The sequence below is a fragment of the Pezoporus occidentalis genome, unplaced genomic scaffold (genome assembly GCF_034315485.1).
Source record: "Pezoporus occidentalis ecotype Australia unplaced genomic scaffold, CSIRO_AGI_Poc_V1 ctg8, whole genome shotgun sequence".
In the NCBI taxonomy this organism is placed as follows: Eukaryota; Metazoa; Chordata; class Aves; order Psittaciformes; family Psittacidae; genus Pezoporus; species Pezoporus occidentalis.
Genome location: NW_026916158.1, coordinates 3,110,043 through 3,243,688, shown reverse-complemented (window position 1 = coordinate 3,243,688; position 133,646 = coordinate 3,110,043). Strand labels below are relative to the sequence as shown.

Here is a 133,646-nt window from a genome sequence, read left to right as displayed (position 1 = left end):
TTAGTTGTTTTGAGAAATGTGTTTGCTAATTCATGGTTTATTTACTCGGGAATATTAATCAAGTATTTTTTTTGGCAGAATCACTGAATGTGTGTTTGTTTATGAAGGCCATTTTGTTTGTTCCTAATGAAGCTCTCCTTCCGAGCTGCTCAGTGGTGCCCCGCAAAGATTGCTGCTCCTGTGTGGTGTTGCCTCAGAGCTGTAATAAAACCTTTCGTCAGGGAGGGATTTTCCGAGATTGTGATGTGCAGAAAACCCCGGGCATTTCAGAGGAAGCATGTCAGTGCTCTAGCTTTCCGAGATAACCATTTAATGCAGCAGTCCTGTTGACGGGCCTTCTGTTCTGGTTTCTGTGCCTGAGTTCAGGAAGCCATTTCGGGCTGCAAGGACAACTGCACAGCTGCAAAGGATCCTAGTGCTAGCCTTCTCTCCAGGGTGAGGGTGTGCACCTCGCCCTTGGGAATCTCACCTCTCGCACCCACTTTTGTTGGGAAAGCATCCTGACATGGCTATTTTCAGTGCAGTACTAAAGCCTGTTCTAAAGCCTTTTTGCTACCTGGTCCTGAAAGCTTACTCTTCCCTGTACCATCAGCAGTGCCCGCATCCAGGTACGTTTTTATTCTTCAAAATGCGATGGCTAGAATATTTTGATAAAATTAACACCCTACCTTGGGCTAGCCTAAAAGCAAGCCCTCTTGTAACCTGGCGTTTACAGAGTTCGGTTAGGACGAAGGGAACGAAGACGGGCAGGGCAGCGAAGGGAAAGCGCGACGGCGGGACTAAGGTGAGAGGGAAGACGCCCACGCCCGAGACCACTTGCCTCTGCCCAGTCGGGCCGCGGCAGGGCGGGTCCCCCCGCCGCCACCTCAGGTGGTCGCTCCGGGGCTGCTGCCTCGCCCCGCCCTGGCTGCGGCTCCCACCTCGTCCTCAGGAACGCGGCGAGGCGGTGAGGACGGGAGGAGCGAGGTCGGTGGCGGGTAGGAGGAGACCATTCGGGAGACCGCGCCGCCCCCCAGGGCTGGACCGAAGGCGGGAGATGCATTCGAGGGCTCCCGCTGTTTTGCTGGCTGGGGCTGCTGCGCGGGTCGGGAATGGACCGGGACTCAGTCCTTGCTTCCATAGGGTCGGCCGTATAGCGCGTCTCGACCCCGCTAATTGCCTGGGCAGGGGATGGGTGACCTTCGGGAGGCGCCGGGGGGAAAAGAGCAGTGCGGACCGAGGCCGGGCGCTGCCGCTGGTCCTGCACCCTCAGCAGCCGGGAGATTCCCCGGCAGGTGAGACGTGCACACGCAAAGGCAGTGGAGACTCTCCACTGGCGCCCTTTTTCTGCACGTAGCAGTGATCAAGTATTGCCATAAACTTAACTAGCGCAATTACTTGGTAGACTTTATTTCTCAGTGCCAACGAATAGTATTTTTCGGTTTGGGTTGTTTGGATCCACAGGTGGGAGCAATTTGTATTTCAGTGAATGGTCCTGCATCAAGTGAGCAGTGGCAGGTGGAGGATAACGGTGGTGCTTCTCAGGTGAAGATGCCTATAAAAAGTCCCGTTGTATTGGCAGAGTTTTTGTAATTTAAGTTAAACGGTGGATTCTATCCCCTTGAAAGAGTAATTTGGCAAGGAAAAACTTCAGAGGTGTTTTATCTGGAGTTTTATTGATGTCCATCACTGATACCAGTGTTCACCCTCGGGGCAAAGACCCCACTCGTATCAATGTGGGAGAGCAAGTCAGTCTCCCCATCCTTGGGCAGTAGTGGTTGTTGCAGAGTTTGCTGTTGTTTGCCTTGTGGCTGGTTACGCCATGAGTAATGTAGAAGCCTTGAAGTGTGAGCTAAAGTTGAACTGGGAGCAGGTGATGAACATTCGAGACTAGAATGATGTTAGAAAACATTCTTTGCTCTTGGCTAAGCAAATATCTTTTTACTTTGTGTATGTTAACTTCCTAAGTTTGGAAATTAACCTTTAAAACAAAGTTGCCAGTTAGATAATGCATCATTCCCAACAGGTGATGCTGTACTGTGGTTAATGTATCATCTTGTTGCAGTCTACTGGGGACAATCAATAAAGAGAGCTCCAACTGTATACAGTTTAGCTGTGCAGGGGCACCGGTTTTGTTAGGCAGAAGTTGAAATGCGTGGGCTCAAAATCATGTGCACACACTCCACGTGTTGTAATCTGAGTTGTTAAATAACTTGTGTGTTAAATAATTAATGTAAATTCTCAGCTGAACCTATGCCCCAGAATTGCTCTCAGCACACAGTCAACTGGCACTGAGCAGCCAGTTTTTGTGGGTGAATAACGAGGGCCCAGATAACACGTGCATCTCTGAGATTTTACAGACAATACTAATATTTTTCCTTTAAGCTACTAGGATTTCGACATCTGTGTAAGTGTTGATATTTGTACACACTAAAACCAAGTGTGGTGTTCAAGTTGGTAAGAACTACTGAGGTCAGGTTTAACTCTTTCAGTTCTCCCTGTTCGTAGTTTCTCTCTTGCCAACATCTTTCTGTTTATGCCTAACACATGCTCTTTATCTGTAACTTCTCTACTAGGAGTATTGCTGGGCCATTACTTCTTTCCCTGTCACAACAATCTGTGGTCAGTCCCACCCCTTGATTTTACTGGATGCCTTGCTCAGGAAAAAGAGAAAGCTATCTCCAGTTGCTGCAGAATTGACAGTCGAGTGTGATTCCCAGGAAGTTAAATGCTAGGTGGGAGCCTCAGATGTTAATCACAACTGAATTAGGAACAGTGCTGTTGGCTCTCAAAAATGCTAGATCAGCTAAGCTGCTGATTCCAGTTTATTTACGCTTGTTCAGTGCATCCCAAGGCCAAGGTGCAAATGCAGTCCGTGTTGAGATGAAATCTGTGTGCCTTGTTTCAGTATCTACTAGATACTAGCTCATGTTAGAAGACCACAGTGTACTTAGGCATCTTTTAAGCATTGACTCATAAACCACCTGTTGGTTTTGGTTTTAGGTATCGTAGCTTCCTGTCATTTGTTATCCCAAGTCTCCTACAAAGATTTATGTATTCTGTTTATTAATATATCAAAATTGTATGCTATGCAGCCACCCATCCCTTTGTTCAGTGGTGCTGAGAAACATTCCATGTTCCCAAATGCTTCATATAAATAAAATGAAACAAATGTGAGATGAGGTGCAGGACAGCTGCTAACCACAGATGAAAGAATAGATGTAAGATAGTTGCATCAGTGGGTGGTGATATAAAGGGTGCTCTCGGATTCCCCAGCAATGAATTAGAACAGGTGGGAGAAACAGCTGTTTCTGAAGATGTTGTTTTATAATTACTTTTATCATCTTGCACAATGCATCACTGAGGCTGATTTGCTTTTGTTAATTACCTAAATCTAGCTATTTCACATTTTTGCACGTTGCGCACCAGCTTTTAGTGCTTCTGAATATTAAGTTCTTGAGATGGCTCTAATATAGCTGCAGAGTACATGAATACATTTTCTGAAAGCACAGGCCACACAATCATCTGAACTTGGAGATTTTTAAGAACAGGTTACACAGATGTCTTACAAAATATTTAAGTGTTGTTTGTGCTGCCTTTGTGTGCAAAGGTAGGCTCCAAAGATGCCTCCTAGACCTGTTAATCTGTGACTCTTAAATCACTGCATCACCTTTGTTAGATGAGAGCTCACAGTGAGTTACTGCCATGAACAGGGGGATAAAAGCCCTTCGTAAGTAGGAACAGATTAGTTTACTTATGGTGACTATTTCTATGGCATTAAATTACACAGGCTGTGTAGTTTCTGTATGAGAGATTCAAGATGAGGATTACAGGTCTAGAATGTATTTCAGCATGTAAACAGGTATGTGTGTCTCTTGTTAATGGGGAGCATTTTAATCATAATGGGTTTGGAAAAGAGAAGTCCTCACTTTTCCACATAACATAAACATACTTTAAAAAAGTTAGACTTGTGGTATTTCCATCTGATAAACCTCAAGAGAAAATAGACACAACTGCATTATAGCTGAGCTTGTACCAGCAGCATTTGGTGAACCCCAGTGGGAAAGCAGACTCAGGAAAGAAAATATTTTGCCTGAGAATATCCTCTTTTAGACAGAAACTGTTTTACAAAAATAAATATGAATGTTAGAGTTGAATTTCACTTATTTTATTCTGTTCTATGATAAAGGCTTTTAGGAAGTCTGGAAAGGGGGTCAGAGCTTCTTAAGGGGAAGTGCCCTTCATTCTCATCTTGTTAGCCAGAGATGATGCATCTGAAGGCTGCTTTATGCAACGGTTGCAAAAAGGAGCCTCCCAAGATAAAGAAGGTTGTGTGCAATATTCATATTCTTTAGACAGTTCAAGATCCCTGGAATAATAAAAGCATGGAGATAATTTAGTGGCTACCACTCCTGTCACTTTCAAATGTTCTTATGATTTCCCAGTAGCTATGGAATAAACAACAAAAATACGGACTGAAATAGTAATTTCAGCACCTGGGGACATTGTAGGGGTTCAGCTACACTTAAGAAAACATCATCATGGCACTGAATGAAGGCTAGTTTAGTTTTTCAGACTGTCAGCTAGTCAGGTGTGCATATAACTGTTATCAGTAGAAAAAACAGTAACAGAAAACAGTCAGTTGCTCACCCCACAACATCCGCAACATTTGCAGTCCCCACAGATTGTTCCAAACAGGCCATTCACCACTTGGATGCCACAGAGCACTGCCTGGATCCCACTCATGATGAGCAGCAAGGAGAAGAGAGTCAGGTTCCAAGGGACAATGTTTTCAGGTGACAGACAAATGTTCCACAGTGTATGGTTAGAAAGGTAATCCCTGTGAAGAAGATTACGTGAGCTCACAGAGAGGGAGTCTGTCACAAGCTGTCGCTGTTGTGATACAGCTGAGTCTGTTAGCTTTAATTAGTGCAAGAAATAATTTCCATTATTGCACTGGTGCCACATATCTAGAACATAATTTTGGTTTAGGTTCTAGGTCAATTGAAGCAATTGACTGCAGAAGACTGCATTAAAGATTCTGATGCAGTGAGGAGTTTACTGTACCCGTCGTTGATCTGTTCTGCTCGCGCCTGCTCTCCTTGCTAATACATTGTACCCTGCTTTCAGTTGGACCTTTACTGGTTTCAGCCCTCAGCAACTGGATTGCTAGGGGTTGCTCATGTTCTTTACACCAGCCCTCTGAAAGTGATACATGACACCAAATACATTTGAGCTGCAGAGTGTGAGGAACAGACAACTTCCAAATTCCATAACCAAGATAAAATAATACATAGATACTAATTATTTGCATGCCATCAAATTTCAATATAAAATGTCACTGCTGTTCATCTAGGTAGAATTTATCCTCATATACTGCTTATCATTCCAGGAGTAACCTAGAAAGCTGTGCATTTCCCTTTATGGGCTCCTTTGAAACTCATTAGTTTTAAAGTACTCAATATTCTTTATATCTGCTCTTGAACCTTACTTAGGATTGCTGTGAGTTGCTGGCTCTTCCAAGAGCTTCTGTCTTGTAGACAAATAGTATAATTACAGATTTGAAAGTTAAATCATACCACAAAATTAAAACTTGTAACTTTTTTTTTTCTGATTGTGTTGTCTTACCCATCTTTGAAAGGATAGGTCCACTCTGTTCCAGTGTTGCATTTAGGGCCTCTGTTTAGGGCTACTGCTGACAAAATAAAGCAGTATCCAGCTCCCACAACTCCAACTGCAGCAAATATTACAGAAGAAAACATCTGATGAAGAGAAAAATCATGTTATTTTTTGTTTTCATTCAAACAATGAAATGTACCCTATTAATGTGAATGTGTATTCCCTGAATTCAGCTCTTAATGGTCCTACACTCTGAACAGCTGAAATATATTAACTCACAATTACATACCACATGTGTAACACATACCTACACTGGTATTTAAAAGCTTTAAAACAATTGGCACCGTTTGTCTGAAGGCAAAAGGGGTGGATGCTGCCACAGTAGATGGCACTCCTGCCCTTCAGATAGTGTTTGTCCAACAGTCCTCATCTTGTTCAAGGTCATGAGTTTCACTGAAGGGGAAGTCTTTCTCAAGACATACAAGCAAGACTGAAGTCTTGGACCACTCAAGACATTAAAGAAAATAATCTACAGTATGGTTTACAAGTTGGCTTTGGTGTCTTGGTCACATTTGTACCAAATAATTACAGTTTTTCTTCCTGAGTCTCCCTTTCATGTTTCATTTTGGTGTACTTTATCTCCTCTCAGGTACTTGTCAGCATTAGTTCTACTAGTGCGATTGGAATGGGTTGGAAAGGACATCTTTATCTTTCTGGCTTTCCATTATGGCATTTTTATATACTGATCTGAAAATAATCTGATACACTGATATCAGATGTGTAATATGATATGCACTGATATGTAAATAAACATACCAATATGTAATAATGCAAAAACTAATGCCCTGCTTGAATTCTGAAGCACTTGTAGCCGTAATAGTTTGTAGGTAGAGGTAGTGCCTTTTATTGGATCAAAGAGATATAGGTAGAGGAAAAAAAGATGACTTTTGTTCAGACCTCATCACGAGACTCTTGCCTCGACTGTTGACATGCATTTTTATGTTGATACAGCTGATGGGGCTAACAAATAATAGCAGCGTTTCTGCTAACATACAAGACCAAATTCAGTTCTCAGTCATGATGTGGTAAGGCCACTGGGACTCCTTCGGTACAGTGTACTTAGTACTAGTGACTGCATTAATAACACCCAGTTTCTCAGCTGCATTCTCACATGAGTTCTCAGTAAGGTTCTGCACCGCAGGACGTGGGTTGCTGTATGGGCAGCGCAGTGGGCAGCGGGCACAGCTTTGCAGGCGCTTACCACTGGTCACCCACAGTATAACTGTGGGTCTGGTTCAGCTGCATCGCAGGGCTGTGAGTGGCCCCCCAGCAGCAAAACATTAGTAATTTTTATAGTCCCTGAGTTATATGTGGTCTTCAAAGCTAAACTAAGATATGTTCACTGCTAGCAAAACATTGATAACACAGTGTGGTGAGGGAAGGCTCCTTGTTAACCTCATAGTTGTGATTCTTTTCCTATTTGCTTTTTCCCTTTTTTTTTTTTTCCAGTTTGAAAGGCTGTTTCTTTGTGAAAATGTGTAATGATCTACTCAAGCCAAACAATTTATTTCAAAAGGATAGACTTTCCTAATAGAAATATATTTATTTTTAATTTAATCTCATTTTTAAACCAAAATGCTTTAAATGTTTACTAGTATCTGAAGATACCCATTTGAAACTTTTCACTTCTCATGTGAAAGGAAGCTATGAATTTGAATTGGAGCCTGGTATACCCGGCTTTAAGTAGAAGGTCAGATTAGGTGACCTCTCTGTGGTCTCTTCCAACCTGAAATTTCCTACGAACCTAATGAGGTACCTGCAGCCCAATGTGTGGGTCTGCAGTGAGTTGGGAATGTCGTGTGCAACTGTCAGAATAATTTTAAAAATGACAGCAAAAAAAGGCTAAAGAGAGAACTGTCATGCTCTGCAAAACTAAGTACAGATCTTTCAGAAATTAGTTTTAATTGTGATAGCAACTGTAAGTATCTTGTGATAGCAAAATACACCAAGTTGTCATACCTGTGACACAGAATCAAAGGCATAATGCAGTTCTTACAGCCTCTATTTCTACCTCCCAGCACTCAGACAAATGGCTGATTTGTGTCCTACACTCAGGTCAGCATCTGTACAGTCTCTCAATGAGTGAGCAGAAGATACATATGTTGGTAATAATTCAGCTTTTACTTCTTTGCAGTGTTTCTTCTCACTTACCGCAAACCTCTTTCCACAGCCCTCATTACCACAGCATCCACAGCAATCATTATTCTTAAGGCCCAAAAATACCAAGGCAGGAAATATCATCTAACAATAACAAAAATACAGTTTGAATTAGGATGACTTCAAGTTACATTTGCTTTGTAATATAAGAGTTCTCTGTTGTTTTTTTTCTTATCGCTAAATTAAGCTACTTAATGCAAAACTGTTGGATGACTTGTAACTTACTTGCTTATCAGAAAAAAAAAATTGCAGTTGTGGAACCTGCATTTGAAGTACTGAAGAAATTCAGCAATGCAAAGTGATGGTGTGGGTGGGAATATTTGAATTTATATACTCACCAATACACCAGACCCCAAGATCCCTCCGAAGTACCAGACCTCATTTGTAATGTGCAGATTGTCATTAGCCACTTTTCCTCCAGGGAAAAACAACAAAATGTTAGCAAGGGTACATAGCACAGCCAGGGGGATAAGAGTGGTTCCCAGGCACTTAGCACAACTTCCCGTGCACATTGCTGTTTTAAATAAATGGTAAATGCAGTTGAAGGCAGAGGAAGGAATCTCTCGGATGTTCTTAGAACTGCTCTGTAAAAAAGAGCTCCTCGGTGTACTTTATAGAATCCAGTTTTTGCCGTGTCTTTAGAGGAGCTGAGCCTGTAGAATGCCCCCTTCAAAGATGTTGCTGCAGTTGACCAGAAATGCAGTGTGCTGGTTATTTATACATTCTTGCAGCCATGATGTCAATTTTCTGAACGTCTGCAAATGAAATTACGTTCAATGCAGCCTCTCATTTTACTATGACAACCAATAACCTCTGTTAATATTTTACTAATATGGATGAGGTGTTTCATTATCTGAGCTCAGGTCATGGGCAGATACGCTTCTTAGTTCTGGATCATAGTTTTTACAACACACAGTGCTTCTTCACAGTACTTCTTTGTAAAGACTGATATGAAAACACGTAACCAATCAGCTGATGTTAAGAACCAGCTGTGTGCAATGGGAAAGTTCTAGTGAATTTTCTTTGGGAAAGTCGAGCTACTAATTTGTTATTCTGAAGCACTCAATTCATGGATTTGTAATAGGTAATGAATTTTCATGGAGGCATTGCTTTGCAGCTGGTATCTCCGGAAGGCTAATCATCAAAAGACGTTTCAGTGCACTTGCTGTTTATATTGTGTCATTTTGTGTTCTCTAAGGATAATGCGTTCCCTCAAAGCCCAGCACTTCATTTGCACTCAGGCAAAATTTTCACTTAAAATTATGCTGCATGTGGCAGGCAGGCTCAGGAGCTCAAGCAGAGCCTCACTGGTTTAGCATCCAACATTTTATTCAAGAAAGCACCTCTTTTAAACCAGACTCTGCAAATCTTTAACAGGAACTGAATACCTTCTCTATCATATTTATACTTGGTATATTGTCCTGTTGAACTTGTATTAGGATAATATTTCCCAGCAATCTTCATTCCTAGCAAATAGTGATAGATGCAGTTCCACTGCTATCCCTTTATGGACATAAGAATTCCATGTATTTTGAGATGGATAACAGTTTCCACTTAAAGGATGAAGCTCAGGAAATTCTCATTCAAATTTGAAATAAGTTTTTAAAGGTGTTTGAGTGTTTGTTTTAATCCATATAGTGGATCTCTGTTGAATATTCAAAGACAGGCAGCCCAGAAATATCTAAAATGTTACTTTTTACAAGTACAAACTCTTACGAAGCTCATGATAATGAATTGTCCAAAGCTGTATTGAACTGCCCAGAGCCATGGCTAAGGGTTAGGTAGCAGTGCTGAATAAGCTGGTTTTCACAGCCGCCATCCTTGCAGAAATGATGCTGAAAGAAATCCAAGTCACTGTTCATCTAGATTAATTCCCTAATCTGGTTCATCACAAGCCACACTAGCAATTGTGCAAATACAGGGAAGCAGGGAGAGCAGGAACAGGGATGCCTTGAGCCACCACTGATGCTCAAGAACCAGAGCGTGGGCGTCTCAGCTTTAGGCTTCTTTGCAGAAACAGGATATATAGCAGTTTTACTAGACCAAGCCTAATGTTTCTAGGCGAGTATCTTTTTAAGGTAACAGTAATAATACTAGAAATCCTACTTAATTATGTATGCAATTCTTGTAGTCATGAGGTGCAATTGGAAGGGTTGTCAGCTTGTGAGAGGGCTCTCCAATACCTTTTTTTCCTGAAGGTGCCAATAGGATTGAACACAGGTACTCTCTCTGACAAATAGTGTATTTTGGGGTTCTAATGTAAAATATGCATCAAATGTAAAGAAAATTAATTACTATTAACTTAGATGTGGCGCTGGGTATAGTCCTGTTATTTTCAGTAGCTAAATTCTGTCTAACTTCAGGCAGAAAGGATAATGGTCTTGTTTTCTTGATAAAAAGATGAAACTATGAAGCCAATTTTCACGTCAGACGTAAGACATGATTTTTGAGCTTCATGTTTGCTTCAGGGAGCCTGCTCTCAACCTAAGGAAATTATCACAGTACTGTGTAATCTTTGCAGGTAAAAAATTAGCTCGCTTATTTACTATGTACTCACTTGGCCTTAAATGGAGCAATTTCTCTAAAGAAATCTTACTTTTTCCAAAGTGTTCTTCTCTAGATACCAGGAATTAACTGGGCAAATGTTAAAGGCTGTCAGGTTCTTTGATGCGTTAGCTGGTAATCACATCTTTCTGATGTGTCTATTATCACTTTGATTGAAATAAGTATTTACATAGATCAAGCGAAGTAAGAAATACTAATAGTTTTTATTATTGAGAATTTATGGAACTCCCAGATACCAGTCACTAAAACAGTTTTTAATGGCTTGGGGAGTAAAAATGGTGCTTCAATTACAGAAAGACTACTTAGGAAAAATAACACTGATTCAGATGCCTGTGCAATATATGCCAACTTCTCTATTAAGGATTCTCTCTGGAGTATGTGTCTCAGAACAAGGCTGAAAGAAAATACTGTGTTGTCAGAAACAAAAAGTAAATCTGGGCTGAGGTGACTGAGGTTAAATTATATAAAAGCAATAGAACAATTTTATTTTATTTTTCTTTTTTGTGATGATACTGAATTTTTAAAATGAGCCCCAGATGATCATAAAAAGGAGAGGGGATGATAACTATATTTAGCTTCTCTTCCTGTTTCATACTCCATAGAAGACTCTGCTTCCATATGCTGGAAAGCCTGCTGAAAAGATACAGGTAGTCAGTAAATACCCTGTCTTCTTTGGCCTTACTTTCTTAAGAAAATCTTGGTGATGCTCGTAAGCCATTCTTAGAAAGTACCATACTCTGCATGACTTGTGAGCCTCAAGGTTAGTGAGACTGCAACAGCATCACACAGGGTCACTGTTACTGATTCTGTTCTCTGATAACTCTAAAAACCATTATGATGAAGTGAAAGTATGTGCATTGCTCAGAAGATGCAGAAACTGGGGGGTGAGGTAGGAAAAAAAAAGACGTATCTAAATTAGACATGAGCATTTGAAGGTTACCCCTTTTTACTTGGTTTGGGATTTTAATTCTTAAATTACAGAACACCAAAGCAGAAATCTAAGACATTGAAAAAGCCTGGGAGGTGGAATAATATTTGTAAAAATAAGTGAAGCACCAGGACTTCCACTGCAGTAAGTCCTAGAATCACTAGAACTGCAGAATTCTGAAATCAGCTCTTTGTCCTTTTAAAATGGGGTGGGAGGAAGCCGCAAAACAGACGCAGATGGACAGAACAGTAATGGGATCAGATCCATCTCTTTTCCACCCAGGCTATCTATAACTACACCACTGATTTAAGTAGAAATAGGTCAGATTCGCATAGGGATGTATTTCACATTAGGATACATCAAATCTATGTTTCAGTCCTATTCAGTTTAGATGCCACATTTATAAAAACAACAAATCAGACTCTCCAGAACTGCTCTTAGGAAATTTTTCTTTCATAGAAGTAGGAATTTATTTACTCTTGTAGTCAGCATGTCCTCTTCTGTGATCTGCCTGCTTCATACTGACTTAGTACAGTTGCATTGCACTTTTATGAATCACATACAACGAGAGGTGAACATTTTATTGGTTGTTCAGCTACACGTGTATGACATGCCCATGTCATTCATTCACCTACACCACATGGAGTTTTCCAAATGAACTTTCTGAAAGATTCTGTGCCTAAGAGTGGTGTTAGCAGGTGTGTAAAATTTGCAGCTAAGCTCAGTTCAGGGGCAGTACCTCTTATTAGGCATTCTGCCTTTAACAAGAACCTGAATCAAAGGTATTGTGGCAACCTTCTGTTGGATGCATACATATTAGAAAATAAAGGCAGTTGGGTTTGGTTGCAGGGTTTTTTTTATTATTAACTAGTTGATAAGTTAATTCCATTGCAATTATATATTCACAGTCCAAATTCTTCTTTCACGTCATGAGATGCTTGCGTAATTGAAACAGTAGTTAAACCAGTGGATCTAAAGATGAGACATCGTAGACTGATAAAGATGCATGTCCGCAAATCTGGAAGAGTTTTCGGATTGCAGAATAATGAGAAACACCAGTCTATTGACTTTAGGTTGTATAAACATAGATGGAATAAATTAGCCTGATTAACATATTTGGGGTTTAAAGGTTTATTTTATATATGTTCTGTGATTTCTGGGAACTCTGCTATATGGTGCAAGGCTGTTTGCAGGAAAGAATGAATTAGAAATGCTCTTAATTTTTAATAGCCCTCTTCACTGAAACGTTAAATCACATGATGAAGAATAACCAAAACCTGAATGTATCTTCCATGGATTGTATTTTGAAATTGTGGCATGGCATATGCCACATTTTAGGATAACACACTGCCAAAATGATCATATGTATTGTTTTGAGTATTAAGAAGACCAGAGGATGGTTCTTTGGTGAGGATCACTTCTAGGAACAAACATGCCTGTAGTGCTGATATCTGTAGTGCTAAGCAAACTCATGATTCCTTAGAAAATCACACTAGTTTACCTTGTAAAAAAAGCTGTGTTCAGGTATTTAGTAAGACAAATTTTGACTGGCTTCTCCAGTTTGCAACATGGATGAAGCCCACAGGTTCTTGATGCAGATCTAGCAGGACAGTCTGGATGATGGCAGTGATGGTTCCCAGTGGAGATGAAGATCCCTGTCAAGCACAGTGCATTCAGTGCTATGAGCGCAGGTGGCTTTAGGAGGAGCCAGTAACCGATGATTAATTGAACAGTTTCTGGGAGCTGCACTTCATTGAGTTTTCTTGTTGTGTCATTGTGATTCCTCTTTCAGCCATCTTGCAAGGCTGTGAACAATATAAGCTGTTTGGCTTGTGTTCAGAAAGTGTTGCCCTTTACGTCCCACTCTGCTGAGCCACAGCAATTGCCTCGGGAAGTTCTGGGAGATGCCTTCCACAAACCCTGTGCTTCTTTGGCCTGTGTCATGTATAACCTGGGAGCTGAATGTACCTGACCTCCTCGTCATGGAACAGATGCCTTTGGAGCCGTTGCCACTAACTGTTAGCTGGGCCCCTAAAGGAGAGAGGACCATCTGGTCCTATGAGTGTAAAAGCAACGTGCTTTTTTACACATGACCACTGAGAGCATTTTGAAAGGTTCATAAATTTGATGTTTCAGTCCAAGAAGGGCAGCTATTATTCAACAGAAAAGCAGACAGAGAAACAAATTAAGAAGCCTTGACTGATAGCACAGTCTACACATGGTGTTCAGGCCAACGTAAGCAGTTTTCATGGCTTTCTACAGCCTGCTATTGCTTCTGTGGCAAGGATTCAGAACTTGAAAACTCTCCATACTTTACCTGCTATGTTAAATAGACTTTCATGACATTCACAGTGGATAGAGAGCATGTGTAATGTGGCTCCCAGTTATAGCATAGTGACAGGAACAGGCACAGGGAAAATATTTGCTATAGCTGGTATATAAATCTTGCTTTTTCTTCCCCTTCTCTGTCTGATTGTCAGAACATGGCTATTTTGCAGTTGTGAATCTTGGCTTGCAATAAGGGGAAAAGGTTTAAATGGTATTGCATGCAGCAACCTGCCATCCGGGTTTACGGCAAGTCACTCAAAAGCAGATGCTTCTACCAGGCTCCTGCCAGGCTTTCAACCTGAGCTTCACAACAGTCCTGCTCTTGCACTCACCAGCTTTCTCAGTATCACAGAAAACTAGCCAGACTGCTCTGTTCAACTATATTATTATTTATGCATGGCCTTATTAAACTACTGCCAACCTTCAGGTGAGAGTTTAAGTTACACTTGTCAGCAGGGATGGCTTAAGAGGAAGTGGCATTCAGCCTGAGCTGAAAAACAAAACTGAGATTGGCTCAAGTCTTTTTCCAGGGAAAAACTGAGTGACTCGAACCCCTTTGAGATGAACTGGGTGTGCTTCCCTTCCATTCTAGTCCACATTTTCCAACTCTGGCCATCTGTCTGGGAGGGGAGGAGGACCAGTGAGACCATTGTCAAGCATTAGCCACAACTGCTTGTCCTGGAATAAATACTCTGTTGTGGAGACTGTGAAGGCTGGTAACTGGGGTGGAGACAGTCTTTGAATGTTGTGTCATGCTGTCCTGTGCAACAGCGTTTTCCTAGCAATTGTGGAGTCGCAATGGAAGGCACTCCTTTCTGGAATGCTGTTAGAGGGTGTTTCCTCACCTCACCTCCTGAATCACACAGAGTCTTTGCAGAGAAAGGTGAAACGACATTTTCCCATGGAAAATTGACAGTAATGGAAGGCCACTCAAACAGTTTTGGTAGTTCCAGTAGGATATATCAGTGATGATACTTTACCAGATTTTTGCCTGGTTTCTAAAGACACAGGCAGTGATCTGAAAGCTAAGTGGAGACTGAGAGGACACAGATAATTTGAAATACAAAGGATAAAGATAAATATAAATACAGCTAAATGTTCTGTGGCTGTATATAAACCTGCTGAGTGCATGGGAGCTGGTAGCTGTTAAGTGATAAAGTTCAATAATTGGAAGCAGTGACCTTGAAACAGAACCAGATGTAGCATTGGTGGTAACCTGAGAAGTAGAGTAAATTATCCTAGGTGCAGCATACGCTATTTAATCATCCTTTTCTCAGTACCTGGGCTAGTCCCCTGAGATACCACCAGTACTATTGTTACAAGAAGGTTTGTTTTTTTTTGTTGTTGCCATGGATTTCTTGCTAATCTTGGTAATCAGATTTTGATTTTGTTTGGATAGGTGAATGTTACTTAACATGTATTTTGATGTATCTATTAATTTTTAATTGCAGATAGGTGTGTTTTGGTCAGTTCTTGTGTCAATGACTGTACTAATTAGACAGTTATGACCCAAGGCCATGAGTTCTTGCAGTTACGATTTGCGTAGCTGCTTCCATATTCTAAATGTAGTTTGGATATCTTGAGCTTCATAAGCTTCTGTGAGAAGTATTGATTCTGACTCCGATTAAGCCAGGGAGGATTTTGCTACAAATTTGTAGGTGGGATTGGATTTACAGTAGCGTAGATGAAACCAGGTCTGTTTGAGACCCTGCTGCAAGTAAGTTTGTGTGTGTGTTTATATATATTTCATATATATGGTGATATACTGATCTCAAGCAAGAAATACAGAAGGAATTTCCTGCATAAAATCACTCTTGAGCACACTTTATGTGATGTTGTGTTTGATTTTGTGTTGTGCCATTGTATTGAGGACTAGAGAGAAACTGGTAAGCTGTGGACCAAGTTCCTTTTATTTCAAAAGAGAACAAAGAAGAATGAGTTGAAAAATGTCTCCCTTCATGTTACCCCAGTCTTCACTGTGGTGAAGGATCACAGTAGTACAAGCTGTCCTCTGGAGAACACAGGAAAGCCACCCAGTTCTGATACCAGTGTAGTGAGCCCAGGTAGACAGAGAGGACAGACCCCATTCCTCTTTGGTAGCGACTCACATGGGCAACATCTTCTCTGTGGAATGCATGGATATGGAATGCATGTCAGTGGGATGCTAGGAGAGGAGGGCTGCATAAATGGGTCTGTGTATATGCAAAGTAAAAGCCATCATCAGCCTTTTGACACAGGAGAAATTAATTCCTTTTTTGTATTCACAGATGTCTGTCAAACCAGGAGGGTAGCTGTGCGGTGAGGCATGTGAAAGCAAAGGGAAAAATGTCTAAGAGAAAACTCAGTATCGTGGGCTTCCCTGTGACAGTTTTCCTGTCCCAGTCCCAGCTGCCAGACTTCCTCCTGGTCTCTGAGCGTGGGCTGGAAATATGCACGGTTCCCCTAGTGTCTGGTTTGACCTTCGTTCTCTTCCTGACGTTTCTGTTCAGATAAGAGCTTGTGACAGATGTAGTTTGGCCTAGGTGGTATTTTAAGTTGCACATTGACTGTGAATACAGAAAAGCAAATTACCCTGATGAACAGTATTTAAGAGAAGTGGGCTGGAAGGCATGTTAGAACTAAAGCCTTTGCCTGGGGCTACTGCCCTCAGGGTCACCTGACTTGTCAGTGCTGGCTGGAGATTCTTTCTCTTTACTGGGATGCAAACATCAAGTGGTGGGTGCATGATCTTAAGGGAAGGTAGGTTCCAGAGATAAGGCCTGGGCGTTCTTATCCTTTGCTAGATACCAGTGCAATTGAGAGGAAAAACCTTCTGTGAGTTCATTAACTCATTCATGTAGGAATAAACTGTGGCCCGAGTGGCCCCAAACACGAAGCAGGAATAATGCTTAAGATTTCTGTGGAGTTGCTTTGCTTTTACCCTGGAAAAGAATGCCCGTCTCTCTTTCTCATGTTTCTTTCTACACATGGAGGAGATGAGCGCAAGGGAGAACTAGCTCTTAATTTCTGTTGCTTGTTTGTGTTGCTGCTAACAACATTCCCTGTATGCTAACTCTTCAACACCATGCGGGCTCCTGTGGTAATGAGGAGATGTGAGCTGCACATCGGTTGAACTGAGTATCTCTGTCCAGCTGCATCCCTGCTGCTTGGCTTCATATCCTCAATTTGTGTTGTCCAGCTGCATTGTTCACATGCTCCACAGAAATGACACAGTTGTGGCCCACTGGCTTTTTGGTTCTCCCACCCATCTTTCTGTAAGGGATGTGTCTGACTTAAAATCACCTTTGCTCTAAAATCCCTTATGTGGGAATGGTTCATGTGTCGCAGAGGAAAATAATGGACCGTGGTTTGCAGGAAATAATATTAATCTTATACTATTGATACTTGGAATATCTGGATGGTATAGGTAACTTCAGTTTTACTTCCAGATCACCTGTGCAAAATGACAGATCATTACAGATCACCAATTTGTGATTGTGTAGGGAGGCAGACAGACAAGAGACAGGAAGGCTGTCTTCTCTGTGGAACTGGGTAATTCCTATCTCACATTTTAGATCAAATTTGGAAGACTTACAATTTTGAATTTGATCAAATTTAAGAACTGCAATGGATCACATCTTCCAGGATGTACATCTCATGTACTTAGATGTGATTCTGTACAGCTTTTGATTGACAAGGAATGCTATTATGTACTGCATTCATTTTAATCCATCTGGTGTGAGACTGGGATGCTTAATGCCTCATATTTATCTCACTCATAACTGCAAACGTGCTTCCAGCAGGCTAGTCCATCTCCTATGCTGATTTTACTGGGAACGTTTGTTAAGAATGGGGTCAGAGTCCATGTTTACACTTCCTCTTCAGTTATTTGTTTATCTGTCCTCTGCTTGAATGCTGTTCAAAAGAGAGATTTTCATGACTGAAGAGTTTTGGTTTTTTTTTTCCATGCTGAGCTCTGATGATAGCAAGAATCAAGAAGTTCTAAAGGAAGCAGCAAGTTGGGGTTTTACCTTTCTGATGCCTAGAATTCTCAATTGTGACTTTTGGGTTGGGTTGGGTTGGTTGATGTTTTGTGTTGGTTTTGAGTTTTTTTTTCCATTTTTTTTTTTTTTTCCCAAAATGAATCAAACTTGTAAGTTTTAGTTATATGTTAAGGATCTAGTTACATAACCTGTATGTATCTGTGGTTCCCACTGACTTCTGTGGGAAGCCTTGCTGGAAGAGTAAATGCAGAATTGAGTTATCTTACCAAAATCTTTCTTAATCCACAATTAAGACAGTGCATTATTTTGTCCAGCGTGTCTCGAATTCCTGGTGGCTTGACCTTACAGTCTCTGTGTTTTTTGTGGCCAGCATGAGGCTCCATAGATTCTTGGAGTGCTTGTCCTTGTGGGCAACATGCGATTACATGTTAGCAGCCTTACCTGCAGTGGATTTATTACCTATCCACTATGTTATAGTGGAGAGCAAAATCTGCTCAGTTTGCCTTTCCACTGTTGGAATTGTTCATTGATTAACAAATAAATTAAGAAATGAGACAGCTCATGCAATAGTAAGTCTAGTTTCTCACCAGTTCTGTGAAAGTTTGTATTCTTTTTATGAACCAGTTGAAAATGTATAAAATATTGGCTGTTTTGTGAATTGTATGCTGTTTGTTGACATCCCTATGCTATCCAAAGAGAAGCCCATGGAGGCAAGGACACGACATGCTATTTCTGTTAGAAGACTATTACTACTGTTTGTTTGGATTTTTTTTTAGCTTGAATTTCTTTGCTAGAGTTTTGGGGGGAGGACAGACAGCCCCTAACACCTTCTTCCAACCTCTTTGCCCCTTCAGTTCCTATTTTGCTTTGCAGCTTTGAGAAGCTTACCCTGTGCCTGTTTTCAGAGCATTCACATGAGAGGTGGTGCATTTTTCATACTCCTCTCTTACCCTCCACCAAATTACCTTGTAATCATGAAATTTGCATTAGGTACAACATCAAATTGGTTGCTCTGTAAATAAACATCCAGATGGTCTGAACGGGTTTGTATTACATAGTGTTTGTGGCTGGTAATTATTGATTTGTTGTTACCAAGTTTGCCAGGCCAGGAATGGAATTATACCGCATCCACTTCAAATGATCCTTGACACTGAAAATCTTGCCTATGGGTATGGTCTGTCCCTCCTTATAGCATAGTTCATGTCATTGTCATTATGTGATAGCTGTTTAGGCAGGGCTTTGTTGCTGAATTATTACTAAACAAAAGGATATTCTTGCTATTCCTTCATTTAGTTATACCTGGTTTTCTTGCAGACAAAGTTTTCCCAGCCTAAAAAACAAGCTAGTTACTCTCTCATTGAAAGCCCATGTGTTTTCAGGTATAGTGTACTAGTATCCTGCCAAGAGCAGAGTTGGAATTTTTAAACTATTTCACAGATGTATCCTTTATTATACTCTATGCTTTAAAGTTTATTTCCTGAGATTTGACATGGACCATTTCTTTTTGTCGACATAGTTATTGAAAACTTCAAGATATATTTTTATGGAAGAATTTGACAGTCTAGATTTCAGAAGTTAAAACAAATTTTAAACATATTCTAAATGAGTTCTTTTTGTTTCAAAACAAGCAAGACAAATCTTCATTGTTTTTTCAGGAATAAGTACATTCAGTTTTATAGATGGACACAAATCATGAATTCCTTTTTACCACTTCAGTTTGAGCTCTGTCATGAAGTATAAAAAGCGGTGCAAAACTGTGCTGATGCAGTTCTCACTAAAGCATGGAATATACAAGAAGTGGAGAGCAGCTGTATTTTTCTCACTGTGTCATTGAAATGATAGCAACTACATTTAATGAGAGAAGTGGTTTTATCATAAATAGGTTAATTAATGGAAGTTTTGCAGCAGCCTCTGTTAAATTGGTTTTATTTCCATGGCAACTCTTTCTGCTGCCTGGATAACTTCATTTCAGTAAATGTAAGACTGAAATGGGTGTAAGATAGGCCTTTCTGTGTAGTAATAAATGGGCAGCTACAATAAATTTCCATATCATGAGCAGATAAATGTAGACATTTAACCTTGTTGTGTAGAGAATGTAATGTTACAGGTTGCTGAGAACCAAATGTCAGCAGAAATAAATAGGTAATTGAGAGTGAGAGCCTATTGATAGTGCTAGTTCATCCATGCTAAAAGCACATACAGGATCTCAGCTGTAGGAAACATAATGCATTGCTTTTTTTGGTGTGTTTTTTTTTTCTTTGCTGTGAAATTTTACTGTGTTTACCAGTTTGACTAGACCTAGATAATTGTTAATCTAGTCTATAAAAAAGCCTCTTACTCCTGCTTCTGCTTCAAATTTGAAGTTGGCTACCATGCAATTAGAAGGCTCAGAGAGAAGTTTATCAGGACACTGTTTATTTCAGAGATAGATCATGTATGGGTTTAGTGTTTTGTTTTTCTGAAGGCATGAAAGTAATCCAGTTTGAATGCAAAAGCCAGGATTGTTTCATAAAACTGTAAGAACTGCAAGCTCATGGGTGGTTACAAAACTTTGTTTTTTCTTAAACAGCAAAATTAAATTCTGATATTTTTCACATCTTCCCTCTCAAAACTATAATCTGACATCTTACAATAATTTATGTGCTTAGACTTGGTTTGTTAAACTTATTTTTTGTAAATGGTTAAAACTGTGGTCAGAGTTGACTCACCTTGAGTAGATTAGTTATCGCTTATGTTAATATTTAATGGTATGGTACCAGGCTGTACCCTGTTACTTTCAGAACACTCCCATATTGTTTTGAGAGATAATGCATCTCCTGCCTTAATACCAGGTATCTGACTGTGTGGCCTCAGAGACCTGGTGCTTCTTTGTGTAAAAGCTTTGATGGATCCTGGCACTGCAAACATTAAGGTTCTGAGAGTGATTAGAAATGTTAGAAATAAACTAGATCGGGGGAAAAATATTTAAATTAGAAATCATTCTAGCTTGTTATCTGAATCTCATTGTGAAAAATATGCTGACCTTCTTGAAGCTGGCCTGAGGTCAAGGGACTGTAGCAGCCCTTAGATTTAGTATTCAACTTTTTTTCGTCTGTCCTTTCAGCTGTCTTCTTCCTATATCTCCTTCTGCCGTGAGATCAGCTGTGCCTCTGAGATGGGCTGCTCTCTGCTGTGCTTCCCACCCCTGCTCACTGCTCTGCATCACCTGTCATTTCCCGGGTCATCACCAATGTCCATGCTTGCTCTACACACCAGAATCTTCCTGTGAGCAAGGGATACTGATAAGAGAAATAGTTAAGAAGGCACCTCTGTGCTGCAGAAGCAGGGATCTGAAAAAAAACACCACAGTAATTTATGGACTCTTACCTCTTTGGCAGTTAGCTGAGCTTCTTTGATTTCTCTCCCTTCTCCCTTTGTTGTGTTTTTAATATTTCACCAAGAGGACAGAAAATGCTTTTCCTGTCAAAAGCAGCTGTGACTGCTTCCTTCTGTTGCCATTCGGTGCTAGTCTCCAGCACTGACATTTCCATGGCCTAGGCAGCAGAGCTCAGGTCCCTCACTGTGGCTGGCAATGAATGCACTTGGCAGATGGCTTGTGTCCACCTGGGCTTCCATCACCATGGAGAGGAGGAGGCATGGCAGTGGCTTGTTGGCAGCAATGCTAATTTGCCTGTGCAGAGGATCAAGGGACTGACCTGGCTGAAAACCAGTTGTATGTTTGCTGTTTTTTAATTTCCACCACTGGGCTAGTTTTCATCCACGTTAGTCCAAGCAAGGCCCCCGCAGTATTAGGGAAGAAGCAGGAATATATAGCTGCAAGTAGAGAACAGGACTGAATCTCCAGTGGCAATTTGCTGTTAAATCAGTGTAAGTCAACTATTAAATTGTACCTTTAGACTATGAAGCAAAATGTCGTGGTATTTGGTCTCTTCATGCAGTACAATCATATTGTGACTTAGCAACAGTAAAGTTTTATGGATGGCTGTTTTTGTTAAGATAACTTTTTCCAATCATATTCACTTAGTCTCTGTGAGTTTAAGATAAAACAAGGCAATGCTGGATGCAGTTTGTTCCGCACAGGAGATGTGAATCTGGCCTGATTAACAAGATGCTTTGTTAGGAGGTTGTTGCTGACCTTGGTGGAATTTAGCTCCTTTAAAATGAGAGTGAGTAAGAGCTAGGTGGAGTTTGAGCTAGGGAGAGCTAGTAAGAGTTAGGGAGTTTGCTTTGGCCTGTGTGTGGCTGGGGACTGTAGTGGTATGTTGAAGTGCTTTTGCTTATAAGAGAAATCCCTGGGCACATTTATTGTGAATTATTCCCACATTTATTTACAAATTGTAAATATTGTAAATTATTCCCACATTTATTCCCAAATTATTTACACATTTATTGTAAATTATATGGAAAGTGGGAGAAAAACCCAGTGTTTGTGCCAATGTTGGAAATATGTAAGTTGTGGTGTTCTCAAGATGCTCTTCCTGTCCCTCTGCTGTTCTGAATGTCCCTGTATGCTGTGCAGTGTGCCTGGAGTAAAAATCCATGAGCAGGCCCCTTTGCCTGCCCCCTTGCTCAGCAGGTAGGCAATCACAGAGCAAGTAAGGCCAAGGCAGGCTTCTTCCTTTGTTCTTGCCAAAGGAATGGCAGTGCGTGGCTGGCTACCCTAGAAGCATGTTTCCCCAAAATGCTGTCTGATGTTCCCTTCCCTGGGAAGGGACAGCCTCAAGTCATGGTTCAGGTGGGTCATACTTCAGCTTGTAGTCAGGGTTGCTCATGGTTAAAATAGGTATCTGCATTGGGTTTAACAAAATTTGTACGAGATGTGGGTTAGCAGCAGGATAGTGCTTTGGAAACAGGTAAAAACCTCCTGCAGTGGGGTTTCCAGCCTTGGTTTGCCTATTGTGGAGTTATCTTTTTGTTATAATGCTTTTTGAGGTATCTCTGTTTTTCCTTTTGGCCTACTGGCAGTCTGGGAGTGATTTTAGGAAGTGAGAGTGACCTTGAACATGTCATACTAAGGATTTCTTTTAATATTTTCACATTCAATGTATGTAAATTGATTTTACTGCTGTATGTTTATTAACTTGTTAGTAGCAAATCATTTTATCATTTAAAGCAGCTGGGAATAACTGTTTTCAAATGTAACCCATTATCTTGCTCTTCGTTGGGCAGGGATTAAAATATTTTTTAAATGGTGAATATATTTCAAGACCTCAGTAAACCTTATAGGTTGTCTGTAGCAAAGTAGGTTCTTTTAGATCATCACCAGTATGTCTCATAATACCATGCCAGGTTGTGCCTCGTAAGAGCTCACAGGGGTTTCTTCTCAGCTCCTCTGACTGTCATTACTGTATGACCTTGTGCAAGTGCTTCAGCTGCTGTCACACCTTCACCTTTTTGAGTATTGTGTACTCTTGCAACATAATTATCTATAACTCAAAGCTGCCTGACCACCTACATGAAGTCCCATCTTAATAGAATCAACAGAATGTTCAAGGCTGAAAGGGACTATCAGGTGTTACCTGCTCAGGCAGGGTAAGATAGAACACATTGCTCAGGATTGCGTTCAGATGGTTCTTGAGTATCTCCAGGGAAGGAGCCTCCCTAGCCTCTCTGGGCAAACCTATTCCAGTGCTCGGTCATTGTCCCAGGAAAGTTCTTCTTCATGTTCAGGTGTAACTTCCTGTGTTTTGGTTTATGCCTGTCGCTTCTTGCCCCATTGTCTGGCACCACCAAGAAGAGTCTTGACACCCTCCCTTCAGAGGACCTTTAATGAGGTCTTTATACCTAGCTTCATCTTTGTGTTCTGCTGTTTCTACTGGCTTACCAAGCTCTTTAACTGGAGTATAGAACTCATCCTGTAAATTTGACAACAGCATTGAAGTGTGCTAAGCCATTTTGTATGTGCATGTATGTGGGATAAAATTGTCATTTCTCCAGAATTCAAGAGCAGGAGGAGCTCTGGTTAAGATCTCCTCCCGTTGCAAATCTCTTTCCCCTTCTGCTGACAAGCTCAGAACCATGCAGATTTGCACTTTGACTTTGTCAAAACTCCTGCATTTTGATGTCATGGTTTTCTTAGGTGTTTATCTGTCTTTAAATGAAAGTCACTGATTTTTATAGTGTTTTAATAAAACCTTCCACTTCATAAAATGCTTTCATTCCTTCTTTGTAACTGGCTACTATTTAATGCTGCCAAACTTGGATTTCTAAAACTAGTCACCTATAATTTCTATTTGGGCAACAGAGTAAGTGACCTAAATTTCAAGGTGCTGAATATCCCAGTACTCTAATTGAAATCCTTGGGGCTTAGTATGGGAACTGCAACCAATTTTCAGTATGAACAGCAGTTGAAGTAGTTGCATGTTTTTCAAGAAACACTTGGAGCCCTTATGAAGAAATCTTTCTCTCATCCCCACTACCTCTGCAGTTAGTTATGTTGGTATCTTCTTGGTACTTAGGCTGGCTCTGTGTTCCTTCGGTGATTCTGTGCAGTCGCTATGTTATGCTGTTCACACAAGAACATTCTGTTTCCTTCTGAAAATACTGCTGTTTTCAGCTGATGGTAAAAAGCCACCTTCCTCAGAGTTAAGAAAGAAGCTGCAAGCAGCTCATTTTAGGAAGCCTACAGCCCTTCAGGATAAGCTCAAGTGATGACTTTCTGTTTAAAGCTGTAACTTGCCAGATGACACTGCGTATCTGCAGTGACTTTTGCATTGTGGCGGCCACAAAATTCAGCTGAGGGATTCGTGTGGTTGTTCAGCCATGTTATGCTGAAAGCAGTCACTAGATGTGCACTGAAGTTTCATTTATAGAGTACCGATAGATGTCTTCAGAACTGTTGTTAGTCTGTAAAAAGTAAAAAATATGGAAGATTTAAGACAATGACTTTTTTAAAAAGTGATCTCTATTTACTTGATTGTCTCAGTTGTTATCCCTGGTAACATGTGTTTCTGTCATGTACTTACCAATTATTACAATGTAATAACAATATGGAAAACAAGCAAACAAAACCAAAACAAACTCACAAACAAAACCACCCCAACAAAAGAAGACAATACAGTGTTTAGTTCTGCATAATGTTCTGGGGCATATGATACAAAGGATTTGCTCCCAGTTTTTTTCAGTTGGAGTGCTTCTACTCAGAACGCATAGATATGATCATATGTATACGTGTACCTCTATTATGCATAAAAAAGCAAAGTTACCTTTTCAATTTCTTGCTGATTAGATATTTCAGCTTTGGCTAATTATACTTCCTAAAATTCCTCATGCTTCTGAAAACTTGTGTAGTTCTGTTTTATACTGAGGCTATATAACATCATATTTGGGTTGCAGAATGCATGAGAAAAAGGAAGGTTTGTATTCTTGCCACAGAAAAAGTTACTACTTGCTTTGTCTCAGCCAGTAGGTCAGCGTGCTCTGCACACTCACCTGTTAGGCGCGCTATCCTGCAATGCCATAATGCTTCTTACTCCCAAGAGCAAGCATTCCTTCTAATCCAGGGTTTACCGGAAAAAGTTATTAGTCATTCATTGAGTGGCACACCCATTGCCTATTGAGAAATATTTTTGGAAAGAAACAGAAGTCCACAGCATGGCTCACAGAGACTGTTTTGAAATACCTGGCTGTGTGCACACCCGTGCCCTTAGCCTTTACCTGAGGAAACTTTCAAATTACATTAGTGTGAGTTGTGTCCAAGTTGAGCAACACAGGACAGACTCTTAGGACTCATGGGCTACCTGTCAGGCTAGCGAATTTCCTATTTTTAAAGCAGGAAAATCCATGTGCTAATACCGAAACCAAAACATCCAGATACATAGTAGCTTTGGAAGTAGACATAAAACTTTACAAGGTTTTTATAGACTTAGCAAGATAATTTGGGTTAGCTCAGTGTTACAGGAGGTATTTGCTTTAGTGCTCAATAGGTGTGTGGCATCTAAAACATTGGATACATTTGTATATGTGCTCTGTAGAGCCAGTGCGTCCTGCCAGGGTGATGTATGCTGAAAGAGGAATGGGAAGTGCTTGATCTGTCTTGACATGGTCAATGGCTAGACCTGCAAAGGTGCCTCAGAACTGGCACTGACTTCCAACAGTTTTGGGATAGCTGCGCTGGAGCCAGTGCTGCCTTGCAGCAGAGGAAAAGGAAATTCCTCCCATAGGGATGGATTTTGCAATAGCAGGTGGCTGTGAGCTGACTGATGGCATCTATTGTTGGCCAAGAGGAGGAGTGTGTAGTGCCTTGATCCTGTCAAAAGAAAGAGGGAATTTTTGAGGTTATGGCAAATCCATGTGCAGAATCGGTTTTAAAAGTGGAACAAGCATTACTGCTTTCAGAGCAGAGCCATAGAAGTTGGGGTGTCCAGTTCTTGAGAGCAGATCATTAAAATGCCTTTCCAACAAGGAAAGTCACAAGCCTTTCTCAGCTTGAGGACGTTTTAAACCACATCTCTTACTCAAAATGGAACTCCTTATCAGTCCCAGCTGGTCTTGCTGGGAGTGCCACTGCCTTGGCTTACGTGCAACCTTGAGTAACTAGAGGGTTCAAGAGACACAAGGCTGCAGCAAAGCAGCACCTATTGCATGGACCTGTATCCTGGCCAATAGAACTATGGTACCAGTTGTCTGACAAAGCAGAAGTTTAGGTGCATGCATATTTCGCAGGATTTAGAAAGCATCTTAGTTCTACTGATATTCTCTTATGAGCAAGTAGACTTGTGGTCTAGGCTTTTATTCTTTGCAGGTGGTTTACAGATCCTGTGCTGAAGGTAAAAGAGGGGTTTTCCTGATTTTATGTGTTTCGCACAAACCATTTTGACTGGAACACCTCTGCTGCAGACAGGTTTTGAGCTTTTTCAGCTATGGAGAATACTAGGCAAAAATAAAGGCTACAATCTGACCCTGACTGCACCAAGTAACCTTCAAATGCATTATGAAAATTGCCTATCTGTAACTGATCTGTAGTTGAAGTCTGTTTTGTGAAGGCTCAAGATTTCTTCCCATGTAGCAATAATGAGAATATTAGCACTTTCTTACACTGAATTGGACAGCAGATTGGACTGCTGCTGCAGAATACTGCTAACTTATAATGCTTGTTTCTTGGAGAAGTGGGGAAAGCCACTACCTTGCTGTTGGAAGTTTATGTGTTTGTGTTATGAACAAATACTTTTGCTCTATGCCGGCTTCAATATAAATTTCTAATAATGATCTTTCTGTTGTTGTTTAAAGAAGGGGGGTTGGGGAAGCCTTTTATCTCCCTGTGGTATGTGAATGTTTGGGAAATACCTCCAAGTGGTGAGGGAATCACAGGTTTGACCCAAACCATTTTGGAGAATTCTAGTGTTTAAGGTGTGGCTTTTATATCCAGTAAAATATCTGAGAGGAGTGTGTTTGTTTTTCAAGTCTGGCCAACTCTGAAAGTATGATTCAGAACCAGAAGAATGAATCTGTGAAGTAAAGTAGAAATTTGAAGCCATCTGCAGTTCAAAGAAAGTCTTTGTTGAAGCCTGGTCTAGTAAACTCTACAGTAGTTTTCTACTACTAAATAAAATGGGGATTTATTTGTGAGAGGTTCTTAGTATGAAATTGTTTGTATTTCAGTTTTATGCTGAAAATGCTGTGTTTTGCGGGCTACAATATAAACTTCAAAGAAAATCTTCAGAAGGGGTAATGGGTTTAAACTCAAAGGTTAAGTTCAGGTTAGATGTAAGGAAGAAATTTTTTATTGTGAGGGTGATGAGGCACTGGAACAGGTTGCCCAAGGAAGCTGGGAATGCTCTATCCCTGACAGTGTTCAAGATCTGGTTGGACAGAGCTGTGAGTGAGGTGAGGTGTCCTCTCCCATTGTAGGGGGGGGGTGGAACTTGATGATCTTAAGGTCCTTTCCAACTAACCATTCTATGGTTTAACTGGTCTTTAATAACAACCTTACACCACTTCAGAATTCCTCATTGCTAACTACAGTGCTGTGAACAATTATGATTAAATTAATAATTTTAATAAGTTACTTGAATAATGTCTGGACACAGTGCTCTTTATTATGCAGCAATATTGGATGTTTTCAAATGTGTGGCAAATCTAATGCAGTTGTACTTTTGTTGCTGATTTCAGTCATACAGCTGAGTCTCTACATGGACTGACTGAGGCCATGTAATTCGGCTTCACTGCTGCATTCTCAGTGTGTGCTGACCCCAACAAAGCTCTGGTACCTAGTTTGTTTTTTATAATCTTAGTCCATTTATGCTGTTGTACTATTTAAAAAATGAAAGGCAGCAGGAAAAAGAGCAAATAACAACTGATAACTTGCAGCGGAAACAATTACTCTGCAGGTTTTAAAGTATAGCAATGAAACAGGTGTACTGATGTCTTAAAGCATTTTGTTTAAAATTGGGTTAAGATGTTCAATTTCAAAAGTTATTCCTCAATGACTACATGATATTTTCCTCTTGCCTAAGAAAAACACTAAAAATTTTGCTTGGACAGTCAGGGAACAAAAGAGGAAAATTTACTTGAAACTCTAAGTCTCGGTCCGCATGACAGGAGAACCATACAGACATTATGTTATTAAGTTATTAAGTCTTTGTATGTCTGCAGGTGTCTGTGCCTCATGACAGCTGGCTTCTTCAGTACTGATTTCTGTCATTTGGGAGCAGTAAATAGTTGAGGAGTATCCTTCCCATAGGTCCTTTTCTTTCCCCTCTGCCTAACTTCAGTCAAAGATGGCTGCAGCTCTCCTAAGAGTTCTGCTGCTTTCTGTGACACATGTTCAGGCCACAGATTTGTGCCCCTAACTGAGAGTCCAGCGTGACAGGAACTGCATCTACATGTGTGGAGCAGAAAGTGGAAGGTGAACACAGAACAGGTGAATGAAGCAGCAATAAACCTTTCCAAACACACTCCACATGGCTCTGCTTCTCTACCAGCCAGCACTGTTCTTTCTGTTTAATGATTTTGTTTCATTAGCGTGTTTGAAGGGCAGAAATTAAATACTGGAGGCTGATGGCATTTGCACTTCGGTCAAATTCAGTAAGATCTGTGCTTAGCAAGATCTTGTAGCTAGGAGTCATCTTCATGTTTTGTACAATGCCAGCCTTACTGAAGGAAAATGAAGAAAGTCCTATGAGCACAGCTGTTACTTATGCACAGGTAAAAATTCCCATGTGTGTAAGTACCAGGCTGTGTTAGTCTGGTTTTGTGTACTTTAGATACGTGTATTTACTTTAATTTATTGGCAGGATTGTGTTTGAACTTAACCAAATATTAGTTATAAAGTTGAAATGCCTTATTGATATAGGCATTACGTAGCTATAAGAGGACTTTGGCTCCATCCAGTACTTTGTCTTTCATATGATAACATCTGTCACTTCACAGCGTCCACCTGAAACTTGGTGTGTCACATTTATTTCAGATTATGGTTTGTATTACTGATTTGGAGTTACTCTCCATACTTTATTTTTATTTTTAAGTTCTGTACCAGTATGTGGAGTCTGGACTAATCCAGCCCTTTGCTTTAATGAAGCAAGTATGAATTAGGATCATTTTTTTTTCATTTGTCTGTATGAATGTATCTTTTGGTTCCAGTAGGACAGTCCACAAGATGGGGTGAGTTATGTCTTGTAGGTATACAGTGGTTTATTTTTAACTGAGCCAGAATTTTTGTGTGTGCTAAACTTTATTATTTTCTGAATTTCAGAGCAGTAAGAAATCTAATTCTGAAAATGACTTGCCTTCAGAAGTGACAGTTTACTTCACTGTGATGGACTCTCTAGGCAATGCCTGGTCTTCCATCAAGTGCACTTGCATGGTCTTCAGCACAGGACTGGTTCCAGATGGCTAAGGATTTACGCTGCAAGTGAGAAAATATTTCCCAATATAACACATTCTAGTATGTGTGGAGACTCAGATTGGACAGATTAGTTAATTTTTAGATTATTTTTTTCTTTTTAATACATATTTCCTGTTCTTGTTAAGCTCTAACTAAAGAAACACACTTTTTTTTTTTTTTTTTACACAGACTTCTTTATGCAAGGAGAACAGGGTTGGAATTCCAGCCTCAACTGCCTCAGAAACTCATTCTGCACAGCAGATGTGAGTTTCCAGGAAAGGACTGACTGACATGTGTTTTGGCCAAGTCCAGGAGGTGAGATTGTTACACACCTTCGCTAGCCTTAGCAGGTCAGACTTGTGTCTGAGCAGAGCTGTTCAGATACACTGTTGATGAGGTTACATTTGGGGTGCTGTGGCCATAGTTGACCTTTTTTTCTTTAAGGCAAAGAAAGATAGAAATGTCTTCCATGACTTCTAAAATACTGTGGCTCCTCACTAGGGAAAGTGCCTCTTTTAGCAGTGCAAGGTTGTGTCGCTGACAACTGTGTACCCGGTAACCTGTATGTATAGAACTCTCATGTGTAATCAATGGTGATAACTTTTCTTACTGCGCTTTGTAAACATAATGCAGAGAGAGAGAGATCAGCGACAACTAAAACATAGGTGTTATCAACATCATTCTCATCCTAAACACAAACACAACACTCTACCAGCTACCAGGAAGATAATTAACTTTATCCCAGCTGAAACAAGGACAGTGTTTTTGTTTAGGTTCATCAGTGTAACAGACAAATACTACAAAAAAAGTTTTCAAATACCTGTGAAAGAAAATTTCACATCCAGAGCTCTAAGAATTGTGCTCTCCCAGAGGGGAATTTGAGGAGGAAGGCCCTTTTTAGTGATCTGCGCATGTTTTTATTCTGTTTGGTTACTGCTGTGGAATGTTGTTAGTGGCAAATAGGAAGTGTGAGAGGGGTGAGAGGATGATGAACCAGAGGTGGATGAAGAACTGTATTCTTTCCTTAGACTGCCAGGTGGAGTCTATAACCACTTCTGTCACTGGCTTTGTGCTTTTCGTAAACGTCACACATCTTTTTTAGTTTAGCATGTGTATTGGTAGTCCCTGCTGATGGAAGAGAGCTAACACAGGCTTGCAAACAGTTTAAAAAAAGCATAGCCAAAGCAGATGTGGTGAAGACTTGGGTTAAGCTTAGTCTGCTTTTTGTACATCTGTTTTATTCACTACGCTAATTCTCTTCCTGTTTCCTTCCCTTTGTGGTACTCTTAAGGGCTCCAGGAACACCCTTTTTCTTCTTGTTGTGTTATACATGAGCGCTTGCCTTTCCTGTAGAGTCTAGAGATGTGTTTTCATAAGAACATAGAGGCTCAAGAATAGGGCAATATAGGACATGCAAACAAATTTTTGTTTCTTCAGCCTCTATTTCCTGTTATTGACAAACCCTTGACTTTCCTAGCATCAAGATGTCTGTATTAAACATCTACAGGAAAAATAATCAGGCTTCTGAAACTGAATGCAAAATTATGTCTACCAAGGCAGCTTATGTGCAAGAGAGCAGTTTTCCTATGAAGTATCAGAGGATGTTTTGTGAGATTTGTTGCATCACATACACTCTACCTCATTGCAGAACTTTGTTTAATATTTTTAAAGGTACTACCAAACATGTTGGGGTTTACTGTGAGGGTGGTGAGGCACTGGAATGGGTTGCCCAAGGAAGCTGTGAATGCTTCATCCCTGACAGTGTTCAAGGCCAGGTTGGAGAGAGCCTTGGGTGACATGGTTTTAGTGTGAGGTGTCCCTGCCCATGGCAGGGGGTTGGAACTAGATGATCTTAAGGTCCTTTCCAACCCTAACTATTCTATGATTCTAATCCTCAACAAGCCTTAGCTGCAGTCTGGCTTTGTTTGAACTCTTCCAGAAGAGGTACGATCTCAATTTAATGCTTGAAAAGTAAGTGGTTAGGTGTGGAGTTCCCAGTCGTAGCACAGACACAGTAGCAGAAGTGACTGTGAGGACCATGTAAATAGCAGATCTCAGCATTATAGGTACGTAGTAGAGAAGTGGTAGGTGGTGCTGTTCTGCTGTATTTACCTGTTGTTCTCAGGCCTGTTAATAAAGGAGTAATTTGCTTGCTTAGTGCATAATCAGAAATAAATTTACTATGAGATGGCATGGAAACACATTCATTCCTGTTGTGATAGTCTTTTTATTTTCATTATGGATTAATCATAGGCTGAATTAATCAGCAACCCACGTACAAAGTCTGCATACAAAGAACTGTGTAAAGGCTTTATAATTGTAATGGTTCCACGGGACATATCTGAATTTTCTGTCAGCCTTTTGTATGCCCCTGAGTAGTGCTCAATTAGTAAGCCCTGTGTCTTTAGTTAGGTAGAGTCTTCAATTTGGGATAGAGTGTAATTGATCAAAATATTGGGAGTTGATGGAGAGTAACACAAAAAACCCCAAGGTGTTCTGCCTGATGGGCAAGCACTGTTCTTGACGTGGCTGCAGTTTCCTCTGGAAGAAAGTGTCACCTGAACCTAATCCAGTCCTACTGAAACCTTCAGGATTTGACTCTGTGTGTGATGCCTTAGTTCAGTTCCTGTTACTGCAGCGTGCATTGTGTGTGACTCCTGTGCCATCAGTGGGTGTTGGTGAACGTTGCTGTTTTATGCAGAAGGCTGGTGGCATCTGTAACCTTAAGGTGTAGAAGTCTTGAGAGGCAGAGTTGTCTGGAGCCAGTAGCCCATGAGTGGACACAACAGAGCCTGTTTGGTCATAGCCTGATTATCACTAGAGGGAGTTGGTGGAAATCTTGGGGTTCTCTGCCTTCCAAGTTCTTACAGAAAGTCCTGTGGGCAGGATCTGACACCTGAGGAGGTGGCTGTGCAATGGAATACTACTCTGGAATGAACATGTGTAATTCTGCAGCATTAGCTTCCATGTTTAGGTGCACTAGTGGCATGAATACTTTAATCTGTAATTATAGTTCAAAGGAATATAAAACTCCTAATTCAGAAACTTAACCTCTCCCCACCCTCCAAACCAAACTGCAATTCGTTAGAATGGCACTGCAGATGTGAATTAGAAGGACCTTGTGAAAGCAGCAGCTGCAGCAAAGTACTGCGTGCAGTAGGGGCGCTATATGGCAGACAGGTATTTTGTGTATTTACACAGAATACAGTCTCAGTTGTATTATTCCAGTATGTTTCCTTAAAAAAAAAAAAAAAAAAGGCTAAAAAATTAAAACATAATCAGTGTTAAATATGATTTTCTTCTGCTTTTCTCCATCAAATGTTGCTCAGATTAAAGGGGATCTTTTGCAGTCAGACCTATTCTTTAACTGTAGTTTTGATTATTTTTCTTTTTTTTAATTACCATTCCTGCTATTAAAAATGTGTGTTATACTTGTATAGCATTTTTGAGGTCTTGATGGTGAAGGAACATGACCTTGAAATAGTTGGCTGTATGTTTGACAGCCATCTAAAGCAATATTCAGTGTGCTTAGCATGTGTTGTTAAATGAACTTCAGAGTTCCAATTTAAATGATGAAGGGTGGGAATGCAGTTTAGGAAATCACCTTTCAAGAGTCTGTGGTCATGTCTAATTTGCTTTTCTGATTGTGATGTGATCCAGTTAGTACTGATGCTGAAATATTTATAAGCAAATACAGCATGCTGCTATATCAGTCATGATAACATGAAAGACATGCTAATTTTAAACATTAAATTTCACACTTTACTGCCATGGAGTCAATACATAGACTGTTGCTAGCCAAGCAGTAGTTGTAGGATCAATCAGCAAGAATATTCTTAATTTAACTGACATGAACTTACTAATGGCTAATTCCAGAGACAAGAATGCATGAACAGTGCATCAAGCATATGCCAATGAAACAAAATGGGCAATAAAATTGTTTTCCTTTTTCTTTCCTTTTTTTTGAGTCTATAGATTTAATACATATAGTATGATACAGGTAATCTTTTTTCCTTGATTAGAGAGAAGTAGAAAACTATTCACAGGATTACCATATGTGAAACACGAAAGTGCTAAATGATTGATTTTTGCACCACAAAACCCAAAGACAATTGTGGTTGCTTTTTTACATGTTCTCTGAAATGGAATTGAATGTCAGAATTTGATGTCTTACTGAATGTCTGTTTTATTCATATTGCTGCAGGAGAGGGGAGTCACAAAAGGGGCTCACTTCAAGTGATGATAATGCTTCATGCTTGTTTAACTTTTGCAAGAATGTCACAATTTTAGGGATAGATTAGAAATACAGAATTCAAACCTGTGTGTAAATACTGCAGTCCAAGGGAAACAAACTTTTATTGGCCGTTTTGCATGGCCAAGGCTTCACCCACAGGCTGCAGCAGAAATAGAAGTAGAATTTGTTTTGTGTCCTACTTTTTATCGTAACGACATTGTTGTAAGAAGTAATGAATGCAGGCTACATCATGTTTTTTATATGTCACCAGAAAACAGTTTTTTGAAGTGGTTTATTTGATTGTGGAGTGATGTTACAGTAGCATTGCAAGTCTAGGGTCAGTAATAATTGTTCTTAAGTAAGGTTTATGGGTTCCTCTTTTGAGAGAGGTATTTCTGTACAGTCATTTAGTGGTAGCTCTGCCCTGATTATAAGCTTTTGAATCTCCAAGCTGGTTGGTGAAGTGCCAGAACTGCTTTTGTTGCATCGTTGCATACTCCTCCTTAGGTCAGCATTACTACTAATAAGTTTTCTTCTCTGTATGTGTCAATGTGTGGTGTTGCATAAAAGTGTGAACACTCACTTCAAGCTGACTTGTTCTGCAGTTCAGGTCAGTTTTCTTTCTGAGATTATCTCTGAGATAGCAAGCGAGCATCTGCATGTGTGTTATAGCTGTATAAAAAGTGATTGCATTTATATTCAGTGATATGTCTCATGGCAGCAGGTGGTTTCTCCTCCTCAGAAGCAGCTCATTAGTTCATCTGAGGAGCTGTCATGTAATTAATGAAGTTAATCTGGAAACTTTCTTCTGCCTGTGGACAGGAGACCATAGACATCAAGGACTTCAGGGGAGCAGTTTCTTTACATAACTGTCCAAGAAGAGTTTGGTGATTGGTATGCACGCATGAGGTGATATGCCTGAGGGCAATTATAGCTACATCATAATGTTTTTGTGGACAGTGGCTGGAAAGCATGAGCAATGCATCACTTGGGCATCAAGAAATGGATGGTAGCATGGATGGGTGTTTCTCTATTTGATTAAAGGGAAGTCATGGGTGTTCCTGTCTGAATAGCTGGCAAAGAGGCTTCCCTTACTTCAGCTGTGTATTCATCATATTCCCAGCAGTTGTCTGAGCTAGTATTTGCCTCTGTGAGCAGTAACTTACTAAGCAGTAAGTGAAGCACAAATGAGAATAGCTTTTGAGGAAATACAAGTGTGAATTCGTAATCTGTGTCAATACACATGCATTGTGTTGCCCAGGCTTTCCAAATGCATCCATGCAGCCTGTGCTATTATTTCCTAGGCCATGTCTCATCTACACTTGTCATGCAGTTACCACACCCTGCCAGTACTTCCTCAAGAGGTACTTCCCTGACATTAACCTTTTTGCAGTGGTGGGTGGGACCAGAAGTTTTGCAAGAAAAGTTATAATGAGAAACTCTCTGGTAGAAGTTGTAGTGTAGAGTCCAAATTGCAGTGATATTAGTAAAGGCCCCTAGATTCACATCTGACCAGTTTTTATAATGTCAGAAATTATTTGCTTCAAGGCTTTTTGGTTTGGGTTGGGGATTTTTGGGTGTGTTTTGATTTGTTTTGTTTTTTGGGGGGGAGGATCATTTTTGTGGTTTTTTTTTTGTTTTTTGTTTGTTTGTTGGGTTTTCTTTAGATTGTTTTCAAGATAACTGGAAGGCATTTGTCATGTGTGTGTTTAAGCTGTGTCTCTTGATTGCTGTTGTGTCTTTTAGCCATCCACGTCTAAGCATGGCTGTAAGGCAGCATAAAGCAGTAAAGATTGACCATTTGGAGCATTAGAAGAAACTACTGGGAAGAAACACGTGTTTTTCAGTAGAGTGACATCTTTCTTTACATCTTTCTGACATCTTTAAATCAGGAGATTGCTTATATTTGCTCAGAAAACACTGATGGCAGAAACACTTGTTGCAAATGTTTTATCCTTTGTCTGGTTATAAGGAATGAGAACCTCTTTAGGTGCTAAAATAGACAAGAAAAAAAAAAGCAAGATTCAGTTTATAGGAGATTAGCAAGATTAACTCTGGGGATTTGGGAGAGATGAACTATAAAACTCATTTACATGGAGGGAATAGCAGCCAGACTGTCCTGGTCATGTGCCGGAGAGCTAAGGAAAGAGGGTTCTGTGGCATCCTTGGAGCATGGGAGTCTTACAGCATACACATGCAACAAGTTCAACACAGCAGCCTGCCCAGTGTCCAGTCGGGGAAACTGAGACCTGTCTGTGTGACCTTGCACTTGACAGCATGCTGACTCTGAGGCAGTGAGTCTGGGTTGGTCTGACCACTTCCGTATTTATTTTGCAAATATCCTTCCCCCTGTCCTACTTGATTTCCTGTTTAGTAGAGGAATATGGGTGTTTCCAGGATTAACATGGGCATTGAAACATCGGTGAAGTCCAAAATCTTCTTTTTTGCATGGCACTTTTCTTTGCTGCTGCAACACAGTTTCTTCTGTTGATTATAATGAATCACTTTGGAAAGCTGGCTTAGGGCAGAGGTGCTAGATGTGGTTGTGATTGAAGTAATTTGCTTTTGTAGGAGAAATGTGATACTTGATAGTTTTCTATTTCTTGATAAAATTCTGTGGGTTTGGGATTTTTTTTCTCCCCTCTGCAAGTATTTAGTAACTTTACAAGCTGTGGTAACTTTGACAGTCTTTGATAAATTGCTTCTCTTTACAGTAGGTAAACTTAGTATTTGCCCAAAAATACATCAAGTTTCCAATAATGCAGCTGATCTTGAGAAAGTAATTTTTGTTACTCCTGTCATGCCGGCTGAGGAGCAGATACAGAAAGCTGTAGAACACTCAGCTTTTCAGAGCTTGAATGTAGAGAGCTCTTCTACTTGTGAGATTTCCCATTGTTTGGCATCAGGAAACACTAGTCTCCTTCTAACATCTTTACTTTGTGGAAGAAGGTTTCTGTCCCCCTATTGCAACAGAAGAACCAAATAATGATGACTATTGAGGTGGGGTTTTTTTGTTTTATGGATGAGCTGCTGGATTCTTGGACCCCATGTGAAATTAGCCTTAGTATTGGATACCTCAGTAAATTGGAAAAGGCATCTAATTTTAGCTGCTTCCCTGGCATGAAAGGTCAGTGTCCAGCCCCACTGTTTTGCTGACAGACTTTATCGTGCAGAATTGCTGATTTGGGGATACAAGCCAGTTGCTGTAATTGTTTATAAACTAGCCCCCTTTTGCCAGGAAAGGATATGAAAGTCTTTCAAAACTACTGCTGGCCCTTAGAGTGCTGTCAAAATTTCTTCACTGCCCTTTTGATTGTCTTTTCCTTCTTGAGCCATAATGCAGTACTTTCTTCTTGGCCAGGGCTGAAGACTAGACCTACAATCTAAAGTTAGGCTTTAGCCTAGAATTAGACTTTTATTGTCTCCAGGTACACTGGTTGATGGTCTGTCTTCTAATAAGTGTTCTCTCTCCAAGACAGGCATCAGAACTACAGGAATAGTCCTGTGAGAGAGAGAAATAGTGGAGTTTCCTGTGAGGAAGCACCTGTGAGTAGATTATTATCTTACCTCTCTAAGTGCAAACACTGTGGTTCTTGTATAAAAGACTCAAAACCCAGTTCTGGTTTTGTTCACATTAGTGTAAACTCTGCCATCTCATGGTGCTGGAGCATGTCACAACGTGCAGTTTGGGCCCTGCTGTTCCTGGGGTTGATGAGAAGCTCATGTTTGGCTACTGCTCGTGTACAGGTCGGTTAATCATTTAAAACTTGATGTACCCAAATGCATTCCAGAAATCCACTGCGGCTCACTTTGAGCAGTAAAACTAGGACTTATGAAGCAAACAGGCATAAGAAGTAAACAGGCTTGCTCAAGACTTTTGTATTCTGCATGCTTATACAGGAGAGTGCTCTGAACTATTTTATTGGTTGGGAGTGAGAGGAGGTTTGGTAGCAACTGCAGACTGCAATGCCCACGCAATTCGCCATGTGCTTGGTAATAAATAATAGATATAGAGAGTTTTTGATTTCATGAAATTTTGTTTCAGATCAAGTGTTTAGAAAACAATTATACAGATTATAATTAGAACATATTTCAGGTCTACTTTCCAGCGGCCATAGGTATGGGGTGGTGGTTGGGACGGTGGGGGAGGGTGTTGGGTGGTGTTTTGCAGGAGGAATGGTTTAGTTTTTTTGGCATAACACAATAAAGGGAGTTTTCAGTTGAGCAGCCATCTCCTTCTGCAGAGGAAACTCACAGGGTGATATTTATGCTTGTTTAGTCATCAGAGATGAAGTGCACAATAATGGTAAGCCTATGTTTCTACAATTGGAGGATATTTCTCATAATGAAGGAAGTCTCCAAGGTCAACAGCTACAATACCCGGAGAAGTTACATCACAAAACCACATCTGCACAAGACTGCTCTCTTCCTCCCACCCCCCTTGTCTTCTTTTTGCATGTTCTCTCTCTCTCAGCTTAAGTCTTGCTCACATCCCTTGCAAGAATACTGTGGATTTGGTTTGGACTTCTGTTTGCAGTGTTATTTAGCTATTAAAAAAAATAATAGGCCAGCCCCCCAAGCAATCAGCAGGAGTGAATGAGTAGGTTTTTCTCCCTAAATAATTGGAAAAAATCCAAGTATAGTCTTCTAATATCCTGGACATTCCCAAACTTGGTTTGTCTATCTAATGTTTTTGCAATGAGCATTACATTGTATTGTCATGGTGGCAGCAGCAGCACCAGCCTCGGCCTGTGCACTTCTTAGTCATTTTCTGTCATGTTATAGTAGTGGGCAGCTCATGCTGTTACGTTGAGCTGTGTGTACATGAAGGAGAAAGTTTTAGGATGTTTTAGCAAAATTTGCATGAAGGAAAAGAGAGCAGGCTAGATCTTAATTTTTCCAGATCTTAATTTTCCATTTATTATGCAAATTAATGTAACTGGTACATGTAACACAGTTTGGAAAACTGTGATGTTTTCTTGTGTTTGTATGCATGAAATTTCAGTGCAAGGAATGTATTTTATAATGTTATTTTTCTAAGCAGTACTTTTCACCAATGTTTGCTTGGTTTAGCTATAACAAATGGCTGTTAATCTGAATTCAGTTGTCATATAATGGCAAGAACAAGGACACTCCTTAGAAGCCTACCTGTCCATTTTATTTGTTTGCCAGCCTCCTGGTGAGGTTTGCTCTTACTCCATCCACAGGATAGCAAAGTGAGAGGTTGCTCTACATACTCCTCATTGCTGTAGACCTTATTCTGTTTATACCCAAAACTCTGACTCAATACTGTTGAAGTCAGCCAAGTCATTCCTTGGCTTCAGGTTGTTCTGAATCAGTCTATAAACCTAAAAGTCAAAGCTGGTTCTAACAAAGAAAACAAAACCTTTTTCCTTGTGTTCCTAGCAGAACTTGTGTTGTGGTTTAAGCCTGTTGTTCATGTCTAATCATGCTCAGTGATGATCATTCCAAGCATCATATTAGAGTGAAATTACCTAGTATTCAATATTTCTTTGATTGCATCTGGTTTGTCAACAATTAGTGCATTTAAAAAGGGTGGTGGCATTCTGCCGTCCCTGTTCCCTCACTCTGCAATTGGGAATGGTAGTTACGAAGAGGTGTAAATGTCATCCACATAGCTAGGTAACCGTGAGTATTTAAGAAGGTGAGAATAAAGGCTGACCTTCTTTTAGGTGTGTACAGGTATGAGATAAGTTGGATTGGACTAGTGAAGGAAGGATTTATAAAGCTTAGGATATGTGTTTTGGAAGGTGTGCTAGATGTATTGGCTATAAGTTGCTCATCCTGGCCTTGCTCAGCATTGTGGCCAACATTTTACTTTATTTTCCCAATGGAGAAACAAGATACGCTTCAGAGCATCATCTCGGAAAATACGTGGAGTGCCTTCATGGCATTCTAGGTGGAGGCTTTTTGGTAAGTAATGAGATTCTTTCAAGTTTATTTTGGAACTACTCAATATTACTATTTCTTTACCATTTACACTAGTAAATTGATCAAATACCTTGTCAACAGGAATCTCTTAAGTTGGATCAAAAGAAATTAGCTATGTTACCATATAAGTATTATTAATTGTTATTGGTTATCTTATCTGCAACATTATGTCACTTTAAAGCTGAGAAAATCAGAGTCTAGGGTGCAGAATACATATGCAAAACTGGAACCAAGCCTCTGAGCGCGTCATGGTTTGCATAAAGGGTTAAATCTTACATTTTACTTATTTAAAAGGAGTTCAACAGTATACCCCTAGATAACTAGCATTTAGTTAATAGTTCCTTAATTTCTACTATATGAGATGTTGACAGTTATTTCTCTGCCTTAGCTGTTTATTCAGAAGAATCAAGTGGCAGTTACCAAAGCTTTGCATTCCAGTAACAGCAAAGGATGAAGAATCGAGTATGTTCATTAGAGGACACTGTTAATCTCAAGCTATTATTTTCTGTCTTTTGTAATTTTATGGACCACATTGTAGCATATTTAAGTTCCCTGACTTCAGGTCTCCTTTGTAATTTGCTTTTAAAAGTCCTCTTAGAAATAGGCTACAGGTCTGAAGACTATTCATCTGGGTAGTTTTTATTTTACTGTCTCGTTGAGTAAATCTAATCAGTTTGCAGATAACACTTCACTCTTTCTGTATGGTTTTCCAAGGTACTCCTGGGTGTGGAAACTTTTTAAGTTCAAACTATTATTAAATCCTGATGTTGGTGGGTTGGATACTCTGTTTAATCAACTCTCCTTGATTTTTATGGTAAAAGCTCTGGAGTATGGATGATTTGTGTTTTTTACAGGTAGCTCTTGCTTTGTTATTTTTCATTTCTGTCACTGGAAACTGGTTGTGAAAACCTAGAAGCAGCAGTCTGTAATGAAATGTTTGCCTGAATTGGGCAAAATATTCCTAGGCTCTAGTCATACTGGTTTGTCACACAGGCAATGATGACAAGTCTTCAGTGACTAATATGTCAGTAATAGTTGGGTTTTTTTTAACAAATAATTGTGGGAGACTTCTCTTGTAGTCCTCATTTGACAGAAAGTGAATACATTTTTTGGCAAAACATTTTATTTGGCGGATACAGCCTTTAATGTGAACAAAAACTTTTAAAGTTGAAGTACTTTAAGTTGCAGCAGTACCACAGCAGGCTCTTTATGCACTTAAGTGCTGTGTATACACAAATCAGAAATAGAAATACACCTATCTTGGTGTTGGTGTTACTGATATCAGAGGCAAGATGCCTGCTGTGTTAAACAGGAGTGGAACTCAATAGCTCACACAGAGTGCCTCAGCCCTCTGCCAAGAGTAATGTAAATGAAGTTAGTGTGAGGACTGTCTTTTATCTGTCTTGTCTGTGCAACAAAATAGAAGTGTGGTGTGTCTGCTCCACATCTAGGTACTTATTCCAGCTGCAGTATTCATTGGGCTTCACAATGATGACTCCTGTGGATGCTTTGGCCATGAGGACTGTGGGAAAAGCTGTGCGGTGAGCCTTTACACTCCCGTCCCAGATAATCTCAAAGACAAGGTGATGGCTGTGTCAAGAATTCATGTCTCTGTTTGCTGTGCAGATGCTGTCCTCAGTTCTGGCTGCCTTTATTGGGATCATTGGTTCTGGATATTGTATAATCATTTCAGCACTGGCCTTGTCTCATGGACCATACTGTTTTACTCACTTAGAAAGAAACTGGATCTATCCTTTCACTGAATCCTCTGGAGGGTAAGTTGGCTGTTCATGAGGATGTTAAATCTTCCCCTCTGTACACATAGACTGTATTTCAGTACCTTTCAGCAATATCCAGTAACCATATACCAAGATCTGTTCATAAGTTTATGCTTCTTGTTCACTTGGACTTGAACTTGCTCACTTACTCTTGAACAGATGGCATCAGTTACTCACACTGCTTAAATTTAAAACCAAAGCAATATAAATTCTCTGTCCTACAAAAAGGAATCTGATCATATATGTATAACTAATAATATCTATATACCGTATACTGTTCATATCCATGAACATCACTAACATAAAGCTTTAGGACTTCGAGGGATTTACAAACTATGAATAGCGGTTGTTACAAAAATTGTCTCATCATTTGTGTAAGACTGTTTTGTGAGGCTTGCTTCTGAAGTTGCTCTGTGTTGCTATAAACTGGCCTATTACCTTCATTAGTGACAATGGCATAGAAGCTTTGTAAATGAACTAGAAAAGGTTTATAAGAATCTTTGTACACCACAGGGCTGGGAGGGCCAGAAGCGCCTAACTATCTCTAATTAGGGCTCTCCAGCAAACCAAGCTGAATTGTATGCTATTCCCCATTAATCCACACAAGTCCCACAGTCTGGAAGAGGATTTGGTTTGGATCATGGCATGCTTTTACAGCGTCTGTATGATTGGCAACCTCGAGGTTGTTTCTAGTAACAGTTTATGGCTGATGCCAGACTAGAGAAAGTTTGAGTACTAAGAAACCACATAAAGCAACTTTGCAGCAGAGAGCTTGAATTTTACATTTCAATTGCATCTCTCCTGGGAGGGGACATTCATCCTCCTCCTCCATTCCCTTCCCCCTTGCCCCCTCTCCCCCCATATGACTGAATACAGAAGAACTGAGTCAGCTCCTTGCTGAAGGTTCATCAGGGCTGATGTTCTGAAGATATGGATGCGAACTAACAGCTGGAATACTCTGAATTTGCTCTGTGTTTGGCTCTTCCAGCATAGGCATGTGAGGGCCCAAAGAAAGCAGCACAAGAGAGGAGGTGACCCGTTTGGATCAGTAATTGCTGTCTTCAGAATAAAGGCCCAGTCCTGAAAAGCTCTATGGTTGTTTTGAGAAATAGCTTTGTTCTTTCAGCTTCCTTGAGCTTGTGTCTCACTTTAATCAGTAATACAAGATTCTGCCTTTATAGCTTAGTTTGCTTTTATTTTTTATTTTGCTTTTTTTTAAAAACCTTTTTAAGAAATTAAGACTTAACAAAAATGTATGGTTGATAGTTCAACATGCTCTTAAACAGAGCAAACTCTGCATGGAATAAACCATTGCATTTTCTATTCCCACTTTGAGTATCCTCAATGCAGTTACAGACTGGACATTATTTGTTCTAGTTATAGTAAGCATCCCACTCTGTTAATATGCTTCTAATTGCTTTGTACAGGTACTTGTTTGAGTATAACAGGTGGTCTGAATGTCAAGAACCTCATAACATTGTGCAGTGGAATGTCACCCTCTTTTCCATCCTTCTTGTCTTGGGAGGAATAGAGTTCATTCTGTGCTTCATACAGATAATCAACGGCATTCTTGGAGGACTGTGTGGGTTGTGCTGCAGTCATGAGGAGGTAAGCCATTTGTAGTTATAACCATACTTTTTTTTTTATATAAGGAGGAAGTTTGAGTATAAAGAGGAAGTTCTTTACTGTAAGGGTGGTGAGGCACTGGAATGGGTTGCCCAAGGAAGTTGTGAATGTTCCATCCCTGACGGTGTTCAAGGCCACGTTGGACAGAGCCCTAGGTGGCATGGGTTAGTGTGAGGTGCGCCTGCCCATGGCAGAGGGGTTGGAGCTAGATGATCTTAAGGTCCTTTCCAACCCTAACTATTCTATGATTCTGTGATTCTACTTCTCAGATGAACTTCAAACACTTGTTACTGATGTTACTGTGGAATCTTACTTAGCAGCTACTTCATAGGTATTCTTAAACAACAATTCACTGTACAGGTTTTTTTACAGCCCTGTTGTTTGACCACATGACTTCAGCTGATCCCTCAGCTGTCACAGTGAAGTTAGGCTGCAGAGGAGCTGGAAGGCTTTTCCCCTCCCTGTGGCACCTGTTGTCTTCAGCACTATATAGGTGTGATATACCTGAAATACAGATCTCCTGGTGGTGTTTTTTGCCAAAGCCTAAACCACTGTTGCATAGTGTGCTACAGTTTTGTGGTAGGTTACTTGTTCTAGCTATATTGCTTTAGCTGTGTATTTTGCTCACATGCAGCAGATGTATTACTGAGAATATGCAGTAATGAAAACCACAGCCTCTGGCCTTGTTAAAGGGAAAGAATTAAATTGCACATAGCTAACAAAACCTGCAGACAGATCTGATGGGTTTTTTGAAGGAAGGGTTTTTTGGTTTGTTTTTTTTCTTTTTGAAGAAGGGAAATTTTCCCAGACTTCTTTAGTGTCCCGTTAAACAGTTTGAGTATGTTGTTAAAATTGGTATCATAGTTATAGTGTTGGAACTGTAGTAGCTTAAGGTATGAACCAGATGTGATTTATATCACACACATTATGACTAAGAACGTTTCACATTTTTAACTGACGTAGTTGAATGCTGTGGTTTTATCAAAGCTATTACTGTCTTCTCACTCCTGTCTGCTATGCTGTAACTGCAGTATAAAAGAGCCGTGCTAAGGTTGTCTAAATGTAGCCAGGTTAATTTTAGCTCTTGTGGTTGGATATAATATTAGCTTTCTTCCCCTTAATAAGTGTCTTTCTTTTTGTTCTCCCCACAGACATACGCTTGCTAGAAACTTGGCAATGTATTGACGTCGGTACATATGTGTGATGTATTGAGATATCTGTGGGGTTTTGGGGGTTTGGAAGTTTGGGGGTTTTGGTTTGTTGTGGGGTTTTTTTGTTGTTTTTGTTGGTTGGTTCTGGCTTTTGGGGGGGGGGGAGGTTGGGCATTGTTTTTTTCTTTTGTTTTGTTTTTACATTCCATGCTTACTAAAATGCACGTTGTTTGTCGTCAAACTGTGCTATTGCCATCAATTTAACTGACTTGAGGCCAGCCTTTGTTGTTAGTCATATGTGTGTTTTCCAACCTGCCTGTATCTAAAGCCAAAATGTATCCTGAATTTCTCTGGTTCATTTCATTTTAGTATGGGCAACTGCCTGAACGCATGTCACTATAGATGTTGGGTTTGTGCTTTTTCTTTCTACTGACAAAACGGCTCTGTACTTTATGTTGTTTTCCTAGTAAAGTTGCACTTTGTTGGAATGAGCACAAACCCAACCTAGTGTGTCCTGGTATAAAGGAATACTAGGCTGGAACAAAAATAAAGCAGCAGTAAAATGTGGGTTATTGAGTGCAGATATATGTGCTTCACCTCTTCAGAAGTTTTCTGAACTTCTGTATTTCACAAATAAAGATTTATATTAAAAACACCCAGCAGGTGTCGGTGATTCTTTCCCTGCCCCTGCTGAAACACTGCTTTCCTCATCTTACTGTAAAAGATAATGCAGCATTAAAACATGACTATAAGGCAGTCAGGTTATAACCTATTTCTCCTCTCCAGCAGGCTCTGTCAGAGTGGGAACTGCTTCACTGTTTGGTTTAGATCATTTAGCTGGGCCAGGCAATTGTGCATCAATAAGGGTATGATACTTCAGTGACACGTATGGCTCTGTGACAGATTAAACTATCTACATGGAGTCTTAGTCCTGTGTCTGGGCTACTAGTTAGTTCATTGCTGATGGCCATCCCAGGGACCAGAGGGGGATTCCCATGCAGCTGAGCTATAGCTCAAAAACATACCAGAAACTTGAGGTGTGTCTCAAGCTGTTCTCACAGCCCAGTCTGCCAAGTACAAAAGTATATCTGAAAAAAGAAGTTAACCGTGAAGATGAAATTGCACATATGCATCCACAGCAGCAAAAGAACTCGCAGATGGGAAGAATTTGTGTTTAGCACCTCAGGATATCCGCTTCTTGCAATGTCATTTATTCATACATAAATACATAGAAATAGTTGAGGGCAGTCTTTCATACTTTACTGCAACTGCTTATTGTATTTATCTGTGTCTTGCCCTGCTAAGAAGAGAATATGTGCGTGTATGTGTGCATACACGCAAAATTCCTTGCAGCTTTGCAGCATGGTGTCTTTATATATGAAGAAACACTGTTTGAAGAAAGCTCTGCAAGTTTAAATTAAGGGTAGAGTGAGAGGAGGAGGAAGAAAAAAAGCCTTGGGTGGCATGGTTTAGTGTGAGGTGTCCCTGCCCATGGCAGGGGGTTTGGAACTAGGTGATCTTAAGGTCCTTTCCAACCCTAACTGTTCTATGATTCTAAGAAAAGAGGGTCTTGATGGAAAGGGCTTAATTCCCATACAACTTACAGATTTGTTTGCTTTCATGCTTGTGCGGTTGTTACTTGTCTTTCTGGCATATACAACTAATTAAAGAACTGAATCAACTTTAGAAATTCCAGTGGACAGAATGATTAGGTTAGAGTTTAAAATTAAAATTTTAGCTCAGATGCATGCAGTGCTAATGCACAGTATTAGTACTCATTGCTTATGTTGTGATTTAAGAAAAGGCCAGTTGAATTCCTTTGTTGCCATATGCGTAAGACAGTGGTTTGGGAGCTTTATCAGTTTATCATGGAGAAGAGGTTGGTTTTAGGTTATTTCAGTTAGCAGAGAACTCACTCATCCAGAGTAAACATGGCTTTTCGGTAATGGGCTTGGCATCAACTTTTGGATATTGACAGCAACAAGAAACCAGTTCTTGCAACACTTGGTAAGATATTTGAGAAACTAATTCCTAGGTTTGCGTAATATTTAGTATAAAATGGAGTGGATTTTGGTTTTGGTTGGGTGGTTTTTGGGGTTTTTTTTGTTTTGTTCTAGCAACATAGTGTGCCAACAAAAATACAGACCTTGATTTGGTATTTGCAGAGCTCAGTTTAAGTACAAAGTAAGTCATGATGTAGACTGCTATACTGCAGAAAAAAATACTGTCTCAGATGTCATTTTGCATGTTTCTTTAATCAGAGTAGATTACTATGGCAAATAGCAGCCAATTACATTGTTTTTAGCCTATTACATGATCTCTGAGTTTTCTAATAAAAAAATCAGTCCCGGGGATGTGATGTGCCTGCTTCTAATTCAGCTGTTTTTTCTGAACTGTAAGGCATAGCGTTGATGATGTGAGTTCTGTCCATGCCTGTGAGCCTGCAGAGGGAGGTTTGCTGCTAATTTTTATTAGAGGCAATCCTGATAAAAGTATCTGTAGTGATTAGGGAGTAAACCAGGAATATGGGAAAATCCTCAGATTAAAGTATAAGGACTTCAAAATGAAGCATCCTAGAAAAAGAGGGGGAAATGGAGAGTCACAGCAGAGAACATGTAGAAAAAGGGTGTAATTGCATGAGTACCACCATGCCCATTTCCTTGATCTCATTCAGAGCAATAGGAAGGAATTAGTTTCAACATGCAACCCAGTTTTTTTTATGAGATCATGAGAGAAGCCTCATGTGCTGAGCCTGAAAACAGCTATTGAAGAAACAGAACAAAAATATGCCATGACATCATTGCTTCTAAAATCAGCCTTCTTGCCTTTGATAAAGCCCATGTATTTTTGTTCTCTGACTGTGACTTTCCTATTGAGTAAACCCAAAGCTCATTCTTCGGTTATTTTTCTGATGACTCACAAGGGGTGTTTTAGTGAGGCTGCCCCAAGTTAGCAGCAAGTGTTGGTTCACCCTTAGGGTGGTATCTGCTAAACTCTAGTATTAATTCTCTGTAGTGTAAGGCAGTGTGGACATATTTATCATTTGACAGCCCCCCTTCTCTATATAAGGTATAGGAAAAATTTTGGGCTTCAATAAGGCTGAGCAACCTGCCTTCTGTCACAGAGTATCTACATCATAATCTGTGTTCTCGGGAGGAGTGCATTTTTAAGCAGTTGCTAGGAAATGAGATTTTTTTTTTAAGTTCCTTCCTGAGTCCAATTTCTTGACATATTTTATTTGAGAGATCACAAAGGAGGATCTTTTAGAAGGGCAACTGCTACTTAAAGACACACGCTTAGAAAGGACAATGAGTTTAGACAGTGATATGCATCTATTGTTCTGCTGTTAAGCACTTCTCTCTCTGGAAGCATACCCCAGTCATCCTGTTCCTGCAAATATGAAATGACTGAATCAATCCGAGGAGGTCAAAACGCCTTTCATATCTAAAACCTTGTAATCTTTTGTTAGCTTAGAAGAGCAAAACTTCTGAAGTTCCTGAGATGGCTTTAGAGACATGTGGAAACTGTTTAAGTTGTCTGTTGATACCTCTTGCACTTTGGAGTATTGTTGTTAACATCCTATTATACTTCCCTAATGGGAAAGCTTTGCATGCCGCCAGTTACCAGCTTCCCAACTACGTGTGGTATTTTGAAGGGATCTGTTTCTCAGGTGTGATGGTAAGTGTTGATTCTATGACTTTTTAATAAATTGCATCCTACTGCAAGTAATGTTGGGTTCCTGTACAGCAATATAATTGTGCTTTTAAAGACAGTATGGATTACTTTCACAAAAACACTGCAGGCAGGAAAGACTTGATCAAACTGAAATAAATGTGAATATCCTGAATGACATGCTGTGTATACTATTTAATTTCATGTAAGTGGTTTTGAAGTGCCGATTGTTTTTTCTGCTGGCTTTTTGTTTATGTGTCATTTATGTTTGTATTGTGGAGCCAGGCACTGTGTTGATTTAAGCCTCTGTGGAGGCTGAGTTAGAACTCTTTTACCAAAATAAAATGTAACAAAACCTAAAAAAGCTTCTCATAAATGTTTAGATGTTTTTAAGAGCTGTGTGCAGTCCAGTATTTGGAGGACTGGGTACAGTTCACAATGTATCAAGTGCCACTGTTATTAGGCAAAATGCATAAGATTATCTCACTGTGATGGGCATATTGGTATTTTCTCCATTACATTTGTAATATGCTCATCTGTAGTAATACACTAACACAGATTTGCCCACTGCTCATACTGTTTGCTATGTTCATAAAGAACTATAGGCTCAGGGACAGAAAGCAGGTATGTAATAAAAGTGCATAAGTAAGGTGGTTTTATGAAGGTGCTGAACTGGGAGAGTTATTAAAATGCGAGATACTCTTCTGAAATTCTGTATTCTTAAAAGAAAAACCTTAACTTTTCTAGTGAAGAGAAAAGTATCTGACAGAGAATTTGAACAGAAAAGCGTAGTTGAAAATTTGGGAAAACGTTAACTGTGACAGTGACATTCATATTTTGAAGCATTTTTACCCTTTAAAATATAAACAGAGCATAACAGATGCAGTCGCCATCTTCCATAGGTGGACACTTTGGCTTAGTATCTCCAGTCATTTCACTGGCCTTATAATGTCCCCTTACAGATCCTTCTGCTGGCGGTAATTCTAATAATACTGGAGTGTAGTGTGTTCTATCGGTGCTGCCAGAGTGAGAGCTGTAACAAAACCTACAGGGTGAGTCTGTGTTTTATTTTTGTGGATATCTTCAGCATTATTTCTGAGTGCCTTCCTGTTCTTGTTGTTTCCAGCACATCCTTTTGCCTTCTCCACAGCAATGTTTCTACTTCCTTTTACAGAGAAGGATTCGAAGTTGGATTGAGAGGTCACAGGAATTGTAGCTTCTTCCTTCTGATGCATAAGCAGGATGCAAGAAAACTAAACAAACAAAAAAAACCAAAAAGAAAGCAACAAAAAAAAACAAACCCCAAAACAAAAAACCCACCATAAAATAAATCCTTGTAAATTAAAATTAGAACATAGAAGGCCTGAGAGCTTCAACGAAATGCCCCAACTAAACAGCTTCATCCCCTTGCTTGTATTTGGAAGTTCTTTTTTCCAGTAATGACTCAATATACACTGTCTGGGATGCAAATTTATTTAGTTTGTGATTGTGTTCCTGTCACATTTTGGGAAACAGTTGTGAAACAATGCAAGTTAAAAAAACCCAAACAAACCCCAGAAACAAACAGCAAAATAATATTTAACTGGGAGTTGTGAGACTGTCTTAAACTCTGTCAATCTTTATTTTATGTGTGTATGTTTACTGTTCTTTACCTGGTATTTTTCTTTCTGAATTTTAAAGACTGGGGAAATCGAATGTGAAATTCAACCTTAAGGAAGTAGCTAGGCAGGCTGAATGACTATTTGCTGTGGACACTGTCCCCGCACAATAATTTATTTCTTTTTCCTCTTCAGAGTTTTATATCAATTGTGCTGGCCCTGCTTGGAGTTGCTTTCTCTGGGTATAGTTGCATCATTTTTACCTTGGGGTTGATCCAAGGCCCCTTCTGCAATTCATCAGATGGATGGGATTATATCTTCAAAGACACTGCTGGAGGGTAAGAAACATCAGTCAAATCTCTGGAAAAAACAATAGTCAGTCAAATTCTCTTGGAGTTTTATACAAAATGGCATGGCCTCTTGAACACAAGACCTGTATTGATGAGTGAGGTTTTTCAACTCGTTGAATGAATACCAGAACCTTCAAAGAAAGGTATTTGCTTCCTTGTAAGGAAAGATTAAATGTAAGAATCTTTGTACTGATAAGAACTGGAGGTCCATCTAGATAAGTGTCCTTTATCTGGTGATGGTTACAGTCACATATAGTGAAAAAATGTAAGATTAGAGTGACTGTAGAAGGATACTTTCTCAGTATATTCCCATGAATTCTTCAACTTTTTGAATCAAGGATTATAGATGGCATTTTTATATTTAATAACTCAACAGGTTTCTCTTGAACTCCTAAAACCCAGTGAACTCTGTGGTTTGATCAGTGGTAGTTTTAGCATAAAGCTGCTGTATCTCATAAAACACCAAAGTAATGTAGACAAAGTGTTGTATGTGTCCCAGCTTCCAACAGGCATGAAAGGTTGATTCAGATCGGTAACCTGAGACTGCTTTCGCAAGATTTTATGTTCTCCAGTTAAAAGGTCAGAATTTTATAAGGCTTGGATATTTCAAGTCATATAATGCCAAGGTCTTCCAGCTGCATTTGGATGCACTGAGGATTAAATTTGTCAGAGGATCATAAACAAGTTCCTTCAGCATCCAACAGGGTAGCTCCTAAACTGTGACCTTCTCTGACTTAAGTCAGCTTTATTTTAAAACAGTGAAATGTATCCTGCAGTGCATCACCAGCACTGCCATCCTCATTTGGAAATACAAAAAGGAGAACTTGAGTTCAACATAAAGGGCCAGATGCTGAATAATGCACTCCAGATTTCCCTAAAGCATTTCAGTTATGAATGTTTAGGAAAAAAAGCAACTGACACTGAGCCAGTGAGTCTAAGGTTTTGCAATTAACCTTCAGGCTATAGCATATCTTGGTTAAAAGGGCACATGTCTGTTGTCCACACTATGATCCTCAAGGATGCAAAGCATGGCTCTAGAACAACTGAAAATTGCACATGGTGACACCTCAGCTCTGCCGTTTAGGCTGCATGTGCTGGTTGGATTGATACTCTTGGGTGTTCCTGCTCTCTGTGTGGAACTGATGTCAGCTGGCCTTCACATAAAGATGAAATTAAATCAGTGAAAGGAAAATTCCCATTTTAGACTTGCTTCTGCCATTTGAAAAAATGTGTCTTTCTAACACTTGGGTGTCTAACAGGGAACCTACTGAAGCAGATGTTTTTGAGGAAAATAAGTGTTATCATGCAGCTGAGTTTGATGAAACTAGGCAGGAGTTATGCTGGTGTAAAGAAAGACTAGAGGCTGGCTCCTAAACTTGAAACATATAAAGCCTGATATGGGTTTTATACAGATTATAGATGAAATAGGTGTATTTAAATTGAATTACTCACCGCATTTAATTTACTTCACATTGCTGTTTCTCTAATAGGTACCTCACAGATTACACTGCTTGGTCTCGGTGCACTGAACCTGCTAACATAGTGGAGTGGAATATCATCTTACTCTCTATTCTGATTGCTCTTAGTGGACTGCAGTTGATCATCTGTTTTCTCAAAGTGGCTGCTGAGTTGAAACGGACACTCTGTGGGACCTACTCTGTTTTTGTCCAGGTAACAAAATACCAGAGGTGATTTCTTCAGCCATCTTCAAGTCAGTTTAGCTTCAGCAGTTTCTCTCAGTTGAGGACCTACCCTTTCGGTTTATGCTTTCTTTACGCTGCCACGTTTTTTTTACCAGAGGATATGTACTGATAATAAATCTAATGTGTTTAATTCATCCACTAATTCCTTGTGTTATACAGGGATCAGTGGCTGCTCATTCTGACATTTAAGGCTAGGATTGAGAAGGAAAAATGTGGCTGGCAATTCAGTGCTGATGCTGAGTCCGTTAGTCCTATGTCAGCAGAGGCTTCTGAGTACCTTTCTTGTAGCATTCAATATGGTCAATGTTCTTGTCAATGTATGAGTTTCACAGCAGACAGAAAAAAGATGCAAGAGGCAATATGTAGCAGTCGTGATCTGGACATCAATTTTTACTATGTTTTCAGTAGGTTATTGAAACAATAACTGAGAAGGCTCTGCTTTGCGCAGAAGAATTAGTTGAACCCCAGAGCTCAAGTGGCTGGTCCTGCTCACCTGCACACTGGTGTGAAGTAGTGTAGTTTAGTGTGGCATTCACTTTCCCTCGCTGTGGAGGTAGGGTCAAATTGGACATCCTTAACCCTCCCTGTCTGTACTGGGATCAAGGAGCCCTCAGGATCTTTATGTCGCTAACAATCTCAGTGATAACAGCACAAAGAAAGATTTCTAATTAGGAAAAGCAGCAGCCCTCACACACACGTGTGTGTACACACGCATACACACACCAACAATAGGGTTAGTTCTATCATGTAAGTGAGAAATGTTGGGAGGGCAGAGCAAGTAGGATGGCAGTGCCTCTGCAGCGTGAAGCCTCCTGAGCAGTGCTGGTCAGTCAGGGCAGAGGTACTGTAGGTGCCCTGGAGAGCTTTGGCAGGCAGATAATGGAGCCTTCTTGTAGGAATTTACTGTAACAGCAACCTACATAAGGTCAAGGCCTGAAGCAATTTCTCTCAAAACATTCTTGCCAGTGAAAGAGCCTCCTCAGCCTGGGATCCAGCCCAGCTTCCGGAAAAGTCAAAAGCAATATTGTCAGCTTGTCCCCAGGCACAGAGTAAGGTCACCTCTGGGGGTCTGATTGTGTTGGATTTCGATTGGATGTGGATGTTGGAACAGTCAAACAACTTAATCTGAGAAAAAGAGGGCAATCACTTCCTTTTTTATTTGCAGGCTGGGATTCTCTGAAAATGACAAGGAAATCTTCGCTGCTTCTCCATCATCCCTCAGAAAAAAAGAGAAATGGCTTCTCCAACATTTATGATGGTAGATATGAGTGCTGCAAAGACAGTGAAACCCTTGTCTTAAATCTTCGTGTCTCAAGCCTCTGTAGCTTAGATGAAGTTATTTGAACTGACATCTACATTTTCCTGGTTGTTTTCTAACCTGTTCAGTTGTCCCTGGCAGAGACTCTTCATTATTTTTTACCCTCTAGCTTGTTCTGACAGTAGAGAGATTTGAATACCATGGATCTGCTTTTATATGATTTTTTTTTTTTAATGAACTGCTGTAAAACTGCTATAGAACTGCTTTTATACTCCCCTCTCTTTGTTTAGAACACAGGAATACTTGTTGTTCCAAAAGGTTCTGATAATAAATTTTAGTTACAGACAGATCATGATGAAGGGCAACAGCTAATCCTGCTCATTCTGTCTTGGAAGTTCATAACTGCACAAAGCAATTACTGGAAAAAGTCTATCAAGTCTTCCTGTGGAAGGGCTTTTAGAGCAGCAACTGGACCTGATTGAAAGATTAGATACACAGCTTTGAAGTCAGCCATTCTAGTTAGATCACAGTAATAGCTGCACTGGGTTTCCTTTTGTTTTATACTTGGAGGCAAACTTTTTTTAGTCAATTATTATGCAACTTGAGGGAATATATAAGGGAACCTTGTAAGCACCCATTGCTAACTTATTAATACTCTTCTAAATACCCTGACTTTGCTGCAATGGAGGGCTAATATTCTCGACAGTAATAATCAGATGAAAAAGAATAATCCATTTTAAATTAGCAGCTAAAAAGTTTGTTTTGTTTTTTTTTTTTTTGAAGAATGATTGTTTAATTCAAAGTGGAAATTTGGGAATTTACAATACAGTGGACGTTCAGCTCATTTGCAGCTGCATGGGCAACAATTTGGCTGTACTCAATACTCTAGTTATGAGAGAATGAACACCCAGATGAAAGCAAAATATGTACTTCAGACTTGTGGTAATGCACGTATCTCTTACATCAGAACTAGTGGTATTCAGCTATATCAACATCTAATATAAAATGCTGCTAGCTCTGCAAATTGTACAGTAAGTAGCATCAGGGTAAGATATTTAGGAAAAAAAAAAAGAATATATCAGTCAATTCTTTTTTCAAGACAACACTCATATTTTGCCTTGATATTCCTTTACCAGGTTGGTTTGAAAAGCTGATTTCTTCCTGTAGGATTTGAAAAATGCATTTAAAGTTTTAATTGCTTAGTTACTATTAAGTTGCAAGAAGTAACGAAGAAATTAATGATGTTTAAGAATGGAGCTAATCTTTTGAGAATGATGGTTAAGAATAGAGCTAGTTCAAGGTGGCATGGGTGTTCAGAGATGCATGGTAAAAAGGCATAATTATAAAATGGGGACTGTTTGTATCTTCACACTTGTTTTTCCCTAGGCTTAAATATAAATCATATCACCAATCTACTTAAATGATAATCCCACATTTTCATGGACTTGTGGATATTTTTTGCAGACAAAAGGAAAGGAAGGAAAACTTAACAATCAACCCATACTCCTACCAAACATCTTGGAGAATCTTGCTATTGTCATGCCTGCAAACTATGGAGCTGTTTGTTTTGAAGATGTTAGAAATATTTGAAAAAAAATTTTGGTTATTTGGCTGAAAAATAGTTTGTGTTGGGTAGATATTGAAAGCAGAAAATCCCTACAACTGCTAAATATTCCTAAAGTGAATGGTGCTGTTTCATTGAAAAATGGTATTCTATTCAGACTCCAGCTCAGCCATGGGGAAAATAGAGGCTTATCTTTAGGCAAACAGGGTCTACTGAGAGAGATGTTGCTATGCTGGATGAAAAAAATGAAATACTTTAAAGTTACACTGGAAACTTAACTCTTTTCTTGCTCCTGTATATGTCCTTTCTACTTTTCAGTGTCTTCTGACTGTTTATGTAAAGTCTTGAGCTTGGCAGATGAAGGACACACAGAGCAGTATCTAGTTTGACAGCTTTTTCCATATTAACATTATTAGTGGCTGTACCTAATGATTGATGGGGCTTGGCTGTCTTTAGTTCATTCTTGTTTTCTTTTTTCTTTTTTTGTTTGTGTGTTACTGCCTTATGAATTTACATTTCTGCCCTATCAGAGACTGGTATCTCCTATTTTAGTGGCTTAAATCAAATAAAAGGTGTGTAATTTAGTTCTTGTTGGACATACTTATTCTGCAACCCTCTTCATCCATAATCTATATATTGGCATCTTCATTGCCGTAGCCAGACTCAAATGTGACTTGGCAGCTCACCTTTTAAATGGCCAATTTATTAATTTGGAATTAATGGTAAGAACACTAAAGGCTAACAGTGGATTGAATTTGCAAATTTAACAGCTTGTCTCACACAGGGCTTTTGGACGTAAGGCAAATTTAAACTTGATCTAACCAATTTAAAACCTTATTCAATCCTAAATAAGGTGTCTGTAAGAAGAGCTACTTTGAGCTGTACCTTGTTGCAAAGAAAGATTCCTATAAGGAATATTAACTGACTTGAAACGTAGACATAACAGGCAACTCTGGTAGTGGTGTTTAAGACAACGTGACCATCTGGCTCTCCAGCTGCAGAAAAGTGACCTCACCCTGACAACAGGAGAAGGAGGTAGGCTGCAGAGCCAGGACAAAGCTCACTCCATGCTAGCACACAAGAAACCCTTTTTTGAAGAAGTGTTCCTGAACCTGAATTGCGTGTTGCTTGTTAAATGAAATGTCCTGGGCGTACCTGGAACAAAGCTGCACGTTTGATGTTATAAACTTCACTAAGTAAGGAGTTAATATTGAAATCTAGAAGTTAAGAGTTTCATCAGTATTTGTTCCTTACAGCCTATGCATTTTGTTAGAGTATTAAGATGCTGTGTCTACAATGGGAATATAATTCATTTAAAACACTGCAACTGGAAATAGATGTAGAGACTTGATTTTGACCACAAATAATTGTGAGCTGAGATTTGTCGTAAAATACTGTGGAGCCCCAAACACACCTTTGCATGTTGGGGTATATTATTCCTTGTGCAGGTGAAAGTGAGTCTCACTGAAGTACAGTTTCCTCATTCTTCACACGCTGGATGGAGGTGTTTTCCCACATCGAAAAGGAATAGGGTGGCAGAGGACAAATGAAGCTCCTCAGAAAGTAAAAGTTTACCTCTAAATTTTTGCAGGAGGTCAGAACAGCAGAATGGCCAGGAGACTATATTCAGATTAGGGAATTACGAAACTGTGGGGTTTCAGTTTAGTCTGGGAGCTTCAGTTAAGACTTTTTCATCAGAATATTCCATGTTTGCTTCTGGTTTTGGTTTCTTTTTTGTTTGTTTCTTTTTGTTTGTCTGTTTATTTCATCAAGGAACATTTTTAAAGTAAAACATCAGCTTTATATTTTCAAAGCAAACTTCCAGAACAGTCATTGCATTCTCAGCGTTCTCAGTATGAAAAATTGAGGTACTGTGGTTTTAAATAATAAGGGGATATTCATGACACCAAACTGCAGACTCATAATTCGACCAATTAAATTAGGTGCTTAGTCTTTTTAGGCCCTGTTTACTAGAGAGCAGTACTTAGCCTATATTGCTTGGTCACCTCTGTCAGCTTTTTGAGTTCCTTAAGAGAAAGATACTAGGGAAAGGCACAGAAATATCTAAAAAGTTTGGGTGAGGCACAATTAAAAGTTGTAATGGAAAAATCTTGCCTGTCAGAAGTGTTTATCTTTAAATAAAACCAATATGCAGTTCTTCTGCAAATCAAGAAAAAGTAATTTAGAGGAGTCAAAGGACTTAGGCAAAGAAATGCTCATGGTTTTACTCTCAAATAAATATGGAGATTTCAAGGATATTGCCTGTGTGATTTTTTTTTTTTTTTTCTTTTCCTCAGTCTGATGGAATTTAAAAATAAAGCAAATAGCCCACATATACAGGAGCAACTCTGTTGGCTGAGTATTAAGGAATCACTTTGAATTTAAGTAGTATAAGAAGGTAAACGTTTCCTCATTTTTACCTGTAGTTAATTTACAGATGGGGCATACGCAACCTGTACAAGCTGATCTTTCCACTGAACCACTGACCTTCATTCTTGGCAAAGAAAAAAAAAATCCCTGCAGAAGTTATTTGGAGCATATGATGCCAACCTGGGAAACTCCAGAATTTCATCATAGATTTGGTCAGATTTCAAAAACTTGGCTTTAGCTACAGTCATTTAGACAGAAACAGAATCATCCATTTAATGCGCATGTGTAGAAGGTTCCAAAAGGTGAGATTATGAACTTAAATTTTCTGGCAGTGCCTGAATTTTTTTATCTGAATAGTGATTAAAATTGGTAATTTATCTGTATGTCACAGTCCTAGTAAATAAGTTTTAGATTTGTATGTCCATTAAAGGAAACCTATTGTACTTTAGTTATGTTCTTCTATGCAAAATACTCATAATTTTTCTGGCCATTAAGAAAAAGAAGATTCTGGTTATTACAGATGGTTTTAAGTTGCCATACAATGAAAAATGTAATTTAGAGTGAGTGTGACTCTGTCAGTGCTCAAAATGCAGAAGAGATTTTTTTAAGAGTTCCCAAGCAACTGAAGATGTATCGATATTTCATAGAAGTCTTTACAGTTGGCAAGTTTACAGCTGGCTTTGTATGTCTAAAGCATACACCCATGATGTAATGGGTATATGCTTGGAATAAAAAATGCAACCGCAAACTTCAGTTGGGTGGGTTTTGTGTGTCCTATATTTAAGGTTCAATTTTGTTCTTATTTCTCAGTGAGACTTACAGATACAAAATATTTACAGAACTTAAATAAGCAAAAGTATAGCTGCCTGTGCTGGTTAATCCATTTAGATAATGGTAACAGTTAAAGGTTATCTGGAGCTTTATGTATCTATTATGCTTTTAACCATTGAGGAATGTGACTTATCCTGTCTGGTGATAGACTAGGAGGAAGGTAACATAGGGAGCTAATTTTGTGGAATTTCTGAGCCTCATTTCCATTTGGACAATACTGAAACTGCTTGGAAATGAGATGCAAACATCCCCCACCTCCACTGGTGACCAGCCGGTCCTTTTCATCTCTAACCTATGTGCCACACTTTGTGTTAAAATTGCATTTCCAAGGGAACCATGGTGGGTTAAAAGAGCTTATCCATGGACACATCAGCTCTGCTCTGATAACAGTGACCTAATCCTCTCTTATCTGTGTTGTATCAGTTTAGCAATTGCTGTGCAGAGGGGAAGAAACAGCAGTCTGTAGATTAAGAACCAGCGAGGAAAATAGGCAGCAGACAGTGTGCATCTACAGGGCCTGCCCTGCATCCAGTTATGTCAGCGTACAAGCAGGTACACAAGGAAAAACAGGTGTCATTAGAGATTTTCACAATGCATTTAAAAAGTTGTGTTCTTGTGCTGCACATCACCAAAATGATTTTATGAGTAGTATGCAAGCTATAAAGATTGTGATGAATGTAATTAAGCTTAAGTATGTAAAGCCATTTAAATCTACTGTGCTTTCAGTTCAGCTCCAAGATTTACAGTCCGGTAACCATCTAAATGGTAATTTGTGTGGTAGTAGCTTGGCAGAAACTGAAAAAAGTTCTTTGAAGATTATCTGAACTGACGAGATTACCAGAATCTTTTGTTTACTCTTGACACACTGAGACATTGTGCAATAGTTTCTTGTGTTCACCAAAGCAAACAGGAGCAGGGAGTGGGGGGAGGCAAGGAGGGTGGTGGGTGGGAAAGACAACATATAAAGGGAAATTGCATGTGCCCGTCCTGTGTTTGTATTTCACATTTTCCACAAGGCTCATGAGTGCAAGATGAAGCTTTTCTTCTTAAGCTGCTTGATGGTTTCTTGCTGTTGCCAAGTCGGGGCAGTGAAGAGGGAATACTACATTGGCATTATTGAGACAGAGTGGAACTATGCACCTGGCAATACCAATATCATATCTGGACGGCCTTTTGCAGAAGAAGAGTAAGTAGAACAGTTTACACTGGTTGGCTGATTTTACAGCATTGTCTGCGTTAAAAGCAGACACTAAGGACAGACTGAAAGCCTGGTGAAGGCAGAGAAGTGAATCCTGTTGGTGTCAGGGAATCATAACAGAATTTTGACTTTTCCTGGCTTCCTTGAAAACTGCATTCCAATGCTCTGCTAATTAAAAGCATTGGAATATAAGCAGTGTTTTTGTGAATTTGTTGTGGTGAAATGTTTGCTAAGTAGAGACAAGAAAAAGACCCTGAATGTCTAATGATATTTAATCTTGAATGGCTAAAGTCCCGGTGCTGAAGAGAAGACTTTGCTGTTATATTTTTATGTGCAGAAGTCTGACAAATTTAAAACCTTCCTACTGGGCACAGGTTTCCTTTTCAGATACTCACTGTTGGCAGTGGTTGTTTTCACTGGTGCAGCAGCACAGCCGGGTCCTTCCACCCACAGTGGAGGAGCTGGGTTGCTTGTTACAAGGCAAGGAGGTTCCTGTGTAGTGAGAGCAGTCAGTAGGATGAGGATAAGTGTGGTGAGGAGAAGGGGATCACCTGACGATATGAATGATCAATAAAGAAAAACTCAGATATAAAAAGCATCAGAGAAATAGCTGAGAGAGAAACAAAGTTCCTTTTCTTTCAGTGCCTTTAAAATGAAATAGGACAATATTAAAATAAAAACAATGAAGAGAGAGCTCAGAAATTAGAAAAATCTCCAAAATTTAGTTCTCGTTTAGTTTGTAGATGAGGGATTAGGAGATTTCCTGTGGTTTGTTTTCTCTAGTGAGAGCCAACAATCTCTCAGCCATAATCTGCTGCTTCATCAGGCATGGGACAAAGCGTTTGTTGTTTTTTTTTTAACTCATAAACTGAGTGACATTTAAGACACTGCCAGTGGTGCAGCAGGCTGAGAAATGGTGCGACACGGCATTGTGTCTGAGAATTGCAGAGCTGTCTTGTAATACAGCAAGCTGCTGCTGTTCACTGCACTTTCACTGCATTTCCCTGCTATGTGACACCCTACAGCTTGCTAAATTAATTGCAGTTTTTCAGTAGTTGCATGCCTGCAATGAAGCTGGTCCCTTTTATCCTACTTTTAATTTTCAGCTTTTCTGATTCTTCTTTTTCACCTGAACCCTTCAACTATGAAGATCTGCTTGTATGGAGATTGATATTTATAGAGGCAGGGAAGAGCAGGAGAAGAGAAAAAGTGGTGTACCTGCTAGGAGGAATTCTCTACAATTAAATGGTAGCTATTTAAACAGTCCAAGAAGAGCCATAATATATTTGTTTGATTTAATTTGTGGCTGAAAAGCTTCAGGCTCTCACTTTCAGTGACAGAGCTTCTGCAACAAAGCTTATGTTCTCCAAGTTTCAAGGAACTCTGAATTGGCATTTTAATTATACTTCAGATCTGTGCTTGCCAAGGTATAAGCAATTCATAGAACTGTAGAATCTCAGAATGGTTTGGGTTAGAAGGGAACTTAAAGACCATCTAGTTCCAACCCACTGTCCTGGGCAGGGACACCTTCCACTAGACCAGGTTTCTCAAAGCCCCATCCAACCCGGCCTTGAACGCTGCCAGGGATGGGGCAGCCACAACTGCTCTGGGCAACCTGTGTCAGTGCCTCAGCACCCTCACAGAGGAGAATTTTTTCCTTATATCTAATCTAAATCCCCCCTCTTTCAGTCTAAAGCCGCTCCCCCTTGTCCTAGCATCACATGCCTTTGTAAAAAGTCCCTCTCCAGCTTTCATGCGTGCCCACTTCAGGCATTCTAAGGTTTCCCCTTCCCCACATGCTCAAACAATGCTCAGCTTTGTAGGAAATATTTTGCATTTTCTGACAGTATTAACTTGCTTCAGAATGCAGCCTGCTGGGAGTATAAAACCAACTTGGCTTTGTTTCTCATCATGTAAGATGAGAAATCAGGAGGCTGCTGAACTTCAGGCAGTGTTGCTCTATCTCCTGGGATTGCCTTCTCCTGCAGTAGGTTTACTTTCACAGCTAGTCCTCATAGCGTGGGCAGGGAACTGTGCAGGAGGATTTGTTGTTAAAGAGACTCTAGAATTTGGGCTAACAGCATCAACCAAAAGTAGTGCTACTGGTTTGAAGAGCCAACGCTGGCAGTTTCTCTTTCCATTGTAGTTAGCAAATACAAGCATTTTTCCCACAAAGATAACTCTTCGCAGAGAGCAAAATATTTAATGAAAGGTACCTGTCCCCTCAGCACAGGCAAAGGTTGGCTCCAAAGCGTTCCCAGTTGATAGTTTTCAGAAATACCTGGTGACCCCTCACCTTTGGCTGCTGGTGCTTGAGCAGTATATCCATGATAGGTACTCACTTCACTTCCTACCACATGTAGGAAATACCATCTTCATCAGTCTCATCTTAGCCATGGGTTAGGCTGTTTCCTTGCTAATCGAGCCTGTTTTTTTTATATAAATGTATAAATTGCATCAAATGCCCTTATCTTCAGTCTACAAAATAGGTATAAAATATTCAGCTTAGTGCTTAGCATGTAATCTCTACATGGGTGCCTAACTCTTCACAATAAGAAGCATATTTGCTCCAAAACACATGTAGTTGTCCACAGTGCTACTGAGGCGCAGTCTTATATTTGAGACTATACTAATTAATACCATTCAAATATAAAATTAGTAGCTGACACTAGAAATGCATTTGTGTGCTTTCTTTACAGGCAGGCTGGAGTCTTTCTCAAAAGAGGACCACATAGGATAGGAAGCACTTACAAAAAGGCTGTCTACACTCAGTACACCAGTCATTTATATGATGTGGTAGTCGACAAACCTTCCTGGCTGGGGTTTTTAGGCCCTGTCATTAAGGGAGAAGTTGGAGATTCCATTATTATACATTTGAAAAACTTTGCTTCCAGAAACTACACGCTGCATCCACATGGTGTAACCTACACAAAGGAAAATGAAGGTAAGCTTGAGTCCATTCTATGCCAGGATTTATACAAAGTTAATCATTCCTCTGGATGTGATACCCTCTCATCAAAGAGAAGACTGGTCAAATAAATAAAGATTTAAAACAGGACACAATAAATGTACAGTAAGAGCTAAGAAGTTCGATAATTTATCAAAAGTGAAATACGAATACAAAGTGGATTTCATAAAGGTGGCAATTTTAGATCAATATTCCACCTGAAGTAAGACTGTAATTATATATGAAATACAGAATTGAGGATTTCTAAAGGAAAAATGGATACTTTCACGAACATCTGAATAGTGATAACTTACAGTTCCAAATTCTTAGCGCACAATTTGTATATATTTTGTGTAAGATACCCAAAAATTTCATAAAGTGGAGAAACAGCTACTGCTTTAGTAATAAAATAATGAGATAATAGTCTGACACACTTCAAGATGTTTTGTAGGGGTACTGTCTGGATTAGTGTCGATTTGCCCTTGCAATAGCCTGTCGTGCCACACTCAGGTGGTGGGGGATTTTCTGTAAAAGAAGGCACCAGAATATGGCTGTTGAAAGTTTTTTTAGTGGGCCTTAAGAAGAGTGTGCAAATTGTTGAGAATATGATGTTGTCTCATAAGCAATCTTTAAAGTATTTTCATTAGAAGAATTTATGAAGTATTAGCCATACAGCTAATACATGGCTTGATACAGATACATTCTGTGGGAGCAGAACAGTGTGTTTTACACCAGTACACACACTTTTTGGAACAGTGTTTAATTATTTTTTTTGTTGCTCTCATTCCAGCAACACCAATACTGCATATGTCCCTAAGGAATATTTTAGAGCAGTGTCTAAGATTAATATTTAACAAATGCTTTACAAATATTTGGATTGTTATCTGTTTAGCAGAAGTACATAGTGCCCTCCTAAAAAACAAAAGACTAAATTGAACATGCTGTTAATCAAAGCATTCCCATGGGATTCAAAGGCAAATGACAAGACTCATGAAGAGAAGAGAAAGATCTACTCACCTGATTTTAAACATTTTTAAAGGTTTTGTTTTTACCTGTATTTCTATGTTCAGTCTATTTCACTGCAAAATGTAGTCAATGCTAAAGTGTGGCAAGTGCTATCCTGACAATATATAGTAAATGTGTTCCGTTGACGGTGTTGTGTGGCATTCTTCAGGTGCCTTTTATCCTGACAACACCAAAGATTTGCAAAAGAGAGATGATGCTGTGGAGCCTGGAAGCCAATACACATATACATGGGACGTGACAGAAGATCAAGGTCCAGCTAAGGGAGATGCAGACTGCATAACCAGGGTTTACCACTCCCACATAGATGCTCCAAGAGATGTTGCCTCAGGGCTTGTTGGGCCTTTAATAATTTGCAGGAAAGGTAAACCATAAATGAGTAAGTAAATACATATGCAAGGTGATTGTTAATGGTTATTGATAAATATCAGAGAAATAATTTACTGGAAGAGAAGAAGATTACAGCTAATTCTGAAATAGCAGCTTTTGGTCTTCTCAATTAGGTGCCTTTCCATAGTATAGGAAATAGTTTGATTTTGTGTGCGACAGCAGATATAGTTTGCAGAATACTTTGTCCACTAATCCATGAGAGTGAGATATGTCCATGCTAATAATGCAAAAGGATGTGAAAATACAGATATGAGACAGATTTATTATAATCTTAGCACATGTCGTACATATTCTTAGTAATTTTATACTATCAAAACTAGCTTTTGTTTTCTGAGTGTGTCTGTAAGCTTATGTATATACTCACACTCTAGAAAAGTAACTGTGAGTGTACAAAATAAGCAATAAACAGTGACCAGCCCTAATGATGTTACACCTTTAACTCATGAAAAGATAATGTCAGTTGGCAAAGACTTTGAATATACGGTTTTCTCTTTCAGATACAATGAATAAGGGCACTGATAAACACTTTGATGATGAATTTATCCTTATGTTTTCTGTGATGGATGAAAATCTGAGTTGGTATCTAGAGGATAATATCAAGACATACTGTTCTGAGCCTTCCAAAGTTGACAAAGATGATGAGGACTTCCAGGAAAGCAACAAAATGCACTGTGAGAGAACATTATATAAAGATTACTTGTCACTGATATGGTGAAGTAATAATTTTATGTCTCTTTTGAAGATGAGCTGTAAATAGGTTTGTTTTGTTGTTTTTTTTTTTAAGCAGGGCTTTTTCTTGAAGGATTAAGAAAGATTATTTAAAAAAAAAAGTGATGGCAAGTATTGTGCAATGAAACTTTTGGAGTTATGATGTAAAATTCTTAGGGACCAAGAATCTCCTTGCCACTGTGTCTCATGCAGTCTAAACAGAGTTGTGTTACTTTGTTCTGTTTCTTAGTCCTGAACTCTGTACTATAATATTGCAGTTTAGAAAAACAGTTTAGTGTGTCTGTCAAAAAAGAAATTACCTTTGCCTCTGGCATGGATTCCAGAATCCTAGCAGGAGCTACTAATCATGCAGATAGTTGTGCAGATGAAGTGGGTTCACTTTCAAAGGTGCAGAGTTTTGTTTTGAGCTTCTTTCTATTTTGAGTAATAAAGCAATGGTTTATGACACCTACTTTCAAAGTAAAAATTCTATGGTCTTTGAAAGTAATTGTAATAAATAACATTTCTTTTAGCAATCAACGGGTACATGTATGGATACCTCCCAAACCTCACAATGTGTGCAGAAGATAAGGTAGCATGGCATCTTTTTGGCATGGGTAATGAAGCTGATATCCATTCAGCCTACTTCCATGGACAGACCTTAATAGAAAGGCATCATCGAGTTGACACCATCAACCTCTTCCCAGCCACATTTATTGAGGCTGTCATGATACCAAGGAGTCCTGGGGAATGGATGCTCAGCTGCCAAGTGAATGACCATATTGAAGGTACAGAATAAGTTCAGATCAGATTTTATTTTTTTAGGTTGAGCTAAGAGTTTTCCAAGTCACTTTACAGTATTCCTGACAATACCTGGTCATAAACCAGACGATATTCTCCTCAAGGTAACAAAACTCTCATAGTAATTGAAATACCTAGAAGTGTATTAGATGGGCTTGAGCATGTAGCCACAGAAATCAAGGAAATTGTTTTCTGTAATGGAAATTGTTATCAGTTGGCAGGAATTGGCACAGCTGCAGTTTTGCAAGCCTCAACTTTAGACAAACAATAGCATGATCTTGCCAACAAAAAAGTTGGGGCTCATTCCAAGTTTGGGCAAGGGCACAGGGACAGGCAGGCTAACTGGCCTGCTGACAAAGACATATTCTGGAAAGTGCATTGGCTAATAAGCAGGGATCATCTGAATTTCTCTTCCCTGTATCTTTCTCTGTTTCATAGGATCATAGAATGGTTTGGATTGGAAGTGACCTTAAAGCTCATCTAGTTCCAACCCCCCTGTCTTGGAGGGTTTCCAGTGTTTTTTGATAACCATATGAAGTACTTAGAAGCTAATTTCACTGTCTTACATGATCCATATCCCACTTTTCCATGATGTATATCCCTGTGAGTTAGAGAAGCTATTTGTCACAAAAGTGGAAGGACATAAAACTCAAAATCATTCTCCAAGGTTTTAAAATTCTGATGTAAAAAAGGAGTATGTTTAACCTACAGATTCAACTACACAGAGGTTATAAGTTTTGAAATAGCTATTATGTCAAGCAGCATCCTCATGGTTGAAGCATCCTGTACAAGACATAAATCCTGCAGATTGGCCTAATCCTGAGCTGTTAAAGAGCTCTCTTTTTAGTTTATTTATATGTCCATCAAGCAAATTTGCTAACATATCTACCTCCTAGGGTGCAGAGACATAGGAGTTTCACAAGTAAGCTGTTGATTAGATTTAGATGGAAGATTGTCAGTCTGGTAGCACCTGGCCCTGACTGAAGTGCTGACAGTACTGTTTCCACTCCACCCTGATCTTCTCTGTAATTACCACATCAGTTGCAGCTTTACAAGCAGGATGCACTTTACCACAGCAGTCTGCCTACTGTAAATAGCATAGTCATGTTTCTAAATCCTAGCTCATTTGGCATGCATTCTTTTATATAATTCATTTTCCTTTTCGTTTGTTATTTGCATATCCATCAGTGGTATGGGAATTCTCCAAGGAAGAGAAGAGCTATTGGAAGCAGGGAAGGAGAAAACAAAGTGCAGTTCTTTCTCCCTAGTTTTCTCTACCTTCTCATTGTTTTCCTAGGTGGTATGCAAGCCCTTTTCAATGTAAAAGACTGCAGGGAATCCACAACAGATCACAATGAGAGTACAAAGATAAGACAATACTTCATTGCTGCTGAAGAGGTCATCTGGAATTATGGCCCATCTGCAATAAACCATTTTACTGGACAAGAATTAATTACTGACAGGTAAATGCTTCTAATTAAAGTAGTTTTACTTTCCAAGCAATATTGATATAAACATGTTAAATAAGGTAAGGCATATGGTAGAATTAACTTTTAAGGAGAATTTCTCATTGTTCTCATCTTTGCTTAAATACTAATGCTAGGTTAAATATCAGACCAAATTATGTCTATTGTTTTCCTTGTCATCTTGCTATAAATTTTGCTGTAATGTTAGTAATTTCACTGGGATGAGGATGAATTGTAATATCATACATAGGCAGTGACCTCTGATGATTTGAGATGGTTGATTATTCTGAGTTAGAGAACATAGCTAGGAATTCATCATCGTATCCTTAGCTGATAAAAATGATGCTAATGGCATCTCAGCTAGTAAACAACTTGCACGAGGTAGCTTTGCCCTTTGCTCTGTGTTTACATATTTAAGACCTGGATCAATTGACCGAATAGATTGATTCTTCAGATTTTTCATCTGTGAGTTAAAGAATACTCACCCACTTCACAAGGAGCATGGCACAGTTCATTGCTTGAGTAAAACATCGCTTGTGAAACATTGAAAGGTCCTTTTATGAAGTCTGAAAGTACAGATTAAAAAGTGTAAACTAAATCTTCTCGCTTTCTATTTAGATGTTACATATTCTTGATGTTCATATCTACTGCTGTTGAATTATTTGTAACTTAATAAAAAGAAGAGTAAACTTCAGGTTATGACATGTTGACTAGAAATCATTGTTGATGAGTCTCAAAGCATGCTGGCTTTATAAGAGCAACACAGCACTGTGTCCTTTTCTTAAGGAGAAGTTAGTGAAGGACAATAGAATCTTGCATGTCCTTATGTAGGACTGCATATAAGTGTGCAGCCAGCCCACTGAAAGGAGAACTGAAAGACAAACTGGGCATGTCATTATGCCTCAGATAATAGGGTTGAGGTTCTGACTGTCTTTGTAAAGCTGAGCATTATGACTTGAACTATTTGCAACTACTGAAATTTCTTTCACACAGTGAATCTCACGTATTTTTTGAACAAAGTGAGACAAGAATTGGTGGCTCTTATAAAAAAGCCGTTTACAAAGAATACACAGATGGTTCTTTCACTGAACATAAAAAAAGACTTGCAGAGGAAGCACATCTTGGACTCTTAGGTAAGATATCTAAAATTATTTTGTGTCAAAGATTTATGAAAGTAAACTACCAATTCCACTGGCAAGCCAACAGTGTCCTTCCACCTCTGAAGGAGGGGCCCTAGTCTCTCCCTGCCTCCTGCAGGTGCTGGTGCCTGTGGCTTCCTCCAAGAGACACCCCAGGGTGTAAGAAAGCTCTTGAAGGCAATGCTGTGGTGACCCCCAACTTGCCTGTGGGAATATGCCATGGTCTCCGAAGGTCTAGGCAGGTCTAGCCCTGTTTATGACCTGTCTGCTTCTGGCATGGCTCAGGACCGAGTTTGAGGTTGGTACTAGTGTCTGTAGATTCCGAAGGGAGGAACTGTCCTGCATGTCACTGGGCCCCCATCAGGAATTGGGAATGGAACATACCAGCTGCTGCTGGGCTGCTATGTGATTCAGGCCATATGCCAGGGACCTAGTCTGTGGCCACATAGGCCCAGGGGCAGTTCCCCATGCGATGGGAGAAGCAGCCAGCCATTGATTGCTTTAAGCTCATGATGGCCTATACATCACTTGATAGAAACATCTTGTAATTGGACTGTGTGCTCTTTTCTAGGACCTGTTATCAAGGCTGAAGTGGGTGAGAGCATCAGGGTGACCTTCCGAAACAATGCCAGCCACCCGTTTAGCATTCAGCCCCATGGTGTGAGTTACCGCAAGAGCGACGAGGGGGCATGGTACGGTGCTGCCTCCAGAGGTGCGCCTGCAGATGGGAATCTTTCAAGCACCAGGGAAAAGCTGTTGTACATGTTAATGTGTTAATGGTGATAAAATAAACAAAGTTCATTTGGCAGAATTCCTAATGTTGAATTCTATAATAGGTACTGAATCTCCAGCTTCTCATGTGAGTCCTGGTGCTACATTTACATATGAGTGGAATGTGCCGGAAGATGTGGGCCCCACAGATCAAGATCCAGACTGTTTAACTTGGCTTTATTACTCAGCTGTGGATGCAGTCAGAGACACCAGTTCTGGCCTTGTGGGTCCTCTCCTGGTGTGCAGGAAAGGAGCTCTGCTTCCTTCTGGGAAACAGGTCAGTCAAAGAAGAAAATGGGAAGCATTTGCATCACTGTAGCTGAGTCTTAGTTCTCCTCCTGAATTGTGCCCTCAGGGCCTGCCACATTTTACAACCACTCAGCACCTTCTCCTCTCCCCATCAGTCTCAACTATATGCTCAGGGGAATAAATAACATGAAGGAAGTGGGTTTCATTGTGTTTAGTGATAGTTTTTTGGGTTTTGGTTTGGGTTTTTGTTTTGTTTTGTTTTGCTGTTTTTTTTTAACCAAGCAAAATCAGTCTGGCTGCAGATAGACACTGCTGTGAAACCACCATTGCAGTAAGCAACCACTGGCGTTCAAGTCAGCTAGGATGAGAATGACTAGGAAAGACCAAAACACACATTTGTTTCTGGAGGTGGTTCCTGCTGATAGAGCGTTCGCAGCAGGTATCTGGTCACCAAATACAACAATTTGAGAGCTTTGTGATTATCAGAATGAAGTATCAATGTATGCATCTATTGTACTTTGTGAATTATACATTATTATGTGCACAGATTTTTCCCCTGACATTTTCTGTTCTCTCATTTCTACTTTCCTTTGTGCTATTTCTTCTCAACAGAAAAATGTGAACATGGAGTTTTTTCTACTTGCCACTGTATTTGATGAGAATCTGAGCTGGTACTTGGATGACAATATTTTGATGTTTACACTAAATCCTAGTAAAATTGAAAAAGATGATGAAGACTTCCAAGAGTCTAACAAAATGCACTGTAAGAAAATTATTAGTTAGACAAATATTCATTTCTATAATAAGGTTTTTACTTTTGTGATCTCATGTTGGAGTCTGGAAAACTGTATAGTGGCAGAGCCATTTCATTCCTTTCCATTGGGCAGGTTCTTTTCTGACAAGCTGCTTTCCAGCTCTATTTAGCTGAAACGATTCTACAATAGCATCTGCAATCTGACCTTCATAATTTTACCTACTGGCAGCATTCCTCATAATGCAGCCCAAGATACCACTAGCCTTCTTTTGAAGCAGGGGTACATTGTGGGCTTATTTTGTGTCCGTGGGTGAGTGGATTCCTTTACCAGCACTGTGGCTCCCTTAGAATGAAAATCTTTACTTCTTTTAATAGGGCAGAGTTGAGTTTCACACTGATCACATTTCAATACTGTAGAGATGTCTTTCAAGTTTCCTGTATAGGAATATGTTTATCTTCAGTACCTAGTCCTAATCTTTAAGCATATTTACTTATGCTTGTTCTTAAATGTTGTGCTCAGGGACATTCCTACTGTTTACAGAGCCTTGAGCATTCATTGGCACCTGTGAGGCCCAGGCTTTGAAAACTTTGCACAAGAGTAGCTAAAACCCACTTCAGATTGCCTCTGTTGTGTGGCTGGAGGGTCTTGCAGGGTATAAAACAGGTTGCTTTATGTATTCTGAATACTTAACAGCTATAAAACAGTGGAAGTTCCAGCCAGTTGAGTCAGCTACCTGTGCTTTAGACGTTGAAAAGGAGAACAGTTAGTGATTGCTTTTAAACACTGGGTTTGAAAAGCTTTGCTTGAATTGATTCTCTAATTTTGCTGATGTAATGAAACTTATTATTGACAGTCTGGGGCATCACATTACATCTGAAGCGTGTATTATTTAATCTGTATTGCAGAATTAAGTAATGTGTTAATCAAGGTGGGTTTTGCTTCCTCAAATCTTCTACAGCCATTAATGGTTATATGTATGGAAATCAACCTGGTCTTGAGATGTGTAAAGGAAGTGTGGTTTCCTGGCATTTGATGGGCTTGGGGTCAGAAGTTGATGTCCATGGGATATACTTTTCAGAAAACACGTTTGTAACTAAAGGAACAAGAAGGGATACTGCAAATCTGTTTCCACATACATTTCTCACAGCTGTTATGAAGCCTGATTCTGAAGGTAAATGTCTTGTTTAAAAATTCTGTTAATAGACTGTTTACCTGTGCAGATTTTATGCTTAGAGACAAGTTTTAAATAGCTGATATTTTGAACCTTTGGATACTAAAACTGTGTATAGCTGTGTTTAAGGACATTAAATTTGTGTTCACAGAGCATAAGTTCCTAATGCTAAAGCCTTGATTTATCTACTTCTGTGTATGCTGAATCTTATTACTACAAGTTGCCAGACTACACAAAGAATCGGGGTCGTATACGAGCAATAGCCTGTGTCTCTGTCTCTAAACACTAAATCAATGTAGTTAATACAATCTCAAGATTAGTCATAGATTTTTTTCCTCAAGTCTTTATTTCTTGTACAACCTCTAGGAGTTTTTGAAGTGTCGTGCCTGACAACCGATCACTACACAGGGGGCATGAAACAGAAGTACAGTGTGAAACAGTGCCATTGGTGGAATGTGGATATATCTATGTATTTGCATGAAAAGACTTATTATGTTGCTGCAGTGGAAGTTGAATGGGACTATTCTCCTAACAGGACATGGGAATTTGAGCTGTATCAATACCATGAGGAAAGGTACTTTGAAATATATGCAAGGGAAAAGATACAAAAGAGCAAAGGAGAAACTCACTTCTCTGAACCTTTTCCTCCTCGAGGCATTTCTAGACACTCTTTGAATATGTATTTTTAGGGATCACTTGAATTTGTGAGCCTTCCACAGTAATGTTGCCATGTTAACTGTGAGCCAGACAGCATAACATTCATGAAATGGCCTAGCATAGATCTTCTGTGGGGCAGCTGCAGATTTTCATGGATCCTGGACAGTGCATGCACATTTACTACTTACTGATGCTGGTACAGTCCTTGATGTGGAATGATTAAAATGTTCATTAAGTTGTAGACATGATGACTACTTTGTTCTGATATTTGATTTCTTATAATATGTAACATGTCTTTGTCTCATGTTTTTCTGTACTCTGAGTAAGGTTCTTTTGTACTCCTTTCAGTTTCATTAGTTTACGCAAGATAAATTCATGACTTAATCCATTCACTATGAAGCTTGTCACCTTCATATTCTATTCCCAGTATTTGAATCTCAGTGAGAGAACTGATTGGATCATATAATTCATGCCAATGAGCAGAAGAGACTAAACAATTAACAGATTAATTTCTATGTGTTCCACCTGTATTTGAGGTTAAAGTAGTAGATTGTAACTGCTTATATTTTTTATTTCTTTAATTCTATTTTGTTCTTCAGTTTGATAGCACGTTTCCTTGCCCTGCACAACCCAGTGGACTCTGTCATAGTTCTAAGTACGAGTAATATGGACTCTGCTGTTACCACTTTTTTTCCCCACCGTCTCCAGCCCCCATGATCTCAGCAGAAAATCAGTCCTTCATGTTTCATTTCCGCAAAGCACTTAAGCTTTAGAAATTTTAAGCTTCATTTCAGATCTACAGCAGTCACTGAAGGCTCTATTTTTTTGTTATGCAAATTGCTGGATGACTTCTTGCAATTTGAAATATCTGCTAGGCCAGGTACTTTGCATTCTTTCAAATACTATATAGACTTGGTCTATTTATAGTGGTTTTTAAACCTTCCATGTTAAGAGAAACCTCCCAGCTTAACAAGAATGCTTTCTTGTTGAAGATACCAGTCATCTATGAGATTACTGTTTCACTGAACTAGATTTTTGTTTGATGGTTAATTGCCATGCCTGCAAAAAGATGTTTTAAAATACCTGAAGAAATGTACAACATATTTTTTTTTCTTTTTTCCCCCCAGTCCTGGCAATCCATTTTTAAATAAAGGAGACAAATTCATTGGGTCAAAATACAGAAAGGTATTATATCGCGAGTACACTGATCAGACATTTAGTACTCCCAAAACCAGAACAGAGGAGCAGCAGCACCTGGAAATTCAAGGTATAGTCATCATGAAGTTCAGTTTTGACCTGGGAAAAATGAAGTCAAACAGAACAAGATACTATTTGGACAATACTGAGTATAGTGCACACAAAGTGCTTAAACCTACAAGGAATTGCTACTTTTATTATGGTGCTTTGGGACTTGAGTCTCTACTTTAGATGTCTAACTTCAGCTACTCAGGTTGGCTCATCATAGTGAATGTCATTTTCTGTGTATAGTTTTTAGTTGAATTGCAAGCTAATGTTGTGTATTTGAATGCAACCATGTCTTGCTGTCTGCTCTAATCTTTGTCAAACCAAGTTAATCTTTCTTTCCAATTCAACAGGGCCACTGCTTATGTCAAATATTGGAGATAAAATTATAATAGTTTTTAAGAACTTGGCATCAAGACCTTATTCTATACATGCCCATGGAGTGAAAACAGACAGTTCTGTTGTTGCTGTAACTAACCCAGGTATCAAAGCATTCTTGTCTATTTCTAACAGAATATCAAGCCTTCGAGTAAGGTTTAGCAAGCTCTCATGTTAGGGTAGCAGGGAAGACATCATTTTTGTTTGTTTCTTTTGTTCTCACCTCAGGTTATAGTTGTAGAAAAAAAGTATTTCTACAATTAAAATGGCCCTGCTAACTATTGCTGTGCATCCTAGCCCTTGGCAGATCAGTAATTTGTTGATGCAGTGTGGCTGCACCTTTCATAAAAGGAAACAGATTTTGCAACACAGGGAGAGATTAGCTTTATGCTAGCTGTTATTTCAGAGGTTCCTCTGTGATCTTTACAAAAGATACAATTGTTTTTATTAAGTATAGTGAACTGGACAGTGCAGCCACCAAAAAAAAATAGTGTCGGCACAAAAAAGTCAGGGATTTGCAGAAGAGAAATAACAATAAGCTGGCCAGTGCAGTAATTGGGAAGAGGAAGTTCAAGACAAATATCAGCTATAGAGATAACATCTGTTTCGGGATGACCTCTTATAGGTCAGCACACAGAAAACTTCTAAAATTAATTTATATTTCATTTAGGTGAAACAAAAAGGTATGTCTGGAAAATTCCAAAGAGATCTGGTCCTGAGAGAGGAGATGCACATTGCATTGCATGGGCATACCATTCAACGGTGGACATAATTAAGGTAGATGATTAGTAAAATCTAAAGGTTTTTGCTCATTACTTCAATACAAATATACTTACAGCAAGAGAAGTTTGAAACTCTTTCAGCTTCCTCTGTCAAGTTGTTCCCCCCGTTACCATACCTCTAAATTTAAATATCTCTTTGAATAATGCAAGGAAGTCAGGGCAGAATTTCAGTCACAGCCCTTCATATTCTTGTTTCCTGGTTCTGCTGTTTGTATAGTTCACCTCACTCAGATTTCTGTCTTAAAGCTAACACTTTATAGCTTTCTCAATATCTAATCTGTCATGTGTGGAAAAAATAACACGCAACTGTGGAACATAAATCCAACATTTTTGTACAAGCCACCTGTTACCATGACTAATGATTTTTAATGTAAATTAAAGGATTCTTTCCATTGTGTCTCAGAAAGCACCAATAAAAAAGCCTCAAGAAGTGTATTTTGAATGGAAACCAAGTTCAAAATCCTATAAGTCTGAAAAGAATTTTGGAAATTAAAAAAGAAAATTAAAAAAAATAAAGAAAGGCAACAAATTAAAATGGAACAAATGTTTATTTCTGGCAAGAGAAGAAAAAGAGGTAGCTGCTCTTCACAGTACATTGAACTTGATCCATAGGTACCACGTAACAGTCAAGAAATAACCTTGTTTGTCTGGCTACCTTTATTCCCAGACGCTGACAGCTGTAAAAATAGGAAGATTCGTGTCTGGCATTAAAAAATGCTACTGTTTGGTCACATCACGTAATGATACGATTTTTCATTTGTCATTTCAGGACACTTACAGTGGATTAATAGGCACACTTGTGGTGTGCCATAGACATTACTTGCCATCTTTTCACACTAAAAAGAAAGTTCAATTCGCTCTTCTTTTTATGGTTTTTGATGAAAATGAGTCATGGTACTTGGATGAAAACATTAGAACGTATTCTACCAACCCACACCTTGTTGACAAAGAGGATGAAGAATTCCTCGAAAGTAATAAAATGCATGGTATGTTCCAATTTAGTTAATGTAAATCTGAAAACTCTATATAATTATGTATTTGAAAATACTACATATAAATTTGACTTTCTCGTCTTCTCTGAATTTTCAGTTCTAGGAAAAAATTCATTCAAAACTGAAACTGTTTTGGCACTGTTAGTGCCACTGAATGATTTTTTTTTTTTTTTTAATTTTTTTTTTTTTTAACCTATAAAAATGGTTCCATGTTGAAATTTCAGAGGGAAGTAATAAAAATACTTCAGGAGAAGGAATAAAAATTTAAAAATGACATCTGAAATTTTGATTTCATGTCAGCAAACAGTTGCTCTGGATAAGCTGGAAAGGCGATGTGCGTCCTGGTACCCTCCACAAAGAGCTGCAGGAAATGCAGATCTTTAAGAACTGCATTATAAGCAAGGGTGTACAGGAAAAAACTTTTAACTACATCTTGCTTTCTAGTTATATATGGAATACAATCAGACAATTCATAATATGCTGTCCACTTGTTTTGTTTTCATATACCATTCAAAATTGTTACTTTTGCCTGGCATTGGTTTTCAGATCTTGTATTCCATTAAAGCTTAGAGAACAACACTACACAAAGTTTTATTTATTTTCTGTCGTGCTCTTTTCCTCTCTTTAGCCATTAATGGAAAGGTGTTTGGAAATTTACATGGCCTGACTATGCATGTTGGAGATAAAGTAAGCTGGTACTTGATGGGAATGGGCAATGAAATAGACATTCACACAGCACACTTCCATGGCCACAGCTTTGATTATAAGGTAACAAGTCCTTTTCACTTATTTCTTGCTGGGTTAAGAATGAAAGCTATGGCAAATACCAAGGACTGTAATCTCCAGTGAAAAGTCATGTGTTACAATATTAAGCAGGACTTGTAATTTGACTGTAAAGTTTTTATGCCCCAAACCTGCGTATGACCAATATACAATATACAGAGTATCTGCCAGTAGCATTTGCTGAACAGTGACCTCACAAGATGCTTCGACAAGGGGGCTGTGAATTTTCATGGCTGTGGTAAAACAGGAGCTGTAGTTTTCCTTCATTTCCACCTAGTTGCTAGTTTATTAATCCTTTAAGCATGAAGTGGATATACAAAATGATGTTTCTGTAGAAATGATATGCAGTAAATATCTCTTCACTCAACTGTAAAAAGTGTGGTGGGAATATGCCTAAAAGGTAGCTTAAATTACTGCCACCTGGTTAATGCCACACTATTTAACTATTGTTTCTTCTTGTCCTGAAGCAAACAGAGGTTTACCGGGCAGATGTCTTTGATCTATTCCCTGGAACATTTCAAACTGTGGAAATGACCCCGCGGAACCCTGGAACTTGGCTATTACACTGTCATGTTACTGACCACATCCACGCGGGCATGGAAACAACCTACACCGTGCTCCCAAAGAAAGGTAGGAGCTTTTCTAACTCGATGTTCATTATGTTAAAAGATGCAGAATGGGGATCACAAGCATACTCAGAACCAGTTCTGGCATCCAGCAATATTTCATGGCTTAATATTGATGTCTGGGGGCCAGAATTTTGCAAGCTATCCAATCATATTTGCCTCAGTGTTGCTGCTCAGAAAACAGAAGAAGCTAAAAGACTGGATGTTAACTGACTATTGCTTCAGCTTCCCATCAGTGAAATAAAAATGACAGACTTTTATTCAAAAGAGTATTGTGTACCCAAAAAGTGCCACTAGTGTCAGACTCCCTCTCAGTCTTCATTTAAAATAAGAACAGTTAGCAGATAAACCTGAAGTCATATTCCCTAACAGCTGAAGTACTAAAACACTGAAACTGCGGTTTTCTTTCTAAAGGACATATTTCAGCTTTACAGACACAATTACCTTGATTTAAAAATATTTAATGCGAAAAAAAAACCCAAATCTTACATCTTGAAGAATTTGGAAAGTTCTTGTTTCAACAGTTAATCCAGTTTTAAAAGCAACACTTTTCTGTACTCAAAAGACTGAGCATAATAGGTATGTATTGCAGTTAACTGACAGAAAGAGAACAGCAAGAACATCTCAAAATATGTGTATGTATATACACACACACAACTATATAATGTACGTATCTATTACTAAAGATGCACATTGGAATGTTAAACACAATGTAGTTCTATTTTATAAACCATTGAGATTTACAGAATACATAATAAAAAGGCTGACGTAAGAGTACACAGAAAGAGATGCAGAAACAATTTTAATTTGTAGTAGTAGTATGTTAGATTTTTTACAACCAGCCATCTAAAGTGCACTAAAATATACCCTTCAATGCATTTTAAAGCTATTCTAAAATCTACTACACAATACCTTGAAGACAGTAGGACTTATGGCTCTAATTTTCCATTCTGTTTTCCACATGCAGACTATTATTCTTCTGGTGAAATGTGTGTAACAAAAGCTATTATTTTCTCCCTTACAGAAAAACAGTGTTTATTACCAAGATTATTTGATCAGTTCAAGAGTAAAGGTACATGGGCCACACTAGAATGATGAAAACATTTTACCACAGTGATTCTCCATGGTTTACCTTCAGCAAAGCATTTCCTGAGAAATACCCTCTCCTGGACAATTCATTTCCATGTGTGTTTTGGAAGATTTCATTTGGTGGCCCATGGCTAACAAATGTGCTGTAGGCTAAGACAGCTGATTGGATAAAACAGCTTCTAAGTATCTTTTCCTCTAAATAAAAATAGTAACTTGCAATCTAAACGTATTCTAGGTGATGCCTAGTGCATGTTATTTAACTGCTGAGGGACACAGAAGAGTGAAATGGAATGTACTTTTTTTTAAAAAAGATTGTAAACAACCCTATGTAACAGGAAGGACTGTTTTGGGTATCTGCTGTCACATTTTACTGGTCAAATATACTAGTAGCTATTGCTTTTAAAATAGGAATTTAGTTATCACTTTATGCATAGGTTCACACTTCATATATACACACACACACACACACTATCATGTAACTGAACACCTAACAAAATAATTTTTTTTATTTCCATTGAATTATTTTCTCATTTTATCCAGTAACATCTTTCAAGATGTTTAAAAGATGCACTGGCTTGAGGGATCATGGTTGCACAAGATGTTTTTGGTTCTCTGTTACGAAAATAATTACAAGACAGACAAAGTTATGCTGAAATAAGCCTGATGAAATTCAGACAGTGAAGGGCAAAATTTGGTGACGGCTGCACCTAAGAGCTTTGTTTTGTTGCATCTTAGACAGGTCCTGCAGTGGAATCATTTTTTTGCCAGTTATGTAGGGCAGGAGTAGGCAAATTAAGCATTTCTTGACAGATGGAAGAAGCAGTATTAGTGCATGACTGATACTGGTCAAAAATGAAAGCAGTAAGAGCAGGTATTGTTGGTGCCATCCGTTGTGTGTTTGAATAGCCCAACTCTACCTAGACCTGTGCCAAACAAGAGGGAAGGATTTATGGGACAGGCAGGCAAGCAAAATATTAGGCTTTACAGCTACTAGAACAAATGAAATTGCTTTTCTGTAACAAGCCTAAATTGCTTTATCATTTTTTAAGGTAGAAAGATTCTACTGAAACCAGCATAATCCTTACTCGTAAATCAGATCACTGACTTTGGCTGTATCAGTAATGTTACAGAGAAATGATACTATTTTTTTTACCTTTCTCTTTTTAATATATTTGCATTGCAGATGATCTCTTCTGACTGTCTTCTACATTAAGTAACTTTACAGCTTTTGTAAAAATGGATTTCACAGAGCAATGCCAGCTAATTAAGCCTTTAAATGGTTATGGAATCATGGAGTCATCCTATTTGTGGTAGATTCTCAAAAAAACAAACTGCATTAGTAAGAAGGTCATAAACATAGTAACAGTTTATTACGACTGAATTACAGCTGAAGGAACAGTAGGATAGTTTCTGCCCAAAAGACAGACAAACATCAGTACATACATGCACAATTACCTGAGAGGTTTAACAAAACAACCCAGAAGTAGTAAGAGTTTTCAGCTGCATCTCTGGCCTAGGTATACTTCAAATACTTTCCCACTAACTGAGTACAACAGAAGAAAGAAAATAAAGAGCAAGCATGCAGTAGTCCGTATCTTCCATGCCCTTGAAAACACTTCGGTTTCAATTTGACGCTCTTTGTCATTACGACTTTTTTTTGTGAACTGCTAAATGAAAACATTTTCAGTGCAACACTTGCATGGGTACGTAATTAAGATGCCAGAACAGCTGACTGGGTTTACCAACTGGAATTCAAGGGAATGTCTATGCTGCAAAATGAAGTGGGGCCAAATTCCACTTGGAGGAGTAAGGCACATGCTTTTTACTCACACAGTTAGACCTCTGCCTGAATTTAAACTCCTCCTCCCTGGTCAGTGATCCAACTAAGTAACGTAGAATAAGTCTGACTCTCTGCTTTACTTTTGCTGAACATCAAATGTCCAATTGTACTGTACAGTCTGTATTTTTTAGCTGCTTTGGCTGTAAGTTCACCCTCCTTGAGAGGACATGTGATCCTGCCTAACAGTTGAAAAGTCACTTTTTCACCAGTCCAGCTGACTGCCATTCAGTTCTACCTGGCAGTAATTCTGGTTTGTTGACCTTTGTCGGAGTGTACTACTATTAGCTTCAAAAGAGTTGCTTTGCCTCAGACAATAGCTGTCACTCAATAGTTCTCATAAGGTTTCAACTGAGAAATAATGAAAGGTGATTTATGTGAGGGGAGTCCTACAGTACCTTATATGTAGTTTTGTTTTCATTTACTTTTTTATTCTGTCACATTCTTTGTATTTGAGTGCATAGTAGGCTTCCGTTGTTTTAGGTCATCACCCTCCTCTGGCTGCAGTGAAGAAGATGTGGCAGGAAAAATGCTGCAGTTCCATCCTCTGGTAGAAAACTGAGGAAATCTCTTAGTTCCAGTTCCATTGCAACAACTGATAAAGTTTCTGCTCAGAGCACAGGAAAAAAAATCTTGTTTAAGTATTTTCAGTTTAGTAAAAAGAAATGAAAAAATATTAACATCATTACTAACTGAAGTCATCAAATTATCTAAATATTGCAACTGGAATGACATTTGAGACACACCAATTTGGGAGCAAATACAACTGCAGGAAATCTCAAAAACAAACTGAAATGATGTCTTAGGTTAAAACTATACCTCTGCCTTGACTCAGCAGGTCTAAATGGGGCACTAATGCTTACAGAAATCTGATCTAGTACTTCACATGTTTTGTATCAAATGCAAAGGAAGCCCTGAAATCTGTACTAGTACTCTATCTCAGCACTATCTATCTGTAAAATGGGATGTTCCGAGAGCAGCCTCTCGGACCAGACCAAGCCGTTTTAACATTATCTTCTCAACTGATTACAGCACAGCAACCACATGAAAACAGTGCTACCACTAGAAACTAGAATTTTATGACAGGGCATGGGGACCTGTGCTGCTGTTTTTCTGCTCTCTGGCATTACACTGATTTTAAAAAAATACGCGCTTTATTCAATCTCTGTATTCTGTCAAAATAAACACACTGGCCCCTCAGCTATACATGGTATTATTAATGTCCTGTTAATGTACCAATAGGACTACATCAACTACTAGGGTTTGTTTCTTCACTTCTAACAGTAACACATTGTGGGGTTTTTCACTCTGTGACCTCATCATCAATACACACTTAAGTGCTCACTGGGTTATCAACAGGAGCCTGTTAGCTGTCATTGCATAGGACCATATAGTCGCTTAGCCTAGGACAAAACCCCAACCATTAGCTCTATTTAATAAGTTTTTAATGGTGTCTGTTCTTGACCTATATGGAAACAGTATGATTCCAACAATTTAACTGTTTTTAAAACAAAATGAATGCTATGATTTTTATATGAGGCAACACACTGTACTTTGCAGAATGCTGTGATAAGAACTAGAAAGCCTGCTGAGCTGTATTAGCTTTAACTATAGAAAAAGGCTCCCTTTTCCTTCCAAATTATCATATCAGTAGTCCTTAGCCTGAACAGTGTTTAGAATGTCAGATGACATGCAAAGGCTTCTGGAGTTGAGTTGCAGTCCACTGATTTACCTTTCAGTGATGAAATAAAAACAGGGCAGTCATTTCCAGTAAGTCTAGCTCTCTTGCAAAATTCAGGAAGTAGCTTGTTCCACCATACAGCCTAATCCAGAAAAAACACACAGCAAAAGTGTACATTAACAAAAACTACAAGTAAGAGTATGAAAGACCTGTTAAATATACACTGAGCTAAGCTCAGATGTGTACAAATACACGTAGGTTGTGATGAACTTGTTAGTTTACACACTGCTTTGACATGCAGTGGTTTTGCACACATTGTATGTTTCAATTTTCAGTCCCAACTTTTTCTACTCAAAAGCTTTTACACAGCGCCCCTTAGTGCCTCTCTATATAAAAGGTTATAAGCTAAAAATACCACGTAATTGGCAAGACTAATGCAGTCAGAAAATCAAGGATTATCCCTCCAAACAACTCCATGCAAAGTGATGAACAGCATTACTATAAACACTGCTCTGTCTCCTAACCTAATCTGTCAGCTTCCAACACCTGTGGTAGTGAATTATGAATTTTGTTGATAAGAATGGAGAGGGAAAGGAATTTCCTTTTTTAAATGTGGTTAATTATTTTCTTCTACCTGAATTCAGAGGCTGTACTGCAGCATCCCATTCAACTCTAACTAACGTGGAAATAATCAAAAAAACTATTTTCAGATCTGACTAAAAAGCACAGATCTGGTTTTGAAGGGGGTTCTATTCTAGTATGGCCATCTGGTAGATGATCACCTTTGGTAACTCTGGCCAACAAAACCATGTACAGTTAATTGAGTAGCTGTGATGGGCAGTGGAGTGAACTTCTGCACTTGTGGAACACTGGAATAAAATCAGACACAAAATAAAACCTCTGTAGATGCCCAAGTGGAAAATGGGCCATAAAGAACAATCCACTAGTGCACCAGTACCATTCTGAGGTTATAGTATCAGAAGATGTCACTAGAACACAGGAAGAACATATTTAAGTGTCTTTATTTGAAGGACCATGTTCTTTTATCAGTTATCACTAAAATGTCACATTATGCAACACTGTCAAACAATTTAGAACACTGATTAGTGAGAAACTAGCTAGTTCTTCATTTATGATGGATAAAGAACATACTACTCTCCCATTTTAAGGCACTCTGCCACATGAAAAGACTACGCTTTAAATCTACTAGTCACAGAAGAAACTGGGAAAAAATGAATGCTATTAAAATCAGTGGGAACTGAGATACGGAATTTAAATGCCAAGCAAGAAGTTGAAAGCAAGCTTAGCAATTTAGTTTGTTTGAAGGTGATCTATTTGATCCATCCAGAGTCCATCTGTATGCAAAAAAAAACAGAAAAAAACAAACCAAAAAATACTGAACAACTTTAACAAAAGTAGCTCACCCGATTGTCACCTTTCAGCTCATGCTGAGCATATAATACAGCTGCATCAGGACACCTTTCGAGAAGCTGGTCAATGGCTTCCTCATATTTGCCTAGGCGGGTATTGCAGAGAACATGGATGGTGAGGCCAACATTGCCATCCTCTGTCAGAGGCTCCAAGACAGGCAGAGCTGAAGCTATGTTGATTGACTGACTACATAGAAGAGACTGCAGGCAAGAAGAAAACATATTGTTTGGATTTAAGACAAACTTTGCAAAAAATATGCTAACTATAACCTTAGAACAGAAGCCCTTACTTATTAGAGTAATTCTGAAATACTATTTCCTTTAATAAATGCTACTGAAAACCAAGAAAGCTAGTTCAGAGTGTCCTGCAAATATAATTATTGTCAACATATCTCTTCAGTATTTTTTTCTGCTATCATTTTAATGGGACTTTTAGTTCAACTTGGATAACCTGGGGGGGGGAGAGAGGTAGGGGGAGGAAAAGGGGAGTCTGCTCAAAAAAGTTGTTTACACATACATGAATATTTGCAGAATGGATCTAAACTGTAAACGGTAAGATTTAAAGGTTTCATACCTGTAATTTTGAGATATCTTCACTGTAATCTTTAGCAGATGGAGATCCCAGTGACATTATGAATGTTACCCACGGGAAAATCAACCCAAAATGATTACAGGAGTTTATCTACACAACAAAAAGTCAAGTTTCAATAAAAGAAGTATTTCTGTTAATGACAGTTCCATCTGAAATGCACCACAAGTGAAGAAAATTTAGAATAACATCTACTCTTTCTTCTGGTTCATACAATTTAGTAACAGATGAACTGGAATCTTCTATTTAATTCTGTATTTCAGATTTCCCATTCAGAATACTTTAAAATTCATCTTTCACACACTTTTTTCATTTAGTCAGCTTTGCAAAACTGCAAACACTCCACCTGACAAGCGGCCACCATTTCATTTTAACCCTTATTTCTATCCAGAGCTGAGGTTCCAGTAGGAAGTATATTTGAAATGTCCCCAAAGAGCAGAGTCCCCAGAGCCTGCAATACCTATCATCTCGTAACTGCACACTAACTTACTTGCTTTCAGTCTTGTTTCTTTTAAGAGATAAACTGTCCAGAACTAAAATACTAAGGGTAGTATATGGATAGAATTTGGAGGTACAGTGTGGTCCTAAAACCTCCTCTGAGTGGTGTACTTACCAGATCCTCTGTTGTTTTCAGTGGCTTAGTCTCAGGAAGTTGCTTCTTCAATATTCTTGAAACATACTGAGAAGTAAGCCTCAGTAAAAGCTCCTGAAGTATTTCTTTCTGAGAGCACACTACAAGAGCTTCCCAGAAATCTACCAAGAGCTGAGGAATAGTGCTTTCTCTGTTACCACACAACATCTAAGAATAAAACCATTAGAAGACAGCAAGTTAGCACAGAGTATGGTAATTATTTAGCAGCAGAAGTTAGAAGAGGCAGGAGGAACAGTTTTTCACTTTTACTAGAATTTTGGTTCCTTTTTTGTCTTATCATTCTCCATAATACAGTGCTAGGCAAAGTAAAAAGTTCATGGAATGATTTTAAGCTAATCAATTCTAAATGATAGATTTATTTTCCAAGATTTACTCCACTGTCAGAAATGCCAGCACACTGTCAGCAACTATTCACAGACAGCTAATTTGGAGAAATTTCTATATGCCAACAGCCAAGCAGGTGCCTTCAAAAGAAGACTCTTAAGGCCATGATAAGAGATTCCGTGTAGCTCAGTTGGTTGTAATGGTAGGATCCACAAGTGAGATGCTTTAAGGACTGGCATGACAATGAAAAGCATCATTACTTGGTTTCCAACTGGCTTTAAATAATAACACTCATTCCAATTTGAGCTTCATGACTTGGTATTTTTGATACTGGTTATTTCACAGTAGCAGATACAGAACTGCAGAATACCTACATTGAAGAGTACATGATTTTAATCCAAACAATGTTATTCATTGTAAATAAAAAAGGTCTATTCCCAGTCTAAATAAAGAAAACTTCAGTGATACCAGAAAACAATTCTATTTATCCTTCTTATAAACTGCAGAGACTCCACTCTTGTTTCAGAAATTGAGACAGAACATTCTATACCTTCATAGTGAAGTCTGAGTCTTTAGAATTATGTTTCAATCCTAATGATTTCTTCAAAAGGAGCTTATGGAATGATTTATCTAAATTTTGTTAAATGTCACTAGCCTTAGGAAGCCAAACTACTAGGAAGTCTTTCAATGGCTTCAGGGTATTCTGACATCAGGGTATTCTGCATTGAAATGACAAGGTCAAAACAAAAAACTTCAATTTTTTTTTCTTGATTTAACCAGTATTTCTTTCCAGAAGGTCCAGTTTCTGACTCTGTAGGCATCTATCATGAGCTCATCTCCCAGTCCTCATGTCCCTCTTTCTGAAGAAATGCTGAAAGGTGAGTGAAGGGGCAACCAAGGCTGCTTTGCTTACCCATATCACCATTATGAGAAAAATAGAAGCAAAAAATGATCACAGGCCAACCTTGAAAAAGGTATCTGCTTCCTCTAGTTCAATTTTACTGTTCTCATGTAAAGCCACAATGGCAGCCACCAGCAAACCAGGTTGCGTCTCCTTCAGGTGAACAGCAAATTCAGTTGGCATAACTGTTCCTTCCTTCCACTGTCTCAAGAGCTTTGGTTGCCCGATGAAGCCACAACCCAGTACTGTCTACAAACAGTCAGATAGAAATCATGTAAAGAATTCAGTCCGCATGACTTCAACTCAGCAAACACAGTATTTCCTCAAGCAGTGAAGTTTAGACAGATGAAATGAAGGAAAGTCAGGGGAAGGAAATAAATCCTTTCTACAATTTACAGAATAGCTCTCCAGAGACTGAGCTCCAAACCACATGCCAGAGCAGTGACTCTGAGCAAGAGGCCAGTTACCTGAACACTGAAAGTAACATGCTGTTGAAATGTGGAGACAGATCTCACTATGAAATCCAAGACACTCAATACACACGGAGTTGTACAAAATCACTGGCTGAAACGTCAACAGACTACTTTGCTACATTTCAGTAGACTGCTTTTGCTATCGATTTTTATTTTGAAAATACCCCTGAGACAATGATCAAAACATGCAACAGTAAGTTGTTTCTGGGCATCTGAGTGCTTTTGAAGGTGAGCATGACAAGATACTATTTCCACTTAGAAATTTTGACTTATTACTATTTCCACTTAGAAAGACAGTAGGCAAATGATGCCTAAGCAGATTAAATGAACTATACAAGAAATATAAGGCAGACCTAGGAGGAAAAATAAGATTTCATCCTGCTATGCAAACTATCTTTCCTTTCTTTATCTTTCTGAAACTGTTATTTTTTCTACTTTGTAACAAAATGCTTTTTAAAGGTGAGGTGCAACAGAACATTCTTTGATAGGTCAGCTTAAAAAGAAGGAAAAAAAGCCCAACAAAAACCCAACACCCAAACACCAACCACCTTATTCTCTAAATCACATTCATGCAGCAAAATGTGGAAGTTTCTTTTTGCTCACAACATGAAAATTTCACTGGATCACCCTGCAAAAGCAGGTAGTGCTGAATATCACTTGTGAAACAGCACTCCAGAGCTCCCACTCTGCAATTCAAAAACTGCTAACTTTGAAAGCCCTCCAGGACTTCTACTGAAGTGTGGTATCTAACTTTGGAACAGCTATCAGTTTAAGAGTGTTTAGACCTCCAGTACCTCAGCCTCAGAAGGAGTCTGTATTTCAAGCTCTTGTCACCTTTTAATATTCAGCAGTCCTGACCAACCTTAACAAGAAGTAATTTACAGACTGGTCTCAGTCTAAAACCACATGTGAACATCTGTGACAGAGAGTGCTTCACTAACATTTTTGCCCCACTGATGTGGAATTCATTGATAGCAGTGCAGTAGGTTCTGATCTGATCTTACGAAGGGTTAAGTGCTATGATTCCATGTAACATGGGAAACTGTATACAGAAACTTTAGTTTGTGTGCACCATGGACATTGTGCTTCAAATGCAATTTTATAAGGGCTGTTTGCATACATTTTTTGCATGGGCGTATCACATATTAATTACATCTACAGGGGTGTAAAAATGCTACTATACAACCCTGCCATAGTGCTGAAGAGCACTGGCTCTGCAGAGCTTGTGCTACACCCCAGAAAACAGCATTTAATTTAGCAAGAATTAACAGCTTCAAAACTTTCACTTACTTGGTAAGGCTTTGCCAAGACTACCATACCTGCAGGGTATGCAGTGCAGTCCCAGCATATGCCAGCCCTTGATTCTACTGTAATTAATTGCAAATATTCAGTGGAGGCTCTACAGCATATCGGGAGGAAGAGTGACTGGAAGTTTCTTTACTGTAAGATACAACTTAAAGCCAAATCTACTGATCTGAGCTTTGCAAAATGTGAATAGCTCATGCTTTCAACATACTTTACCTCCTTACAGGAGTCCATCTCATGTTCATACATCGTCAGGTCTCCCATTTTCAGAGCCATGAAGGCCTTAGTAAGCGTCAGGACCACTGATGGCATAATCTTTTCTACTTTCTGAAGGTACTTCACAGCTGTCACTGGACATACATTTCTCATGCAGGGGCTGCAGAGGATATGAGGCAGCTGCACAGGGTCAGCAAGACAGAATATTTGGAGAACTTTATTTGCTGATTCCTGTAGAAATGAAAACCATTTGACAGTTTAGACCTTTCTAGATATACATTCTGCTATGGCATATGAAGGTATTGCAGTTTTGTTTGTTGTTGCTTTGGAGAGGGAGAGTGTTGTTGGATTTTTTTGTTTAGTTTAACAGACAAGTACAGCTTATATATCAAGTCACAGTGCCTTGCCTTCTTCTTTCCTCCCCACTGGTAAAAGTAAAGGATCTCTAACCAGCAGTGATTCAACCCATATTCTGGGGTGGTAGGAGAACATCCACCACCACAGTGAGTTGGTTTAACCAACCTGTATGATTTGGCAACATTTACAGAAAGAGTTTGTTTTGTTACAGAAATGGGAGATGAAAGAAATTTGAGGCAAAGCTTTCCTAACCTGTGTGCAAGTAGGAACCAGATCATTAGCAACATGCATCATGATAGCCAAACTCATACTATGTTGCTTGAAAACAGCCCAAAGCAGCACAGGTGCTGCTGTTTTGACAATAAAAATTGGAGAATAAAAAATATGTGAAAAAGAACAATGATAAAATTAAATAAGCAGCTCAGCAGTTTCAAAGGGAATTTAATTAAAATTTTATACAGTTCTTAAAATCAGAACTAAACAGATTAAGAAAATACTCAACTTGTTCCTACCTTACTTAATTCTTCATTTAAGTCTTCATTAAGAGAGTGAGTTAAGTAAAATATAAATCCTCTCTCATACGTATGTACTTCATCACCTTCTGAAACTAGTCTCTTTAAAACTTCAGTCATGGATAAACCTGACATTCTGTAGTATGGCAAAGCAAGGTGGTAATCCTTTGTGTCAAACCTAAAGGCAATAGAGAAGGAAAAAAACCCAAAACAAAACAACTAAAGGAAATACTTTTGCCATCACTGTAGGAACTAAAATAATACATCAAACAAGGTTGCAGACCCACCAGTATCTGCAAATACATAGCTCATATATATAGCTCAATGTAATATATTGTGTGCTCAATGACAATAAAGACAAGATACTGAAGAGATTACTAGATAAAGTTGTTCTCATAGAACGTAAAGATTTATATATGCAATACTAGTGTAAAATGATAAAGAATTGTTGATTTTAGTTCTAAGGTTATGTTACTGGAAACAGAAGCTCACCTATATCACTTTGTCATCTAGAACATACCTGCTGTAGCAGTCTCCTAAGGCAGCACAACTTTCTCTGAATGCTCTTAGAATTTCTTCTTTCTCATCTGATTTAAAGAAATGAGGGTCCATTATAGCTGCTCTGACCAGTAAGTGAGCCTCACTTAGCAGATGGATGCAACTCTCAGTTTTTACATTTTCATAGGTTCTACTATAATCTACCTAGAACAGACACAGGATATACTTAGGCTGCTGGCAAAAATTAAGAATACACAGGAACAGCGTTAACGAGGGCAGCAGCCATGTGAAATAGGATTAGGGGCTGTTCATGAGAAATACATTACTTTATATCCAGCAATGACATGCACCAGAGGTTAATTAACAGCACTTAATTTTAGTCACCAAACCACAAAAGCAGGAGATGGGCAATACCATTTCTCTGTAAAGCTGAATGGTTGAAACAGTGTTTATAATATATAAATTCCAACCAGGCTCTGACTCAGAATTTGTTCGTGATTTGATGCTGTCAGCCTTTCTGGAACTAGAGAGAAGGAGAAAAGTTGAGATTTCAGTCTCCAAATAAACATTATGGAGCCAAAAAACATCACAAACTTTGTAATTTAGATGTAAAAATACTGGCTAGGTCTGTAATGTCTATCTTTCTCAAACGCCAACGATAATCTTTGAAACAACACAACTGGCAGAAGAAACTGTATTTTATACGCAGAAAATAACAGTATTTTGAATCACCATTCTCCTTGCTGGGTTATCCTCATCGTCTCCTGAATACTGTTCTAGGCTTTAAGAAATACTGACTCAAGTAACTCTTCAATCAAGTATAGCTGTCCCAATTTTATTAATGAACTGACTTAAATAAATGTGATTTCTGAATAGCTGTTTTAGTATGGCCGTTCAGCTGTTTTATGAAAGGCCCTCAAAAAAGAACAGGAATAGCAGTTCTCACAAAGATGCCTCTAGCTACATGCACGCTTTAAGAACATCTTAGGCCAAAATATGATCCTTCTTTTGTCATGGATTACTATAGTGGTATTTGTAACTTTTCTTGGAAATAACCCTTAGCCAAATGTAAGATATTTTCATTTTGTGTTACAACAAGTTTTGTTATTTTAACATTCCTTATAAAACTTAAGTTTTTTACAAACTTGAGTGACTTACTTTGTTAATTTCAAGCATCTGTGACCCTATCCTTATTTCTTCTAATTCAGTTAATACAGTAAAATTGAAAAAAAAAATGCTTGGTTTCTTGTTCTCATGCATTAACTAGAAATTATCTCCACTTCTTCGAAAGGAACCTCTCTTCAACTCCAACACCCACAAACTGAGCACTGTACACAGAGCTACAAATAACTATCTCCCCAAGAGACACAAATCCTTACAGCATCTTTCTTGTAGGCTTTCTTCTTTCAGTAATATCTTCTGTGTCCGCCTTAGTCAAAAGAATTATATGGTTTTTGAAATGACAGATAGCTCTTGGTCCTATAAAAAGCTGCATTCTTAATGTGCAGACATCCAGTGTGACAGGCGGACAAGCCTATAAAGGGAAGTGATTGTTTTGTAATTTCAGTTAGCATGTAGTTTGAGTCTTTAAATGAAAAGTAAAAAAAATATGAAGAGGTAACCTTTTTCCAATGACAATAAAAACATTCACTGGCTTTACTATAAGTGCTTCACTTACAAATAAAAATAATCACAAAACTATGACATAAATCATTTAACAATGGGTAAACAAAAAATCATTTCACTCTTCAAAGCAACTGCAGTTTTAGCTGTGTCTCAAATTAACAGACCCTGAGGGAGATGCCTTACATGGAAAACAGTACAAAATAGTTTGAATTTGGCCAAGTTGTAAAAAATTACCTGACATGGTTATAAAAGTCTTGATTTCAGTTGGTAACTGATAGCAGAGACTGTTCAGGTGTCTACACTCCTCTTACAAAAACTGTTTTTTTCAAGGATACTTGAGAAACATCATCAGTTACAATACGGGAAAACTGTACCCTTCATTCAGATTTATGCAGCAAAGCATAGAATTTAGTTTAAAAATATACATGACTTTATAGCTTTTGATGTTTTTGAAAACACAGCACTAACGGCATGGATCTTAAACAGCAATAATGGATTGTGTCATTGAGACATTTGTAGACCACTAAAATATAATATGCCGCAGATTGAAGTACTAATTTCTTATGGTATTTTATTGGTTCAGCTAATAGAAACTAATGGGATTTCATAAGGAAACATAAGAAAACTAAGTGCCATACTACTGCCCCCACCTTCACGGTCGTATCAATATACGGATCCTCATCACGAGCTGCTGCTGCACTGCACCGCACTGTGAAGCACTGCAGGTTCTCACTAGAGGGAAATATGAAACCACAACGATGAAGGAAAAAAAAAGAAGACTTACTCAAGTCAAGTAGCCAAAGCTATAGAGAATCAGATCTTTCCCCTTTGTAGAAATGGGCCTTGAATGGGCATGCAAAAAAGACAGCAGAATAGAAAACCAGTAATACCACCAGCAAAATCATAAACCTTGTACCTTGTAATGACATGCAGGAACTGTGAAGTGAGAACTGCCTGCTCTGACTTCTCTGAATATTGGTAAGTAGAAATCAGTTCTACTAACTTCCCAACAGAGTAGAGATATCCAACATGAGGTAAAGAGAAAAAGCAGAAGAGACTCAGTAGTTCTTTCTTGATCTCAGTTTCCTCATGGGCTGTCATAGAACTTCCTAGATATAACAATAAGAAAAGCATTTTATATACCTCATAAATCAAAAGCTAGCAATTCCTTTGCAAGCCTGATACCTAAAATATACTATCAAACCTGCCCAGGCTGCAGACTGGTTTTGTTAGTAGCTAGTGAAGAGAAAAAGTACTATATGAAGACCAGTGTACACGCTGGATCAGTGCACAGGCTGCAAATGTGTATGCCATGTTATCTCATTTGGAGGCATTTCTAACAAAAGTGTGACTGTACCACTAAGTGAAGACATTCTAGAGGGGTCACCACATCTCTGAGTCCTGTCAGATTCATCACAAACATCCATGGACTGAATGATCAGCGTGATCTTGGACAACTACGTGTGAGCTGGGATGAATGGTCATCCAGAGCTGCAACTCACCAAAATAAGTGTCCTCAATTAAGGGAAAGAAAGACTGGAAATGGCATAATTTATTTATAGAGCTGCTTTGGCAGGTAAATGCTGTGTTCACATTCTACAGACCCTCTTGTCAAAGTAAATCACAAGAGAACATAAGACAGCTGGAGTAATGGCAAGTAGCTTGTTCTTTTGAGTCAGCTGCAACTTAAATGAGACTTCACAACTTATCAGGCAAACAATCCCAGACTGGGTGAGCAGTCAGTTATGACTGATAACATACAGCATCAAATTTTTCCGCAGGTCTGTTGTGGCTTGAGCTACTGTGATTAGTGAACCCCTAAATCTACATTCATCCCTTTAATTAAAACTTTAATTAAAGCCTGGAAGAAAGGTAAACTGTATCTTAATGATTATTAAAGTTTACTACTATGATTTCCACTGTTGACTAATGAGGGGCAGCCTAATATCTTCTAACACTGAGGATAATTTTGTTATGCAATTTAAAGAGTGACTGTTTTGTGACGTAAAATAACTCAGTGTTATAACTAGAGAAACTGATAAAAGCTGGTTTAGTCTCCCTCTTTTGGTGTGGCAAATTGGTACTTTAGTTCAAGGTTTATGCAGAACATGGAGAAACTAAAAGATTTTTTAATAAAAGCTCAGTTTAAATCATTTTCAAGGAAAGAAAGACTTAATTTAAAAACAAATGATACAGATACAGTCTACAGAACAGAATATACAAAGAAGCTCTTTCCATTCCCAGATCTCCTGTGACACAGGCCATAATGCATCCATGCATGTCCATATACCTGTCTGATATACAGGAAGCAGCTGAACAGAGTGCAGCTTTGTGTCTTCACAGAACCCAAAAGGTGACTGGTCAGGTGTAAAACACCTAGAGAAAAGAACCCAAAAGAACACCAGGACCCCTGTGAGAAATTATTATGAGCTACTCTGGACAAGTAAACAGCACGAGCTAAAAAGGCATAGCTGATGTTTTATACTCAACAACATGCACTCATACTACCAATGTAATTAGCATGGCAACGCCAAGAAGCTCACAGCACAGCTAGGGATAATATGCTTTAACAATGGGTCAGCCCTGAAGTGGTTAGGCAGTTAGACTGGATTATTGTTGCAGATCCCTTCCAACTGAAATATTCCACTCTATTAAAAAAATGGACTTTCTCTGGTATCACATTATTTCCTCAGCACAAAAACCACTCCAACCTTATAAAAACCCCAGATGTCAAAATGCTAGGATTTTAATTTCCACAAGATGTGAGCCACAGCTCATTTTGGTTTTGTGTACAGAATTAGCCTGTAAAGGGCAAAATACATTTGAAATACCTGAAAAGCAGATACCGCACTTGGAAGCACTTTGTGTCTTCCGTAGGTAACTCTGTGTATTCCAGTGTGATGGGTATCTCACATAGCTTACTTTCTTCCCCAAGCAGTTCTGCTGGCTTCTGACATATGATGAACTCATCTAATTCTAGCTGCAAAGTGTGTGTTGAAGGGCCTTCACCTTTCACACCTTAACAAAGAAAATGCTGTATTACCTGTTTAAGCCATTCCATTTAGCAGTAACAAAATTATATGACACAGTATCAATTAAATACTTCAATTACAGCTTCCTAACTAGCACTGGCTTCATCAAACCATGAGATTTTGAAAACACCTATGCTAGAAGATGAGAACAATCCTTTACTTAGGCTTCAACAATCTCAATACCCAAGAGTGAAGACTTCTGAAAGAACAGGTAAACTGTTCATTAGAAGGCAAGTCCAGGGCAACCTGTGCTGCAAATGGCTGCCCTCAAATAATGTTGGCTGAAGAGGTTTTCAGAAGGAAAAGGCAGCTACAATAGAAAGTTGTGTTATCTTAAACTCACTTATGGTCTGGAAAGCAAATCCTAACAGCACTCAAGAGTAATTTGAACTTTTCTTCTTAGTTTTTAGGAATAAAACCAGCTAGGTGCAGGATGCCACTATCTCAGTTAAGATCCATCTTCACTCAGTTAAGAACATTCCAGTTTATGCTTTCCCCTTTTTTTTGGTACAGTGTCCAGTTCAAAAATACCATTCTTTTGAAGTTTCTTCAATTATAAAGGAAGGATTTTCCTCAGGTTTGTTGGTATTCAGCTGATACTTACGGAAATGTGGGAACTGATTCCATAGGGACTGATTTTTTGCAATACACAGGAATGCAACCTATTTGGGTAAATCTATTTCTGCGATTTCTAGGATTCTAAGGCAAGCCCCTGAATAACACAAAGGACTGAAAAAAGAGAATTTGCTGACACCTTGTTTATGCAGGTTCTGAGTCTTGTTAATAACAGTTACAAGAGTGCATATGCACCGACACTGTGTAAGCCAATACACATGGTTGACTTAAAGGTTCATTACATGCTTCCTCCATTTGGCCTCCCACTGGCCCCTTAGAAGAGACACAGTTATCTGGGCAGTGACACTAACAATAATTTTTCTGAACATAGCACACTGAACTACTGCTGTTTTGGCCCATGGCAGCACCCCAAAACAGGGTCCTAATTCTATCTCTGTAGAGACTGCACTATCCTGAAAGCACCTGCAGAATGATGGCATATTTTAAGAGTTACCTCCAACAGCAGGTGGTATAACTCTCCATGTACTAGAATATCCAGCTGACAGTACTAAGATGATTTGCAAATATTTTCTGAAGGGCAATTCTCTACTTTTAGAATAACACAAACCAGAAGATTCTTGGAAATTTAAAAAAAAATTAAAAAATAATTTTTTTGTACTTACCTCCATCCACAGGCTTTTCTAGTGTACTAACGCTATGTGCACATTGCTCTGTCCTGTCTGCACTTTGCTGGACCACTTCCAGTTTCAGGATCAGAACATCCAGCTCTGTTGTTATGGCTATATGTCGGGCACAAAATGCAATTTCAGCAGGAATGAAGTTATCAATGTGTAAAATTAAGGAGCGTTCAAAGTCTAACACAGTCAAATTCTGGTTTATAAACAGGTATTTCAAACAGAACATGACTAGTTTATTTTTGCAGCCCACAAGAAGATCTCCATTTAGAGGACAGCATGAAATGCAGAGTGGAGGATCTGAAAGTGGCATTTCCACAATTGACATCTGTTCTTTTAAGGTTTCACTGTATGACTCTTCCATCTTGTGACCAACCATCCGAACACAAACACGAGAACTCCCTGCAGACATGCATCTCCAGTTCACGTATGCTCTGAGGAAAGTTGCTTTGCTTTTTTCTTCAATTGTCACCAGATAGTCTCCTTAAAAGAAAGCAGTGATAGTGATATATTATTATTATGGAATAGGTATAGGTTTTGAGCTCTTTACCTGCTACAGTACATTGCAAAGAACATCTTAAATTCTCAGCTCTTACATGAAATTCCAAAACCCATTTTCACCAATTTTTCTCCAATGAAATCTGGAGTACAAGTTTCTTTGTTGGGTGGAACACACTTCACGCATCATTAAAAATAAAAGAACTCCTAGGTCTAGGTCCAGACTAACTCCCAAGTGAATCCACTTTACAAACTGTGATTGCAGTCGAGGTGTTTTCCCCCTCAGAATATTCACTATGAAGAAAATGTTTTGTTCTCTAAAGAGCAGGGTAACTCTCAGACCCATGAAGAGCTGTGGGATCGACTGCACTGACCGCCCGACACGTGCTCCGAAATAAAAAAACAATAAAAAGGGCAAGACGGAAAAAAACTCAATGTGCTGCCTTTGCACTTCCCACTAGCCCGAGGACTCCCAGCCCATTGCATAGCTCTCAAACCAGTACATTGCAGAAGCTGGCGCTTCTGCAAGCGCCAGCCCTATGCCGCCCGGCCCGTGGCAGCCAGCGCTTTGCTGGGCCTTAATCCCCGCCATCCCCACCTCCTCCGGCCCGCCGCCGTCTCCCCCGGGCCCAGCTAGGGCCGGGCCGGGCCGGGCCGGCCCAGACCAAGCGCCTCCACCCGGCAGAGCCCCCAGGCCGCTCCCCGCTATGGAGGCGTCCGAGCCTCCGCAGCCGAGCGCTTCCAGGCCCGTCGGCGAAGCACACTGACCTGTCTGGCTGTGCGCCATGCGCAGGACGGGGCCCAGCGTGGCGAAGGAGCCTAGGGGCTCACAGCGACCCTGGTCGCGCAGGGCGAACACCTCCACCCTGCAGCTGGCCGCCGCGCTGGCCACGAACAGTACGTCGCGGCCGCAGCAGAAATGGGCCGGCTCTTGCTTGCAGGGCACTACTCGCTGCGACCCGAACGGGTGCAAGTTGTAAAGCTGCACCATGGTCCCTGAAAACCTGCACTCCCGCCGCGGACAGAGCACGGGAGCACCCCCGGCGAGAAGCGCCTGCGGCGCCCTTCGCTTCCGCACCGTACGGCGGCGGCGGCGCGCGCAGCGACCGAAGCCTCCTCTCGGCCCGCGGCGAAACCGGGTGGTCGAGTGGGGAAGTGAATGTGTGCAGCGCCGGGACTGCACTCGCCGTCAGCCGACGGCTCGTCCTGTGGGGCGCTGCACACACGTTTCTGTGTAGCGCTGGCGTAACTTCACGTTAGCATGGTCGGGCATCCTCTAGGATCGCAGCGCCCGGCGCGGGAAGCGACCTGGTGAAGGGTGTGATGCGCATGGAAGAGGTCGGTACTGAGTAGTACGGGACGGAGAAGGCTGTGCCTCACTTGTGGGGCCGGTGCCCTCTGGGGCCGTTCCGTCTTCTGAACCAAAACCGATTTTTGGTACAGCGGTTCGTTCTTTTAGAACTCTGTAAACTGTGCATACAGAGCATGCTCTACAGATGCTGGTTACAGGAACTTCTGAAAATAATTCACTTCAGGGTATGTTTAGTATATGTAACCCCTTTTTCTCTCTCCTGGTTTTCTTGAAAACAGGAAGGGAAAAAAAACAAAACTAAACCTCCAAAACCCCAAAACACTAGTTTCTTCTTCTCTTCGGGATTTAGGACTGAAAATTTGAACACGGCAGATCAGCAGCCAAGCGCCCTACAAGTTAACTGTTTCCAATGCATATAAAGCTATAGTCATTTGAACATACCCATTAAAGGATATCAATTTTTGGGGTGGGTTTTTTTTTTGGGGGGGTATATTTTTTTCTTCACAAGGCAAATGTAGGAACATAAAAAAAACCTGACAATATTCTTAAAGCAGGTAAGAAACTTACACATCTATTTTTTATGTGAATCAAATGCAGGAGGTAGTGGGGTGGGTTCCAGTTGTAGTTTTAAACACTTTTCAGTGATGAAGTTTTATGTCCTTAGCAAAGGTATTAAGTGCTAGTTCCATTTGAAAGTGTAATGGCATCTGCCATAACTAGTCAGAAGTACAGTATTAGTTAACTGTGGATACTTAAACATCTTCAGAAAATTTAGGTTCCTTTGGATCATGCAGACAGGCTTGGAATAGTAATAGTGTTACTAGTGCTATAACAACCTGAAGCAGAAGCGGTTTCCTGCTTGTGGAAAACCAAAAATAAAGGAGATGGAGAAGCTCTCAGAATGTGTTGGCATCCCAGGGATGCGTTTAGTTTCCCGAGTTTTTCTGCACATGACAAGATACTACAGAAATACACCATCTCAAATGATCTTTACTTAGCAAGGATGCACATACATAGTAAAGAAGAAAAAAAAAATAGAAAGTAGAACCTTTAAAACTTTATTTGAAAACAGGCAAACAAGCAGATGTTCTACAAACAGGGCTCTGCAATTTTTTTTATCTTTCTCTAAATTTTGCCAGACTTAGTTTTCTAAGTACTCATCTCCTTCTTCAGCCTCTGCTTCTACTGAGTCTATGCCGACTTCTTCGTAATCTTTCTCGAGGGCAGCCAGATCTTCCCGGGCTTCAGAAAATTCTCCTTCCTCCATTCCTTCCCCAACATACCAATGCACAAAAGCACGCTTAGCATACATGAGATCAAATTTGTGGTCAAGGCGAGCCCATGCTTCAGCAATAGCAGTTGTGTTACTCAACATACACACAGCCCGCTGCACTTTTGCAAGGTCACCACCTGGTACCACAGTTGGAGGCTGGTAGTTAATGCCCACCTTCAAGAAAACACATAAAAGTTTTCCGTATGAGTGCTAAGGCTCAAAGACCTATTTCTGTTATCAAAAAGCACCATGGTTATGAACAAATAAAACAAATGACAGTTCTTCTGCACTTCATCAAAATATTTAACAGAGACATTACAACATTTTGGAATGACTATTACCTCTAAATACTATGCAATTGCTAATAAACCAAACATTAAGCACTTAAAAAGCACTGCAAGTACCTTGAATCCAGTTGGGCACCAATCCACAAACTGAATGGTACGTCTAGTCTTGATAGTAGCAATAGCTGCATTGACGTCTTTGGGAACAACATCACCTCTGTATAACATGCAGCAGGCCATGTATTTGCCATGGCGAGGGTCACATTTTACCATCTGGTTGGCTGGCTCAAAACAAGCGTTAGTAATTTCGGCCACAGATAACTGCTCGTGATAGGCTTTTTCAGCAGAGATGACAGGGGCATATGTTACCAGGGGGAAATGGATTCGTGGGTATGGAACAAGGTTAGTTTGAAATTCTGTCAGATCTACATTGAGGGCTCCATCAAAACGCAGTGAAGCAGTGATGGATGAAACAATTTGCCCAATTAATCGGTTTAAATTAGTGTAAGTAGGGCGTTCAATGTCAAGGTTACGACGACATATATCGTAAATGGCTTCATTGTCTACCATAAAGGCACAGTCTGAATGCTCTAAAGTTGTATGGGTAGTTAGAATTGAGTTGTAGGGTTCCACTACAGCAGTGGAAACTTGTGGTGCTGGATAAATCGCAAATTCTAGTTTAGACTTTTTGCCGTAGTCAACAGAGAGCCTTTCCATGAGCAGAGATGCAAATCCTGAACCAGTGCCTCCTCCAAAACTATGAAAGATAAGGAAACCTTGCAGCCCTGTGCAGAGATCAGCCTATAATGGGGTGGAAAAGAGTGGTGAAAAAAGAAAGTATTTTTCAGAAAGCAGTATTAAAATAATCATTCAACAGCATTTCCTTATTAAGTATATTTTAGATTTTTATAATAACCCCCCCCAGCATTCTCGAAAGGTGGTCTTCCTTTTTTCCTGTGTGCCTTTTACTCAAAAGTACCAGTGCCACTGTGTAACTTTTTCTGAATAGGAGTATTTTACTATTTACAAATTGCTTTATTAGCTGTAATGCCATTTTAATTCTACTGTAAGCAAGAGCAGCTGAGCACCACTATGATAAATTATTATAAATTACAGCTAGGTTTTATCTTTAGAATACATTTGTTCCCATTCTGGCTTTCAGCAAGTATCAGATGCTGAAAACAAGTTATTTAAAATTACAAAAATTGAAAGACAATCACCATTTAATTCTGAATCACATGATCCTATATGAGTTTCTCAGTGCAGCATCAGCCATTTTATTTTTTAAGTATTCAACCAAAATCTGAGGTCGAGGGTACTATTTTGCACCACTTACAATGGGCATGAAATCAAACTGAAAATTACAAATAATAAAGTGTAACAGCATTGTCACACTTGTTTAAGGCTTTTATGTTTCTGAGGTATCCTTAAAATACTTTCAAATACTGGTATTTCAAAACCTGGGGGAGAAAGTAGTAAGTTTTATTTACTACATTTTTATTTAACCGGGGGCAGGAGCAAGAAGACTGAATTTTAAACAATAAACTATGCACAAAATTCTCAGGGAAGAAACCACATCAAACCACTGTTATAGACAGCTGTAGAGCTGTACCAATTATTTTAAATATGGACTTGCAGCATGAATTCGTACCAGTTTGCGAATGCGGTCTAGCACTAGATCAACAATCTCTTTTCCAATGGTATAATGGCCTCTGGCATAATTATTGGCTGCATCTTCTTTCCCAGTAATGAGCTGCTCAGGATGGAATAACTGCCTATATGTGCCTGTACGTACTTCATCTGTAAGAAAACAGATTACCACAACATAGATTCAATCTGTTCAGTTCTGTGTATGCCACTTAGTGACTACGCACTAAGCGCTCATGTCGAAAGAATGTAGACAGCATCCTTGACTACAAACAGCTTGCCTGACTAGACTAGAGAGCTGGCACAACTTCAGCTCTTTTGTTTAGGGGAAGGCATCAGCCATTCATAGAACAGTATTTGTTCCTGAAAAGAGGTTCACTCAGAAAATCTACATTACAGGTGCAGACAAGATTCCAGATAGCAACTGAATGAAACTCTGTGTGCAGTGCAGCACCCTCGAAAAGTTTTGCAGTTTTCCAAATGTTGTTACCTGTAGAACATAATTTCTTTCAAGTAACAATAACCTCAAATGTCAAAACAGCATGCAGACACACATCTTTCAGACTATAGGGTTCTGATCACACACACACAAAAATAAAAACCACCACCACCACAAAAAAACAAACCAAAAACCAAAACAAAAAAAAAGACTCTTTACTTTTATACTGAAGGTCTTTAATGTTGGGTACATACCAACAACAGTTGGCTCTAGGTCCACAAACACTGCCCTGGGAACGTGTTTACCAGCTCCTGTCTCACTGAAGAAAGTGTTAAATGAATCGTCTCCACCTCCCACAGTTTTATCACTAGGCATTTGACCATCAGGCTGGATTCCATGTTCAAGACAATACAATTCCCAACATGCATTGCCAATCTGTACACCAGCCTGACCAACGTGGACAGATATGCATTCACGCTGCAAATTGAAAACAGAACAATGAGATATGGATCTACCTGTCTTCCAGATTTTCTTCTCATGATAACTAGTCATCTGCGGGTTGTATCTTTCCATGAGCTTTCTCTGCTTCAGTATCCCCTGGTTGTTCTTGAGTGACTACAACTCATCAAATTGTCTGCTGCTTGCATGATTCTACTTACCTTAGCTGACTCGTGTGAAAGTACTGGAAGATCTTGAATACAACAGTCTCTATGAACACATAGGTGAATATAGATTCATCCTCCCTTACCATGCTGCATGGATATTTTAATATTCTGCTTAGTCTCTTTTTCACCTTCCTTTAGTCTTGGGAAGACTTTTTTAGAGCATTTGCTAATTTCCTTTATTTGCTGCCAAATCATGTACTGCGCAATAATTCCTCCTATATAGGACCAATTAATATGTCTTCCTTTACAATAAGCAAATATCTAACCCCTGGCAATTCATACATATTTGGGTTCCTTTCTGAAACCATCCAGGAGTCCCAATCAGATGTCACTTGCCAACTTTTAGCCAGATACTTTGATTGTAAGCAACTGTGCTGTGAATGCTTGATCTCTCAATACCTTGCTTCTGTCTTACACCTGAGATGGAAATGAGCTCTTCTTCTAGCTCACTGTTATAGCACACCTAGGAAAAAGCTGAGGTGGAAAAACCCGGGCTGTTCTTTCCTTGGTAGCTTCATCAAATCCTGTATTCTTACTTTCATGTTTTAATTTTCACACCTTGGTTCTCTCATTAGCCTTTTGCCAGCGAGACTAATTCTGTGCTCCTTCCTACTTCTACTCAGCTGCCAGCCCGTTTCCAACCCTCACACAGCCTCGTCACCCCCGCCTCGCGGTGTGGGGCTGCCCTGCCGCGCCCACCACCGGCGCGAGAGAGCCCCTGCACCCAGTCCTGACGGAGCACGAGGCGCCGCCGAATGCTGATCCAGCACCTCCCCTCCCACTGGCTACGTGCAAGCTCCCGGCGCAGTGCACACCAACAGCCCGAAGCGACGGAGAGCACAGGCCCAGCCACTTACTGCCACGCTCTTTCCCGCCGCCCGGGGCAGGTTTCGGTCTGCCCCTCGCCTCTCCGCGAGAGACGCGAACTTAAGAACAAGCCTCCGTTGCTTTTCTACATGTCCCGCCTCACCACCCGCCGGCCAGTTTTTATCCCTCCCTTTAACTATTATTAATATTTCTCCTCCTCCCCAGTCCTTTTGCCTTGCTACTACTGCGGGGCGTTCTCACAGAGACTGCAAATCCTACCAGAGCACGCGCTATCACAGGCTCCCCAGGCCGCCGCCGCTACAGCGACCCTCCCAAGTACCCTTGTTCTGCCCAGCCGCGAGGACCCCGTTCCCCACCATAGCGTCCGACTAAGCTGAGACACTCCGACTAAGCTGAGACGCTCCGACTCCGCTGCACCAGGTCCGCCACCGCTCGCCCAGCAACACCAACTAACGACGGCCAACCGCCTCGATCCCCTCGCCCTCGCGTGCTGGCTCCCCATTGGCTGTCACACGGGCGGGGCAGAGGCGAGCGGAGCTCGCTGATTCGCCCTCCCGAAAGCGCGCGAGCGGAGCTGCCTGCAGCGGGTGGGGGCGTCCCGCACGAGAGGTGCTGGGTGCGGCTGGGCTCTGTGGAATTGTCTTGGCTAGGGTGTGCTGCTGTGGTGTCTGTTCTTAAGGCGGGGGAAGGCTTATGTGTGCTAGGGGAACGGTGTAAGTGATTTCACACGGCTCTGGACAGGAACATAAGACCTCTGACAGCCTGGAAATGTCTTTTAGCAGAGAAAGACCAGTAGCTGGAGAGATGAAGCTGGATGTCCAGAGCTGAAGTGAGCACACTTAGCTGCTCTCTGGAGTAGCTGCCATGCCATGCCACGCCACAGATGGTATTTTCCTCTTTCTCTCCAAAGAGAAGCAAATAACAGATTTGCTGTTAACAGTAAGACCTGAGAAAAATTAAGATGAAATTGCTATTAATTCCTTGAAGCAAGTGATGTGTAATTCATGTTAAGCAGGAGTCTAATGTAAGCTGAACTTTAACTGCAGTGCTTTGGGTTTTTCTAAGGTAAATGTAATGGCAAACATGCAAAGATAATCACTGCTACCTTTATAATTTCATAAAAACAGATTAGTTTGTTAACTTGTTTGGTTTTAAGTCCTTCACAGGGAGGTGATTTATCTTCTTTCCTTAGGGATGTATGAATAAGTTAAGGTCAAGTTATTGCTAGGCAAATCTGCTGTGTATTCCTCATATTCCTGCCCAATATGACAATAGTTCAAGCTGATTGGAATCACAGCTAAGACAGAGGGCCTTGTCCATTACATTAACTTGTACAGCTTACTGGAGCAACGTGTGAGTCAGTTGCTCCTGTAAGCAAAGGAGAGAAAAGCAATGCTATGGGATGATTTAGACTCTGAGCTCTACCATACTCCCAAGATGCTGTTTTTTCTTGTAATGACCCATACCTATTTCACTCTGTCTCATACATTCCTTCCTGCATCTTCAGACTATTGGCTTGCTGAGAGTACCAAACTATGGGGATTTACTCATTTTTGTATATTTACTGGTGTGTCATTGATGCTGACTTACTGAGTGCATTCCCTGCTGAAAGAGGCAGTTAAATTGCCGAACTGCTGTTACAAAGTGATCTCAAAGATAACCATTTATTTTAGTCTTGTATTTTCTATTTATTATTGAAATGTATGTGTAAGAAGCTACAACCATTTGTGCTTGTGTGAACAATTTTAGTTACATACTTTTCATCTCTTAAACTTGCTCTGTCGTGTGTATAAAAATTAGTTTAATTCTCATGAACTTTGGTGTTTAGAACTCTGCAGAAAGCTATAGGCCATGTTTTACTGGCAAAACTTTTGTATGGCCATTAATTCGACTTCCTGCTAGAAAGTTTTGCAGATCCATCTTGGAGCCAGCTGGTATTGATTCCATCAGCCAGGGGAGAAGCTTCTAGAAGCTTCTCACAGATGCCACCCTGCAGGCCCCTGCCCCCCCCAGCTACCAAAATCTTGCTCTGTGAATCCATCTGTAGATACTGAACTCCTGGAGAAAATACAGCCTTTCAGAGGCAGGACATAAGCTGCTATACTGAACCTTTTATAGGATATGGTTTGTTCTGATCTCTGTGGTCTTAGCCATATTGATCACATCAAATTGGAAAATACACAGACTGGAGCATGCTGTTATTTTATAGATGACCAAATCGGTATTTCTGGTATATTCAAGAGAAGATAACAGAACTTTTGCAAGCATTGTATGAAAGAAAAAATACAGAGGAGGCATAAGGAGACAGTATAGGGATAATAAACAGTATAAATGACAGAAGTGAACTGTGCAAGTCAGTATTTCTGGCTGCAAGCCATTCTCTGTTGCAGGTTTTGATGGAGCTGTAGGTGTTGGAAACTCACTGTTAAAACTCCAGCCCATGTCTCCTGGCTTGCCCAAGAGTAGTTTTCCTTTCAGTCTGTCACATGCATTACTTAAGAGTTAGGAAGCAGGTGGGAAACCAGTCCAGTTTGCAGAACAGCTTACGCTGGAAAATTACTGTGAATGAATTTTTTGTCACTTTTGGTTTTGATGCATGTGTGAGTCCTTATGGAAATAATTCCTTTTTTTTTTCCCCCCAAAAAAGTCTAAGAAACAGTTTCTAAGAATCCTGTCTTACTATAGTTTTCCTTGTAAATATATATAGCTTTAATTGTGAAAGTTATAATACAAGTTTTATTTCACTATTTTGACCTACGAATTTGTGCTGACCAACTGTCCTGGGTTTAAACCATGACACCAACACAGGTACACAGGCAGATTTTAAACTCCATCTTCTGCTGAATCTATGACAGTGTGGCAATAATTCAATGAAAAACAGGTTCTTGCCTAGAAAACTACACTTCTGTTTGAAAGATGTCTGTAGACTGAAGTTAAAATTGGCTTGTAAAAGGTGAGTCAGTCTCAACACTGCCTAGGACCATGGCAATATCTGTATAAATCTAAAGAGAAGCAATTACGTATTCACACAGAAGAAAGTTCTCTCAAAAATCAGTCTTAGAGTCTGGGTTTTACATTACTGCCTTTGCCTCTGCCAAAGTCTGGCAAATCTATTACAAGACAACAAATTAACTCATCAGATACATTTGATTTTAATGGTAGCCCAGTTTGCCCTCATGAAAACCTTTATACAAAATTTGTTGGCAAAGTTTTAAAGATAAGCAAAAGCTGAAATTTTATTTCTTTTTGTTGTTGTTCATGTGGTGGTGTTTGGGGGGTTTTTTGTTTGTTTGGGGTTTTTGTTTTGTTTTGGTTGTTGTGTGGGGTTTGGTTTTTTTGTTTGTTTTTTTTTAACATTAACCAGCATCTTTAGATAAAACTAAATGACTTTCTTACATCTAGCATCCAGGTTTATCCAAGATGACTGCTGCATAAATCCCTTTTTTTTTGACAAAACACTTTCCAATGGATAACAGTGGCTGGCTCAGTGATTTAATGAAACAGTGTCTTTTTATTTATTTAATGGCACATAGTAGCACCCGGGAACGGTGAGTGGTAGTACTGTTTTTAGCAAAGGAAACTTTCAAAACTTGCCCCCCCCCCCTTTTTTTTTTTTAATTAACAGAAGGCCAAGCAATGAAGAAGAAAAAAATCTTTCCCTCGTCTGCTGTCAGCAAGTATCTACTTGAATTAAAATTACAGCTCGTTCGGTTACAATCTTGGGAGAAACTGTAGGAAACTTCATAGTGGTTTCACTTAAGTGACATGAAAATGTTTTTCAAAAGGCTCTATCCTGTAATGGTATAAATGTTTCTAATTGTCACAGTGGCAGTGATTGATGACTTCAGAGAGAGATACTTAACGATGCTCAAAACTTACGTGTCTCTGCATAAGGTGTTATCATACCATACGCTTTCACTTTGTTTCGTGTATTAGAAATGCTACTTTCTACATCAGATTTTTGTTACAAGATGAATTTATGGAAAACAGCATTCTGGACAGCCTCACGTTTTGTCCTTTCACTTCCCTGGCATCTGTGTAAACTCGTGAGCAGTTTCTTGTCTGTAACTCACGGTTAAATAATCGTACCTAGGGCACCGGCAGCGCCGAGCGCGCCGCAGCGATGGGTGCGCAACATGTCCGCTGGCTGGTTCCGGGTCACGGTGACAGCGCGGGCCGCAGGCTGCGCGCCGCCGGAAGAGGCAGGGAAGAAGTGGCTTCGTCCGGGCCGTGGTGCTCTCATTGGCCAACGTCTCCGAAGCCTCGGGCTGGCTGGCCTTAGTGGTTGCTGTTGGATCTGTTGTGCGGGTGCACGGTCAGGAGCGGCGGCGGGTGTAGCGTTCTCCGGTTCTGCGGACCGCGGGAGCCTCGCTGCTAGCGGCCATGTCGTGGAAGAAGCCCAGGTGAGGCGGAGGGGGTGGTGGCGGACGCTGGGACGTGCCGGTGCTGACCCACTTAGCGGCGTGCACCTCCTGCACTGGGCCGCTTCGCACCCCTTTCTGCGAGCGGCGGTCGCGGTGAACTGAAGTGGCTGGGGGAGAGACTGTGTCTCCGCCGCCCTGTGCTTGTTCTGGTTGATGTGCGATGAGTGCCGGGGCGTGCCTGCAGCTTCCTCCTTCTGACAGGGCTCCCGGAGAGGGGTTCCCCTGGGCGGCGGCAAAATGGCTTGTGGTAAACCCCGGCTGGCACGTCTGCAATTAGCACAGCAAAGCCTCTTAAACGTTGTGCCTGAGGAAATGGAATGCCGATTGAGCAGTAACTTTAGATATCATTTGCAAAAGAAACCAAAGTTTGCTATGCCAAGCTCTGAGTAGTCAGTGCATGGTATCTAGTTATTTAAGTTGGCAGTACTCTTTAATTAATCCAGCAATACAGAAGCATAGATTTGCGATCCACCGAAGGTCACAATTGTTATGTATCAGCTGAAACTTGTATTGAGATTTTATTGTTAAAGTACTCGTGTTAAAAGCAGTTGTTAGTATGTCAGTCTTCACTCAAGCACACATTAAATGCGTAGGTAGATACCTTTCCATCTCTCCACATTAAGTAACTACTGTTAAGTGAGCTACTAGGTGTATCTGATTACTAGGTGTATACTAGGTGTATCTGTTAAGTGAGCTACTAGGTGTATCATTAAGTGAGCTACTAGGTGTATCTGATCAGCAGAAGGGAAGCCTGGCTAGCAGGAGTTTGTATTAGAAATACATAGTGTAATTACCTGGCCTGCATTGGAGCAGCTGGTTATCTCTGAAGTTTATTATAAAGCAATAATACATGTCAGGTTGTGAAAGTGAGCTTAATAAATATGTGGAGTTGTTTTAGCATTTCAGTTTTTGTGGCTATAAGCCACAGAGTTAAGCAGTTACAAATAGGTTTTAAGCCTGTGAGGGAAGCTAGGGTGGAATGCATAGGTGCCATAGTTTGGTGATTTAAGTTGCCAGCTCTTTATTGTAACTGGCTTAAACTAATCTATTTGACAGACATTTTCTTCCAATACAAAATTTTCTTTTTTATTTTTTTATTTTTTTTTTTTTGGTCATGTTTCCGGGTAAAAATTACGTGAGTAAAGTTGTAAAACTTGGAGTTTATAGGTAGTATATAAAGGTGTAAAATAGATTACAAGGAAATAACTCCTCTGTTGTTATTGCTATTAAAGTTATTGTCAAATATTTCACACTTTGTCTTTCTGCAGAGATGGTGCTGGAGGATGCTCTCAATATAACATCTACAGAGAAGAGGGAAACTGTTCCCATTTCTCCTCTTCTGACTTTTCCACCAGTCTTGGGTTGGAAGGCTTCTCTGTAAGTGACACATCTGGAACAGAGGAGGACACAGACTCAGCTGTCTTGTATGGAACTTTGCGAGGAAGTGTTGTTGGATTACGGTACTACACAGGGATTGTAAGTGCATGATAAATTATAAAGCAGAATAAAAAGTTGTGAGCTTCAGAAAAAAAAAATAATTAAATTTTAATAATTTGTGGAACTTTTGACTAAGTATAATTACAATAGATATTTTCTTATAACTTGCTGTTTTCAACATTATTCACAGGAAATAATCTAAAACATTCTGATTCAAAATGTAATTAAGGTAGCAAGCTTTCAAATTTGGTTTTATTTGGTAGCTCTCCTCATCCACATAAGGGAAATTAAAGTGACTGAACACAGGAAGTTAGATAGGTCTTTGAACTGCTTACATTGTCAGAAAGTGATGTTTATTCCCTTATGAAATGTGGTAGGAGTTGAAGGAAATTCTTGCTCTCAGGATTACTTTTGAAATTGCTGTTAACTTCTTGGTAGCTCTTCTGTAATGCTTTTTATATTTCGAGTAAGTGGTAGCTTGACTGACTGAACAGAATACTATACCAAATTAATCTTTAATCTTTATGATATTGAAGGCAATGTGTGATAGATATTTCTGAAGATAATTTGCAACTAAGTGTGTTTGTTTTGCTTTGTTAGGTTAATAACAATGAAATGGTTGCACTTCAGAGAGAGCCCAATAATCCTTATGATAAAAATGCAGTGAAAGTGAATAATGTGAATGGAGACCAGGTAGGCCATATAAAAAAAGAACTAGCAGCAGCATTGGCAGGTATTATGGACAACAGACTAGCATTAATTGAAGGGTAAGTGTGAAGGTTATGATGTTGGTTCTATGAATAATAGAAATGTTTTTGATTGCTACACTAGCAAATTCTGAGAACTGTAAGAGTTCTCTCTTGACTCGCATGGCAGCTCTTTATAATGTGGAATCAGAACAGTTTGGGTTGGAAGGAACCTTAAAGATCATCTACTTCCAACCTCCCTGCCATGGCCAGGGGCACCTTCCGCTAGACCGGGTTGCTCAAAGCCCTGTCCAACCTGGCCTTGAACAGTGCCAGGGATGGGGCAGCCACAACTTCTCTGAGCAACCTGTTCCAGTGGCTCACCACCCTCATCATGAAGAACTCCCTCATATCTAATCTAAATCTACTCTCTTTCAGCTTCAAGCCATTCCCCTTTGCCCTGCCACTACAGGCCCTTGTTAAAAGCCCCTCTCCAGATTTCTTGTAGTCCCCTTTAGGTACTTGAATGCTTCTCTAAGGTCTCCCCGGAGCCTTTTCTTCTCCAGGTTGAACAATCCTAGCTCTCTCAGCCTGTCCTCGTAGGAGAGGTGCTCCAGTCCTTTGATCATGTTTGGGACCTCCTCTGGACTGGCTCTTAACAGATCTGTGTTATTCTTATGTTTGGGGTCCCAGAGCTGAATGCAGTACTCCAGGTGGGCTCTCATGAGAGCAGAGGAATACTTACTAAAGTTTTGTGTTTTCAGACTCTTTACTCTTTTGTTGAACTACATGTATACAGTTCATTCTTTTCTGTATGTGATAAAATGTAGAGACATTAGAGCAAATTCCTTAGTGATTGTTGTGGAACTCTTACATTAACTGCATGTGGTGGTTTGTATTAAAGGTTCATGGAGTATGAGAACTAACACCTGTCTGGAACATCTTGCTGAAGAAATAACAAGTTTTTTAGGGAAAAGTCAAACACTAAAAAAATTACTGTTGTGTTTTTTTTTTTTCCTGCATTTTATCAGGGTTGTCCCTTACGGAGCAAAAAATACCTTTACCATGCCTGTACAAATGAGCTTTTGGGGAAGAGAAGAAAACAAGGAAGCAGTGCTAGATCAGCTAAAAAGGCACGGATTTAAATTGGCTCCTCCTCTGAAAGGCAAGTGTTGAAGGTTTAGGTTTGAGTTGTTTCTTTTTTCCTTTTAAAATATTCAGCTTGAACTTGCCCCTGGTTGGAAGAAATGTTTGAGGGCTTAATTCTTGTCATTATCTTGTCATTCACAAAATGATTTTTTTAACTTAGTTGGGGAATAATACAAACCCCACAGCTATTGATTTCAAACTTGATAGGACACAAAAGTTTACTTCTTATATTTTATGTTACCTGCCAGCAGCTGGAGAGACAGTTGAGCAACCTCAGAAACATACTTGATTCCTTAAGTTCTTTAAAAATCCATAATGATTCCCTGAATTTCTCTAGATTGTTTTGGTTTGTATTTTTAAAAGAAAACCAGGTCAGACCCTTTCATAGGGAGAGGTTTTCAGGGACACTGCTGCCTTTTAGAAAAGTGCTAGGGCATGAATGCTACTTGTGAGGTGTGAGCAAATAGAGATGAGATGTCTCTAAACAAATGAGCTTAGCAGACATGATGCTTTGCAGAGCCAGCCTTGCACAAAAAGCACCTGTGCTTCTGGAACTAAGCTTTGTTGAAGCAGTGGTAGTCAGGATAAGGATGTGAGCAGAAATAAATGCCTGGTGAGTAATAGACCTTATTTGATGTATGCTTAGAGTTCAGTTTTTATCTTACAGGTTGCATTGCACATAGTTAATTGAAAAAGAGTTTGTAGTAAAAAAAAAAAAAGGATTTTTGCATTATCAGTTGTTGTAATGTCACCAAGTCAAATTTCACATAACACAATAATTTTTAAGAAACATGGTTGCCATCTTGAAGGATCCCAACCTGTAGCTCATTGCCTGTGAGTCTTACAAAGCTTTGTAGAAAGTTTGGCCCAGTGAAAGTAAAGAGTAAATTGAGGCTAAGAGAAAGTGAAAGATTCTGTTTTATAGCCTACAATCTGATCAGCATTGTTACTTAGAAGTCAGTGAAGTTTGAGATTGGGAAGTCATCGTATTGTTGTGTTTCAAAATACTGTCCTTTTAATGGCACGTAGGTTCAGAATGTGATTTTGCATCAAAGTGGATTTCTGGGAGAGCTGGTCCTAGTTACAGTGCTCCAGTTCATGCTACTGTGCAGTTGACACCTGAACAGGTTTGCATTTCATATCTGAATACCTGGAAGTTGAAATTTAAACACTGGGGGCCTTTAATTTTTCATTAACAAAGCAGTTCTTGTGAAGTGAAAGTCTGTTGTCTCCCCCTCCCTCCCCCCCCCCCTTTTGTGAGCCACCAGTCTGGTTTGAAGTCATCTTGAACTTTTGAACTTTTTTCCTACTGTGTGAGGAGACATTTAAGCTGTGACAGCCTTGAGTCCCATGTGATTTTTGGAAAGCTTTAGTTGTTTGGTAATTTACTTTTTACATTGTTGAGGTGGTGTCTCTGTCCTAATGCTTTACCACATAACAGGTATGTTCCCAAGTGAAAATAAAATCAGATTTCCAGGTTTTATCTTCAGATTGGTCCAGGGTGATGTGTGAAGGGTTGGGTGGTAGTTTATTTTTGGTTTTGCTTTTTGTTTGCTCTTTCAAATTAGAGTGAAGTATTACTTTAATGAGTGTTGTACAAGGATGCAAATATATTTAGGCGTCCCTTTTTTAAGTTCTTGCTTGTTTTGGCATGTGATTATCTTGGAAAAAACTGGACTTCATTTTTATGTAGCAGTAGCTAACAAACATACTCCAGCAAATCAGGTCTAAAGTGAGGCCTCTCTATAGTTCCATCTATATATATAGACCTATCTATACTGATTACCATATGACAAATAATTTAGTAGTCATTGATTGTTAGTGAGATTATTTTTAATTGCAATAATTTTAATTTCATTTTTTGTTCATTTATGCAGCTTAAAAGTGAATTTGACAAATTGTTTGAAGATCTGAAGGAAGATGATAAAACTTGTGAACTGGAAGGAGCAGAGGTATTTCTTAAGCTAGAAACCATTTTATATAAAAATATAAGTACTTTAACATCTTGATGCATGTTTAGCGTTGTCTGGATACAGGAGATGCTTGAATCGGAGTGGGGGAAATAGTAGACACAGAGGACTTCGTAAAAATTTTTTTGTTCCAAAAATTAAATGTCATACTTAATATGTGAATAGTACATAATATATCTCTAATTTGCAGGCTGTTGCCACACTCTTGCTTCCCCATCAGAAGCAGGCTTTAGCTTGGATGGTTTCACGTGAGAACAGTAGTGATTTGCCACCGTTTTGGGAAGAGAGAAGTAACTTCTACTATAATACACTTACAAATTTTGCAGAAAAGAAGCGGCCTAAAAATGTTCTTGGAGGAATACTGGCTGATGATATGGGACTGGTAATACTTATGAAGCTTGTTTTGGTTTTTGTTTGTTTTTGCTTTGTTTGGGGGGGCGGAGTCTAAATACAGAACATGTGCATGTGTTTCTTGATTGGTTGGGCATTTGGTTCATTCTGTGGAAGATACGATGTTCTTTTCTGTTATGCAGGGTAAAACACTTACTACTATTGCATTGATTCTCACAAATTTTCAAGATGGCAAGCCTCTTCCTGTTCAAAAGATCTCAAGTGATAAGTTTTATGAGGTGAGATGAAAGCATTGATATAGTTAATATAAAAACCCCTGTGCCTAGTAACTTTCTGTATGTTGAACTTTGTATGTGTTTTGTAGAAAATGAATGTTACTTAAGTACATTAAGAGAAAGAATAGGGTAGATTAATTGAAGGGAGGTGGACTATGCTACTTCAGGGTGTATAACTGAGCTGTATACTGTGTTATCTTAGGAGTATAGTATCCTTGAAAGAAGAATAAGGAGGAATAAATGCTTCTCAGTGTTAAGTTTTATAACTTCTGAAGTTTCTTATAAATTTGCCTAAAAGGCAAATTGTGACTGCGCAAATAGACTTTTCTTTTTTTTTTTTTTTTTTTTTTTCCCTGGGGTTATGCATGTGTAGTTCCTGTGGGGTTTTGAGGAAGTGCCTGTAACAACTAAAATAGCAAGCAGGGGGCCTTGGTGTAAAGCAGATAAATAAATAAATACATCTTTTGTCTTCTATTTTTGCCAAATACTTGAAATGAAGTGAGGAGGGGAAACTACAGTAAGTGAGCTAACACCAGTGTGCAAACTCTTCTTGGGTAGTTCAGTTCAAGTGCTTTTTGTTTTTATTAAGACATGATTTTGAAGACAATGAAGTAAATGAAAGGCTAGGATTAGGTCTTTATTATGCAATATTATCTGACAGTGCTAATGCTGGGAGTTGTGTTTCTTATAAATACAGCTTTTTCAGCACCTTTAAGTGACTGACTGACTTGCCACTGAGTGAGCCTTTCATGATTCAGAGCAATAATTAATCACTGATCAGATTAGTGTAATAATGTTATTGGCATTTTTTCCAGTTGCTACATTAAAGAATAAAAGTTTCCATTCCTCAATAGGAATCTGGTACTAACAGCATGAACAGCGTTGGACGCAGACTATGTAAAGGTGACAGCAAACTATCAAAAGTCCAGTAATGTTCTCATGATAATTAATGTTATGATCTGGAGTACTCTTAGTCTGTGGTCAGTGCTAATCTTCACAAACTCTTCACAATCTAAGTATCTCGGAGAGGTATTTGAAACATACCTTTAAAGATGTTTCAGTTGACATATGAAAAGATGAGTGCCTTGTGAGAAAGTTGAACCCTGCCAGGAAAGTTACCACATTCCAGAAATGGATTCAGAGTTCCTTTTGCTTTCCTTTCTACTTCCTCATAGGTAAAACAGAAGCACTTATGCATCTGTTAAAATCTTGTTTGTTTAAAAATTAGTAGCTAATTGCAATTAACTTCTGTATCAAGGGTTGGGTTTTTTTTCATATATATATTTTTAAGTAATGAGCGAGTGACAAGTGTTTAGAAGGATTTTGTCACACCTGTAGCTTTCAGGTTGTATCAGGAGAATGTACAGATATATATGAAAAATTGTAATTGCTGTTAGTAAGTTTTGTAGCTCCTCATGCTCTTGAAAATGATGAAAGAAATGTATGGGTCTTGAAGTTTTTTTGCAGTTCCTCACTGTCCTGTGAAGGAATTTTAATATAGATGCCTTAACTGATAGCACAAGAATCATAAAATGATCAAGGTTGAAAAGGACCTTAAGCTCATCTAGTTCCAACCTCCCTGCCATGGCCAGGGGAACCTTCCGCCAGACCAGGTTGCTCAAGGCCCTGTCCAGCCTGGCCTGGAACACTGCCAGGGATTGAGCATTCCCAGCTTCCTTGAACAGCCTCTTCCAGTGCTTCACCAATCTCACAGTAAAGAAATGTGAAAGCAAGATAAATGAAAGGAACCGATAAGGAGAGAACACAGTATGAAGTGCCTCTGGTGAAAGTTATTTTTATCAGTACTCTGGAAAGGAGGAAAAGCAGATTTCCATGAGGTCAATATGAGTGTTTCCAGAAAAAGCAGAACCTTTACCAAAATTGAAGAACCTAATAGCATCCAAGTTTTTGTTTTGTTTTGTTCCAGAGCATTAAGCATTTTAATGAGTTACTGTTTACAGCAGTGAGGGGAGAGCTTATTGCTACTATTATTTAATATGAAAAAAGTGATAACATCTTCCAAACCTGTACTACACCCTGCCTCCCATTTCTCGTTCTGTTACACATTAAATCGGTATCTGTTTATTGAGTTTTTGCAGGGTTTGCCGTCTTCAGGACTGTATTAAATCTGTATTAAAGTTTAAATCTGGAGTCAAGCATGAATTCACTTGCCTGAGTTATACCAAAACTCTTTGTGCAAGCACTGGTGCCTTCAGTTTTGATAGCAGCTCTGTCAATATGTTTTCTTTTTTGCATTTGTTTCTGATCTGCAGAGTTCAGAGGTGATGTTTTGTTCACTACCTGATAAAGATTTTAAGAAAACAAACAAAAACCTGCCAAAAACCCCAAACCAAAACAACTCCCTTGTGACAGCCCTTACACCCTGGACATCTGTGATGTTACCACTTTTTTCTTTTAATGTTGCAATTGTTAATTTAGCTTTTGGCAATGTAGAAATTAGTAAGGTCAAACCTGACTAATTAATGGTTGTTATTAATTAGTAAGGTCATTTAGCATTTAAGACTTCTATGAAGAACTTTACTGTTAACAGTGCAATGCTTATATTTGTGTTTTTCTTCAACAGTTTGTTTTTGACCACTTACAAGCACAGTACATGTTTTATGACTTCATAAATATTTAAGATTGTTTAAAGAGTATTTCTATTTTTCATTTTTGATCACAGTATCAGTAGCACTTGTCCCTTGCAGAACTAAGGTTTTAAAAGAAGTTCACACTTGATTAAGTTGTTTTATGTTAAAGTTGGTTTGATAATTGAGCTTAAGACTATGTATATTTTTCATAAATACCATTTACTTTATAAAGACTCTAGCAATGTGATGGACCCTGGTGTTTCTAGCATAAGAAAGTTGGAAACTGCTCCTCTGAAGTACTCAAGTTGTCTTCCAAAAAGGTAGATTATTGGAAGAATATTTTTGTTGGTTTGATATGTATATTTTGAGTAAACATAAAGTGATATGTGGTTAATACTAACCTTAGCCTAAAATGTGTTCCTGTGTTCTCCTCAGCTTTCAGTATAGTATAGTATAGTGTAGTTCTGCTTACATTTATCATTAAGTGTTCTGTATCTGTGTTGCACTTTGAAATATATTAAAAAAGCATTTACTTATTCAGCCAGGGTTGTGTGACTGCTTGCTTGCATGTCTCCTTCACTAGTAAAGGTGTCTAGTATCATCAGTGTGTGGCATGCTAAAAAAGAGGCTGTGAAGTAAATCTTTCTTCTAGTATTAATTGGGTTTTTAGGTGTTTAGAAATACTTTGCAGGCATGCTTCTGACAGGAACAGCCCTGGCCTGATGAAGTTGTGAAACTTAATAACATGTTTGAGCCTTCCCACCACACTAGCCTCTTATAATTGCGGTGAACTTCGGTGATAATCTGTACCACGTTTTATGAGCATCATTCACCCTGCAGCTCTGTGTTCTGTGCTTTCCTTTTTCAAATCCTTAGAATCAGTGAATTTTCAAATCATAGTGATATCTTGTTTGCAATATAAACTTCATCTGCTTAATGTGCTTGAGATTTAATGTGTAAATTTGAGCAGAAGTAGAGTTGTGGGGTTTCTTTCTATTTTTATTTTTTTTTTTCCCTAATGATTATACCTTAGTGATAAAGCCAAGAAACCCAGATATTCAGGAAATAGTGACTTGGGAGACTCTGAAGATTTGCTACTGCAACAAACCAAAAGTAAGTTGCAAGGAATTTCTTTTTTTATTAGTTGGTTACTGTGACATCTGGTGTCTGTCTTCCTGAAGCCAACCCAAAAAGGAATTCTAATTAACTGGAAGAGGAATTAACTAAACTTGGGGGTTTTATGCTTTGTTTTTTTTGTGTTTTGCTCAACCAGAACTTTTAAGCAGAAAATTTTAGACATTGCTGAAAAGCAGTATTTTAGTTTCAAGTGTTGTGTTCTGTTTCCTTAGCTAAAGGAGAGGTGGTGTAACAAGCTATAAGGGTAAAACAGATGGTGAAAAACACAATTAAGATTTCTAGAGTTTGACATAGACCTGTTGTCAGGGCACTAGGGTTGGAAAAACAAAAAAAATTTTTGTTTTGTGGGTTATTTTTTTGTTTGTTGATTTTTTTTTATTTATTTTTTTTTTTTTTTGCGATAAATACCTGAAATTTGGTCTTGAAGAGGCAAGAACACACGTCATTTGTTGAACTAAGTATGCATGGAATAAAAGGAGCTAACGACACTCTGGAGGAAGCAGTTAAGTTTAGGTTTAATATACTGAGTGAAACCTATGCTAAGGTAAACAACTGATAAACTGCATTCCTCTGAAGACTCATAACCTGAAAAAGATGTATAGGATACTATATTTCTGCACATATTCCTTGAATTTTGAGAGGCATATCTGGATCATGCTGTTAGCCGTATGGTTCAGTTTTAGCTAGTCCTGCAAGGAGCGGGGAGCTGAACTTGATGATCCTTATGGGTCCCTTCCAACTCAAGATATTGTACATTACCACGTAGGAAATATTCTACATTATTGCATAGGAAAGGAGAAGTAATCTGGATAACGGGCTTGATGAAACACGTCATAAAAATAAATGCACACGTATGTTCTGCATGGTGTGAAAAATCTGTATGTGTTGGGCTTTGCAGCAACTTCCTTTGTTATCCAAGAAGATCCAGGCTTTGCATCTGTTCTTCTACCTCCATCTACTTTAAAAAGACGAACAAAGAGAAAAGGTAATGAAGGAATAAAAATAATAGTGTTTCGTAGGTTGTTTTTCTAAGCATAAGTATTATGCATATGTGACTTAATAAATGAAGCTTATGTCTTTGTAAATAGCTTTGGTGCTGCAGGTGAAGTAATTTAGAAAGGACTTACAGAGAACTGTAAGTTTGTTGAACTTGTACTTTGCTTTAGTGAGCTGTTACGCCACTACATATGACTTCTGTTTTCTCAGGTACCACTAGCATTCAGTCAGTTGAGAAGAAATATTCTGGTGATGGCCCCAGAGCAACGCTGATTGTGTGTCCACTGTCTGTCTTAAGCAACTGGATTGTAAGTGCTAAGCCTCCTAAGTATGTGTATGTGATGAGTGTTGATTATTATGCAGTAGAAGTAGTACTCCCTATAATCTCTCATGCTAGGTCATGGTTTTCCTTTTTTATGAAACAGCTGCTTTCACGAGAGAGGTTTATTTGATCGAAATTTTAAAAATGGAGTCTCATTGTAATGAGAGTGCTGTTCCATGAGTAGCGAGCTCACGTTCCATTCCCTGGTTTTGACTAGGCAGATTCACTTTGGCAGTTTTGGAACTTAGGTGATTTTAGAATCATAGAATAGTTAGGGATGGAAAGGACCTTAAGATCATCTAGTTCCAACCCCCCTGCCATGGGCAGGGACACCTCACACTAAACCATATCACCCAAGGCCTCGTCCAACCTGGTCTTGAACACTGCCAGGGATGGAGCATTCGCAACCTCCCTGGGCAACCCATTCCAATGCCTCACCACCCTAACAGGAAAGAATTTCTTCCTTATATCCAATCTAAACTTCCCCTGTGTAAGTTTTAACCCATTACCCCTTCTCCTATCACTACAGTCTGTAACGAAGAGTCCCTCTACAGCATCCCTATAGGCCCCCTTCAGATACAGGAAGGCTGCTATGAGGTCTCCACGCAGTCTTCTCTTCTTCAGGCTGAACAGCCCCAACTTTCTCAGCCTATCTTCATATGGGAGGTGCTCTGGTCCCCTCATCATCCTCGTGGCCCTCCTCTGGACTTGTTCCAACAGTTCCATGTCCTTTTTATGTTGAGGACACCAGAACTGCACACAATACTCCAAGTGAGGTCTCACAAGAGCAGAGTAGAGAGGCAGGATCACCTCCTTTGACTTGCGGGTCTTTTGGTGCAGCGCACGATACGGTTGGCTTTCTGGGCTGCAAGCGCACACTGAAGCCGGCTCATGTTCATTTTCTCATCAACCAACACCCCAAAGTCCTTCTCCGTGGGGCTGCTCTGAATCTCTTTCTTTGCCCAACCTGTAGCTGTGCCTGGGATTGCTCCGACCCAGCTGCAGGGCCTTGCACTTGGCATGGTTAAACTTCATGAGGTTGGCATCAGCCCACCTCACAAGCGTGTCAAGGTCCCTCTGGATGGCATTCCTTCCCTCCAGGGTATCAACCGAACCACACAGCTTGGCGTCATCGGCAAACTTGCTGAGGGCGCACTCAATCCCACTGTCCATGTCACGACAAAGATGTTGAACAAGACCGGTCCCAACACCGATCCCTGAGGGACACCACTCATTACTGGTCTCCAGCCGGACATTGAGCCATTATTTTTAACTTCTTAAACCAGATGAAGAAGGTGGAAGAGATGGGTCCTTCTTGCATGCTCAGAAAAAAATGCTATTGTACTTTATTGATAATGCATGTGACATTAGAGGTGTTTGATTATTGGCACACTGTTCATGATACGTTGGAGTAGGTCTGCTAGGGTGAACAGGTTGAAGGGCCCTTCTGAAGCTCTGTCTCTGCACTTGTCAATGTTTGTGGTGTTTTCATGACATTTTGAATACAGATATTAAGGGGATCTCTTTAACTTTCAAGTTGTGTTTTATCTGGAAGGTTTTGTTGTCTGTGGTTAGAACATTAGTAAGAAAAGGAAACAATCTTAGATTGTAGGAAAAACACTAAAATAATGTAATTGAGAAACATCAAATAATGTAAAATAAAGAAATACTCTTTTCATCAATTCAAAATGAAATCAGTATTTAAAAAGAAAACTTGAGAATCTGGTGCTTCAAAAATTAAAATTTTTGGTTTTTTTTTGTCTTTTTTTTTTTAATTTTCAAGATTAGCGTATTCTGAGTGCTTCACAGTACAAATGTAGGGAATATATAAACATTGGTGTTAAAATGAATACTTTAACAATTGTGTTGTCATTAATCCAGTAAGGTTTTGAAAGAATGAACAAAGAGAAGGTGAAGGTAGAAAGTGAAAAAGAAACTTAAAAGCTCTTCCATTACAATTTGGGAGGAACAGGGGGGTTTGAAGTGCATATACCATCCAGATGTGAATTAATAGTGTGCAAAAAGTAGAGCTAGAGTTAATGGAATGTGATACTGTATCTATTACTAATGACTGAGGTGACTACTTCTAGTCCCTCTTTTCACCTCGGGGAGTAGTAAAAAGGAACCCAGATTCAAATGGCTTTTGTTTATATAAAGTGGCTGTAGAATGTCACAGAGCTAGAGGAAGTGTTTTTTTAGCTAAGGCAACTTTAAAAAGATATTATGCTAACAATCATGTAGCTTAACAAAGTGTCTTTTGTGTGACTTCTGTCAACTCTTCTTTCAGGACCAGTTTGAACAACACATCCACCAAGATTTTCATGTCAATATTTATATTTATTACGGTTCTGACCGTAGCAGAGACCCATCATTTCTTTCAGAACAAGACATTGTACTGACAACATACAACATCTTGGCTACTGATTACGGAGTAAGTAAATAAGAAAAAGTGTTCTTTGAAGACCCCTCACTGTTCAGGACTTCCAGTGTTCGGGCTAATGATGGTAGTATATTCAAGTGCTATTCTTGCAGGTAATGAAAAGGTTATAGTTGTAGTTTTGCTTTACATACTTTTGTACCAGTTTGCTGTGATAGCCAAGACAGGGGTTTATATTTTTATGAATTTCTTTATTTTTATTTTATTTTAATTTTATCTTTTATTTTTATTTCTTTTTTATTTTTTAATTTTTTTATTTTTTTAATTTATTTCATCTGTAGAGAAAACTATTTGTCTGCAATTATGATAACTTAAGACACTTTTTAAGGATAGAAAAAAATGGCAAGTATGTAAATCTTCCCAAATCTCAGTGGTGTGAGGCTCCCCTTTCTGCCTTTTGCCTATTACATTCAAAGAATATGGAACATATGAAAACATAGTTCCATAGTTTTTGTTGATGTGGGCTGCTGCAGCCAGGTAGCTCATTGCATGAGATGTATTTGTAAACTCATGATTTTATAGAAATTCTAGCCTTTTTAAATGCCTGAAGATTTACATCTTTAACATTAGTTCTGTGATACATTTTCTATATCTCTCTGTCCTTGAAGCCTTTCTTTTCAGGCTGAGCTGATTTTTGCTGTAGGTAATTCCTCATTCTAAGTATGAGAAGACTGGTAACATTTTCCAGGAATCATTAAATCTGAAAGGAGGAATGCCTCATTCTTAGTTTTACACTTCTGTACTGATAAATAAACAAGGTGCGCATAAATATCCTCCAATATTAATTGTGGAATCGTTACATTAATAGCCTGCTTAATCCAAGTTGTGAAAAAGTATTTTAATTTTAGTGGAAGATTAAAAAAATACTGTGTTTCAGATGAGAGGTGACAGCCCTTTACACAAAGTCATGTGGCTGAGAATTGTGTTGGATGAGGGACACACTATACGGAATCCAAATGCTCAGCAAACTAAAGCTGCCTTAAACCTGGATGGACACAGAAGATGGGTACTTACAGGTAAAATATTTGATACCAGAGGAAATGCAGTGCAGGTTGTCTTAGTATAACACCATCTTGTGTTTTCTGCTTGGTGTTTCCACTTTGGATTTTTCTGGAAGATGTCTGGGTTAATGTCTGTCTGCTTCAGATTCATTTGGAATGTTTTTGAGCTTGCATTTTAACAGCAATTTAGGTGTGTCTTTAAGTTTTTTCATTTTGTTTGCTTGGTTTATGTGGGTGTTGGGTTTTTGTTTTGTTGGGTTTTTTTTTTTTTGTTTTTTTTTTTCAGTTAGACAAATTTTGAAGTAACTTTTGATATACAGGTTTGGTAGAAGTGCAAGGAAGAAGGGACCTATTTACAATCTGGCATGTTACATCAGTTTAAAAGTTCACACTTTTATGTACTTACTGGGACCTCAGTAGCTTTTGAAATGTAATAGTCATCCTAAAAACTGCCAGGGACCATGCCAGTATATGATCCTTAAGTGTAACTTAAAGTATATCATGATTGTGATTGCTACTGGTGAAGCCGAAATGGAAAAATTAACAGCCAAGTCTCCTAGAGATCTGCGATTTTCTCACTCATGTATGTGTTTTGTGATAGTTCAATTAAAAAAGACATGTTATACTTAATGACATGTCAGCCTAGTTATAAGAGACCTCATCCGTGATGTATGGTTTGAAGAAAGCACTAAATTGTCACTTTGACTAAAGTTTGTGTTTTGTACTTTCTTTGAGGTTTTGCAATCTTTTGTTTTCTGTTTAGGCACTCCTATTCAGAATTCTGTAAAGGATTTGTGGACACTTATTTCCTTTTTAAAACTGAAGCCTTTTACTGATCGAGAGTGGTGGCACAGAACAATTCAACGTCCAGTCACAATGGGAGCTCCAGGAGGACTTGGGTACGAAGTGTTCCCAAAGGGTTTATAAAAGAGTATGACTAGCAGTGCTTGGGCAGTGTGACTAATCAGTGTTTCACGCTTGAAATGCAGTTGGTGTCAGTTCTCATTTCAACTTTGTAGTTCTAATTAATATTAAATGATTGAAATTATTTTATATTTCAGATTAATGAATTATATTGTACTGTTAGTCTTGGATTTTGTACAGAACATGTATTTATCAATAAACTAGAAAAAAGTGAAAATGAAACAACTCCAGCTGGGTAATGTGTTGTTGATATATATCTTTTTAGGCGTTTACAGTCTCTGATTAGGAGTATTACCCTTAGAAGAACTAAAACAAGTAAGGTTAAAGGAAAACCTGTTTTGGAGTTACCAGAACGAAAAGTACTCATTCAGTATGTTACACTCACAGAGGAAGAGAGACAAATCTATCAGTCGGTGAAGAAGGAGGGCAAAGCTGCTATTAGCAGGTAAGTAGAAGGCTTTCTTAATTCTGAAGGTTGGATTTTGATACCACAAACTTAGTGTTTTGGAAGTTTTGATTATGTTAGCTCTTATTAGCAAAGTGTATCAATTTGTATGCTGTAAACTAAAAATTGCAAATGAGTGTAGCATCTGTTCAGCTCTGAAGAGTAAAGTAGAGACTATTGCAGAGCTATGTATCAGAAAGAGATACTGGCTATGTAAAGAATGGCCTTAAATTTTTTGTGACCATATGTTAGTATTTCTTCTACGTCGAACATGTTACTGGTAGCCTTTTGTACCTTGTTCAGAAGAGGATTTGAGAAAATTATATTCAAACAGGGAAGTGAAAAATTAGAATATCATTCTAATAGTTACACTTCATCACTTGATGTCATCTGTTACTTCAGGCTGTAGCATTTCACACTAACAGTAAAATTTATGTTTAGACTTTTCAGTGAAGGGGCTGTACTAGCTCACTATGCTGACATCCTTGGCGTCCTCCTGAGATTGAGGCAGCTTTGTTGTCATCCTCGTCTGTGTATAAATACATCTTCGTCTAGTTTTTCAGCTGGTGAGTAAATGCTTTTGGTTCCTGTGTTTTTAAAAGGAGGACTTGCACTTCGTATTTAAGAACAGAAACACATTTGTTTGTTTTCCAAGCTTTCTAGCTTCAGCCTTCCTCTTTTCAGCTTGAATTATTGAACTTTTAGCTTTGTTACCTTTATCTTTTTCATGCCATATGTTTGAGAAGTGGGTACCCTAGCACATACTCAAATATGAGCAAAGAGGTCCTCTACAGAGCCAAAATGCACAAGGCTTGTTAAAGAGCAGTGTATCTGTTATAATAGTTTACAGAAGTGCTTTTACAGTAAATTTTTTTCTTTGCCTCAGGAGAGGAGATGTAGAGGAGCTTTCAGGAATGGCTTGTAGATTTGTAGCTTTTGTCAGCTCTGACTTTGTTATGGCTGTAAGAACAGGTGAAAGGAAAGCAACATTTTACTTTTGATAAGCCAGAACTGTACAGCTGCATAGTGTTAAAAACTGCATTTTTTTTCAGAAGCAAGTATAGTCTGCTTGAAATACTCTAAATTTGACAATTCTTAAATTTGATATTTTTAAAAATCCTATTTTGAGATGATATTGGTTATAGGCATAGTTTTTCAGGAAACTGAAAGACTGTGAGATATGGTCAGAATCTTGCTTAGAAGGTTATAATTTATCTTCCTGAAAAATACAGGGTGGAGAAGTGATTGGATAATTGTTCAACAATTATTTAGAATTTAATTAGTAACTAGTATGATTTGAATTTCTTAAAAAATGAAATAAACCAATCTTAACCGTAAATAATGTCAACTCTGTAGCAATGTTAACTACCTGAACAGCTGCCATATGAAAATTGCTTGTTCCCTTTAGGCGTTGTGTTGCATATGTACTTACCACTGTTGAGTTTCTTAGAATTCTAATTATCATTTTTCCAAGTAAGATTACTGTTCATGTGATTTGAAATTGTAGGTTAGAGTTTTCTGTAGTACTGGCCAGTTTGTGGTTTTATACATGGTAGGCTATATCCTCATTGTGTATAAACTGTCCTAGTTACATTTTGATTAATACAACTGTTTGATGTATGCCACCTCAGTATTTCCTGTATAAAAATCTCTGTTTCTAAGTATCTTTCTATATTTGCAGATAGTAAAACTCCTGAAGAACTGCGTGAGGTATTAGTGAGCAAAATGAAGCTGGTTCTGAGCTCTGGTTCAGATGAAGAATGTGCAGTTTGTTTGGAATCGCTGACTCTTCCTGTGATAACACGCTGTGCACATGTGTTTTGTAGGCCATGTATTTTTGAAGTCATTAGAAGTGAGCAGGTTGGTTGTTCTATGGTTGCAGTTAATTGTAATGGCTATTTGAAAGTGATGAACTGATATCACCAGAAGGACATCTAGCTATTGTTCCTTTAAATCATACATGAACAGTGTAAACCTAGGTATTAGCAGAGTTACAAAAACTGTTGTCCTGAAGTCAAGCTATTGAGAGTGGCTTTCAAAATGAACAGTTTTAAGGTTCACCATTATTTTCAAAGACCTTTTCCCCAGTTTTCACCTTACTTTGCCCCTGAGGTAAAAATGATGGCAACTAGTGCTGCATTATGTTCCTTCATATGGCTCGATGCCTCTTTACTGCCTTTATGTGGTGTGATACATGTGTATTTTGTTGTGCTTGAAAGAGACCGAAGTTGTGTATTGGAAGTTGACTGTTGAAGTAAAATCATGTCTATTCTCCTTATTCCAAGCTGATAACCTTCTGCTGTGAAAGAGCTGCCTTGCTAGAGGGCATCTTTATGGCCCTTCTCTGGACTGTCTCCAGAATAAGCTTGCGCTGAGGGTCTTTTGATTGGATTTTTTTGTTTTGTTTTGTTGTGGGGTTTTTTTGTTTTTTAAACATAGTATGTCTTTTTCTTGTGTGCTTCTAAGCTCTACTTTTTCTTCTTGTTTGCCTTTTCCTTTCTAGGGCAATCTGATAGTGCAGTAATCTTGCCATCGGTATCCAGTGCTGCAGCACTTCCTTTCTGGAATTGTACTCAGCCACAGTAGAGCTGCAAGTGACAGGCTAACTCTAGGTGGTGTTCTCTATTGGAGGTGGCAGGGGACAAATTAGTCCCCACTTGTGCGTAATTAGTCAACCCAACAAGACAAAGTTAGGAAGTGTTACTCTACCTGGCATGCCGTTTGACTTTGTTTCGTTGCCAGACATGCAAGGTTCTGATGCAGTTATCCTAGTTGAAAGTCTCTGAGAATTTTGAGGGAAAAGTAGTTATGTGAAATTGTTCTCTACAGAACAGAGGCTTTGTTCCAGTGCAGAGGTTCTTGGTATGTCTGTAATAGAGTCAGTGCCCCTACTTAGCCTTCATGTGTAGTTAGGCATGCAGAGAAATAAATCAGGTTATGATGTGATGGAACCTGGATTACCTGACTGTACAGTCAAGTTATTTACTATGCTTTGACTGGAAGGCATCTTGGAATCTGCAGAACTAGACCTTTGTCCAATCCCACATTGTTCCGTAGATTGCTTACATAGTAGTGAAATAGTAGGTACTGCTCCTGAACTATCATGAGTTTCTAAAGCAGTGAGTAAGCTTTTCTTATGTTCAGAATGCTTCCTAATTTAAATCAGTTTCCAAGGAAGGTTTTGCAGCTTCCAGCTAAAACACTGACAGACACCTAAATTCCAGAGTTGGGGAATTCGCTTTTTTGACATAGTAAGTATGTGTGCTAGTGCTGCATCTCAGTTGGGTAGTTCCTGTGCCTGACTGGTTACAGTGCAACGCTCTCCTAGTAAATAGCTCGGGGAAAGTACTTACCACCTTCAAAACAAAGCAACCACCTTAAAGCATGAGTTCAAACAGGATTCTGCCAGGCAATATGCCTGTGGTTTCCATTAGTAATACAAGTGAGAATATTAAGCCATTAGGCATGGGATGTGAAGCTGCCAGCCCAAAACTGCTGAGTGACAAGTTTAGCCTTTCATTGGTTACAAACTTGGATAACATTTTATCTTTCTAACGTTAACCTAAGAATATATTCTGAAATTGGAAAAACTTTCTTAGTAGTTAACAGCTTGAAAGTTAACACCTTAATTTCAGTCTTTCATTCAGTTTAGCTTCAGAAGTCCCAATGAAGCTGTAAAATCTCTACAGTATTGTTTTTATTTTCCTAGCTGTTGATAGCAGGACAGTTTTTTCACTCTTACATACTTTCACTGCAAGTCTTACATATTTGTATTGGCATTGTTTAGTTGCATTTTGGGTTTTTGTGTTGGCTTTGACTAGTACTAAATTGGAGAAGGGATGCAAAAAGATGTGTATAGCAAACTGAGAAGTCTCTGTGAGCACTGTTAGGATTTTTTTTTTTTTCAGATTTATTAGAATTCATTTATTTTGTTATTGGTGGATTTTTTTGGGTTGCTGGCAAATGGGGAATGGTTCATTTGTGACTACATTTTGGAAACTTCAGGTTCATTTGTGTTGAGGTTCTGTCTCTTCAAAGGTTATCTTTTCTTGCTGCAATAAATTCATGTATGCAGACTATGACCACCAGCCTCTTTAACTGGCTAGAAATTCATTCCAGATTTGCAGCTTCCAGTATTCATCTGCTTTGTGAGGTCTGCTTTGCAGCCTGTTTAAAGATGCCTTGGTTCTGTGGCCAGATTACTATGTAAACCTAGTTAGCTAATTTTAAAAGGTTGCTGTTAGGCAAAAGTTTTTTGTGCTTGTTATTTTTGCTCTGCAAGGTTCGGTATTTGCACAGTGCACACAGTCTTTGTTGAATTTTGTGAGTAGTCTCATGGAAGTGCTGTTGCATAAATTGTGAACTCTGCCTTATCTCGAGTATACTTCAGAGAAAAAAAAAACAAACCTTGGTGTTAAATTATGCCTCATTTCTCATCTGTGTTAAGGAAGAAGAAAAGATACTTTGTGTCTGGCCCTGACAAAGCGTATTTCATCAGACTGCAATTATTTCTGTGCAGTCTTTGAAGAAAAAGGGTTAACAAGATCTTTCTTAGCTGCAAAGAATGACTTGTCTTTGAAAGAGGGCTTATTTTTTCTGATATTTTAGTCTTCTCCCCATAGTCCAAATATTTGATTGCTTTTAAATATTTAGCTGCTTATTTCACCTATAAATATGGCCAGAAAGACAACCACTTTTGAGGAAGATTGAGTGCTTTTAAAACATGTAATATTTGTGTCACCTGATGTTCTCAGAAATGTTTGCTATTGTCATGTCAGAAATGACAAAGCAGTTGTGTTACAAATGAATCCTTGAGGACTTTTTTTTTGTATTAATACCAATAATTTCCTGAAAGGTACTTCTAAAAGTTGATCTTTAGAACTCTAAATAATTTGGTTTAACTTGATTTGATTTAAACAGGGGAAGTTTAGATTGGATATAAGGAGGAAATTCTTTCCTGTTAGGGTGGTGAGGCACTGGAATAGGTTGCCCAGGGAGGTTGTGAATGCTCCATCCCTGGCAGTGTTCAAGACTAGGTTGGACGAGGCCTTGGGTGATATGGTTTAGTGTGAGGTGTCCCTGCCCATGGCAGGGGGGTTGGAACTTGATGATCTTAAGGTCCTTTCCATCCCTAACTATTTTATGATTCTGTTCTATGATTCTATGATTTAATGTGTTTCTTCTAATGTCATTTGGGCTTTTTTTGTAGCCAAATGCCAAATGCCCTCTCTGTAGGAGTGAGCTTCGAGCAGAGCACTTGGTGGAATGTCCCCTGGAAGGGGAAGTAGATTCAAGTAATGAAAAGAAGTCCGATCAGGAGTGGATATCGAGTTCAAAGGTACATTTCATAGTGTTTTACTTAGCTTTGTTACGGGTTTGTAGAGCACTCTCTAGAATATTTATGTAAATACACTGAACATACTTTACATATGCATAACCTTATTATTTGAAAATCTTCACAGACTAGTTGGCACAGGAGAAAATATGTAATAAAATCTCATCACAAACTTTGCAGCAGGGAAACGAGAAAAGGAGCACCAGTTGGAATTTGGTAACAGTCATTGTGCTGTACAGAGATGCATACTAATTATGTGAGACTTTCGATAAAAAAAGCTATTGCTTTGCATTTTGTTTCTGAAGGTTTCTGTGGGTATAGAACTACTATAGAGTAGAGATTATTCAGCTCTTAATTTACTTTTAGAAACTAAAAAGCTGCATCAGTCCTTTCTTAAAGCTTGTCTAAAGAATATGCATTTTGCTCTAGAGGGCAAAATTAACTGGGCATCATATGTTCAATATAACATGTCAGATAAACTAGTGAGATTTTTATTTTGGTTTGCAGACTGGTTTCTCAAGGTCTGTCACATTTTTTGCCCCACCTTCATTGTGCATTCACTGCAAGAAATTAAATCTTTCTTCTTGTACTTTGACCTGTTTGTTTTGAGTTTGATTTTTCTGAAACATTTTTTAAAATTTTTTTAAAATTTTTATTCTTGCAAAACTTGGCTATAAATTTATTCTCTAAAAATTTTTCTGTGGAGGCCTGAGACCTAATTTAGGACTTTGTGCTCTGAAATAAATTTATTTATTTATTTATTCATTTTTATACTTTACCTGGTGCAGTTACTTGCCTTCTTTAGTTAGTGGTTCTTTGCCTCATCATAGCTAAACCTTACATGAGAAAACTGGCAATGTTCTTTTGCCTCAGATCCAATTCAGTGTTCTTTTTGTTCTCATGTTGGTCTCAGGAGTGCTTCTGGTGCCTCCTTGTTCTCTATCATACCTAGCTAAGGGTATTGCATAATTTGTTTGCCTGAATATTCCCAGGGAAGGCCTTTCTTGATTAGTGCTAAGTAGAACACTTGCCCCAGGGCTGTACCTTTCTTAAGCCTGACTTTTCAGAATTCCAGTACTCTGTTCCTCCATTTTTTTTTAATTTTTTATTTTTTTTTTTTCCTTCATATGTCCTGGAGGCAGGGACCTTACTGACCCCTGACAAGGAGAAGTATGTCTGGAGAATGGGTTTGTGAATCCTCCCCCAAAGCGCCATCAGTCACCATTAAAAGTGCTCAACCCTTATGTTTCTTTGAAAGCTAAGAGACCCACACCCCCCCTGAATTTAAGATTAATTTAAAAGGTATTGCTGAGCAGTTACTTCTTAGTTGAAACTCATCGAAGCACCTATAGGAGAAGGATCTAACCAAGTCAGAATAAGCTACATAAGTCTTTATTTGATTTCAGATAAATGCTCTCATGCATGCTTTGATAGAACTACGGAGGGATGATCCAACTGCTAAATGTCTAGTTGTTTCTCAGTTTACAACTTTCCTGTCACTGATAGAAAATCCCTTGAAGTAAGTAGAACTACTGTCATTTTTAATAAACACATTTTTTTAGTGTTTTAGAAAATTTCTCAAAATTATTTCAATATAGTGGTTGGAATTTTGATTATTCCCCCCCCCCCCCGTTGTTACAGAAAATGGATTGGTAAATTGAACATTTTTACTTTCTCTTCAGAGAATCAGGGTTTACCTTTGCTCGTTTGGATGGGTCAATGGCACAGAAGAAAAGAGTAGAAGCAATTCAGTGTTTTCAAAGCAGCCAAGGAGGATCCCCAACTGTAATGCTTTTGTCTCTGAAAGCAGGTGGAGTTGGATTAAATCTGACAGCAGCTTCCCGAGTGTTTTTAATGGATCCTGTGAGTAACAGGTTGTTAATAATGATCTGGTTTACATCTAGGTGAACCTCTTTTTGGTGCTTTCCTAGGAGTACAATGAAAGGCCTTCTGACAATGAATGATACTGATGAGTACCTGTTAAAGGGCAAATAGTGGTTTTCTTAATTTGTTTCCCTGGCACGTTTTTATTTTAACACAGTGTTTTTGTGCTGTTATTTACTGTGAATAGAAAGAATATTAGTAGCATTGTTAACAAAGTGCTGTGACACAGTGTAGCATTTGATATCTATTCCTTCTCTATTTATTTCTCTTTCTGTCTGACACTTCTGAATGTATTTTTCTGTTTGTTCTGTTTAATAACTTCAAAAGCCATAAAGTGAAAACTCAGGAACAGTGTAATTTTTTTTTTTTTTCCTGTGGTACAGTGTAATGCTTCTCTGCTCTGGTCTCTTCTGTTATTTTTGTGCATTTATTTAAAAAATACAGATATTAGTCTGAGGTTACTTTTTGTAGTTGTAGGAGACCGAGAAAGATGGTGATACCTAAATTTATGACATTTTTTTCCTTTCGTTAAAGTGCTTGGGAATGCAGAATTGTTTGTAAGGAATAAAAATGTAAATTACATTTCTTGATAGCAAAATAGTGTTCTTAAATTGGTTTGTGTCTTTTTGTGTCATTGTACAACTGAATTTCCCTGTTCAGTCTGTACTCCTCTCCCTGGTGTCCTGTTTTTTTAGCAGTTGGAAACTGAGACAAATTCTGCAGTTGGTGCACTTCAAAACAAACCAAAGTAAATTAAAATAATAGTGTAACTCTGCACTTGGGTATCTGGTTATACCAGTAATAAAGTACTAGATTGAACATCAGGTTAGTGATAACAACAGCATAAAGACAAAAGCTATTTACTTAATAAACTAAAGGAATTAAATATGAGTTAGAATAGGGAGCAGTTGCCTTGGAAAAGGTTTCTTATGAATTATAATACATCTTCACAAGGACTGTCTTTGTATGTGTTTCATTCAATAGTTCAGTTGGAAGGGACCTTCAGCACCGCACCACCATCTAGTCCAACTGTTTGGTTGTTTTTTTTAAAAGAATTCTCTGAATAAGAAAACCTGTGGGAAGTCCAAGAGAATTTCAGTTTTCTGTGAAGATTATGAGGTGTTATGCATACACTGTCCTGCAGCAAGCAGTTGTAAGAAAATAAGTTAAGCATTGTTGACACTGACTCATCTACAGTATATAGTTACATCTCACAAACCACTACCAAATATAATTGGAGCCTTTATACACTGATACCATTGAACAACTCCTCATCCTGCTGGTAACCATCTTGTAATGGTAGCCACCCCATGTGGCAGTGGTTGACTATTTACATTTGATGAAGGGGCAGTGGGACCACATGACCTTTATGGTCTCATGTTTGAATGTTCAGTGCTGAATGAGATGCGGTCATGCATTAGCATTCTTTGAGTGGCAATAAGAGGATTTAAGAAGAGGAAAAACCTCTGGAGCTAGTGGAAAAAAACAGTTTTTCTACTCAAATTCTGTGGATTTGTTGTAGAACTGTAGCTTAGGGGTCTGCTGACAGGTGTTGTGTGACAGTGCAAGGGAGTAGCATTTACCCAACCACAGAGTATGCCCCTCCCCCCACTTTTTTACAGTGTTTGTTTAAATACACTCGTATCTGCTGAATTCTCACCTTTAGGAAGAAGTACAAACCTCTAATCTGAGAGTACCGCAAGTATACAAGTTTCTCTGAGGCTCGATTTTTTTTTTTTTTTTTTTTTTTTTTTTTTTTTTTTTATATTTTCCCATGTAAAATACAGTATCCTTTGTATGAGGATACTGCAGAAAGGCACAGAGCTATTTCAGTTCAGTTTTCCTTTGAACTGATGAGAGAAGAAGAGTGAGAGTAGTACACTTTGGTCCTACTTGATTACACCAAAGATAGAATGGAACATGCTTGTGCATGATTGGGCTAGCTCTTGCCTCAAGACATCATCTTCCTACAGTCAGATTAGTATTGGAACAGTTTGCTCTACATAGCCAGGAATGTTCATCTTGCAGTGACAGATAAATCATTTGTTGTACTTCTGCTCACTGTCTTATATTGGAGAAGCAAGACTTGTTTGGCTTCTATCTTGCAGCTTGATGTCTTAAGTGGGTTTAGGCATCAGAGGTTCTTAGAATCTAAATAATCTTCTTTTGTGTTAGCCTAGGGCTTTTCTTTCCCCCATTCTGTAGAAAGGAGTTGTTAAGAAGAGTTCCTAGGTAACTCTCAGTATGTGGGAGACAGGGCAAGGTGAGCCCATTGCATGAGACTTGCTTATCACAGGCAGAACACGATTACATTTTAGCTAGATTTAAATACCTGTTGTGTGACAATGAGTAGCATTATACCTTTAAATAGAAAAAACACCCTGGAAAAATGCAGAGCAAACCTGGCATTTCCCAAATCCTTATATTTAGTGTTATATTCTAAGCATAAGTAGGAAAAGCTACACTATTATTTTGTGTTCTGCAAGTTCCTTGTTTTAACTACCTTCATGATTATTGCATGTACTGATGGAAGCATACATGGCCTTCCTTTTTTAATGACAAGGGGACTTGGTCTACTGATGAATTAACTGCCTGTGTTCAGCTGGTTTAGGTTTTGTTATCAGGAAAAGAGAACTGAGGCAGTTAGTATATACAGTGTTTATTTCAGAAATAAAATTATAACAAGATTGTTTTGATGTCTCCTAGACTCCTGACAAACCTAGTTTTTAAAGCATTTGCCCATTTACAAGTTCCTGCTTGTTATGAATATATAACCAGAAGTTCTCAAAGCTTTATTTATATTGGGATACTTAAGTGAGAAATCAGGTTGTGAGTAATTAATCTGCAGGCAGTATTTGTACAAGAGATGGTGGTACTTCCATCATCATCAGATAACTTCCTTGTGATTCTGTGTGCATTTTATTATGTATTTTGACCAGTGGTTATTTAACTTGTTCATTACTGCGATTGATAGGCTTGGAATCCTGCTGCAGAAGACCAATGTTTTGACAGATGTCACAGGCTGGGTCAGAAGCATAATGTTGTTATAACTAAGGTGAGTTGAGAGATGATCTGTTGGACCAGTGTTCTGATTATGAATAAATAAATTATTTTCCAGAAAGCTTTGTTGTGTTTTTAGAAGAATTGTGACATCATAATCTCACCAGTAAACTCAAAAGTTGTGATTTTTGAAGTGTGGGCTTTGGATTGTAAGATTATATTAAATGTAAGCTACTTCCTGTGAAATAATCACTTTAGAAATCAGATGTCCCTGTTGTGAGCTATTTGGAGCGATATATATGGGGTAGTATTGCTGCTGCCTGGCCTGGCTGTTAGCTTATTGTCTTGAAAGTATGTAGAATGCTTTTGCTTTTGTCATAGCAGCTCGTTCGGCTGCAAAAGAGCAGCTGGTATGTCTCATTAATACTTGGTCACAAAAAACATTACTTGGGAAATTGAAGACTGGTTCTCTTCTCATATAAGTAGCAAATAAGAGATAAATATTCTTCCGATAAGTATTAAAAAAAAGGTGCGTGGGTGTGTGTTTAAAATGCAAAACATTCTCTGTCTACACTATAACTCTTCCCTTTTGTGTTTGCTTCACAAAGTAGTAACAAAATATAAGTGTGCTTTAGGCTCACTCAGCTATTTTTTCCCCCTAAGTACCTAAATGTCCCATCCTAAACATTTAATTAAACACACCCCCCCCCAAAAAAAAACAACAAAAAACCAAACAACAAACCCCAACATTTTAGTGGGGCCTTTTTTTGTATTTCAGTTCATTGTGAAGGATTCAGTGGAAGAAAATATGCTGAAAATTCAGAACAAGAAGAGGGAACTTGCAGCAGGAGCCTTTGCTACTAAAAAGCCTTCAGCAAGTGAAATAAAACAAACCAAAATTAAGGAAATTAAGGCTCTAATTGATTTATAGCTTGAAAATGTGGTAAAATAATATATTTAATATTGCTCTTCAAGTTGCTCTCTTGTTAACTTCTAATTTTGCTGTCTTTGTTGTCAAAACATAAATGCTTCACATAAACTACAAAATCTAATTTTCTCCTAAATGTTAAGTTTAGAAATGTACAAACTTGTTTTGTATTCCTGAAATCTTTCCAGTGTTCACTCCTTTGAAATGTTGACTATTATGTACAGCACTTAAGAACACATAAAAATCCATGAAACAGAAATGAGTATTCATGCATTCTAATTTGCAAGAATTTCATATCTTTTTAGAGGTAACTAAAGGGTTTGTCCTTCAGATAAAACCCTTAAGAAATGAATTAACTTCATGTTTCAATCTTGGTGTGTTCCTGATACCCAAACAGATCATCTGGATTGTTTGTTTCAGAATAGGTGGTCACTGACCACTTCAGAAGGAATTCTTTTGTTCAAAGATGGTAGTTAATTCAAAATTCTAAAATATTCTAAATGATACAAAGGTGCAGCAGGGGGTTCCTCTGTTGATTACTTTTCAGGGGATAGTGAAAATGAAATACTTAAAATTTGTAAAACTTTCATAATATTTTACTTCCCTTAAGCAGAACTCCACTTATTTTTGTAAAAATAAAGGTTTTATGATTGAATGAAATGCTAGAATCATAGGCTTGTATTGATAACGTGATTTCTTTTAGTTTCTGTAGACACTTTGAACAGTAAAACTGTGCTATATGCAAAGTAGAATACAACCCACTGACTTGCCAATGAATCAGTTAGTCCTTGCAGAATAAATTAATAACTGCCAGCTTTCTAACAGTTTTCTTGCACTGTTAAGTGTTTTTTCAGTCCCATATATATGTCTTAATGGAATGCTAATCTGCATGCATCTTGATTTATATAGGAAGCTACTCATATTCATGTACTGCAAAGTATTAAGTAGCACTGGAAAATCTCAGTTGAATGTTCTTGTCTGCTCCTAATACTGTACTGCCTTCCCTGTAATGCTTAGACTTCAAATTGGAAGCAGATACTGCTATATTAAGGTCCTGTTTAGATTCTATGTTTAGATTCAGGAAGTGTGTTTGGCAGCAGAGAAGTGGAATCTGACTTGTTTCTAATGCCTTTCACCTTTTCTTATGTCTTAGAATACAGTCACCTGATCATAAGATGAATTGCAAACATAGAAAATGGAAAGGGACTGAGAAATAAAGGGAAGATGTCTGATATTTGGAGGATGGTGAGCCAATGGAAGGAGTGAGAAAGGAATTCAGAATATGTAGCCTGATGCAGTTTTCTGGGGAGCCAGCATCTTAGCTATGGAGAAAGGTGTAGTTTTAATTTTCTCTAATAGACTTAAAAGATGTGATTAATGGAAAACATGAACCCCAGTAACTGGTTGCTACTGGAAAGCTGACAAAAGAACAAGCAAACAGTTATACATGATTTTTGGTTTGTTCATTTGTTTGGTGTTTTGTTTTTTTTTTTTAAATTGAGTTTATATAATTTTGGGGTTTTGTGGTTCAGATTTTGCCATTCAGAGAGAAGTTGGAGAAATAATTCTGATTATGAATGAAAGACTTGGCTTTGTGTCATTCTTTCAAAGTTAAAATTCCATGAGGAAGAGATACATTTCAATGGCTAGTTAAGCTACATCATTACTTGCATTAAAATCTGCTGATGTTTTGCAGAGTGGCTAAGTTATGATTATAAAAAAAAAAAGTATAATTTTTCCTGTACTGGATGATGGTTTCCATGTTCCAAGGCCAAATAAAAACTTACTGGAGTTATTACTAAGCTGTATGGCTAATTAAAGTATGCCTCAAAAAAGCCATTAATGTATATGAGATAACAGTTAAAGGGCAAAGGTGAGAGCAGAAAAAGTCCCATCTGATTTGATCGACCAGTTACTTGCGTGGTTAAAAACCAGGTGTTGTGGTTGATTGGGCTTTACTTTTGCTTTTCATGATCTGTAAGCAGTCTTTAGCTGTTAATATTTTGTTTTTTGAAGTTCTAACACTAT

The 133,646-nt window shown here is 39.0% G+C and overlaps 7 protein-coding genes and 1 long non-coding RNA gene across 16 annotated transcripts; 4 read left to right on the top strand and 4 right to left on the bottom strand.

Annotated features, from left to right (window-relative positions):
• Positions 1 to 4,131: 4,131 nt before the first annotated feature.
• Positions 4,132 to 8,592, bottom strand: TM4SF4 (transmembrane 4 L six family member 4). Its single transcript, XM_062603012.1, has 4 exons — positions 8,154 to 8,592; positions 7,810 to 7,899; positions 5,608 to 5,741; positions 4,132 to 4,819 (listed from the first exon to the last, which is right to left on the bottom strand). Exons 1-4 carry the CDS (start codon positions 8,325 to 8,327, stop codon positions 4,618 to 4,620), a joined length of 600 nt encoding a protein of 199 aa, XP_062458996.1. The 5' UTR covers positions 8,328 to 8,592; the 3' UTR covers positions 4,132 to 4,617.
• Positions 8,593 to 12,667: 4,075 nt separating this feature from the next.
• On the bottom strand, positions 12,668 to 14,201 carry LOC134155672 (uncharacterized). The gene is made up of 2 exons (XR_009961670.1): positions 14,083 to 14,201; positions 12,668 to 12,963 (listed from the first exon to the last, which is right to left on the bottom strand). It is a non-coding gene; the product is annotated as an uncharacterized LOC134155672 (long non-coding RNA).
• Positions 14,202 to 21,846: 7,645 nt separating this feature from the next.
• On the top strand, positions 21,847 to 44,839 carry TM4SF1 (transmembrane 4 L six family member 1). Of its 5 annotated transcripts, XM_062603093.1 has the most exons (8): positions 21,847 to 21,956; positions 22,028 to 22,067; positions 22,255 to 22,354; positions 37,157 to 37,223; positions 41,081 to 41,170; positions 41,256 to 41,404; positions 42,835 to 43,015; positions 44,185 to 44,839. In XM_062603093.1, exons 3-8 carry the CDS (start codon positions 22,311 to 22,313, stop codon positions 44,197 to 44,199), a joined length of 546 nt encoding a protein of 181 aa, XP_062459077.1. In that variant the 5' UTR covers positions 21,847 to 21,956; positions 22,028 to 22,067; positions 22,255 to 22,310; the 3' UTR covers positions 44,200 to 44,839. The 5 variants fall into 5 exon arrangements, with proteins under 5 accessions (XP_062459077.1, XP_062459078.1, XP_062459076.1 ...); XM_062603094.1 differs by lacking the exon at positions 37,157 to 37,223; XM_062603092.1 differs by lacking the exons at positions 21,847 to 21,956; positions 22,028 to 22,067; positions 22,255 to 22,354; positions 37,157 to 37,223 and adding exons at positions 22,144 to 22,195; positions 39,535 to 39,611.
• A 2,438-nt stretch (positions 44,840 to 47,277) lies between these two features.
• TM4SF18 (transmembrane 4 L six family member 18) lies at positions 47,278 to 56,587 on the top strand. The gene is made up of 5 exons (XM_062603096.1): positions 47,278 to 47,862; positions 48,819 to 48,908; positions 49,650 to 49,792; positions 51,295 to 51,475; positions 52,673 to 56,587. The coding sequence occupies exons 1-5, from the start codon at positions 47,686 to 47,688 to the stop codon at positions 52,685 to 52,687; spliced, it is 606 nt and encodes a 201-aa protein (XP_062459080.1). The 5' UTR covers positions 47,278 to 47,685; the 3' UTR covers positions 52,688 to 56,587.
• A 1,927-nt stretch (positions 56,588 to 58,514) lies between these two features.
• Positions 58,515 to 76,206, top strand: CP (ceruloplasmin). Its single transcript, XM_062603088.1, has 19 exons — positions 58,515 to 58,716; positions 61,428 to 61,672; positions 62,850 to 63,062; positions 63,586 to 63,759; positions 64,330 to 64,584; positions 65,895 to 66,060; positions 67,057 to 67,196; positions 67,774 to 67,914; positions 68,039 to 68,250; positions 68,835 to 68,985; positions 69,936 to 70,148; positions 70,515 to 70,722; positions 71,933 to 72,072; positions 72,401 to 72,529; positions 73,096 to 73,202; positions 73,977 to 74,193; positions 74,828 to 74,967; positions 75,450 to 75,612; positions 76,023 to 76,206. Exons 1-19 carry the CDS (start codon positions 58,562 to 58,564, stop codon positions 76,055 to 76,057), a joined length of 3,204 nt encoding a protein of 1,067 aa, XP_062459072.1. The 5' UTR covers positions 58,515 to 58,561; the 3' UTR covers positions 76,058 to 76,206.
• A 420-nt stretch (positions 76,207 to 76,626) lies between these two features.
• Positions 76,627 to 95,010, bottom strand: HPS3 (HPS3 biogenesis of lysosomal organelles complex 2 subunit 1). The gene is made up of 17 exons (XM_062603089.1): positions 94,647 to 95,010; positions 93,369 to 93,863; positions 91,930 to 92,116; positions 91,389 to 91,474; positions 90,015 to 90,207; positions 89,749 to 89,830; positions 88,852 to 89,006; positions 87,887 to 87,995; positions 87,495 to 87,676; positions 86,975 to 87,152; positions 86,106 to 86,336; positions 84,175 to 84,360; positions 82,848 to 83,033; positions 82,220 to 82,327; positions 81,640 to 81,846; positions 80,267 to 80,357; positions 76,627 to 79,141 (listed from the first exon to the last, which is right to left on the bottom strand). The coding sequence occupies exons 1-17, from the start codon at positions 94,867 to 94,869 to the stop codon at positions 79,014 to 79,016; spliced, it is 3,027 nt and encodes a 1,008-aa protein (XP_062459073.1). The 5' UTR covers positions 94,870 to 95,010; the 3' UTR covers positions 76,627 to 79,013.
• A 1,217-nt stretch (positions 95,011 to 96,227) lies between these two features.
• On the bottom strand, positions 96,228 to 99,534 carry LOC134155605 (tubulin alpha-3 chain). The gene is made up of 4 exons (XM_062602962.1): positions 99,088 to 99,534; positions 98,399 to 98,547; positions 96,868 to 97,548; positions 96,228 to 96,637 (listed from the first exon to the last, which is right to left on the bottom strand). The coding sequence occupies exons 1-4, from the start codon at positions 99,404 to 99,406 to the stop codon at positions 96,332 to 96,334; spliced, it is 1,455 nt and encodes a 484-aa protein (XP_062458946.1). The 5' UTR covers positions 99,407 to 99,534; the 3' UTR covers positions 96,228 to 96,331.
• Positions 99,535 to 104,606: 5,072 nt separating this feature from the next.
• On the top strand, positions 104,607 to 132,444 carry HLTF (helicase like transcription factor). Of its 5 annotated transcripts, none has more exons than XM_062603230.1 (24): positions 104,607 to 104,729; positions 106,019 to 106,226; positions 106,788 to 106,954; positions 107,905 to 108,038; positions 109,052 to 109,149; positions 109,900 to 109,974; positions 110,183 to 110,374; positions 110,526 to 110,621; positions 111,473 to 111,521; positions 113,442 to 113,529; positions 114,243 to 114,322; positions 115,245 to 115,331; positions 115,553 to 115,650; positions 117,952 to 118,095; positions 118,979 to 119,117; positions 119,866 to 120,001; positions 120,292 to 120,471; positions 120,973 to 121,037; positions 122,153 to 122,331; positions 125,681 to 125,809; positions 127,213 to 127,325; positions 127,489 to 127,669; positions 130,665 to 130,745; positions 131,469 to 132,444. In XM_062603230.1, the coding sequence occupies exons 1-24, from the start codon at positions 104,710 to 104,712 to the stop codon at positions 131,619 to 131,621; spliced, it is 2,892 nt and encodes a 963-aa protein (XP_062459214.1). In that variant the 5' UTR covers positions 104,607 to 104,709; the 3' UTR covers positions 131,622 to 132,444. The 5 variants fall into 5 exon arrangements, 4 of the variants coding, with proteins under 4 accessions (XP_062459214.1, XP_062459213.1, XP_062459212.1 ...); XM_062603229.1 differs by having other exon boundaries at positions 120,922 to 121,037; XM_062603228.1 differs by having other exon boundaries at positions 120,913 to 121,037.
• Positions 132,445 to 133,646: the final 1,202 nt, after the last annotated feature.

What these genes read in the sequence shown, in the direction of transcription:
- TM4SF4 (XM_062603012.1), bottom strand. Translation starts at nt 8,327, where the DNA reads ATGTGCACGGGAAGTTGTGCTAAGTGCCTGGGAACCACTCTTATCCCC. An exon ending in TCTTGGGGTCTGGTGTATTG is followed by an intron (nt 7,900 to 8,153) that starts GTGAGTATATAA and finishes TGTTATTGTTAG; the next exon opens with ATGATATTTCCTGCCTTGGT. An exon ending in GCTGTGGAAAGAGGTTTGCG is followed by an intron (nt 5,742 to 7,809) that starts GTAAGTGAGAAG and finishes TCTCTTCATCAG; the next exon opens with ATGTTTTCTTCTGTAATATT.
- LOC134155605 (XM_062602962.1), bottom strand. Translation starts at nt 99,406, where the DNA reads ATGGAAAGATACAACCCGCAGATGACTAGTTATCATGAGAAGAAAATC. An exon ending in CCTAGAGCCAACTGTTGTTG is followed by an intron (nt 98,548 to 99,087) that starts GTATGTACCCAA and finishes GTTTTCTTACAG; the next exon opens with ATGAAGTACGTACAGGCACA. An exon ending in TAGACCGCATTCGCAAACTG is followed by an intron (nt 97,549 to 98,398) that starts GTACGAATTCAT and finishes ACCCCATTATAG; the next exon opens with GCTGATCTCTGCACAGGGCT.
- CP (XM_062603088.1), top strand. Translation starts at nt 58,562, where the DNA reads ATGAAGCTTTTCTTCTTAAGCTGCTTGATGGTTTCTTGCTGTTGCCAA. An exon ending in TTTAATAATTTGCAGGAAAG is followed by an intron (nt 63,063 to 63,585) that starts GTAAACCATAAA and finishes TTTCTCTTTCAG; the next exon opens with ATACAATGAATAAGGGCACT. An exon ending in GGAAAGCAACAAAATGCACT is followed by an intron (nt 63,760 to 64,329) that starts GTGAGAGAACAT and finishes CATTTCTTTTAG; the next exon opens with CAATCAACGGGTACATGTAT.
- TM4SF1 (XM_062603090.1), top strand. Translation starts at nt 39,435, where the DNA reads ATGTGTTTTGGAAGGTGTGCTAGATGTATTGGCTATAAGTTGCTCATC. An exon ending in TTCTAGGTGGAGGCTTTTTG is followed by an intron (nt 39,612 to 41,080) that starts GTAAGTAATGAG and finishes CTCCACATCTAG; the next exon opens with GTACTTATTCCAGCTGCAGT. An exon ending in ACTGTGGGAAAAGCTGTGCG is followed by an intron (nt 41,171 to 41,255) that starts GTGAGCCTTTAC and finishes TTTGCTGTGCAG; the next exon opens with ATGCTGTCCTCAGTTCTGGC.
- HPS3 (XM_062603089.1), bottom strand. Translation starts at nt 94,869, where the DNA reads ATGGTGCAGCTTTACAACTTGCACCCGTTCGGGTCGCAGCGAGTAGTG. An exon ending in AAGCAGATACCTTTTTCAAG is followed by an intron (nt 83,034 to 84,174) that starts GTTGGCCTGTGA and finishes TTTTATTCTTAG; the next exon opens with ATGTTGTGTGGTAACAGAGA. An exon ending in AAGATATCTCAAAATTACAG is followed by an intron (nt 81,847 to 82,219) that starts GTATGAAACCTT and finishes TCTTGCCTGCAG; the next exon opens with TCTCTTCTATGTAGTCAGTC.
- TM4SF18 (XM_062603096.1), top strand. Translation starts at nt 47,686, where the DNA reads ATGGCTTTAGAGACATGTGGAAACTGTTTAAGTTGTCTGTTGATACCT. An exon ending in GCTGTAACAAAACCTACAGG is followed by an intron (nt 48,909 to 49,649) that starts GTGAGTCTGTGT and finishes TTTCCTCTTCAG; the next exon opens with AGTTTTATATCAATTGTGCT. An exon ending in TTCAAAGACACTGCTGGAGG is followed by an intron (nt 49,793 to 51,294) that starts GTAAGAAACATC and finishes TTTCTCTAATAG; the next exon opens with GTACCTCACAGATTACACTG.
- HLTF (XM_062603228.1), top strand. Translation starts at nt 104,710, where the DNA reads ATGTCGTGGAAGAAGCCCAG. An exon ending in TTCGTCTAGTTTTTCAGCTG is followed by an intron (nt 121,038 to 122,152) that starts GTGAGTAAATGC and finishes CTATATTTGCAG; the next exon opens with ATAGTAAAACTCCTGAAGAA. An exon ending in ATAATGTTGTTATAACTAAG is followed by an intron (nt 130,746 to 131,468) that starts GTGAGTTGAGAG and finishes TTTGTATTTCAG; the next exon opens with TTCATTGTGAAGGATTCAGT.